At 50.1% G+C, this 106,887-nt stretch overlaps 2 protein-coding genes and 2 long non-coding RNA genes across 5 annotated transcripts; 2 read left to right on the forward strand and 2 right to left on the reverse strand.

Moving 5' to 3' along the window:
- Positions 1-2,518: 2,518 nt before the first annotated feature.
- Positions 2,519-4,837, reverse strand: LOC137450725 (uncharacterized). Its single transcript, XR_010989623.1, has 2 exons — positions 4,561-4,837; positions 2,519-2,834 (listed from the first exon to the last, which is right to left on the reverse strand). It is a non-coding gene; the product is annotated as an uncharacterized lncRNA (long non-coding RNA).
- A 4,104-nt stretch (positions 4,838-8,941) lies between these two features.
- On the forward strand, positions 8,942-18,067 carry LOC137450726 (adrenodoxin-like). The gene is made up of 4 exons (XM_068157583.1): positions 8,942-9,198; positions 15,443-15,567; positions 15,995-16,124; positions 16,366-18,067. The coding sequence occupies exons 1-4, from the start codon at positions 9,020-9,022 to the stop codon at positions 16,484-16,486; spliced, it is 555 nt and encodes a 184-aa protein (XP_068013684.1). The 5' UTR covers positions 8,942-9,019; the 3' UTR covers positions 16,487-18,067.
- A 3,738-nt stretch (positions 18,068-21,805) lies between these two features.
- Positions 21,806-23,922, forward strand: LOC137450728 (uncharacterized). 2 transcript variants are annotated; one of them, XR_010989624.1, is made up of 2 exons: positions 21,806-21,879; positions 22,888-23,922. It is a non-coding gene; the product is annotated as an uncharacterized lncRNA (long non-coding RNA). The 2 variants fall into 2 exon arrangements; XR_010989625.1 differs by lacking the exon at positions 21,806-21,879 and adding an exon at positions 22,186-22,576.
- LOC137450727 (rho GTPase-activating protein 20-like) lies at positions 23,219-59,463 on the reverse strand. Its single transcript, XM_068157584.1, has 15 exons — positions 59,300-59,463; positions 45,135-45,217; positions 40,756-40,926; positions 40,038-40,187; positions 37,777-37,818; positions 35,958-36,042; positions 34,720-34,797; positions 33,926-33,992; positions 32,786-32,974; positions 32,176-32,351; positions 31,423-31,584; positions 29,758-29,867; positions 28,364-28,553; positions 27,601-27,718; positions 23,219-27,029 (listed from the first exon to the last, which is right to left on the reverse strand). Exons 2-15 carry the CDS (start codon positions 45,212-45,214, stop codon positions 25,291-25,293), a joined length of 3,357 nt encoding a protein of 1,118 aa, XP_068013685.1. The 5' UTR covers positions 45,215-45,217; positions 59,300-59,463; the 3' UTR covers positions 23,219-25,290.
- Between the last annotated feature and the right edge of the window lie 47,424 nt (positions 59,464-106,887).

The raw sequence follows: 106,887 nt of genomic DNA on the forward strand, positions 1-106,887 counted from the left end.
GGAAGCTGGAGCTTAGAAAGAAAGGTTGGAGGTGGAATATGGACTTTCTATCCAACAGACCAAAGCTTTTGTCCTTCAAACATAAGCAGACCAAGCAGATTCTGTGGTGTTCCTGCTGGTGTTTCCTTGTGTTGTTTAATGATGGAACTTTGAATCTCTTAATCATGAGGAGGCCTTTGGAATATTTCCACTGACGTGGTGTGGTTTGGAGCTTTGACTTCCCTGCTTTCCAGAAGCTTTGTCTCTGGTAAATGGCTATTTTTTCCACTGTCATGTGTCTGACTTGAATGTAACCAGTGAGGCAGAGGTAGCTGAAAAACACACTGCCTGCCTTTTGGGGCTTGCCAGTGGAAACCTGAAGGGGTAGGTAGGGATGTAAAAGACTACAAATTCCTGTAGCCATGTGTTCCCTTGCTGGACCAGTACACTTCTAGTCATGTGAATAGGATTTCAGGGTTTTCCCCTAGAGGCCTTTTTAGCACATAGTCATTGGTGCCTTACAACTTTGTATTGATCTACTGTAGCTCAGATGTCTTTAGTTCAAACAAGATGAAATCATAACAAAAAGTCAGCAGCAGCTGGGGACCAGAAACTACTCTTGGGTCTGGGTCATGCACAAGACTGCATCTGTCTTCCTGGCTTCAAGCAGCATTTGAGGGGAGAGGATCCTGAGAGGCTTGTCCAATTGCTGCTTTAATCCTCACTAGTGTTCTGCCAGATCCCTGGCTCTTGTGTTTCCCCCTTCCCCAGAAGGATGCTTTGCCCCTTTTGTAGCTTTGAGAACAGAAGGCTCTGTCTCTAAGAAGTGATTGTGAGGCTGGTCCCAAGAGCCATTTGTACCAGTTGTTGTAATTCCCATCACCTCCTGACCTCCAAGCTAGCCATGCTGTAGCTGCCCAGACTCTTCCCTGCAATTTCTGGGGAGGAAACAGCCATGCATGCTCAGGGTTGAATTGGATTTTTGCCTTGATCCTTCATAGAAGGAAATGTTAACCTTTAGCAAAGGCCTCTTAAAAATGGATTCCGCCTCCAGTGGAGTCCTCCTTTGTTTTTCCCTCCAGCAAGTCATCAGGCTAGCCTGTGATTTATTTCCCTGTCTTGGCATGATCCTAAATCTCGTGGCTTTCTCTGTTTTGTGGATTCCCCCTTTGAGTATTGCTGCTGGTGGTGATAGGAGGAGAACATCTGAATGCTAGAGCAGTTTCAGCTGCTGGTTCTGAGGGGGAGGGGTAAAGGGGGGGACTGTGCCAAAAAAACACCCCAAGTGTTCCTGATAGTGTTAACAAACTGCAGTATTTCCCCAAGAATTCCTTGGGCTGCTGGAAGCAATCTCACCAGTGCTGTATTATTTTTGGGAAGCAATACAAGGCTGTGTGGAGATCCACGCACATGCCAACCAACCAACCTCTGTTAGGTGCATAGCTTAGCATGTTGTTCCTAAACAGCCAGGCAAGTCATGTGGGGAACCCCCTTCCCTCCCCTGGACACAACATGCTCTGGAGGGGAAGGAGATGGTAAGCTCTTGGTTGGGCAAGCCCACATGCTTTGCAAAGTCACAGGTGAAGGGTTGCAGTTCAATTTGTCAGATCTCTCTGTGTGTCTCTCTCTACCGAAGGGTTATTGGCGCTGGCTCTTCCCAGGCCTTCTCACTGGGGGGGCCAGACAACCTTTACACTTCTGGTTTGGTGCTTTAAAGCTGCTTCTGGGCACTGCTGCACTGTCCACAGCAACCCTTGGCGTGTTTGGACGGTGGGAGGTGAAGGGTGGGGAGGGGGGGAGGAAGGCCTTGATTTGTATTCCAACCATTTCCTGACGGCTGGTGCCTGGAACCACGTGTTCCACCAACAAACCTTTCCTGCTTTGATGGGTCCCAACACTGCTGAGCTCGTGTGTCCTGAGGCTGGCATCGCTTCTCTTCCTGGGGGGGTCTCTCTTCCAACCCTTCTCATTCCCAGAGGCTCCCAGGAGGAGAGGAATAGAGCGGGCCTGCGCCAGCGAGCCCACCCGAACTCTTCGTAGTTGTTTCAGCCCTGTCTTCTCCTTTGTGGTTTGTTTTTTAACCAGTATTATATTCCAGTGGTATCTAATGATATTTGTTTTGGGTTTGTTTTGGGGGTTTTTTTGATTTCAATACTTCTAGCTATGCACAATTAGGAAATATTAGTCCTGGGGGGGGGGGAGGAGGAGGGGGGGGCAAGAGGCTGTTGTTTGTGGCCCTCCTTCCCCTTGGAAATGTATACTGTATTGTAAAGAAATGATATTTTGCAAGAAAACTAATGTCAGAAGCTTTCAGTATTATGGTGAGATGTGTAGACACTGTTGTTTTTTATGTCTTAGGATACAGTGAATTGTTCTTCTTCCTCTCCATCTTCCAGTTCAGTTGGATAACTACTCCTCTTGGGGGAGGGTGGGTGGGGGGAGGGAAATATTTTGCCTGGCTTGGGGGTTTGGTGGTGTTTTTTTTTCCCCCCCTCCTTGTTTCATTTTTCTGTTTGTTTCTGTAAATTATGTTGAGATGTTTTGGTTTTGTTTTGGTTTTTTTCCTTTTACCCCTTTGGACCAGGCTTCTTCCTCCTGGATGATAATAAAACACCAGTTTCCCTTAAGGTTGTGGAGTAATTCGTGGGTCCATGTGCTTATCTGCAGAGAGAACCTCGACATTAAAGGCATATTTGTTTTGGTTTGGTTTGTTTCCTGTTTGGAGGAGTTGTTAAAATCCATACCTTTTCCTTCCTAAAGTGCCAATAAAGTTCAGAGAAATTCAGCAGATGGAGTCTGGCTGGTCTGTCTTGCTTTGAGTCTAGTGCTGTCCCTCCAAGGTCTGCCATGTGGTTCTGGTTAGATAGAATAGAATTAACCAGGTTGGAAAGGACCTTCAAGATCATCAAGTCCAACCTATCACCCAGCACCATCTAATCAACTAAACCATGGCACCAAGCACCCCATCTGAGCTCTTCCTAAACACCTCCAGGGATGGTGACTCCACCACCTCCCTGGGCAGCACATTCCAATGGCCAATCTTTCTGCAAGGAACCTCTTCCTAACATCCATCCTAAACCTCCCCTGGTGCAGCTTGAGACTGTGTCCTCTTGTTCTGGTGCTGGTTGCCTGGGAGAAGAGACCAGCCCCCTCCTGGCTACAACCTCCCTTCAGGTAGTTGTAGAGAGCAAGAAGGTCTCCCCTGAGCCTCCTCTCCAGGCTAAGCAACCCCAGCTCCTTCAGCCTCTCCTCACAGGGCTGTGCTCCAGACCCCTCCCCAGCTTTGTTGGCCTTCTCTGGACACCTTCCAGCAAGTCAACATCTTTCCTAACCTGAGGGGCCCAGAACTGGACACAGGACTCAAGGTGTGACCTAACCAGCTTGGGTTCTGGAGAGGTCAACCCCGTAGCACCCTGACAAATAAGATCTTGCTCACATCCTGAAGGCACCTGCTTGAGTGATGTCCCTTTCTCTCTGGAGTCCTCCAATCTGTCTGACTGGAGCCAGTGGTGGAATTCACAGTTCTTTGTGGAGACACTGAGTATAAATTCAATGGTGTTTAACTTGCCAATGGAGGAGGAGCAGCTGTTCTTGCAACTTGCCACCAGTGAGAGCCTACTGTGCCATGCCCAGGCCCAAGGGCATCAATAGCCAGGTTAGTGTACAGCAATACTGCTGCTTGCTGCACTCACCCTCTACCAGGGATTTCAGCCCACTTTGTTCTGTGGCTGTCTCTACCTGTGCCTCCTGAGGTCTCAGGACTGGGTCCAGTGAAAGAAGAGCATGACTGCTGTCACCTTTCTGCTAATGACCTCTGTGCCTCTGGGGTTGTGAAGAAAGCCTTTGCAGAACCTCTGTCACGGGACTTGAACCTTCCAGCTTCTGTTGAGGATAACAGCTGCTCAGAGCAAGTGCAAATACCATTGCTACAGCTTTTTGATGAGCAGAGCTAGTTGGAAAATTACTAGCACCCATGATTTTGCATCAGCTCTTAAAGAAATACAAGCCAGGGCTGATCTTCAATCATCAGGATGCCTAAAGGGTCAGGGGAATGTGAAATATACTGCTCTGGAGCTGGGAGGTTAGGGTGAAGGCTGTCCATACCCCACATGCAGCAGTACTGCCCTCCCATCCATCTCTGAGGCATCCTTGAGTGACTGAAGAAGCATCTGCAAGTGAAGGCCTTGGCTGGGGCATTGTAACATCATAGTGGCCTTCACCCAGCCAGGCAGCAGCTGCATTGCCAGAGGTGGCTGCTGTCAAGAAGTCTTGAAGACAAGGGCCAGGGGTGGTTTCTGACTTGTGTGTGATTTCTGTCCCTTCCCTCTGCTGCTCTGGTGGCTGCTCTGCTGCAGGATGGGCTGCCTCTCCTGATTCCTCCTGCTCCTCTGCAGAGGAAGCTCTTCCTCCCTTATCAAACACACCCAGCCTTGACTGAAACAGCAGTGGAGTTACTCTCACAGCCCTGAAACTGCAGCACCCCTACAACTCTATTAATATGTATATTAACCACAGGATCACACAATGATCTTCATCTGCTTTCAGAAAGGCTGCAGGCTGATGCAGGAATTTTTAACCTACCATTTAGAGTCTCTTAGAAGCCACAGAGTTTATGGAAGAGTTCTTCTGGACAGAGCAGTTTGCACAGTGTCTTCTGCTGAGAGGAACCAGGATGAGTCTGCCTTGTGCTGACCGTGCCTGTGTGGTTGCTGAACCAGCCTGCAGAAGCACTGAAGCTCTAATGGTGGTCAGAGAAGCTGGTCTGGTGTCTCAGCAGTCTGAGAGTGCTTCTGGCTGTGGAGAGCTGCAAAAGTGTTGTGCAACTTCTTGCTGGATCGTTGCAGTGCTGATTTCAATCCCTTTTTGTGCTGAAATGGGGGCTGAGGTGGAGTCAATGGCACCTCATAGCTCTCTTGGACATGTACATGAGACTGTCCTTTGTGTGGTGCAGAAGAGACAGCTGGGCAGCCTATTTCAGGCTAGAAAACACTTCCTTCCCAGCTAGCACCTCATTAGCCATGTGGGCAGAGCCACTGCCCTGCCAGCAGAGTGTGACCCGCTGGCAGGCAGGCTTGTGGGCAGAGGAGATGCCCATGTGCACACTGGTGGAAACTTGGCCACGTTTCTATGGGCCAGAGCTAAAAGTTCCCTTCAGATGTCTCTGTCCTGCCTGTAAACTGTGTGCTGATCTCCAAGGCAAGGTTTGGAGGGTTTGTTTTCACAGCAAGGATAATTTTCCTTAGTTGCATTGAGGTTTGGTTGGGTTTTTTTTCCCTCATTGCTTGCTGTGTTGATTTTTTTTAATGGGAGTGGTGGCTGTTTGCAGAGTGTTCTATTTTTGTGTCCTGGGCTAAATGAACAGGGTTTCACTCTGGAAGGGCTGCATTTACATCTAGATTTGCTGCTAGATGGAGCTGGGGAGAGAAAATGAGATCTTACTTCTCCCTTTCCCTCCCTCTTTTAAAGACCTTAAGCCAGGTTTATCCATGCTCAGCGTCGGGCATGAATCTCTTGCACCCCAGCAGAGCTGCCCCTGCTTTCACCAAGAGCACAGGTGTGTCCCCTTCACTGCTCAGGACTGAGCATGATCCTCTCAGACCTGACCTCTCTCTCTGTTGGCTTCTTTCCCACTGGGTGGCATTGACCTGATTGATGCTTGCTGTGCTCAGAGTTCCTGGCAAGGAGAGAGGCCAGTGCCAGGCAAACACACACGTGTCCTTGCTGGGAAAACTGCTGCACATATATCTAGTGCAGCTCTCAATTCAAGGTTTGCTGGAGAGATAAGGTGCCTTGTGGTTTGTTTGGATGTGCTGTGGCCCCTCTCCTTGCATCTCTCATGGCAAGCCCTGCTTTCCTTCTACAGAGAGGGACAGAACCAGGCTGCTTTCTGCATCTCTATAGTGTCTGAAAAGCCAAGGCAGGACTGGGCAGAGCTTCTCAGCTGCAGAGCCTGCACAGAGCAATTTTACACTTGTGAGTGAGCTCCAGCCCAAGAATTTGGATTTGAAGGCTGCAGTATTCAGGCCAGCTTGAAAGAGAGAGCAAACCACCTGGAAAAGCTGATCTGAGAAGGAAGGACCAAGGAGCAGGGATGCTGGCCAGAGCTGCATTCAGCTGAAACAGTTTACCCCGCTGCCAGCTCTGGCACAAGCAGGGGAGTGGAGAGAAGCCTTTGAAGGATATTCCACAAACTGTTTGAAATTAAGTTTTCTGTTAACTGAGGTTGAGAGGTAGAACTGGAGAAGTCCCAGTGACCCCAGGCATGGCTGGGCAGCTTGATATGCACCCTTGCCTACTACATGGCAAACCTGCTTCAGCATCATACCCCTGCTCTGCTGCTCCCAGGGGTGTGCCGTGGGTGCCTCAGCAGATTGGCTCTCACAGACTTTGGGCTCGAGGGTAGCACTTGCTTTGTGTGAAAATCTTTCTGATACTCAGTGCTCTGTCCCCCCCCAGCCCTGATAGCTCAGAGCTGCTGGCCTGAACACAACCTGAGGGCAGTAAAAATAATGCATTTGTGGGATAACCCTGCTCTGGCAGGGGGGGCCTGGGCTAGAAGATCTTTCGAGGTCCCTTCCAGCCCCTGAAATTCTGTGATGAGCAGGGGCTGGCCTGAGAGTGCTGCAGGGCTGTGATTGCTGATCACATTCTGAGCTGAGAAGTGTCACCCCCCCACCCCCTTCAGCAAAAGGAGGCTTGGGTCAGTGATGCCCTGCAAAGAAACCTCCCAAGTTATCTCAGCTCACATTCCTCTGCAGCAGAGTGCTGCACATTCCATCTGCAAGCTGTGCCGTGGGAGTAGGAATGCCCAGCTGCACTTGGCAGGCAGGGGTGAGGTGGAATGAAACATTCCTCTGTGCTGCCCTACCAGGTGTAGAGTGAACAGAGGGGGGGAGACAGGTGACTTCAGAAACTGGCTTTCCTCCTAGGACAAGAAGTGGTTGGTTGGTTTGTTTCTCTCTCCACTTGGAGCTGTCTCCATGGTGTGTTTGAATGTTTGCACCCTTGCCTTAAAAACTAAAACCCATTGGACTGAAAATGAAGATTGCCCAACTCCTGATGGACAATAGCTGCACTGCTCCATGTCTTAGAATAGAATAGAACAGAATTAACCAGGTTGGAAAAGACCTTTGAGATCATCAAGCCCAACCTATCACCCAACACCATCTAATCCACTAAACCAGGACAAGTGCCCCATCCAACCTCTTCCTAAACACCTCCAGTGATGGTGATAGTGTGGCCAGCAGGGAGGTCATTCTGCCCCTGTGCTCAGTACTGGTTAGGCCACACCTGAAGTACTGTGTCCAGTTCTCAATTTAAGAAGGATACTGAGTTGCTGGAATGTGTCCAGAGAAGGGCAACAAAGCTGGGGAGGGGTTTGGAGCACAGCCCTGTGAGGAGAGGCTGAGGGAGCTGGGGTTGCTTAGCCTGGAGAAACACCATCTAATCAACTAAACCATGGCACCAAGCACCCCATCCAGTCTCCTTCAGGGATGGTGACTCCACCACCTCCCTGGGCAGCACATTCCAATGGCCAATCTCTCTTTCTGTGGAGAACTTCTTCCTAACATCCATCCTAAACCTCCCCTGGTGCAGCTTGAGACTGTGTCCTCTTGTTCTGGTGCTGGCCACCCAGGAGAAGAGACCAACCCCCACCTGGCTACAGCCTACCTTCGGGTAGTCTTCAATGCTTTGCTCAGAAAGCTCAAATATCCCCTTCCAACCTGAGAACTTTGGGTGGAAAAGTTTCATTTTGGGGGGAAAAGCCAAGACACTTCAGTTGTCTTCAACGAATCACACTGTAGGAAGGGAACAATATCCAGCCAGCTCTCATTCTTGTCCTGTAGTTTCCCTCTAGGGAGTCTAGTTCCACTATGTTAATAATATGTTACTGCCTTAAAAGACTTGGCTACAGCAAACATCTCTCATGGTGAGCTGTTCACAGAATCATAGAATCAGTCAGGGTTGGAAGGGACCACAAGGATCAGCCAGTTCCAACCCCCCTGCCATGGGCAGGGACACCCCACACTACATCAGCCTGGCCAGAGCCTCATCCAGCCTGGTCTTAAACATCTCCAGGGACAGGGCCTCAACCACCTCCCTGGACAACCCATTCCAGGGCTTCACCACTCTCATGGTGAAGAACTTCTTCCTCCCAACTGGTGTTAGGGGGAGGATTCAAGCTCCCTAGGTGAGAGCTGCTCTCAAACTCCACAAAAGCCAGGAACTGAACCTGTCTCTGCTGTTGCAGGGGCAGATGGGTTTACCCTGGAGAGGTGGACAGACTAAACTGGAGACTGTTTCTGGGAATATATTAAAGAGTTTCCTTCTGCAGAAGTCTCACTGGCAAGGAGCATCAGTTAGTGAGGAAAGGAAGCTGTCTGTGCCCTTATATCAGCAAGTGAGCAAAGTGTGGCTGCTTCTCACCACCCTCCTGCAAAGTAAGGGGATGTTCAGATCTTAGAGATGGGAGCCTGCAGTGTGAATGTTCAGACCTTGGGAGGCTGCAGTACTGAGGCAGGCAGAGATGTGTCTGAGGGATGTCTATACCGAGCAGAATCTGTAAGCCTTACTCTCACCCCTCTGCTGCCAGAATTGATATGCCCCTCTCTTCCTGAGCTGCAGCTGCCAGTGCTCCTGGCAGCCTGCTCTCAGTCTCTTCTATGACTGGACATTGCAGTGAAGGCTGCTCCTGAAACTGGATTGAGGTCTGGTTCCTAAAAGGGAAGCCTGTCAGGAAAGCAAGGCAAGAGTTGCTTGGGCACTGGTATGTGGAGAGGATGCTCACGTTGCCACGCTTCACCCAATTCCCATGCCCTGATGGGCTGGACTCCAGCAAGATTCAAGCACAGTCCCTCTGACCATCCTTTCCTCCTCCTCCTACTCTCTCCTCCCTCCCTCCACCCCCAGGGAGGCTGTCCTAGGGCTTTTTTCTTTCTTTCTCTTTCTCCCCCCTCCTCAGCTGTGCTTGGAGCTCTTAATCTAGCTGGTCTTGCAACAAACAGCAGCCCAGGAGAGACAGAGCAGGCTCTGAAGTATCATGATAGCTCAAGGCATCTCGAGGTTCATGAGACCCTTGCTGGGTGGGCTGACTGCCAGCAAAATTCGTTTGATTGCTCTCTGTGGGGTGGCTGAGCAGCGTCACACAGCAGCTACACACAGGTCAGAAAGAGGCTTTAGCTCCACACTCAAGCTCCAGGATGCCCCTGGAGAATCAGGGTGAGTAAAATGTTGAGCTTTGCTTGCTGCATCTGGAAGGGCCTGTCCAGGATGGACATGCACCCACCTCTGCCTTACTCCACAGAAGGGAGAAGAGAGAGTGCAAGACGTGCCCTGTGGGAGGTGCTGGGTGAGGAAGTGGGGGCTAAGCAGACGCTGATGGGAGGAAGGTGGTGCTAAGAGCCAGTCTGTGAGAGGTGCTGCTCCCTGCTTCTGGAGCTGTGGAGGCCAAAGCTAAAGGCTTGGATCCAGAGCACAAAGATCCAATGGCTTGGATCCAAGAAGCCACTGACCACTGGAGCCCAGCCTTGGAGGAATGGGGATGGTGGCCAAGGGATGTCAGCCAGCTGAGCCATGAGCCTGCTGTATTCCTGCTGTGGGGAAGTTGGGATGGCCACTGGGTTGCTCTGGGAATTGCAGATTCTCTTGGGATTCTAGTCCCTGCTGCTGTAAAGGCAGAGTTAGGAGCTGATGATGTCTGCAGCTCCAGGGAGCAAAATGTTCTCTTTAGGCTTACAGGTAGCCACACTGCAAGCTCCTGCACCTTGCTGGTGTGCTTCTCCTGACAGGAAGGTGATGGATCTGGCTCCAGTGCTCAGCTGCCCAGAGGGTGGCTGTAGGTGGAGGGGCTCTACGAGCCCACAGCACACATCCTGCCAGGCTCCTGAGGCCACTGACTTGTCCAGGGCTTTGCTGAGACTGCTTGCTCAGGACAGGATGTCAGTTTGTCATGGTGATGGAGCCTGTGAGCTGTGGAAATTGGTGAGAAGCTTGTGTTTAGAAATGCTTCTAAATCCCTTCAGCCCCTGCCAGTGTGGAGGACTCCCAGCTGGCCATCTCAAAGGGCCAACTTTGGTGCATTTAGGGGTCTGGTTGACAGAGTCCCTTGAGAGGCAGTCCTGAAGGGTAAAGGAGCTCAGAAATCCTGGTGGGTGCTCTTCAGGAAGGAAGTCTTAACAGCATAGGAGGAGACTGTCCCTGTGTGCTGGAAGGACAGGGCTGAGGAGAGGCTGCCTGGCCCAGCGCTCATCTCCAATTCTGCACTGGGAACTCCCTGCCTCCCTTCCCTCTGCAGCCTCCCTTCCCTCTCTTTGTTCCTTAGGGATAATTTTGAAGGAGATTGCATTTTTTTTCTCAGCAAAAGAAGGAGAATTTGTAGATCTCCTAGACCAGTCTGACCTGGGTCAGACTGTAATCTGTTAGACATTGATACTGTGATACAAAGACCCCACCAGCATCCTGGAAAATAGAACCAACTGTGTTGCTATCTGACCTCAGAGAAAAGCCCTAACTGATAGCCCTGTTTAATGGGATTTATCAGACCTCTTATCAGTGGGGGGGGGGGGGGGTTTCCTTCTGATTGGTTTGTTGCCTGTGAAGTTATCTCTGGCAGTACTTGTAGGCATCTTGCTGTTTGGTATGGCCTTGGAAAGTTTCCTTTAGGGCTAAAACACTGGCACAGAGGTGGGGAACATTCCTGAGACCCCTTTCAATAGTTTCCTGTGTCACCAGCTTTAAAACAATGATTTGTTGCTTTCTTTTCAAAAGGGAGTGATCAGGTGGCACGTCTTGAACTTTCAGTGCCGAGTTTGTCACATCCCAGTAAGACCCTTCCAGAGCTCTGACCATTTGGCCCAGCCTAAATGAAGCACAAGTTAGTCTCATGGGTTTCAGGTTGGGTTTATAATCCTGCTTCAAAACTATTTCCTTAGCAAAATGAGAAAGGAATTTCCACACACCCCCCAGCTCCAAAAGCATCAGCAAACAAACTCAAACCAAAGCAGCAAATAAAAGCTGGGTCTCTTTAGCTTGGAGCAGAGGAGCCTGAGGGGTGACCTCGTTCATGTTTGTTAAGATGTGAAGGGCAGTGTCAGGAGGATGGAGCCAGGCTCTGCTCAGGGATGTGCAATGACAGGACAGGGGGCAGCTGGTGCAAGCTGGAGCAGAGGAGGTTCCATGTGAATATAAGGAAAAACTTTTCCCCTGTGAGGGTGACAGAGCCCTGGAGCAGGCTGCCCAGGGAGGCTGTGGAGTCTCCTTCTCTGAAGACATTCAAAACCCACCTGGATGTGTTCCTGTGTGACCTGCTCTGGGTGATCTTCTCCTGTGCCCGGGAGGAACTGCAGGAAACAAATCCCTCCAGCACTTGTGGGAGCTTGGTGGGGGACAGATGTCAGCTGAAGCTGCAGGTACCTCAAAGACAACATGTTTTCTGACAACAGATGTGTGCAGCTTTGGGGGTTGCTGGATCAGGCACACTCTGCTTGTTGGCAGCAGGCTTGCATTATCCTGTTGATGGAACTCTTTGTGTTGCAGCATTATGTGAAGTGTTATGACTTCATTTCTCCTGGATAACAAATTATTTCACCTACAACTGTAAAACCTGCCTATTTGCCATGAAAATGGGACAAATGGGTCTAATCCACAGAATCACAGAATCAATAAGGTTGGAAAAGACCTCAAAGATCATCAAGTCCAACCTGTCACCCAACACCTCATGACTACTAAACCATGGCACCAAGTGCCACGTCCAATCCTCTCCTGAACACCTCCAGGGATGTTGACTCCACCACCTCCCTGGGCAGCACATTCCAATGGCTAACAACTCTCTCTGTGAGGAACTTTCTCCCCACCTCCAGCCTAAACTTCCCCTGGCACAGCTTGAGACTGTGTCCTCTTGTTCTGGTTGCCTGGGAGAAGAGACCAACCCCCACCTGGCTACAACCTCCCTTCTGGTAGTTGTAGAGAGCAATGAGGTCACCCCTGAGCCTCCTCTTCTCCAGGCTAAGCAACCCCAGCTCCCTCAGCCTCTCCTCACAGGGCTGTGCTCCAAAACCCTCCCCAGCCTCGTTGCCCTTCTCTGGACACGTTCAAGAGTCTCGATGTCCTTCTTTAATTGAGGAGCCCAGAACTGGACACAGGACTCAAGGTGTGGCCTAACCAATGTGGAGTGCAGGGGCAGAATGACTTCCCTGCTCCTGCTGGCCACACTATTCCTGATCCAGGCCAGGATGCCATTGGGTTTCTTGGCCACCTGGGCACACTGCTGGCTCATGTTCAGCTGCTGTCAATCAGTACCCCCAAGTCCCTTTCTGCCTGGCTGCTCTCCAGCCACTCTGACCCCAGTTTGTGGCACTGCATGGGGTTGTTGTGGCCAAAGTGCAGCACCCAGCACCTGGACTTGTTGAATGCCCTCAGAATATAGAGAGGATTGCTCTGCATTGGTCTCTTTTGACATCTGAGAACATGTTTATATCTCTTAGTTGCAGAGAGAGGTGTCTGTGGGTATCTCTGTGGAGGACACTGAAATGTCTTAAAGATGTTCTTTGGCTGCTTGCTTTGGGGAATAGGGTGCTCCTGCTTGACTGTACATGGCTGCAATGTGATCTGCACAGGGGAGACTCTTCCCTCTGTGGTGCAGTCTCAGTGCTAACCTCATAGCTGCTTTCACAGCCAGGGGATCCTGTCCTAGGGCTGGCCCAGGCATTGTCTTCTGCTGAAGCTTTCTGCAAAACAGGAAGCAATCTCCTCAGATGCAGGTACAGCAGCCCCTGTGCTCTGCTCCTGCTCTCTAAATCCAGACAGCTGGAAACTTTAAAAGAGCAGACAAACCAAAAAATACTCCTTCATCTCTTCTCTTCACATCCAAGTTGGGATGGAATATGAGGACTAGCTTTCCCAAGAGATCATTCTTTGGAATTTTCTGCACCTGAAGCCATACCAATGAAGTCCATGTGACAGCACTGCAAGAAGCAGCATCCTCAGTCCCTCTGAGAGGTACTGTGCTGATCTGTCACCTGGTAAATGGGGTTAGGTCTGGGTGGTGATTGTGACTTGCATGAAGCACAATGAATAATCATGATCTCAGAACACAGGATACAGAATTAACCAGGTTGGAAAAGACCTTTGAGATCATCCAGTCCAACCTATCACCCAGCACCATCTAATCAACTAAACCATGGCACCAAGTGCCTCATCCAGTCTCCTTTTAAGCACTTCCAGTGATGGTGACTCCACCACCTCCCTGGGCAGCACATTCCAATGGTCAATTACTCTTTCTGGGAAGAATTCCTTCCTAACATCCAGCCCAAACATCCCCTGGTGCAGCTTGAGACTGTGTCCTCTTGTTCTGGTGCTGGCTGCCTGGGAGAAGAGACCAACCCCCACCTGGCTACAACCTCCCTTCAGGTAGTTGTAGAGAGCAAGAAGGTCTCCCCTGACCTGCAAAGCTGAAAGAGGAGAACTCTTCTTCCCCTTTCCTCATCACATTTGTACAGGCATTCCTTCCTGTCTCCTATTCAGCTGAACACATCCCCTGTACTCCACCTTTGCCTTTTGCTGGGTTAAGAAATAGCAAAGGAAATTGTTTAAACTTGATCCTTGTATATTTCTGTGCTCAACATTAAAAGGAAAGTGCAGCAGAGATCTCCAGGTGCTTCATTTTCATCTGCCACAGAGCAGAGGGGGATGAACAGACACTGGAAATCATTTCAGCTGCTGGTGTTGCCATCCCAAGGACAATTCCCATTTAACCAATTTCTCCTCCCAGTCTCTGACTTTCCAAGAGGATGCCTGGCACAGAGTGAGACCAGGTTGGTCAGGCAGGACCTGCCCTTCCTAAATCCATACTGGCTAGGCCTGATCCCTTGGCCATCCTGTAAGTGCTGTGTGATTGCACTCAGGATGACCTGTTCCATAGGTAGGCACTAGGGAGCTTCCTCAGCTGGTAGGTTTGCTCTAACATGTGACTGGGGCTGTGAGAGTCTGTGTTCAGCACAAAGACAGTAAATACAGTGTGAGAAACCAGGAACTAACATTAGAAATGCTCAGAGCTCTGAGCCATACTTGCTGCTTGTTTTGCTGGCCACAGAGCCTCAGAGAAGTATTACTGAGGTCTGTAACAAACAGCACTTTTACTGGAAGAAGCTGGATGCTGCTTCACTCAGTCTTGTGCAAGTGGGAAAAATCCAGGGGATTGTGAGCCTGGCCAGTTCTCACTGAAAGATTCCTTCTGTCTTCAAGGCTGTGGCTCATTCTTTCTGTGCCAGGAATGACAGCAGCAAGGCCACGAGGCAGCACTCACAACGCCAGGGCTCGGGAGCTTCAGAGCTGTGGGAGAAAGGGGTGGATCTTTCCAGAGTTCTGGAAAAGGGGGTGTGTGTGTGTTGTTGGCCTGGCAGAAAAGAGGGTGAACCCACCTTCTGGCACTGAAGAATGCCCTGGACTTTGAGATGATGAGCACTTGGGCTGTGCCACATAGAGAGGCACTGGGGAAAATATCCGCTGCCACTGGGGTGCTGTCCTGTTGCAGCACACGAGGTGGGGCCTTTGGGTTACAGGCACCTCCTCTTTCTAAGGGACCATTTGGGTATGTACACTAAGAAACGACAGTGTTTACTCATGTGCTTCTCCTGACAAGATAATACATGGTCTCAGAGTATGCTCTCTTGGTGAGAAGTCCCTGACATGGCTGTTCGAGGTGACTGCCTTCACCACACTGGCAGGGAGAGCCTGCTCTGGAGGATAGGAAGAGGATGCTCTTTCTCTCGTCTTTTTAGGTGGGGTTTCCACAAATCAACACCAAGAGATGCTGCTGGCCTCGTTCTTAACTCTCTACCAGATTCAATTTCACAGGCTGTCAAAATAATGGTCAGTTTCCCCTAAGCAAAGAGCACAGCAGCTCAGAGGAGGTACTGTGCATGCTTGCTCTCTGTGCTGAGCATGTCTCATCACAAGGCTCCTTCAGGGAAGGCGTGGGAACTTCATGAAAGACCAAGCAGCAGAAACAGAACAATCCTCAAGTAATCCTCTTGGGATGGGCAAACAAAATGTGAATGACAGCAGCCCTTATTGCACAACCAGCATCTGATCCTGAGCCCTTCTCTTCTTATTGCATCACCCGGGATTAACATCCCAGGCCCACAAACACTTTGTCTACAAGCTCCCCTCCACCAAGAGCCAGCCCAGGAAGAGGCAGCAGGTGCAGAGCACCTGCACTTGCTCTTGTGCAGCTGAACTTCCATTCTGAGGGCTGTTTGGTGTTGTGGGAAATAGGTTGAGTCAATTTGTCCACCATTGAGAGCGGATGATCTGAATCTTTTCTGACATGCGTGGTGCAATCCTTCTAGAAAGTGTTTGTATGCACATTTCCCTCCAAGTGTCTCTAGTGCTCAGCCAAAAGACCTCAGCTGTGGGTGTGCAGGGAAGGGGCCTCTGATGTTTGCAAACTTGTCTTGTCTTACAGCTGTGCAGAGCAGGTGACAGTGCACTTCGTGAATCGGGATGGAGAGCGGCTTACAGCCACAGCCAAGGAAGGGGAGAGCCTGCTGGAAGTGGTAGTCAACCAAAACTTGGCCATTGATGGATTTGGTAGGTGTTGCACCAGGAGATGTGCTCCTAGGATTTGAGTCTGTGCTGTGACCAGTGGGTGCCTGGGAACAGCGCAGCTTACAGGTGCCGCTGTGTTCTGGTGACACCACAACACATCTCTTCCTCAAGGGCTGCCTGCTGGGCTGGCTTACCGCAGAGAGGTGGCAGTGTGACTTCCTCGCTGTCACTGCCGGGATCCCAGCAGCCCCTGTCGATGTGTTTGGCTGGTTATAGCTGACAGACAGATTTGAAGACAGTCTGTGATCCTCTCAGAGAAGGGGCAGGCTGAAGTCTGCACCCATCTACTGCGTGTGCTGGCATCTCTCTGGTCGTGCTCCAGACCTGTTAAAGGACCTTTGCTCACACCATTCCTGAGGATGACCTCTCTCACCCCCTTGTTTTTTCTGTTCCCCCATTTCTCAACCAGGTGCATGTGAAGGGACGCTGGCCTGCTCCACCTGTCACCTCATCTTTGAGAAGGACGCCTTCCAAAAGCTGGGTGCTATCTCAGATGAGGAGCTGGACATGCTGGACTTGGCATACGGACTCACTGAGACGTAAGCCTGTCGATTGCAGCAGATTCTCAGGCCTCTGAGGCAGATTCTCAACACCTGCCCCCTGTTCTAAAGGGGAAAGGACTTCCCCTGTCCCTTTAGTGCTACTTCCTCTTGGGGCACAGGAGACCTTCAGCGAGTACTGTAGTGATAACCCATCCTGGACCAAACATCCCAATGTAGGTGTGGATTTTCTTCCTTTACTGTGGGAACTGTAGAGCCTCACTTTGTATTTTCTTCTCAGATCCCGGCTTGGCTGCCAGGTGTGTGTCAAGAAGTGGATGGATGGCCTGACAGTGCGGGTCCCCATGGATGTGTCGGACATCAGGAGCGAGCTGGAGGTTGGAAAGCAAAGCAAGCAGTAGCTGGAAACGACTCCTGCACAACTCTCATCCTCATTTTAGGGGTGGCAGAGTACTTTTGGTTAACAATACTGCTTTTTGGGGCTGGCTTGTGCCTGATTCAGTGTAAGTGCCTGCTGAGCCAATCTCTTATTTAAACGAAGCTTCATTCTAGGGTCTTTGGTACCTGACTTAAGTGCTTAAGTGCTTAAGTGCTCTGCTGGACTAAAGAGAGTGGCTGGCTTTACCTTTCCCTGGGTGGCTGACAGCAAACATCTGTGCTGTGTGACTCACCCTCTCCTTTGAAATGTAAGGAATTCTGCTTATCCTAAGTAACTGCTGGGAATTTTTGCAAGGCTTGGCTCTCTGCACTGCAGAGCAGATTTTTCCCAGTTTGGGGAGCTTAAGGAAGAGATTGCTGTTCCAAATAGAATAAAAACCTTTATTTAGAATAAACCAAATCAGGTTGGAAGAGACCTTCAAGATCATCGTGTCCAACCCATCAACCAATCCAACCCACCCAAACAGCTAACCCATGGTACCAAGCACCCCATCAAGTCTCCTCCTGAACACCTTCAATGACGGCGACTCCACCACCTCCCTGGGCAGCCCATTCCAATGGGCAATCACTCTCTCTGTATAGAACTTCTTCCTAACATCCAGCCTAGACCTCTCCTGGTGCAGCCTGAGACTGTGTCCTCTTGTTCTGGTACTGGGTGCCTGGGAGAAGAGACCAACCTCTGCCTGTCTACAACCTCCCTTCAGGTGGTTGTAGAGAGCAATAAGGTCACCCCTGAGTCTCCTCTTCTCTAGGCTGAGCAACCCCAGCTCCCTCAGCCTCTCCTCACAGGGCTGTGTTCCAAGCCCCTCACCAACTTTGTTGCCCTTCTCTGGACTCGTTCCAGCAAGTCAACCTCCTTCCTAAACTGAGGGGCCCAGAACTGGACACAGTACTCAAGGTGTGGCCTAACCAGTGCAGTGTACAGGGGCAGAATGACCTCCCTGCTCCTGCTGGCCACACTGTTCTTGATGCAGGCCAGGATGCCACTGGCCCTTTTGGCTGCCTGGGCACACTGCAGGCTCATGTTCAGCCTGCCATCGACCAGCATGCCGAGTGGCTTGGTGATACAGGCTGAGCTCGGTTAGGGAGAGCACGCTGACAGCTGCTGGAATGCTGACATTTCCTGAAGGAGGGACCCACAGCCTGTGAATCTCAGGTGTCACTGAGTTGTTTCGTGCCATGATCTGATACATTCTCCAGATACTGAATTTTCCAGCTGCTGTGCTACCACATAGGTCAAATAAAATTCTAATGATCAGGATTTCAGACCCATGAGATGCACTTCTCTGGTAACATGAGGCTGGTTGGAATCCAGTGAGCCTGATGGAAATGTAGGTGTAATATCCTGTTGCCCCAGTTTACTTGACTGGATTTTTCCTTTCTGTTTGAGTGGATATGTCAAGCCTGCCATATAAATGTCATGGAGAACCCATGACCTATAACTCAGTTTTCCAAACAGAATTCCAGACAAACCCCTCTCCTATGGATTTATTACAACCCAGACTATGTTTAACAACTGATTAAAACCATACATGTTTAAAACAGTCATGGAAGGAGGTGCTCTATCTCAGAGGAGACATAGCCCCAAAGGGACTGAAGCCCATGGATGATCCATGCCAGGGCATGGATCTGTGGAAGACTGCAGCCCACAGGTGACCCAGGGCAGGGACTCCTTGAGCAGAACAACACTTGAGCAGAAGTAGAAATTTAAACCAGGACCATTAGAACTGAATTAGCAAGAAGCCAGGACTGGCAGAAAGTTTTAGGCATATAACCCTGACCTCTTCCCTCACTGAAAGGACTGGTGAAGTCAAGGGATGTTGAGACAATGAACTGGGTTGAAGAAGAGTTGAGTCTGACTGGAGATGAGCTTGCAGAAGGGTAGGGAACAGTGTGTCCCTGTTTCATTGTTTGTCATCTTCCCCTTCACACCTGAATCAATAATTAAAACTTTATGGTAAGTGGCAATAAGTTAAACTCCTCAACTTTCAGAGTTTGACTTCATCCTGTGGTAACAGTACCTGATTAGATGGGTGAAAACCAAGTATTTTAGATGGAGAGACCATGTCCTGTGTTAGACCAGATCTGTGTCTGGGGACAGGAGAGAAGGGTACCGAGCTTCAGATGCAGGAGTCCTTCTTATTGACATAAGGGCTGGGAATGCCAAGTTTAAGCACCCTGGTGCAAAGTTACTGGAGAGGATATTCTAAAGACCTAGACCTGTGCAGGTGCCTGAAATGGTTTTGGCTGGGACCACCTCTGCCCGGGGTTAGCATTCCCGCATCACCCGCGGGGTCTGGCCTGCGTTGTCCAGCAAAAGGGGAACGCAGCCTCCCTGCTGACACATCTACAGCCGAGCCATCAAACCGCAGCAGCGGGCAGGGCTTGCCGGCCGGGAGCCGCGCGGGACTGGGAGCCGCGCGGGGCCGGGAGCCGCGCGGGGCCGGGAGCCGCGCGGGGCCGGGAGCCGCCGGTGCCGGGAGCCGCGCGGGGCCGGGAGCCGCGCGGGGCCGGGAGCCGCGCGGGGCCGGGAGCCGCCGGTGCCGCTGGCAGCCGAGGGCCGGTGGCCGCCGAGAGCGGCGCCGCGCGGGGGAGCTCGCGGTGCAGCAGCCGCTCCCCGCACGGAGCCGCAGCAGGGGAGGAGGCGGCGGCGGCGGCGGCTTCGCTGTGTCCCATCCCTCCGCCCTCCTCTCCTAAGCTCTGGATGGCCATCAGCTCTATCTCGGACGGTGCAGAGCTGCGGCCATGGCCGGTGGTCTCACGGCCGCCTTCCAGACCTCGGTGATGCGGGCACAGCCCTGCCCTCTCTGGATGCGCCGCTGCCCCTCTGGGCTTACAGGCGACACTCCGTAAATTCCCACCGTAGGCTTTGGCTCCCTCTCTGGTCCTCCATCCAAATAAAGTGCACGTTTTTAGCGATAGAAACTGACAGAAGCTCTCTGCTGGGTTGTAGTGTGGGCCAGAAGCATTTGCTGTGGGAGGTGAATGCAGCAGGTGGGTTTTTGCAGGGTCCCAGCTCTGTTTTGGGACCATGGGTGTGGGGGTGCCCTGGGGCTTCAGAGCCTCTGGACTGGCATTTCATGTAAACCAGGCCAAGCCAAACCCTCTGCAGGGTAGCCCTTTGCTTATTGCAGCTCAGAAAACTCCAGGCTGTGCCTGGTTTTGAGTCTTCCCACTACTGGTGCTGCCACTGTGCCTTCACAAAGCAGAGATGATCCAGTCAGTCCATCACTCTCCTCAGCCCCCTCCTGTTCGGGAGCTTGGAACTGGACCACAGCTTGCTGGTGATTCCAGTTCTCTAGACAGATGCTGGTGGGATGGCAAGTGAGGGAGCAGCTGCTGGATTGAAAAGGCTGAGTGTCATGTTCCTCTTCAGAGTGTGGGTGACTTCTGGAGACAAAGCTATTTTTGTTTGGTTGCTTTGATATGCAGGTAACTAAAATAGCCTGCACTGCTCTTTGGCAAGGCTGGCTGTCCCTCACAGGTGCCCTGGAAGAGCAGAGGGGATTCTGCACAGAGCAGCTATCTGCAAAGGATGGGGGAGACTGTGTCTTCAGAGATTGGCTTTCCTGACACTGTTGGGATGTCAGAAATGGGACTGAAATGGTTGAAATAAGTGATAGCTGCTCCAGGCAGTTCCATCACAGTTTCTGTCAGCTGCAGGATAAGGGAACAAATCATACATGCCAAGCAGAAATGAGAGGAGGCTAAACTGTGTGAGTCATTGTCTCCTCAAGGCATATGAGCTGGACTTGCCTGACCTTGATCTATACTGGGAACTGGTCCTGAAGGCTCCTTGCTTCCTGGATGGCAACCACAGGACACATCCTCCCGAGTGCCTGCGTCCAGTGGGACATGGAGTAGAGCTTTCAGTATGTGTCAGGCCAGCTTGGACTACATGGCCCCTTTTGATCTGACAAAAAGACACAGACATAAGCAGGACCTATTTGTGTGTGAGGAGTGTGCACTAGGGGAAAACAGAGCCTTTCTGGGGCAGAAAGCCAGCCATCTCTGTATTTGGTATTTCTCACCAGCAAGCTGGGTGCTGTGGAACATTTTCAAGGCTGCTTGGTGACTTCCCCATACATCTGCACCCCAGGGAAGGGCACATCCCAGTTGTGAGGTTTGAAAGAGCAATTTTGGTAGCAGCTGGATACAATATGTGACCAGGGGGATGGTGTCAAGTGGCACCAATCACTTTCTCAGCAGGTGTCAATCAATAGGTGTCAGGAGCAATGACTGTGAGGATGGAGCACTCTCTCTTGAGGAAAAGGGCTCTTATTTGAAGGTCTTCTAATTGTCTTCCTTGGAGTTCCCAGGAGTGCTGGTTTAGAGACTCCACCCCACGACAAAAGAGGAATGAAAGACCTATTGACAAGGAAGACAAACTTAAAGCAGTTGCACCTTCCTCTTTTTTGTTGCAGGAAGTCAAAGAGCATTCCTCTCCATCCTCATCTTGCTGTCGAGCAGCTTTCCCCTCTGTGACACCCACAGCACACCCTCAAGTGGCTGTCTGTGTGTGGGGTGAATCACAGCCCCAGGTGACATGGTGACCTACTGCTGGGTGTCTCCTGCCAGGGTGCCCTTATGAGAATTAAGTCAGAATTAGTGTCTTTGGTGATTTATACTTGTGGGCTTGAGTTTCCCAAGACCAAAAGCAGTAGTTTGGAATTATTGTTCAGCAGAAGCCAGGATCTTTTTGTCATTGTGGAACAGTTCCATGGGGAACACGTCCAAGATTTGGGGGGGGTGTAGAAGTGGAGTGTTACATTAAGTGCCTTAATGAGTGGTTTGGATTGGAAGAGACCTTTAAAGATCATCTAGTCCAACCCCCCCTGCAGTGAGCAGGAACATAGAATCATAGAATCAATAAGGTTGGAAAAGACCTCAAAGATCATCAAGTCCAACCTGTCACCTAACACCTCAGGACCGACATCTTCAACTACATCAGCTTGCTCGCCTTAGCAGAAGGTGTGTGGCTTTGTTTGTTTATTGAACTTAGTATTGGCCTATCAGAACCTTGTTTGAGTTTGTCAGTAGATTATCTGATATCCAAGAGGAGTGGAACATCCTGAAACTAGCCATATTAAGCATCTAGCTATCACTCAAAGTCAATAATTTGTATTTGAATATTGTTTTAATATCCATTCTGTCTCAAGAACACTGATTTCACAACCTGCCCCTTTTCCACCCCACCCACCTCATTCCACAGCACCTGGGCTCTATTGGAGTCTCCTCCCACCCCAGGTGTGGCCACTTTGTGCTCCCCACCCACTCCCCTCTTTAATCCCTGCCAGGAAAGGCAGAAGCCCCAAGCTGAGCCCTTCTGGGCTGGAGGATCCTCCTCTGATCTCAGGTGAGTGCCCCTGGTGCACACTGGGTGATGGTGGTGGTGACAACAAAGGCCGGGGGGCCTGGTGGCCCCCCGGCTAGCTAGGGAAACTACTCCAATATTGTTGACTCCTCCAATATCATCCACGGGTGGTGGCTGGGGCTCCTTATTGAGGCTGAGCTCCTCTGTGTGGTATCTTGGCTGGTTGAGGGTCTTGCCCCTGGCTCTAGGATGGTGGTGGTGGAGCAGGAGCTGTTTAAGCAGGGTAGAGGATGGTGTAGAGAGAGCAGGAGCTGCTTTGGGAAGATGAAAGGGCAGTGGAGGGGCAGGGGGGGTTAAACTAGATGACCTTCAGAGGCCACTTCCAAGCAAAAGTTAGTCTTTGTCTGAAGTGTAGGTAGTGGAAACACTGAAGGAAATTCATAACTCAAAGACAAGTTGTACCAAGTTGTTCCTCAATTACCTTTGGAGGGTGCTGGCTAGTGGCACAGCTGGCAGGTTTCCAGGTCTGCTACACCTGGGGAATCTGTGACTAATTTGCTACCTGGATTTTGATGGTCTGGAGGAAAGTGGAACAGATTGGTCAACTCAGTGGATGTAGGACTGGGTGCCAGAATGTGGGGAGCATCTCCGTCTCTGGCAGCCTGCTGGAACTGCATTACTGCCTGGGCTCGCAGGGAAAGGAGCGCTGCACATTTCCACTCAGGCCTGGAGGCAGCAGGTAAGGGAAGACTCTGTGCCCTTGTAGAGGCTAGGTCTTGCATAGCAGCCTGCCTCTGCTGTGCAGCCCCATGCTCCCAAAGGGACAAGGGATTTGTGCTAGCTTTTCTGATAGCGGGGGGAGGGGGGGGGGGGGGGGGGTTGATCTTGTTTTAAATGAAGAAAAATTATTAAGAGAGAGCTGGGTGAGAGCAACTATGAGAGCAATGCTCCCATATTAGGCAGCCTGAGAGAAGAGGCAAATGTGTGCTTTGCCCTGCCCCTCCCAGTGTTTCTATAAACTAATCTCTAACTTGCTCCTCTGTCTCTTAGGTGACATGGTCCCACTCTGCGTTTGCTCCAGCTCCTCTTTGGTTGAACTGAGGCTGGCCCAGCCCCTGAGCCAGTCTGCCATCCATCAGCATGTTTAGAATACAGAATCACCTCACTTCCAAGCACAGAGGGATTTCTCTTGTCACATTTAGCGCTGAGAAGACAGAAGGAAGGGTAATGCTTGAGCTGACTTGCTGGAAGAGGGCAGCGTGGTCAGCCTCACAGGTCCAGGGTGGGAAGCATCTGTCTCCCAGCATGGTTTGGTGTTTTCCAAACACCAGGGGAGAGAGAAGAGCGAGCAAGGGAACAAAAGGTGATCACCACACCACAGTGACAAACAAGCTTTGTGTGCCTTTTATTGAAATAGTTACAACTGTAGCTCTGGGGGGGAAAAAAAGACTGTGAATGCCTCGTCAGTGTTCATGTGAGGGAAATGAGGGGGGCAGGGGGGGCTGTGCTATGATTATATACATCTTTTTTCATACAAGGGCCACCAAAGTCATCTGGGACAGAGTGTGCCACATCTAAAAGTTAAAGACCCTGCATATAAACAGATCAAGCTCTATACACCTTGGAAAGTGGGCTCTGGCCTTTGCCCCCAACCTCTCTCCTGCCCTGATAGTCAGTGGTGTGAATTTGGAGAGCTGGGTCAGCCTCCTGGCACTGACTTTCACAGGCATCTGACAGGTCAGTGGAGACACCTGCTAGGTCACTGTACAAAGGTGGCTTCCCTCTCTGTGCAAGGACTGAACCATGGCAGGTGTCAAGTACCTCCAGGTATGGCTACCTGCAGCTTCCAGGGGGGCTTGTACTCCCCAAGGACTACTTTCCATCAGTGGGGTTTGTGTCTTCTCTTGTCCTTCACCCATTCACTGTTGACTGAGCAAAGGGAGTGTCTCCCTCAGAGAAACCACCTTAGAAAACTCTCATGTAACTTTCAAATGAAACATTCTGAACCTGATAACCTTTGAGACTTTCCCCATTGTTTTCTTAATGCCTCTCAACTACGTGTGATGCTCTCAGACTCTTAAAGAGCTCAGCTGGCAGCATCACAACCCTCTGAGCAAGTCCCATTACGGCTATGGGGCTTCAAAGCACTAGTTTAGATGGAGTCACAGGGATGTTCCAAGAGGCCACTGGCTGCATTTTTTGAGTGGTGCAATACCAGTAGCCTGCTTAGAACATCCCTGCTTGGCAGTTCTCCACACTTAACTCTGCTGGAGCACACTGAGTGATGAACTTTGAGTGGGAACTCAGTGCTTCTCTGAGACAGCATCAGTGCTGTTGAAGCCTGGACAATCTTAGCTTAGGACTGTCTTGACAACTTTCTGGCCAGATGGGGCTTTGCTTCTGCATCCACTCAACAACATTCTTGACAACTTCCACAACTCCTTGACCTCATGCTAAAGCCAAATCCTGCTTAAGTTGCTCTTAGCATGACTAGGAGCTTGATTAGTTGCTCCACTCACACTGCCTCTGGAAAAAGGCCTTCTGAAATGTCAGCAACACTTGCAGATACACAACCTCACCATCATCTACAGATGTGCCATGTTGCCTTTTGCTGGAACTGAAAGAACCAGCTACCCCCAGAGGACACCAAAAGAGGACAAATGTTTGTAGCCCTGCCAAAGTGACAGTGCTGAAGTCCTTTACAGCAACTGTGGCTCTGTCAAATGCTAGCTTTGGAGATAAGAATCAATGCACAATTAATGTGGGGAGGTGGGGGGGAGGGGATTGGGAAGGAAGCAGTCTTGGGGTTAAAATGTTAAATATGCTTTGGGCACCATTTGGTGTTCCTGGAACCCAGCCTCAAACAGTAATGAGTGCAGTAATGAGCTAGACCACGGGGGGATAAAAGGTGAGCAGAGAGAAGCAGCAGTGATTTCTGGGATGGAGGTGCAGAGTCTTCCTTTGGATGGATGAAGGCTGGTGATGAACAGGGCACAGTGGAGGATTTTGTGCAAGCATAAAGGTTTGTGACTAATCCTGATGGAGCAGTGGCTGTCCCAGAGTTCTCTGTTCATCCACACACAGCAGCAGCTGACTGGAGGAAACGAAGCAGGATTTCTCCTTTCCTGCTTTAAAAAGCAATGGAATCAGACCCTGTACAGCTTGGCTAATCCATGGACAGGGAGAGCCTGGTGGCATTCAGCCCACTAGAAACCAGTAAAGGTCTTCCATAGAAAAAGGGTATTAAAAACAACAACACCAACAACAAACAACCCAACAAAGAAAAACCTCAACAAGAACAACCCCCAGCTGAAAACGAATGTTACACCTCAACATTACATACACACTAGTGTCACTTGACACTGATTGATTGCCCCATGCAGCCTGCTGGATTCTTCACACCTCAGTCATATCTTACAGCAACCATACTCAGTTCTTCCACGTCCACCCCCGCTAGACAAACGTCTCTTCCGCAAACGCCACTGTCTCGCGCTCCTCTGTGGCCACCTCTGCCAGCGGCTGGCTCCTGTGCCACTCCACCCTGCTCCGAAGGAGTTCGTTCTCCACTGCTTCTGCCTCAGCTGTGGGACAGGTCTTGGTTTCCTCCTGCTTGAAATACTCCCTGACAGTGTTTCGAATGGAGGTGGGGAGGATGATGCGGATGGTGTGGCTGAATGTGTTGAAGCCCTTGCTGGGGGCTGGCGCCTGCGCCGTTTCTGCTGGCTTGCTCTCCAGCTCTTCGGGGGTGGGGGCACTCTGGGGGCTCTCTTTGTGCTCTGCCTGCGGGGAGGGGAGTGTTGGTCTGTGGTGGCAGCGCCTGGAGATGGACTGCATGACGAGGGGGGTATTCTGCCCGTAGAAAACCGTCTGGGGGATGTGGACTCTCACAGTCTGCAAGCTCTTGGAAAGGCTTTGCTCACTGCTGCTGCTGGGCAAGTCACTGCTGCTGGTGTTTACCATGGATCTTTCCTCTTCTTCTTCTACTGGAGACCCCCAAGTGCTTTCCTTGTCTGGGGCCACATAAAAAGTTATCTTGGTGCGCTTCAGGCTTTCCTGGTTTGGAAGGCAGGCATCAGCACACTTGATTTCTATGCTCTTCACTGCTTTTTCCCTCTGCTGCTGGTGGCTGATCTGTGGGGGCTTCTCGCTGGCTAGGGTGGCAGCTGGAAGCTCAGGGGTTTGTTCAAATTCTTTGGTATGATCCTGGCTCTTGAGCCCCAGGCTGGGGGTCCCCACAGCACTCAGCTCTCTCTCTTCTTCCCAGTCAATGTCAGTTTCTGGATTTCCCACAGCAGCTCTGCTGACAGATGGAGAACTTCTTCTTTCTCCAAGGCAATGACTGCTCTCTGCAGCCTTGGGTTCATACTCATGGAAACTGTCCAGCTCACACGGATGTAAAGACACAGGGGATGTGAAAGACTTGTGCCACTCTTTTGGGGACCTCTTGGCAATCCTGGGGGACACGGCATGAAGCCTGGCAGATGTGCCAAACATGAACGGCAGGGATGAGACATCTGTTGGGCTAATGGCTGATGACTCTGAGCAGTAGGAGAAAGCACTGTCTAAGGAGCTGAGCGAGGAGGCAGACGGGGAGGTGGTAGTGGAGGACAGGCTAGAGAAGCTGGACCTGTTGGACAGGCTGGATTTCTGAGGGCTGAGTTTCATCACCCGAGAGTCGGTCTGAGGCGACTGCCACAAATTCTGCCTGGCCTTATTGACCCCAGGGCTTAGGCCTTCGTCGATCAGCTTCTGGCTCTCCACCTGCAGCTGCTTGAGCCTGTGGATGTAGTCCGTATGGCTGTGCATGATGGTGGCGTCGCAGCTGGACTGGCGAGCCACCGGCTCGTGGCTCTGAGTGGGGAGCTGGGAGCTGAGGCAGACGCTGGGCTCCGAGGAGCAGCGGTCCCTGGCCGGGCTGAGCGAGCGGATGGAGCCCATGGAGCAGAAGGAGGCCTCCTCCTCCAGCAGGTCGTAGCTGTCCGCGCTGGCGTTCTTCCGGGCTTTGCTCTGGTAGCAGGCTGTGATCTCGCTGAACAAGTCCCAGTCTTCCTGATCCTCGTCAAGTAACAAACTGCTGGATGGTTCAAAGAGGGCATCTGTATCAGGTACCAGGTGGTGCTTTGGTGCTTCTGGGTCACAAGCAGAAAATTCCAGCTCGTCAGAGGAATCATCATGCTGAGCCAAGCCTATGCCTGGGGCAGAGAACACAAATTAGTTTGTTGCCTGTCTTCTAACCCTGTATGTTACCTTACACCCAAGGCAGGGAAACATTATCAAGTCCATGTAAAAGTAAAGGTGATCCATTGTTTTCACAGGGAGCACAGCAGGACTGGGAACAGCATTAAAAAATCCTGGCTCTGTGACCTGAGCTTCCGCCACTGGCCTGCACTCACAGGACAGCTAACAGAGACAACTCCCTCTCTTTCCATTCAACCACTTGGCTTAGCTTGACAGCACTAAGCTGGAAGAAAAGATGCTGAGACATGGCATTGCTAAACCCACACGAAATTTTTGTGATGGCTGGACTAGGTTGAGCAGCAGCCACGGGGAAAGACAGCTGTCCTTGGTGACACATTTGGAGTGATGCACCTCAGCCCTCAATTCCTGCCTATGCCTGACAGGCAAAGGGAAAACCAAAGCCAACTGGTTTTCAGTGCTTTTCCTTGGAAGGGATGTGAAGGGAAAGCAAACTCTTTTGCAGGAGGAGTTTACCTCTCCAAAGATTTTTAAACCTTTCTGGAAGGTACTGTATCACAAACTTACCCAGAGAGTCCTCCGAGTTCTTTGCTTTCTTTTTGTCTGGCCTTTGAAACAAGGAAGCAATGTCACCTCCAAAAATCTCTCCTGAGTTTTCAATCAGGAACTGCACTAGCAAGGCCACCTGGCAGAGACATGAATTTACAGTCAGTTTCATGACCAAAGAGCCACCCATACAAAGCAAGTCAAATCAGTCCCACACTGCTCCTTTTCCCTGTGATGAAGATGCCTTTTCCTACAGAACCTTTTGCTCAAGAAGCTGTTAAGCACATGGCAAGCTGTAAAGATGTGGCAATGTGTCTGGCTGAACTACACCTGGGGTGAGAACATGAGCCCCATGAACTGGTACAGTGAGCTGGGTACAGCATGGTCTCCAACTTTCCTTACTGTTGATAAGCTACAAGCAAGCATTTCCCCCCCTCTCTGATGCCCTGGTGTGCTCACTGCTTACTTTGTGTCTGGCAGATGGCTTTAGACCCAGCTCAAGTGGCAGTGTCTAACTGCAGCTGCTCCATCTTTCTTGTGCTTGCTTTACCATGTAGGAAGTTCATCTGGTAAAGCAACCACAGCTTCTTTTTCCACCCTGGATAAACTGAGTGGCTAAATTCCTCTACCAGCATGAGCACAGCAGCACAGGGGAAAGGACAAAGCCTGCAAGCCACTCAGCGCTGTCATTGATCCTGTGCCTGCCTTTAGCCTACAAATATGGTATCCATAAAAAGCAGTAAAGGGGGAAGACAAGGATGAGGCCAAACCCATGAAAGATTACCTTCTTTGTAGACCTGCTCTCTTCTTCAGGACCAGTGGGACTTGGTAGCCACAGCATGTTGGGTGCTATGCAAAGAGCCAGGTTAAAGGCATTCATCTGATTCACACCAGAATTCTGCTCAATGTGATGGAGGACTCCAAAGAGGTGTCTCAGTAAGATGAGGTTGGCCTCTGGAAGCTGGTTGACTAGACTGTTCAGGGAACAGGGACAAAGGAAAAGAGTGCTGTTTACATCTGCTCTTCAGGTAGCAGAAGCTTTTGCCCCCTTCTAATGACATCTTTTGGGGTCAGAATCATAGACCATGCCCAGAAAGACTGTTAAAAGGAAAGTGTTCTGACACTGGCAATCAGGGACAGCTCTACTGTGGCCTGAAACATCACCAGGAGACTCAGAATCATAGAATGGTTTGGGTTGGAAGGGACCTCCAGAGCTCATCTAGTCCATACCCTTTGCAGTCAGCAGGTTGCTCAGAGCCTTGTAAAGCCTGACCTCAAATAGCTCCAGGAATGGGCCCTCTATTACATCCCTGGGCAACCTCTTCCAGTGTTCCACCACTCTCCTGGTGCAGAACTTGTTTCTAACATCCAATCTAAATCTCCCCTTCTTTAATTTCAAACCATTGCCCCATGTTCTATCACTGCAGGCCTTTGGAAATAGTCCCTTCTTGTAGAATAGAATAGAATTAACCAGGTTGGAAGAGACCTTTGAGATCATTGAGTCCAACCTATCACCCAACACCATCTAATCAACTAAACCATGGCACCAAGCACCCCAGCCAGGCTCTTCCTAAACACCTCCAGTGATGGTGACTCCACCACCTCCCTGGGCAGCCCAGTCCAAGAGGTACTGAGGTGGGAGGAGCAGACTGGTGAAGTGGGTGTCTCTTCCACTTTTACATTTAGTCTACTTTTGTAAATGCAAAAGAGCATGGAATAGATAAAATAGAATGGAATTAACCAGGTTGGAAAGGACCTTTGAGATCATCCAGTCAAACCTCTCACCTAACACCATCTAATCAACTGAACCATGGTGCCAATCACCTCCTCCAGTCTCTTCCTAAACACCTCCAGGGATGGGGACTCCACCACCTCCCTGGGCAGCACATTCCAATGGCCAATCATAGTATCATCAATCACCCTTTCTGTGAAAAGCTTCTTCCTAACATCCAGCCTAGTCCCCTTCAGGTACTGGCAGGCTGCTCTTAGGTCTTCCCAGAGCCTTCTCTTCTCCAGGCTGAACACCCTCAGCTCCCTCAGCCTGCCCTCATCGCAGAGCTGTTCCAACCCCCTGATCATTTTGGTGGCCTGCTGCCTCAGGTCCAAGAAGGCCAAGCTTAGGGCTGTGTTCTCCCTTTTCTCCCACCACAAGAAGCTTTTACAAAGGCTTTCACAAACCTCTTGATCACTTCAATCTTATGCGCCCGGTTTTCCGTGTCCACAGCTTCCATCCACAGTCCGTGCATGTCTGAGGATAGAACACTGTCAGGTATATTTCGGAGAAAATCCTGAATTAAATATATATATGCAGAGCAGTCTGGTCAGTGTTGAGTTGCTTGGTTGCACACAGTCATTGGTTATTCACATTAACAACAAGACACGACCCGCAATACATTTCTCCTCCCCTCCCCACTTCCACCAGGCTCTCTCTGCAGAACGGTGTGGCAGAGGGTGAGCAGCCAGCCTCCATCCCTGCCCCTTCTCTGAGCAGGACCCATCTGTACTGTGGCAGGCTAAGGGCTCCTCCCTAAGGCTGTGCTAGTTCTGTTTGAAACATTGAAGGGCAACAAAGCTAGGGAGGGGTTTGGAGCACAAGCCCTATGAAGAGAGGCTGAGGGAGCTGGGGTTGCTTAGCCTGGAGAAGAGGAGGCTCAGGGGAGACCTTCTTGCTGTCTACAATTACCTGAAGGGAGGCTGTAACCAGGTGAAAGATGGTCTCTTCTCCCAGGCAACCAGCACCAGAACAAGAGGACACAGTCTCAAGCTGTGCCAGGGGAGGTTTAGGCTGGATGTTAGGAAGAAGTTCTTCCCAGTAAGAGAAATTGGCCATTGGGATGTGCTGCCCAGGGAGGTGGTGGAGTCACCATCACTGGAGGTGTTTAGGAAGAGATTGGATGGGGTGCTTGGTGCCATGGTTCAGTTGATCAGATGGTGTTGGGTGATAGGTTGGACTTGCTGATTTCAAAGGTCTTTTCCAACCTGGTTAATTCTATTCTGTTCCTCAGCTGTGAGGATTGCTGATTATTTTCTCAGGGGACTATTTAACAACTTCAGTTACATCTTCAGTTGGAAAGTGCCTAAGTATCACCCCCCCCAGTCATCAGCTTTTTGTATTAGGCTAGGGATGGGTTTTGGCATTTCAGATGCCTTAGCTATTCTGACCAGATTTAATTGCCAGTGCAAAAGATAAGCTTTATCTTACTAAAACTGGGTCTTATCACAAGCTTTAGCCCCCACCCACCACAGCCCCTCTGCTTGGATATGGCAGCTGTTTTCCCCTTGTTTGATGGCTGATCAGAGGGTGAAGGCTTAGGGTCCAGATAGTACAGGCCAGCTCCTCTGAGCATGGCCTCTCTATATGGAAGGGGTGCAGATTGTTGCCCTTAAGTCTTCCCATATCTCCCTGCAGCCTCTTCTGTGTGCCCAGAAGAACAAAGAGCATCTTAGCTGCTGCCACCAAAGGGCTTCACGCCCTTGTTAGTGCCGCATCTGAATTGCTGAGTCTGAGCTCAGGTCAGTTATTTGGCACTGTCTAGGTACCACAGTTATCTTGGGGGCAGACAGTCCTGTGTCACCTGCTGGAGGCTGTTTTGTACAGGAGGTGCAAAATGAAGCACTGGCCTGAGGGCCGCTGCTTGTACCTGCATGGGAAAGCAATACCACTGGGTCAGGCAGGTAGTTCTGTGCACATAGATGGAGCAAGCCATCAGGTGAGAATGTGCCTTGCTGGAAAATGCTTTCTGTTCCCCTCCCAATCTTCCCTACCCATACAGTCTCATGTTACTTCCTTGAAGCAGGAAGGCATTGTTAGCCCAGGCAGCTGAGTTACTTGGCCAAACATACCGTGATGACAGCTGCAGCCACAAAGACTGATTCTCCATCCACCTGGACATCATCTCCAGAGTTCAGTTTCTCTTTCAGCTCCTTGCAAGTTTTGGCATTGGCAGAACGTCTGAAAATGCCCCTAGTAGAGGGACCTTCGTGGTACAGCAGGAGCAGCATGTCCTGAGAGAAAGCTCAGCTGTATTTAAGAGCCTAACACTTTGCCCTCTTGTTTGTGTGCATCATACCCCACATATTACAACACAGTGAGCAGAAACCCTGGTCAGTACCAGGACAGACATACAGGACAGACATACAGGAGACATATGCTTTAACCAGGGACCAGAGCCTGTTGCAGGCACAGTTCCTGAGGGTACACTTATCCTGTGCTAAGTGTGAGCCCAGTGGAGTCTTATAGTGAATGAGGTCTAGGGTGTGCAGCATGGCTTTGTCTGCTGACATTGCCTCCTGTCAGCCTGCAATGACCTGGTTGGAGACACCCACTGAAACACGCTGGACATCTGTGCCCAAGGTGATATGGCTTACACAGAAGAGGCATGTTCTCACCCTAATTGCTGAGCTAGATCTGAATCACAAGCAAATGGTGGTCTTCCTCATACAATTGTCAGGGTTGGAAGGGACCCCAAGGATCATCTAGTTCCAGCCCCCCTGCCATGGGCAGGGACAACACTCATAAATGCCACAAGTGGCTTTAGGTTCTGGGCTAAACTCATCAAGCTCATGTCAGCATGAACAGTCCAGGCTGCTCCTTACCATGATTGGCTTGGGAAGGATCCCATCAGGACAGACAGAGGACAAAGAAAGGCCAAAGAGCTTCCGTGGGGTGGTTGGTGACTGTGACGGAGGGCTGCCCGTGGGGGTGCTGGTGCTGCGGCGCAGGGCCCAGTCGATCAAGGACTTCTTCCTCTTGGTGTGTTTCTGCAGTGACTCTGGAAGAAAACACAGACCTTCTTTACACACCTCTCTGTGTCCTTCCTACTGGCCAGGGAGCCATCTACAGTGGAGGCAGAGTTCCCAGCAAAGCAAGGACTTTCCACCACCGTGTGTTTGATCACTGTACTCTCGCTGGGGTTGGGCAGATAACACATGGCAGTGAAACCACCCAACCATCAGCAAACTGATGGCTGAACATCAGTTCTTCAGAGAACCTTGCTGTCCATGCAGCATGAGAGTGGCTTTCAGTTGAAAAGGACTGTAAGCTAATTCTGAACCTTTGCATTAACAACCTCAGTCCCTCTGCCACCTCTTCCTCAGGCATGGCAGAGGCTCTGGGACATGTATATGGTGCTAGGAAGAGCTTGGCACTGCCATGGAAAGCAGGAAGGTCTCTGCCTGGTTGTAATACACTCCTGCAGCCCCCTACCTCTCCTCAGTGGCACTGGAGCTTGGAGCCTGGGTTTCAGGACAAACTGGCACTGTTTTTCCTTTGGGAGCTGATCAAGGAAGGAAGCCTCTGTCCCATCAGCCAGCAGGGTGTTATTGTTGGTTCCTTGCTGCTGGTCAGCGGCATCCCGGAGACAGTTCAAGGCGATGCTGAAAGGATGCTCGTGCCCTGTGGAGCAAAGAGATGTGTTAAAGAGCAAGCAAAGCTGCAAAGTGACCCACATCTGCTTGTGACATCAGACTGGTGCTGGAGTGGGGTGGCAATTCAGAGGACAAAGTTGAGGAGCTGTATGTAACAAATGGGGCTTTTAATGTGACATCTTGTGTGGAAAAGAGTTTCCTTACTTGTGAACTGAAACACAGTGTAAACCAAGTAAACATCAAACAAGCAGGATAAACCTGCTAGCTGCCTAACTAGAGGCTTCAAAGCCACCACTGGGTTTAGCTAAAAATTCTATGTCCTTCAGCTGCCAAAGTGCTTTCCTCTGGACCTAGCATGTCCTTGCTGAATGACCACTTAACTGCAGCAACTCATTTCGCTTCTGACAGAGCCTGGAGGTAAAGTGCTCAGGAGATGCTCTGTCTGATGGACATCAGTGGTAGCAGGTAGCAAAAGGTGGGCTGAGGCTGTCCAAAACAACATTCAGAACAAGGGGACACAGTCTCAAGCTGCACCAGGGGAGGTTTAGACTCGAGGTGAGGAGGAAGTTCTTCACCGAGCGAGTAATTCGTCATTGGAACGGGTTGCCCAGGGAGGTGGTTGAGTCATCGACCCTGAAGGCGTTCAAGGGGAGATTGGACGTGGCACTTGGTGCCATGGTCTAGTCATGGGGTCTGTGTTGATAGGTTGGACTCGATGATCCTCGAGGTCCTTTCCAACCTAAGTGATACTGTGATACTGTGATCTGTGAGGCTTGTGAGAGCAGGAGAGGTTGACCAGCTTCCAAGCATGTAACCCTGCAGGCTCACACCAGCAGCCACAGGGATGGAACTGGGTTTTGAGGCATGTCCTGCCCTTGAAGAGTGCAGAGTCTGAGATGTCTCTCTGCCACAGCCTCCAGTGTAATTCATCACTTCTTCCCATGGTGCTAGAACTGAGGGGAAACGGGAGAGCTCTTACCAATGAGAGGGTAGGCAGGGTCATCTTTTCCTGAGATCACCCAGAGGTGGTGTTCAGTTGTCCTGCCCTGGTGGTTGAGTAACAGAGAAGAGAAAAATATCAGGTAAAGGGAGATATGGTGATGGTCTACAAGGCTGCAGTCCATTCAGAAAGCATCAGACAGCAACAAATGGCTGAAAGGTTGAGGAGTCAGACATGCACAGCTCTCTCCAGGACACCTGCATGGCTGGGAGGGACAGCACTTTGGATTAGTCTGTCTGGAGTTGAAAGGGAAAGGTTCAGGAGAAGAAAAGACCGAGAAGCAGCAGGATGTAAACTCCCATGATGGTTTCCCGGCCTGTCTTAGCAATGTTCCACAACCTCCCTTGCTAGTAAACTACTGGAACACAGTCAAAGCTCCCTGCTAACCTCTGCAGTGAGAAAGACTGGACCACTGCAATGGGCAAAGCTCATCAGGTAGCATCAAAGATTTGGTCAGCCTTTCATGGCTATATCAATAATCTCTTGACCAGCTTGGCCCAATTCTAATGCTGGATTGCAAGCACTGAAGTCCTCTGCAATCCAAAGGACTTTATTATACCAGGTTTGAATTTAGTGCAGGCATGTAAATGTCTGTGTTTCTAACACTGGGCACCCACATAAAGGGATTGCTTCAACTTCTGCTCTGGAGAGTACCAAAGCCTTACTGGATGGCTACAGCACATCTAGACTTCTCCACATCCACACTGTGCTGTACACCAGGTGTTTCCAGCATCCTTAGATCTGATCTGGCAGACTATGCAGCTGCCACTTACGGGAAGTCCAAGCTGTTGAAGGGTCTTCTTTATCACACTCTCTGCTGTTTCCACATTGGACACATTGACTGCAGTAGTCTAGAATGGAAAACAGAGAAAATATAGGGAGCTAAGAAGGCAGGGAATTTGGCTGCAGTTTCTTGTAGCTTGGCAATCTGAGGGAAACAATCACTCATCTGGACATTGACTTTACTGAAGGGCCTTGCTTAGAATAGAATAGAATTAACCAGGTTGGAAGAGACCTTTGAGATCATCAAGTCCAACCTCTCACCCAACACCTTCTAATCAACTAAACCATGGCACCAAGCACCCCATCCAGCCTCTTCCTAAACACCTCCAGTGATGGTGACTCCACCACCTCCCTGGGCAGCACATTCCCATGGCCAATCTCCCTTTCTGGGAAGAACTTCTTCCTAACATCCAGCCTAAACCTCCCCTGGTGCAGCTTGAGACTGTGTCCCCTTGTTCTGGTTGCCTGGGAAAAGAGACCAAGCCCCACCTGGCTACAACCTCCCTGCAGAAGAGCTGTACTAATCTGAGCTGCACTGGAATCACTGCTAAGGTTGGTGGCTATACACTGTGAAAACTGTTCTTTGCTACCTCCTCTGTCCAGAGATTTTACCCAGTAGAAATAATGGAAGCAGGTGGTGTTCAGATGCTGGATTTGATCACATCAGAATCTGCTAGCAGTGTCACTCCAAAGGGTGATGTGGCATAACACTAATGAACCACCAGGGTCTGGAGCCACTCTCTGAGAGAAGAGTGCCCAGGAGGTAAATAAGACTCACTGAGCTTGGCATGAGGTCCAGAAATGTATACTGTTAATATGAAGAGACTGGAAGATGTTCCAGTAAATTAATACAGGAGAACACACCAGTGACTCTTTCATGATCAACAGCCTCAACTTACTGCACTGAAAGCAGGAATGACTGGGCACTCAACCACAAACCATCACCAATTATGAAGTGAAGCAGAAAGAAGAGAGAAAAGAAGCCAGAGCTCAAGAGCAATCTTAAGAATTGACTGCTCAGGATCTGGCTGCCTCCTGATTTCCCAAACCCAAACACCTCTGAGTGAGCTTCTGGTGGGAAGGATGCAGCTGCCCAGACCCACATCCTCTGAAGGCTTTCCATGTGGGACTTGAATTCTTAAACAGGAATAGTAGCAGCATCACAGCCCTGCCTTCCCACCCCTGCCCAGGAGACCTCCATGTAGCATTGGTCTCCAGCTTCACTTACAGATGAACAGTTGTCAGCATCCAGCACAAAGATCTGAAGGGTTAGGCTCTTCAGGAATTCATTCTGTTTTGCCTCATTGACATGCCTGGAAGACAAAGAAAAGAGAAGGCAATATAATTTCCCAGACAAACTTGGTAAGGACCCTAAGGTTTGGATCCAGGAAGTCCAAAGAGCCTGCTCTTTGGCACAGTAATAAATACAGGTTAATTATGAAGATGACAACAGCATGCAATGCTCTTAGTGTGCTCACATGCTCTCACTGGCTTCTTTATTTTTCTTGAGGGTCCAGACCAGCAAAACCCCATGTGGCAGCACAATGCCTCCCAGCATCCCACCTGGAGGATGGTCTCCAGCTCTGGAGCCCTCAACCTGATAGAGCAGGTCCAGAGGAGTGCCATGGAAAGGATCAGGGGGCTGGAACACCTCTGGACAGGCTGAGGGAACTGGGATTGTTCAGCCTGGAGAAGAGAAGGCTCCAGAGAGACCTAATAGCAGCCTGCCAGTACCTGAAGGGGGCTACAAGAAGGCAGCAGAGGGACTGCCTGCAAAAGCCTGCAGCAGTAGGACAAGGAGCAATGGTTTGAAATGAGAGAAGAGGAGATTTAGATTGGATGTTAGGAACAAGTTCTGCACCATGGAATGAAGCTGGAGGTGGGGAGATTCAGGCTGGAGGTGAGGAGGAGGTTCTTCATCATGAGAGTGGTGAAGCCCTGGAATGGGTTGTCCAGGGAGGTGGTTGAGGCCCCGTCCCTGGAGGTGTTTAAGCCCAGGCTGGATGAGGCTCTGGCCAGGCTGATCTAGTGTGGGGTGTCCCTGCCCATGGCAGGGGGGTTGGAACTAGATGATCCTTGTGGTCCCTTCCAACCCTGACTGATACTATGATACTATGAGGGTGGTGGAACACTGCAACGGGTTGCCCAGGGAGGTAGTTGAGGCCCCATCCCTGGAGATATTAAAGGTCAGGCTTGACAAGGCTCTGAGCAACCTGCTCTAGTGGAGGATGTCCCTGCTCAGTGCAGGGGGGTTGGACTGGATGAGCTTTGGAGGTCCCTTCCAACCCATTCTATGATCCTTGGGATGACTGCTGTTCTCCCTGTACCTATACAAACACTTCTGCCTGGGGGTTAATGGGAACAACATACAGAAATGCAACCTGGGAAAGAAAACAGCTGCAGTCTCCACGTGCCATGAAATGAGAACTTTACACTTGAAACCAAAAACTGTCTGAAGGGTCAGCAATACTTGTGACACCTCCATAGTGATTAGCAGAGTCAGCCTCTGGCTCTAAAGGAGAAAAGGAGCTCCAACCATGTTACCTTCTAGTGGATTTCATCTCTTCTGAACCATTTCAAAAAGGGATTGGATGTGGCACCTGGAGCCATGGTTTAGTAGTCAGGAGGGGAGGTGGTGGAGTCACCATCCCTGGAGGTGTTGGAGTCACCATCCCTGGAGGTGTTCAAGAGGGACTTGGCACTTGGTGCCATGGTTTAGTCATGAGGTCTGTGGTGACAAGTTGGACTTGATGATCTTTGAGGTCTCTTCCAACCTTGGTGATCCTGTGTGCGTGTGTGTTAGGTACTAGGTGCTAGGTTGGACTTGGTGATCTCTGAAGTGTTTCCCAACCTGGCTGACTGTGTGATTAACACCAACCTTGTTGTCACCCAGGGGCCAACACGTTCAGGTTTCAAAGGTGGGTTTTTCACACAGCAGCTAGAGAATGTGCTGAAAATCAGAGGGCCATCTGACACCTAGCATGAGGAATTTCTGTGAGGACTGCAGAGGAACAACCCAGGAGGAGGATGAGAGGAAGCTCACTTACCACAGTAAGGCTGACAGCCATCGCTCCTTCACGTCAGCTGAGCTGCAGATAAAAAGGGAAGCAGATCATCAAACACGTGCTGAGTGGGTAACAGCCTTTGGTAACTCTACCCAGGCTCATTTATATATAGCTGTAAGGCAAAAGTTCCTTCCTGCAAAGCCCTGGAACAAAAGCATAGTCCTTTCCTGCTTCTGGCCTATTTTAACCAGCGACAAAAATAATAGCAACAAAATAATCCCAGCCACAAACTGGACTCACATTTCCTGCCCAGGCTGGAGGGTGTTCAGATAAGGGGCAAATATCTTTCTGTGATGCTTGGAGTTAACTCATCTTCTCAGCCCTTACTATTTTGTGCAGTGACCTTTAATTGCTATTTTCTCTCTCTTATTATTTCCTTCCCAAAGGCTGCTGTTCCTAGAAGCTTCTGCTGCCAGCGTGGGTCACCCAGGTCTCAGTGACGTGAAGGAAATGGAACTGCTGGTGAGTTTGGACCGAGACACAAATGGCAGCTTGCAGGGCCAAGCATGAATCCTAACCAGGAAGGCATCACCTGGGAGAGACCATCCTGACCCTTGGAACTGATGAGGCAGTATGTATGGAACCATGGTATGGCTCTCACTTCTTTTTCCACCAAGGCAGCTGCCCCACAGAAGGAAAAGCATCAGGTCAGATCAGACCTTCCCAGCTGTGCCAGAAGAACCCCTGAGGACAGAGTGACCCTTGAAGACTGCTGACCTCTCTGCATTGCAAAACAGAGTATGAAGCAGAGATGCCTGAGCCAGCAGTGACCTGAGCTCCCTGGGGATGTACAACCTCTAGATTCAATCTGGCCAGGCTAGGCTGAGCTCCAAGTAATAAAAACCTCACCTGATTTTCAAGGAGCTTTGTTAACTCAGGCACAACACTGGGACAAGCCTCTGAGATGGCATTTGGACATGAATGGGCTACTCTCTAGCCTCCATGCATCCCTGCATTTCTATTTTTGGGGTCAGCAAGGTCTAAGCAAACTCAGGACCATGCTGCTTGTGGAGACCCATCTTGAAGAACCTCTCCATTTTTACAGTTCTTTTGCTGTGGGCTTGGGGGCACCCTGGCAGCCAACTGCAGGAGGAAGGTTTGCCCAGGAGCTGCCCATGCCACACTAAGCATGGATAAAGGATGTGTGCTCCTGGCACAAGGCCAGATGCCATTTTTCACTGACTCAACCAACCTGTTACAAAAATCTCTCAAACTAGGGCTGATCTCCTACAGAAATGGCTGCTGGCAGGCACTGAAACAACCTGTTTGCCAGTGATATGATGGCACAAGCTGGTTAGCTATGGCAGATCTGGCTGTGATGTTCCAGGATGCTCTGCAGCAGGGTTAGCCCTTCCTGTAACAAAAATTGCAAGGATTGGTCCTCTGAAAGGCTCTCAGGAACCAACCTGCTGGGCCCCTCAGTTTAGGAAAGATGTTGAGTTGCTGGAAGGTGTCCAGAGAAGGGCAACAAAGCTGGGGAGGGGTCTGGAGCACAGCCCTGTGAGGAGAGGCTGAGGGAGCTGGGGTTGCTTAGCCTGGAGAAGAGGAGGCTCAGGGTGAGACCTTCTTGCTCTCTACAACTCCCTGAAGGGAGGCTGTAGCCAGGAGGGGGTTGGTCTCTTCTCCCAGGCAACCAGCACCAGAACAAGAGGACACAGTCTCAAGCTGTGCCAGGGAAGGTTTAGGCTGGATGTTCGGAAGAAGTTCTTCCCAGCAAGAGAGATTGGCCATTGGGATGTGCTGCCCAGGGAGGTGGTGGAGTCACCACCCCTGGAGGTGTTTAGAAAGAGACTGGATGAGGCACTTGGTGCCATGGTTTAGTTGATTAGATGGTGCTGGGTGAGAGGATGGACTCAATGATCTCAAAGGTCTTTTCCAACCTGGTCTGGTCTGGTCTATTATTCTATTCTATTCTATTCTATTCTATTCTATTCTATTCTATTCTATTCTATTCTATTCTATTCTATTCTATTCTATTCTATTCTATTCTATTCTATTCTGTTCTGTTCTGTTCTGTTCTGTTCTGTTCTGTTCTGTTCTGTTCCGTTCCGTTCCGTTCTGTTCCGTTCCGTTCCGTTCCATTCCATTCCATTCCACACTGCCTAATGTGAGTAGAAATCCTCCTCTCAATGGAGAGAAGAAGAGAGGAGGGCCCTGTAGCCTCAGTCATAGTTCTGCTTGACCTATGAGAGCACTGGGCAGCTGCTAGGCTGCAGAGAGAGGTGTGGGGTCTGATGAGGTACCTGAAGGTAACAACGTAGTTGGTGGTAGGCCAGCCGATAACGAAGGAATTCTCAGGACTCATCTTTTTCTCTGTCACTTCACTGAGACAGGTGCCAGTCCACACTTCACTCAGAGGCACCTGCTTTTTCAGCTTCAGGCTGGAGGAGGACCTGCAATTCAAATGATGGACTTCTTAAGCCAGAGCCCAGCACCTAGAGCTTCGGAGTCTGGCGATGCAGATACAACGGCAGCAGCAAGCAACCCCAACACCAAAATGTCTGGGGGCATGAGGAGGCACTGCAAGAGAGTTTTGCAGTGGATTTTGGGGTTAGATGGCTGCAGTGGGACAGCTGCAGCTTAGAGCAGTGTGATTCAGTAGAGCCACTTGCATGTAGATGGTGATTGTCTATGCTAGCAACTCAAGTCACCCAAGATCTTCACTGAGGTGTGGCAGAAGTAGCCACACCAGGAGTCAGCTGTCTCTCCTTATTGCTTCTTGCCCTCGTGCTGCTGCTTCATAAGGGAAAGGGCAAAATCAATTAGGTAAGCTTTTATTTCAGGGAAATGGAGTGCAACATCAACACCCAGCAGAATTTCTGCTGGTGGAAGGGGGAGGTGCCACATTTTAGACCCACAGTTGTAAAGAAGAGATGATTTGACGCCTGCTGCGCAAACAGCTCGGAGCCTAGCTTCAGCAGCACATAGTGGGGAGAAGGAGAGGGTGTGAACTGCTCTTACTTGGACTTGGCGATGACCAGCACATCACTGAACAAGATCAGATGTCTCTCCTGGGTCTGCAGGCCCACAGTTAGCTGTACTCGCTCGTCCAGGACGAAAGTGGAGCCTGGGCTGCTGAACACCCCGCTAGGCAGCCCATTGTCTGAATGGGAGGAGGGAAGGGTAGATTCCCTGCAGGAGGAAGAAAGATCATAACACTTTGTCAGAAGCTTTTCTCACAAGGGTTCATGATTGGGACACAGGCAACCATTTTGGAGCAGCCTGATAACCCCCTGCTTCTCCCATGAACTGCATTTGCCTGCCTCTGCCCAGTTCATTCTACCAGCCTCAGAGAGATGTAAAACTGCCTAAATGCCCACACCAAAACTGGGGAAGTTAAGCTGCTGAAGAGTGTGAGCTATGACTCAGAAGGAGCATGGAAACCCCGTGGCTGGTGGCACTGCTCAGCCTGGCAGGGACAGGGGCTGCCATTTCTGCACATGTTTTCCACCCTGCCTGTCAGTGCAAGGGCTGCAGCACAGAGGAAATGAACTGCATGTACTCATCCAATTCCAGCCATCAGATTATGGTTTGCCTGGCTGCAGCCCAGCATCTTGTTTCTTCTCAGACTGATAGAGATGCTGACCGTTCCCAAAACTCCCAGGTGGGTTCTGTAGGTTAACTGCAGTCAACAAACCATCTAACCAGATCCTTTCTCTATGCTCTCCCCAGCTGGAGGAGCTCTGACAAGTGCTGATCTCCACACTTACCTCTCAGCACCCTTGCCAGTGCTGCTCCTGGCTCTGCCTGGCCCTGCTGGCAGCGCAATAGGTCCCACAGTCATTTCCTGGGTCTACACTTGCCCTACAGGTGGGATTGTGCTGGATGAAGATGAAGACATTTTTCTTCTTTCTTGCTCAGAGACTGTTCTCATGTACCCAGACTTGACTGAATTGGCTAACCTCTGAGGTGTGGCCTCAGCTTCAGGTAGGTGCACAAATAGGAAGGATGTTGACTTGCTGGAACAAGTCCAGAGACGGGCAATGGAGTTGGTGAGGGGTTTGGAGCACAGCCCTGTGAGGAGAGGCTGAGGGAGCTGGGGTTGCTTAGCCTGGAGAGGAGGAGACTCAGGAGTGACCTTATTGCTCTCTACATCTATCTGAAGGGAGATTGTAGACAGGCAGAGGTTGGTCTCTTCTCCCAGGCAGCCAGCACCAGAACAAGAGGACACAGTCTCAGGCTGCACCAGGGGAGGTTTAGGCTGGATGTTAGGAAGAAGTTCTATACAGAGAGAGTGATTGCCCATTGGAATGGGCTGCCCAGGGAGGTGGTGGAGTCACCATCATTGGAGGGTTCAGGAGGAGACTTGATGGGGTGCTTGGTGCCATGGGTTAGTTGTTTAGGTGGGTTGGATTGGTTGATGGGTTGGACACGATGATCCTGAAGGTCTGGTCTGGTCTATTCTGTTCTGTTCTGTTCTATTCTATTCTATTCTATTCTATTCTATTCTATTCTATTCTATTCTATTCTATTCTATTCTGTTCTGTTCTGTTCTGTTCTGTTCTGTTCTGTTCTGTTCTATGAACCTTGCCTGCAGGCAAGAAGTGTGTGAAAGAGACACTTGACTTCCCTCCACCCCTCAGCAACACCACCCTAGTCTGAGGGCAGTCTCTACACAAGCAAACTGAAAACCATAAGCTCTAAGGGCTGTATTTGTGACATTGCCAGTCTTAACTCCATTCCCACTGACCCCAGAGCTGGGTTCCTTTGATTCCTCAGCAGCGAGACTAAACCAAGCCAGTAGCTGCTTTTCAAAGTCACACCCCCACCACCACCAAGTCCCAGGAATGCCCACACTCCAGCAAGCAGAAACTTCTCTCTTCCCTCCTCACCACTCTGCAGCCACCAACAAAAGAATTCTTGGCTTCTGTTGCCCCTACAAGTGAGAAGCTAAATCACCTTTCAGCTGGACATTAAAAGCTCTCTGAGTGCGTCAGCTGAGCGGTGGGAGCCACGCCATCGCGCGGACCCAGCAGTGGATTTCCTAAAGCTGGAGGAGTTACACAGCTTTGTAAACAAAACAGCAGGGCAGCAAAAAATAACAAAAAAAAAAAAAAAAGGAGAAAAAATAAATCATGATGATAAAAAAAAAAATCTCACCAATGCTCCAGTGGCCTCAGCAGAGAGGGCATCGTACCAGCTCCCTCCAACAGCAATCCGTCATGAGAAACGGTCAGAGCCTCCCTCCCTGCCTCCCAAGGATGTTCTCCAGCCAAATAAAGGCAAGAATTTGTTTCTCTTTGCCTTTCTCTTTTTTTTTTTTTCTTTTGGGGGGGGGAGTGCAGTTTAGAAGAGGGTGGGAGGAATAACAAAGAAGCCACATAAAACTTGGTCAGAAGACAAGCGAAGGGAAAGCAGTCCTGCCCTCCGTATGAAACCAGCCCTACCAGACTGACCCCCCAGGCACTTCTCTCAGGAAAGCAGGAGGTACTCTGCAGCAGTTAGCTGTGGTGTGATGTAAAAGGGGCAGTTCTTTTCAGGAGGGCTGGCTCATGTCAAAATGTCAATCAGTTCAGCTTGATCGTCTCTTTCTTTTTGTTTCCAGAGGTGGGGAGGGGTTGTTGGGAAATGAAACCAAACAAATCTCTCAGGAAATGCTGTTGATGAGATTGCTGTCAGAGCACGGCAGAAAGGAGGGTGATACTCCCTCATCTGTGCCTAGCAGTTACACAGTGCTGCAAGAGGAAGAGAGGATGATGTTGAAGAGGGCTCAGATCCCACTAAAGGACCAAGGAAGTCGGCTCATGGCTTGAGCACTCACTATTTCAGCAGGAGATCGTAGAATCATTATGTTTGGACCTTTAAGATCATCAAGCCCAACTATAACCCAGCTACTATGACCTCTAAACTATGTCCTGAAGCACCACATCCACAGGCTTCTTGAAGACCTCCAGGGATGGCAACTCCACCACTTCCCTGGGCAGCCTGTTCCAATGCCTCAATAAAGAAGCTTTTCCTGATATCCAATCTCAACTTGCCCTGGCACAGCTGAAGCCCATGATGTGTATGTCTGGCATGTTTGTACCTTACTATCTGCTGATACTCCTGGTTCTTCACAGCTGCAGGAGCACTGGATGGCTCTGGTGTCAGAGGCAAGAGGGGGAGCTTTCTACCACCCAGACTGGTAGTAAGGGAAAGCTGCTGTCATCCTACAGGGATGTGACTGTCCCACCAGACATCCTGAGCTGATGCCAGGGCATGGGCAGACTTCCTAGCGCTCCTTCCCTCCATCCTCAGGCACAGCTTCCAGCCCTCTCATGTGCCCAGATGAATCTGCATCTCAGACCTGGCCAAATAACAGCCAGCCCTCCCATCAGTGGTCCAACAGATGGAGCAGAGGCTGAAGAGGCCTCTGGTGGTGAGTCCCCAAAGGGGGGCTGGGCAGGGATGTGCTGAGATGGAACATCAGGGTTGATGCTGCCACATTCCCACTATGTAATGCAGCAAATGCTACACCAGCCCACTTCCTGTGTGTCCCTGTGCCTTCCCAGTGCACCTCATCCCTCCTCCACCTGCACTCTGCCAGGACTTGCAGCCAGTTCTGGCTGCTGCCTGCCCTTCCCTGCCTGCAACAGGGTCCACAGGGAAACCACACAACAGAAACTTACAGACTGTGTCTTGTACCTGATTTTACTTGTCTGCACTGTGTAATATTGTCCAGGTGTATTTAAACTTGGCTATAAGCCCTCAAATATCTCGATGTAATATTATGTGCCTAGAAATAACCAGCTAGCCTTGCATATCTGGTTCACCTCAGCTGCCTGACAGACCCCCACAGAGCTTCTCTCTCTTTCCAACAGAAGAGGGGAAGAAAATATGATGGAGAAAAAAAAAAAGAGGAATTCAGTCAGGTAGATGTCCAGACTCTGCCTGGGAGGCAATTATTTGGCAAGAAAAATGCCATAATGTTAATGTCACCTCATCTTCCTCCTTTCCCTCAGCCTACAAACCTTCAACACCCTTATGTGACTCTGAAAACCAGTTTGATTTCAAGTCTGCACAGGCAGAAAGGTGGGGAAAGAAGGGAATGAGAAAGGTGGGGAAAGAAGGGAATGAGAAAGGTGGGGAAAGAAGGGAATGAGAGAGGTGGGGAAAGAAGGGAATGAGAAAGGTGGGGAAAGAAGGGAATGAGAGAGGTGGGGAAAGAAAGGAACGAGAGAGGTGGGGAAAGGGAATGAGAAAGGTGGGGAAAGAAGGGGATGAGAGAGGTGGGGAAAGAAGGGAATGAGAAAGGTGGGGAAAGAAGGGAATGAGAGAGGTGGGGAAAGAAGGGAATGAGAAAGGTGGGGAAAGGGAATGAGGAAGTTGGGGAAAGGGAATCAGGAAGGTATTTCCTCTACCTGGAATGGTACTTTGACTTGCAGAGAGCTTTTGTAATGGCAGATGGAGTAGATCGTCTTCTTTGGACTATGGGCTTCATCTTCTGCAAGACAGAAAGACACTCCAGTTAGCCTGGCCACCTTGGAAGCAGAGCTGCTCACAGCACTCTACAAGTTCTCTTTTTATCTGGTCCCCACTCAGGGAACACCAGCACCAAGAGCCACGATCTACGCTTTCAGACACCTCCCTCCCCTTCCTTATTGTTAAAACACTTGTCAGCTCTCACATCGCTCTAGGACACTTACAGCTTCCCTCATTTGAAATGCTTCCAGTTTTCACAGCCAAAACTCAGTGCAATGACATGAAATTAAGCAGAGGATAAAACCCCAAAGGCTGGAGGTCAGGAACAGCTTCCTAACACTCGCGCCACAAAAGAGTTTGTTAAGGAACGGTAGAGAAATCCAATTTAATACTGGACGAAGCTATGAGCAGCATTCAATGCTGTAGGGAGCCATGATTTATGAATGGATGAGGTCACTCAGTAGATTTTTCTTTGCCTTCATTCTCCAGGATCACAGATTCAGCAAAGAGCCTGTTAGTAGGCCCCTCTCTGGGTAGCATGAGCTCAAGACCCTCGTCTCGTTTAGTCTTGTTTAGCACAGAAGTGAGGTGACTGGAAGAGGGAGACTTTTGAGTTAGGAATGATAAACATCCAACTCAACATATACACATGATGGTCACAGTTCTCCTTCATTTGTCAAAAGAGTTTTTGTGCCAGAGAAAGAAGAGAGATTTTTCAGCCTGGGTGAGAGATCTTGACATCAGTGGCTCTCCTATGGTAAGCATGGGGGAAAAAATCTGCCCCACAGCTCATTTAGGACTGCAGCTTTTGCCTGGGTTAGAGCTTTAAGTGCTGGGGAGTTTAAAGTATGCTGAGAATTATGGCTCTTTTGACTTCTGAACCTATCAAAACATGGAATCTCCTAAGAATAGAAGAAACAAGGATTGCTGGCTGAGAAAAGGTCCTGTGGAGGAAGCCTGCTGCTTTTGTTAACTGTGTGTTCTCCAGACCCTCTGCTGCATGCAGGAGTATTGCACACGAGCTCATTAGTCCCATCTCTGAGCACACAGCTTTGCCAATGCTCAGTACCTTGTAACCAGGTGGATATGACATGCTTATGATGCTAGAGGAAGGCATTATCTTCATTTCACTGAGGGAAAGGCCAAGAACAAAGCAGTTGTGGTCAATTTGTGTGCATCAGGGCATGGCTGTGTGCCCTTGATTTTTCTGAGCAGGCAGAAAAGTTGGCCAAGAGGGCTGGTCTGAAGCACTGTTCTTCCTCACTCGTTTCTGGGGCTGCAGGGGCTCAGCATGGCTCTAAGTCTGTCTCCAAGGACTTCTGTGAGGAATCCCAGAAACTAAGAACCTTAGTAACCACTTCAAAAGCTGGTGGCTTGTGATTTACCATCCTTCAAGAAAGGGAGTCTGTTGGGAGAGGATGGTGTGGCATCCAGCTACCAGGTAAGGCTCACTTCTCATGGGCCACCTCGTTTAAAACACAGCTTTTGAGTTCTGTGACACAAGACCAGGGAATTCCACAGGCAGGAGCCTTCCACAACACAGGCTCCCAGTGTATTGCCTGGTCAGGCCCAGCAGAGCCCTCCAAAGTACAACCTTGTGCAAAAGAGTGCATGAGATGGAGTAGGACTACTTCATAAATTCCTAATGTATGAACACTGAGTTTTGCAACATCAGTGATGCTCTCTAAGCAGATTCCTTGTGTACGTGCATGTGTGTAGACAGAGACAGATGGACAGCAATTTCCCCCTCCTCCCCTGGTATGACCTTGCCAAGCAAGGCTCTGCCTTCAGCAGTCTCAGAGAGAGAGAGCTAAATAAAAATAACATCAGCTCCAAAATGCTTTATTCCTTACTAAAAGAGAACATCTGGATTTCAGAGGTGCCTTAATAGGATAAAATGTTCCTACAAACCATGGTACAGCACAAAGCATCAGCCACGCAGTGTGTGAGGGCAGGGAGAAGGGATGGGTGCGGTTGCCTGGTGGAAAACCCCAGCCAGCTGTCAGCTAAAAGGTCACTGGATGAATCCAGCAGCAGCAGAGCATCATGTGTGCTAGGGGCACTGTAGTAACATCTTGACTGCTGCTGTAATAAAACCCTGCACATGAGAGTAGCTTCTGTCCTATGGCACATGGTGACCTTACTGTAGCTAAAGACATCACTTTGGCCACCCTTACATTTGTCTCTGTATGGTAAGAAGTAGCAATGGCAGACAGTAGCACAGTACATGAGAGGTTGGAAGGGACCTCCAGAGATCACTGGGTCCAACCCCCCTCCCAAAGCAGGAACACCCAGGGCAGTCCCAGGTGGGTTTCGAATATGTCCAGAGAAAGAGACTCCACAACCTCCCCAGGCAGCCTGTTGCAATGCTCCATCACTCTCACTGTAAAGAAGTCTCTCCTCATGGTGAGGTGAAACCTTCCATGTTCAAGTTCGTACCCACTGTTCCTTGTCTTATTACTGTGCACCACCAAAAGAGAGAGTAGCCCTATCCACTTGACACCCAGCCTCAGACATTGATGAGATCCCCTCTCAGTCTTCTCCTCTCCAGACTAAACAGCCCCAGAGCTCTCAGTCTCTCTTCACAGGGTAGATGCTCAGGTCCCCTAATCATCCTTGTGGCTCCCCATTGGATACTCTCCAGCAGGTCCCTGTCTCTCTGAACTAGGGAGCCCAAAACTGGGAACAGTATTCCAGGTGTGGTCTCACCAGGGCAGAGTAGAGGGGAGAAGAACCTCCCTAGACCTGCTGGCCACACTCTTCTTGATGCACCCCAGGATACATGATGTGTGAGTGTAGTGCAGGAGGACATTTCACTCAGAATAAATCTCAGGGCAAATATCAGGCAGGATTTCTTCTCCTGGCCATGAGGAATGGTGCTAGATTGTATCTTAATGGTGGCAGCAATGCCTTCCAAGAAGCCTTGCCTGCCCACCCACTGCACTTCTCCAGAGGAGTCTGAGGACCTGCACCACTTACAGCTGACACTGGACTGCCCATGAAAGTCTCAGAAAGCCACAACTTCGGGTTTCCAGTGAAATCCTGTGACTAGAGGACACAAAGTATTCCCCATACTATCTCCAAACAAACATCCTTCCATCTCATCACGCAGAAGGACCATCACGAGGCCTGTGTGTCACACAGGAGCTCTCTGGGGCAGCCACAGCCCCCTCACCCTCATGCCTGGAGGGGATACTTGGTGGTCCACAGCCCAGAACCAGTGCTGGCAGCATCCTGCAGCCCTCCCTTCCTCGCAAGGATGAAGGGGAGACTTCACTGTGCTCCTCCATGTCAGAGGTGGGGAGTGCTTTTGCTGGAAGCCAAAGCAGCTTTTGCTGCTCACATTAACCAGGCGCTGGAATCAGAGAGCTGCCAAAGGGACACGGCGTAATCTCTGCGCTGTTTTGATGCCATGGCAACAGATGCTCGTTTACCCAACATACTCTGCAAGTGCTTGGACACTTGCAATACTCTGGGCTGTGTCTGTGCATTACTCATCTCTGAACTGCCAATTTTAGCTGTGTATTTCTTGGCACTGGGAAGGTTGTGAGTCTAATGCCCCTCATTCCAAACCCATGTATGGCCTCCGCTATCAGCTCAGCTGGCCAGCAAGAGTGGGGTTTCTTTTTCCCCTCCCCATTCACCCCTGCACTAGAATGTTATTCTTCAGATAGTTAAGGTGGGGTGAAGCTGAGGAAAAATGACACCTGCCTCGAAGAGGGAAACCCTTCTGTCAACAGCTGGTCAAAGCCTGCAACGTCTGTAACGCTGGCACGCTGCTGTTCTCATCAAAGCATCGGTATGTTGTGGCAGAGCAGGTAGCTGGTCACTGCTATTGATCAGCTGAACCCACTAAAGGCACATTTTTCCACTGGTCTGCTGGACCAGAGCAGAAGTGACTGTACAAACATAGTGCAGGGTTATTTAGCCCACAGGCAACACGAAAAAATACTTAAGAATCCAGTTCAGAGCACAGAAACAACCAATCTCTTGGGCTTGGATCCATCCACACGAAAACAACTGCTGCTGCTCTGCCAGCCAATAATGAGTTTATGTTAGCAGTGGCATTCCTGCACAAGTATCTTAATGAGATAATGTGAGACACTTCTGTGCCGGCTCTGTTGTGTCTCTTGTTTATGTGAGCGCAGGATGCACTTGCAATGTGCCTGTGTCAGGCTGCAGTGGCATCTCCTGGTAGCAAACCCCAGCAGGGAGAGATGAAGGAAAATAAGTAGAAACTGTTCACAGCATCAAGAAAATCAGGCACTAGGTAACATGAAAGCGACTGGGCTGGTCATTTTATACTGATGGGCACTTTTGAATGAGTTCAGGGAAGACTGCACTTGCATGGCTGCTGTCTCCTTCTGCCCTGGCTCCCAGACTTCATCTACCACTTGAGAAACAGTGCAAACTGGAATGTGACCCCATGTCCAGGAGCCCTTTTAGCAGGCATTCCAAAAGCTGCTGTCTTGCTGTTATTTCCCCTTGCTCCCAGATGGGTAAATCCATTGCAAGGGAAAGGACTCAGTGTCACCTTGCTGGGAGGCAGCCTCAGCCCTGCCTACCTGCCTTGCATCTTGCCCTGATCCTGTGCCACTCTCCAGCAACTTGATCTTGGGTGATGTTGGCTTCAAAAACTACACACTCCTTCCTACACATCATGCCACCAGCTTCTTGGAAGCTGACTTGTTTTCTTCTCAGCCTTGTTCCCTGCCCTGCTTGCCACCCAGAATAAGATAACAACCTTTCCATTTCTTCCCCAAGTGTCCCTTAAAAGGTGAGTGTTCAGAATTCTAGGTCCACAACATGAACAGGGGCTGTGACTTGGTTCCTGCACTGGTTTTCCTATCCTTACCCAGTTCCCAGCCAGGGGAAGATGCTATATATTAGCAGAGGTCTGTTGTGGTGATGGTGATCAAGATTAAGCACTGTTAACCAGCTTCCTTGCAGCTCACTGCCAGGTGGCCAGGCCACCATGACCTGACAGGGAGGAGGGAGAAGGCTCCAAAATGGAGCAGACCCTCCAAAAGCCATGCACTGTGTGAACCACTTTCTGAGAAGAACAGCAGCTGGGACCCCCAGCCTAAGATTTCCCCTGCCCCCTACCACCCTGGCCCACCCAGCTCCAAGGTAACCCCAGCAACAGTCCTAGGAGGTGAGGAAGGTTCCAGGACATGCATGGAAGGGAGGGGAGATGGGAGGACACAGAGCTGTCTCAAACCTTGCTGAGTATTGCTAGGATGTAGCAGAGTCCAGCAAAATCAACCAGATCCTCAGCTAGGGTAAATCACCATTGATCCACTATGGTCAGTAGCTTTACACTCATGTAATGCAGGGGAAGAGCCAGGGCAAGGTCACTCAACTCCGAGGGGAAGCCTTATATACAGCTTGTATAGCAACACCATAAATCCAGCTAGGATCAAATATGTATACAGTGAAGTGTTTCAGTGTAAGAGCCTTGTGCCTCTGCTACCAGGGTGGCAGGGATAATTCACCTGATGGAGCACTGCTTTGGAAGGTTTGCTAGGTGACAGAGCTGTTCAAGCCTGACATGTCTTTAGAAGACACCCAGAGATCCTGCTAGGCCTAAACATTTAATCTCAACAAGCTTCCTGGCTAATGCAGCCCTGTTCCAAGCCATCCAGCCTCAGTTTTCCAGGTTCCTTCATGTCAGGTAAGGATGTGTCTGTGCATTTACATAGTAACTCTTCTCACCACTTCACTTAGGCTGAAAATTCAGTGCCCAGAAGAAGGGCAGTTGTTTTGCTAGCAATTTGGGGCGAGTTCTCCCAGCACATGGTACACCAAGTCCTTGCAAATACTAGGGAGAATCCTTAACTCCCCTGCTTTTAACCTTTTGAATTCCTGAAGGTCCATAATTAGCCTAATTAATCAGAGGGGGGAAGCATAACAAAGTGTTGGGTGGCCACAGCCCAGAATTTTATTTAGTGGATGCAAATCCCTTCAGAGAAGACAGGGCAGGGCTTAAGGTGAACTCTGGGCTGAGAAACTCAGGTGTAAATATTTCTCTGAGCCTCTTCACACAGCTTCATCTTCCCCTGTTGCTTCACTAATTGTTTCCCTCTCCCTCACCACTAACACTCCAACCATACTCAAACATTTCTTGAAGCATCCAGAGCCCAGTGGCAGTAAATCAGTTTGCAAGGACACACTTTGAAACATTTCCTTTTCCTTCCAAGAAATGGAGCCCTGCTGCTGGTTTATTTTAAAATGTACCATATGAGGGGGGGTGGGGGGGCTGGGAGAAACAATTCTCAGCTGCCAAAGGCCAAGTGGGTTTTCCACTCAGAGGTGGATGGAGTGGATTAGTCTGATGCACACTAATCTGTTCCATGCCACTCTTTTTCCCTGCTCCCATGGTGCCTGCAGAGCCTTCCTTGAGAGTCTGGGACAACACCGCAGTGGATGGCAATGGGAGAGGATGTCCTGCAAAGCATGGGGGCACTGCTGTCTCATGGAGCACCTGAGGTCTTCCTGACTGAAGCAGGTCTTTCTGAACAGCTGATGTCATGGTCCATGTTCTTAAATGACCCTGAGCTGGACCCCAGATCAGGACACTTGGAATTTGTCAGGGCCTTGGCCACACAGCACTGTCCTCCACTAGGATCATCCATGCCCTGGGATGAGCTCAAGGGTCTGGTCCCAGGATACAACAGGTTAGTCCAGTGATAGAGCACTGCCCAGGGCCTGAAAGCAAAGTGAACCTCTCAGCTGTCATCCAAACAGCAGGACAGGTACCAAAAAAGGGGGGCAAAAGCTTAAAGCAGGGATACAAGGTCACAGCTCCCATCCCAGCTCCCATCCCTCCTTAAACACTTTGGGTGCCCACCTGGAGCTCTGTGCCTCCTCACTACAGCATCCAGTACCAGCCAGAGAGGTGTAAACTGGTGAATACAGGAGTTTCATAAAATCCTGCTGTTTCCAAGCCTCAGCTCACTGATACAGTGTTGGTGGAGAGAATCTGTGGGCAGCATGGGCAGCTGCTGCTTGAAAACATCCATGGGTGGGCTTTTCTCTGCAGGTTCAGCAGGAAGGGAGGTGTCTGTGCATTCTGGGAACAACAATTTACTGCCAGTGAGGACTGACAGACATCACCTTTGGCAGGATCAGGCTCTGAAGATCTAAAGGGTGCACTTGCACAAAGCCTTTTTTTTGGCATCAACAGCACCCTGAAAAACTTGAGAGTAACAGAAATCTGACTCTCTTCTTTGGAACCAGCACAGCTAATTGCTAATTGATGGCAACTGAAGAGATCAATAAATACTGATGCCAATTTAGAAATTGGCCTGGACAGAAGCTAACAGTCTCTAGAGGAAGCATTTTTCCCCTTCTAGAACTAGCTTAGGAGGCCAAAAGCAGTGAGACAAGTAAAGCCTTGTTTTATTTCTTCACCTTTCCTTGGGAGATCTTGATGGTTTGGTCACAATTCTGATGTCCAGAGCTGAACCAGTTTGAGGTATTTGCTGGCAATAAGTTAGACCAAACAGCTGCTGCCCATGGGGGTTTCCCTGCAATGCTCATTCCCATGGTGAAACCACACAGCAACAGATTCCCCCCACATCTTCTGACAGAACTTTATAGTGGGACTTATCCCTCATCCATTTCCTTTAAACCCATGCTGAAAGCTACCTCAGGAACCTGTCATGAGGAATTTTTTGCCTCTGTAGGTCTAAAAACCCACCCCCCCTCTGCACAGCTCTGCACACATTCATGGTCTCCATTAGCACCATGAGGCTCAAACAGTTAGCTGGGGGACCACTGGTAAGGGTCATGTGGGAAATCAGTGGGGCACACTTTTATATAGCCCTTCAAACCACTTCACTCAGGCTGGTAATTGGGGGGGTAGAAGCTTCTGTCGTAAAGTTGGATGTACACACAGCACTGGAAGGGAACTTGCTGCCTTTCACAGTATAAAAATTCATCACTGGGGCCAAAGTAAATGAAGACTCATGCTCTGCCTTTAAAAATGCAAATAAATAGTCCACTGAATCGAGCTTTGGCAAAGCAAAAAGCTTGCAGAGCAGCCAAACCTGAGGAGCAGAAAAATGTAACACATTCCTGCATGTCTTTAGGATACCTCCCCCTCCATTTTTGGTTCAAAACTCCTCCTCCTGCCACATTAAAAATTAAACCCCCATAGACAGCAGGGTCTCCCCAGCCACAGAATTACTTCAGCCTTGCCAAAGCGGGGCCTCTGAGCTTGCCTACGCTGGTCCAGCCCCTGCCAGGGCTTCAGGTCCCCTGAGCAGACAGTGTGTCTCCACTCGAACGCTGCGGTATGAATCCTTACCTATCCTTGGACACACAACCACTGCAAGCTGCCACGTTGCTAGTGCTTCACCAACTTGCCCCTGGCACAGCCTGACCAGACACTCACCACCACTATACCTACCTTGGCTTTCTCTTAAGAGACAAAAGGAGGCTTGTCTCCAAGCCAGCTTCCCCCCAGCCCTAATGCAAACGCCTGCAGGAATTGTGTTCCCCAAGAAAGGTCTCAAATTCCTACCTTACAATGATGTTGTTGCAGGCAAAGGGTCAGCAGGTGACCTCCACCCTCTCTACCAGGTAACTGCCAGCAGCTTTTGGTGCCTGTGAGTTTAAGTACCTACAGCAAGTCTGGTGTTTCTCCGCTATTTACAATGATTAAATGATTTTATTTGCAGCTTGGCCAAGGAGAAGACCTTGAAGAGAGGCAGCTCTGTGCATCTGGATTTCATTAGAGCTGAACATTAATCCCTCTATGCCTTATAAGCATCCTGTTAGCATTATACAGACATGGGGTTGTTAAATGGCACTCTCAGAGCTGGCTGGATGAAAAATGGGTTAATCAACAGCATCTCTGCTAGCACACTCACCATGAAAGGCATTTTCCTCTTTCTGTTGCTTGCTCATCTGCCTGTCAGCATCAGGATGGGCAACACACTTCAGCAACAGTCCCTGCTGAAACCTTCCTCAAAGCTTATGGCAGGTTTCTGCTGAATTGTAGGATTTAATCCCACAGAGTTTTGCAGCTGATGGAATGAAAAATAACTATCCCAGCCTCAAAGGAGGATCCAAGCATCATGAATTTCAGTGGAGCTGCAAGTCTAAAGTTACATGAGCTGGGCAAATAAAAGTTGAGTTGGGCTTAAACAATTGCACTCTTTTTTTTTTTTGGCCAGTTTTTGGAGTTGCAGGAAGACATTAAGGGTTGAACAGGCACAGAGGCCAAGAAAGAGACATCACTGAGCAGCAGGGCAAAGGTCAGGAATGGAAAGGCAGTTGGGAGCAGCACTGTGTAAAAAAGAAGGTGTGAAGGAGGGGCCTGAAAACACAGCCTGAAGAGATGCCAATGGACTGAGAAAGGGCAGGAGAGAAGCTTATCATGGAGGATGAAGAGCTCTGAGATCAGATAACTTGGGTGAACAGAGGGTAGTTTGCCAGGTGAGGCTGATGCAGAAATATGCACATTCCTACAGTGAAAGGCTCTTGAACCAGTGCAAGTCGTGTGGCCTTCAAGAACGTGTCCAAGTGCTTTGATAAGACAAGGGGTGGAAAAAGATAAGCAGTAGAATTAAACTGTTCCACAGGAGCAACTGCAGCAAGCTACTACAGAAACTCATAGGTGAGCCAGGGAAAGACAAGGTTGAGGCAGAACATGTCCTGTTCCACTGAAGTCAATGATAAAGTGCCAGAGACAGGTTGGACTTGATGATCTTTGAGGTCTCTTCCAACCTTAGTGATACTGAATACTGAATACTGAATACTGAGCTCTGCAGAGGCTGGGATTTGTAGGAGTCTGGATGCAGCTCCTCCAATGTATCCCAGACAGAATAATGACTCTTCATATCCCATGCAAGAGCATGGGCTGGGGTCAAGGAGCTGGTTTTGCCCTGTAGAACAGAGGGACAGGAAAGACAGACTGAGACACAGAGGTGGCACCTTCCCCTGGGAGCACTCAGCCTGCACCAGCAGCAGGGACAGCCAGTGGCAGTCAGGCTTTCCAGGGACGTCACTCCCTGTGCCTCTATTTCTGGAGCAGCCTGAAGGGGCAGGCAGTGGAAAATGCCCAGAAATGTTCTATTTAAAGACAGTTATTCTGATTCATGTATTATTCCCCACCTTCATGTCTCCCACTATTTCCCACTTACATTCACCTTCACCTCTCTACAGGTACTAATGTGGAAACTGTAGGTCAAATATAGGACACGTTATGGGGTACAGACAACCCCTACAGCTTCCTAATCTGCCCCTCACCCCTCATTTCCCATTGCTTGGGTTTAACACAGGGGCATGCACACATCTGCATACACACACATGCACAAAGCTCTTTGGCCAATAAATGTCCCAGTATCTGCAGCAGGTAACTCCAAAACCAAACTAAACCAAAGCTTTTAATAGGAATGCTGAGGAAAACAACTAAGTTTTCAATCACAAAAAACATCCTGTTTTGCTGCACTTTCTCTCCCACATGCCACAAGCCAGACTCCACCCTACCTGTTTTCAGAAGGACTAACTACAGGTGCCAGGTTTTGGAACCTTTCATGTCCTTATCTATCCTGCCATTTGCTCTCAGGGGAACAAGAGGAGGGCAGCACAGTGGAGAAGAAACAAGGCAGGGAGTGTGTGTGTGTCTGTGTGTGTCTGTGTGTCTGTTGATTGCCTGTGCCCATGTGCATCCATCCCTGTACCAGCCCTTTAGCCACAGCTCCAAAATCCCCCAGGAGAAAATGTGGAGAAGTGGAAGATGAACAGAAGTGGGGTCTGCTGGCTTTTGCTTGTTTGAAACCACAGGGACTGCCACAGCTTCAACCTCTGCCTGAAATGGAGAAGGTGAAATGGGCATAAAGACTCATATTGCTGAGACTTTCACAGACACATCAAAGAGAATGTCCTGAGGAGAATTGGAGATGCCAGCTCCTCAAGCAGAAGCACACAGAGAGGTGGGGAGCTGGCCAGGCAGATTTCCTGGCTTACCTGAGAAACCAGTCCTGCAGATCAGACATATACCTCACTTCAGTAGCACTTCTAGCTGACCTCTGCATGTCACCTTCCAGAGGACAGGGGCTGTGCCCTGAGCAGAGTTGCCACACAGGTGATGTGCTGCTGGTAGTCTGAGGTGAGGTGGCGCAGGCCAGTGTAGCTGCAACTACACATAGCTGTAAGCAGGACACCGGTGTGCATGGCTCAGTGCTGCTGCAGGCATGTTCAGAGATGCTGATGTTTGGATCTGTTGGGGTGATGCTCACTGTGATGGTGGCACTGGCAAGGGTGGAGAAGTGAATTGATGCCCATAAGGGGCTAGGAAAGGATCCACAAGAAGGATCTCTGCATCAGAGCTGCAAGTCAGCAGCTCTTTCATATTGCAAGCAGGAAAGGATCTGAGATCCCTCATGGCTAGTCATGGAGAATGACCACCCACCACATCTTCAGGCTAATTAGGAGAAACCATATCAAGGGTACATTCCTCAACATTTCCCACACCTATGAAGTAAAACCAGTTTGACTACACAGTTGCTAGAGTCACATCCCCTGGTTAAAGTCTAAGAGAGCTCTAGCTCCTGGAGCTAGCTCCTCTGCAAAGACAAGGTCACACACTTCCCATTTCTGGGGCCAGCCAGGCTGAAGAACAATGAACAAAGGTGAAACACTGAGGAGTTTCTTTCCCTCTTCCAATGCCAAGCTCACCTATAACAGAGCCATATTAAGTGACCTATGTGTGGGCTCAGCCAGAACCTTAAGCACAGCAGCACCTGCAGACAGGAAAAGAGAAAGGAACAGGGCTCAGTGCTGCTGATGGAAAGACCTCCATTGAGCACCACCAAGGAGGCAGAGACTGCTGTTGTCTCCAGGACTACAGATGTCTGTCCAAAACGAGGTTATGCCCCCACTTAAAGTGCAGTGCTGTGTTTGATAGGGATTCCCTGAAGCAGCTGACTCTCAGAAAATGTAAATCTTTCTAAACCAATAAACTTCATTTTTTGTTCTCCTCTGGAAGGGAATCCATGTTACTTTTTAAAACCTCACTAGAGGGCGTTAAATAAAGAGGCTTCCCAAACAAGGGATCTGCATCTTGGTGAAAACTGTTGAGTTGCAAACCTTGGGGAGAAGGTTTAAAGGCTTTGTCCGTATCAGAATGGACTCCTGACCACTCTCTCTCTCTCTGGGTCACAAACTAAACATTTTACTTCTTAGCTGTGCAGCACCCAGCAAATGCAGCAGGATCTTCCCTGCAGTTGGACATGAGTTGTGCCAAGTCTCAGCAAGTCCTTGGGCAGCTGTCCCATGACCAGGAACCATTTATACCTATCCCATCAAGTACCAGTGGCTTAACTAGCTTAAAGTCATGGTGGACAAACTGATGTGAAGGAATCCCTGGGAAGGCTGAGGCGCAGTGCTTGGTGGTGCTCTGTGCATGCCAGGGAACACAATCCACATAGGAGCTCCATTTCTGCAGAAGCAGGTGTCCATGGCTCTACTGCTCTGGCTGTGCAAGTCAGCAACCAGCTGCAATGCCGAGGCAAAGAACACACCCCCCTTTTCCATCTCTGCGGGTAGTGTAGAGCTGGCAGAGCTCAGCAACACTTTGGCTTACACAAAGGCACCAGCAAACAGCTCTGGTTAGGAAAAAGAACATTAAGGAACGCTCTAAATGTGGAAGACGATGCGAAGGCAAAAGGCAAACCAGACACCCCCGTCTTAGGTGGTGCTCACCGGTGAAAACTGCAAGTGCCTTTGGAGAGCTGGCAGCAGAAGCTGCAGCAGAACATCGCTCTGGATCATACGGACCTCTCCAGCTTTGGGCATGCTCCAGCCCCTGGCAAGCATTGGAACTATTGCAACTAGATGCTGATTTTATTTATTTTTTTTTTTTTTAACAGAACTTGCTATTTATTCCAGTGGAAACTCCCTGCAAAGAAAACAGTTCCACTTGGCCGCTGTTTGTTTTGGACGGTTTGTTTGAGAACTTCAGGCTGGCATTTTGAATAATGTTTACAGTCTTCTCTCTTATTTTCCATCATTTTGGGCTAACCCCGTCCTCAGTGATGGTCTATTGTTTGTTCTGTGGCGTTTATGGGATGATCAAGGGCTGCTGCCTTTCGGTACAGACAGAGCATCCCTGCCCCACCAGCACACCCCCGGCTCGGCCGGGACCTATCCATACACTTCACCCGCCCCGGAGGAGACCGCAGCTTCTCACAGAATGGCAGGGCTTGGGAAGGACCCCCGGAGGCCATCTGGTCCAACCCCCCTGCTAAAGCAGGGTCACCCAGATTAGGTTGCACAGGAACGCGTCCAGGCGAGTTTGGAGTATCTCCAGAGAAGGAGATTCCACAAACTCTCTGGGCAGCCTGCTCCAGGGCTCCAGCACCCTCAAAAGTAAAGAAGTTTCTCCGTAAGTTCAAGTGAAACCTCCTGTGTTCGACTTTGTACGCACTGACCCTGTCGCTGGCCATCACTGAGAAGATCCCAGCCCGATTCTCTGGACCTCCACCCTTTATGTATTCTCCTGCGAGTCTGAATCAGGAGGCAGGGGCAGCAGGGTCGCCGTGCCTGTCACCTTGTCCCGATACGGACAGGCTCCCGGAGTAATACCGGGATGTAAAACAGACTCCGACACCGCTCTGGAAAAGCGACTCTGCACACGCCTCGGCAGAGCAGCCCTCGGAACCCGGGAGCTCTGCAGGTCATTCTCCTTCTGACCCTGCCCAAAGCCGACCGGGTCCCAGCTCCGCACACCGTGCAGGCACCGTGCGCCGCCCCTGCCGCCCGTCCGCAGCCGGGCTCAGGAGATCAGACACCCCCATAACCCGCCTCCTCCCGGGCCGGCAGCGCTGCCGAACTCCAGCCCCTGTCCAGCGCCTCCGGAACGGCTCCGCAGCCACCCACACCTCAGCTCCTCCCGCACCTAGGGCTGAGCAGCCCCGGCACGACACGTGTGGCTCTGGGGACGGACACGAGGAGACATCCTCATCCCCGCAATGAAGCCCCCCGGGAGAGCGCCTCCCGAAATGCAGCCATCCCGGGGGAGGCATCAGGGGAGCCCCCGCTCCCCGCAGCTCAGTCCCCAGTGGAAGCACGGTTACGCCACCGCGATACTTGCCTGGCTCGGGGCGCGGCCGCGCTGTCATGCCCGCGGCCGAGGCGCGGCGCGGCCCATGGCTGGTGGCGGCTGCGATGCGCTCGGCCCCAGCACGGCTCGGCTCGGCTCGGCTTGGTCCCGACTCGGTCCCGTCTCGGCTCGGGGCCGCAGCCCGGCCGGGCGGGGTTGGGCGCTGCCAGAGGCACGGCTCCGCCCAGCGCGGGCCCCATCGGCCATTGGCTGAACGTGGGGCCGGGCGGGGCCGGCGCTGGCGCCCCCTGCCGGCACCAGGCAGCTCCGCTCGGTGCCCGGTCGAGGCACAGCGGCGGGTCCAGATTCGGGTTGCACGTCCCGCGTCCCGTCCAGTTCGGCTCGGCCCGGGAAGGCGGGAGCCTCTCTTCTCCCCATCCCGGGGAACGGCCGGATCTGCAGCGGGGCAGCCCTTGGCGGCGGGGCGCACGGGGGGATCCACCCGTGCTGCCTCCCGAGGGAGCGTAGGACGCGAACATAGGGAGTCACCTGCAGCTAGAGCGAGTAACGGCACCGGGTGCCCGTCCTGCGTGGGTTGGAGGCACCTCTCTGAGAGTCCTCGGAGCGTTGTGGGGAGAAAAGGGCAGGCTTGTTCTGGGGGAAATGGCAGTAGCTGCCCGCTGCAAATCAGCGTTTTGAGAGGGGTTTGACCGTGGCTCGTGCCCTGGGTTTCGGGCCAGGTAGAAGTTCTGGTCACCGATTCCATGATTGCTGGTCAGAAATTACTATGGAAGCAATTAAATACCGCTCTGACAAGGTCCATGCTTCTTGATTCCGCCCATGTTGACAAAGCCACGACTGCAGCACGTTTCACGGGATCACGGGTAACCTGCCACGAGGGTCACCCAACTTTCCACTCTTCTGGACCCTGCATGGAAAAGCTGGTACCCATCTGTGCTCCCTGCTATGGGAAGAAAAAGCACGTGCCATGTTCACAAGACTGTGGTAGAGCTGATGGAAAAGGGACTATGAGTAAAAGAAGAAAGGCATTTAGTAAAGCAGAGCCTTGTTTAGGAAGGATTTCCAGATTGGCCTATTGCTCTTTCCTTTCCAATTAGTGTGAGGTAAATATTTATCACCAGTTTTGCAAGATCTTTCAGCTTTTCTTTCTTTTTCTCCACCTCCCCGCCCCCCTCCGTATTCTTCCCCCTTGTATTCCTCTTGTATTAAATATCCGATTCGAACATTTTGTCACTTTTTTTTTACCTTGATGTCTTAATTATTGCTTTTAAGCATAGAAGGCAGCAGGCAGATGACCCTGAAAGGGGAACTCGTGGTGCATCCATACTGCAGGTCCAATTTGTGGGCTTCTGTGTCATCTCCCATAAATGCTACACCCCAGGAGGAGAGCTGCTGCCCCAGTTTGGGAAAGGCTTGCTCACCTTCCTTACTTCATCTGTTTGAGCTCTTCCTTGAGCTTTCTGCTAATAGATTTTGTCATGAAGTTATCTGTTAGTGTTACTGTAATGTCCAGGGCTGGCAGTTTTTGAAAGCACATCCCCCCCAGGCACTCTCATTGGAAGTGAAAAGTAATTGGGCAGCTAAAGCCAGTAGTCACTCTCTCAAGTTCTCAGTCCCAAGATTTTTGAAGCTCCTGTCATGGGAATGTTTTGCCGTCATAAACAGAATGGAGAGGTATGTAAGTGCCCTCAGAGACTAGCCCAAACTCCTTGTGTCCATTACTGGCGCTGCTCAAAGTGGGTTCTGCCTGAGAGGCTGTCTCATGGGCTGAAGTATCTGGGACTGTTTATCACCGAGAAGACAGGAGAAGCAATAGGGGCCAAGTGAATTCCCTCCCTGACCTCTCTCTCTTTTTGAAATCTTTTTGTTGTTGTTGTTGTGTAGGAAGTGTCGTTTAAAAAGTTTTCTCTCTGCACAGCAGGGAGATTTTGTCTCGGTGGGGAAGTCTATTTGTGTTGAGAAAGGAGCCACTTGAGAGGCTGTTCCAAGGTAAACACGTACCAAGGGAGGATACTTTCACGGTTCTGTCACTCTGCGCTGCAAAGCCCTCTCCGCGGATGTGCCGAAAGGACAGCGCTGCATGCGGCGAGTGTAATCCCTGCGCGACATTTCCACCTCTTTCACCTCATGGGTGCAGTCCTGCAAACAAGCACTTAAAGCGTTAAATAAACTGAAGTGTTTGAACCCTCAGAGCACTGCATCCCAGTCACACAGGCTGCGAGGAAAGTCAAGTGATCTTTAAAAGCTGGAAAGAAACACGAGGAATGCTTTATCTGCCGCCTGGTGCAGCGTGCTCTGCTCTTTGTTTTCCCTGCGCATACGAGATTGGAACGGTTGTGATTTTTCTACTAATGGCATCTCCTCCATTGCTAACAACCCTTGCGAATATGTTTTTGAGTGTAAGATACGTCAGAGATACTTTTGGAAAGTGAAATAATACCCTCCCCACCCCCCACCCCCTCCTCTCGTGTACGTTATTTGTCTTTAAAAAGGCATCATAAAGCAGCCAACCTCCCCTTCCCCCCCAACACATTCATGCAGTCCCTCCCCACCAGCTCTCGTTCTCCTGGGAAATACTTCAAAAGGCATTTCCTGAAAGTGAAAAGGTACAAATGGGCCAGGCAAATTTAAGAGTGGAAACAATACTGGTGCTTTTAGTGCTTTTCATTCATATTTTTCCATGTCTGGTGAAGTGGAACCACGATCCCGATATGGCTCTGCTCACAGCCTTGCTGTAGTAACAATACTATGAGCAGAATGTTACCGCCTTTCCCAGAGGAGCTCTCCAGATAAAATCTCTTGAGCTTTTTCCCTTCCAGAGTAGCTCTTTCCTAATGTAGCAAGCAGGAAAATTTTTCCTTTGCAGTTGCAATTTCCTGTGAATTCTGAGTTTAACAACACTCATTATGCTAATTAAAACTGCTTTAGAGCCTCTAAGCTTATAACACCGGCAACTTGGTGGAGTTCAGCTCCATTTATCCCCACTGCATGGGCAGAGGAGGGTTTCAGGCTGCCTGTTTTACAGACCAACAAAATGCATCAATAGCCAAGGCACCATTTCTCCTAACCCTCTGAGCAAACTTAGGCAGAGGATCCACTTCCCTTGCCCTTGCCTCCTCCCCAAGAAGCACCCATGAGCGATCATTTCTGAAGAGCAGTTAATCTTCATGAGAAAGGGCGCAGAAATAGCCGGGTGTTTTCCCAGACTAGCTTGTTTTATGCTATCAGACATGGAGAAAGGAAATAGTTGTATCATGCTAGGGTACAGATGCCGAGGCAATGTCTCCAAGGAGCAGAATTAGTGATATGGAATTCAGGAGGGTCACCTCTGCTTGGTTTTCCGGTGCTTGTGACTTGGCTGCTCCACTCCATCACCTGCCTATCTTTTTGAATCACTCTGTAAGGTTGGTTTTGTTTTTCCCCCTTTTGAAATGTGAATGCACATCAAGCATTTTTTTTAAAGATACAGCTGCTCCAAGCCAGCTAAATTGGCTACAAGCCTGGATGTCATAGGGAGGAATTCAGTCCTGGAAGCCTGACAGCATCAAAGGTCTTTAGGTCCCTGGTGTCTTTCAAAGGGACACTGACATTCGGTGCTCCACTGAAACAGCCTTTTCTAGCAGGGAAGCCCATTTGCAAACAGATCAAAACCGACTTGTTCCAACTATAGCTCTTCGAGTAGGCTTTTAAAGAGTCCTCACAAAAATAATAACCCAGCACTCCTCAAAAAAGAAACCCCCAACAGTTGGGCATTTGTTTGCAAAATGGCTTTCAGGATCAATCCCTTGACAAAGGTTGTTCTAAATTGCTGTGCTTTGGGAAGATGAGGGCTGCACATTATCACACGGGAGGCAGCTCTGAAGGACCCAATTCCGCACCTCTGGCTCCATCTGCGTTAGAAAATAAAGAATCAGCCAAGGGATTTCACTCTACTGCAGTCGTTTCCTTCGCTGGCTATGGATTTGCTTCAAAACGTAGTGCAGCCCTGTGCGGGGCTTGGAGTGCTTGCCTTGGTTGTGGGACAGAGCGAGTCCAGAGAAGAGCAACAAAGTTGGTGAGGAGTTTGGAACACAAGCCCTATGAGGAGAGGCTGAGGGAGCTGGGGTTGCTCAGCCTGGAGAAGAGGAGACTCAGGGGTGACCTTATCACTCTCTACAACTACCTGAAGGGAGGTTGTAGACAGGTGGATGATGGTCTCTTCTCCCAGGCAGCCAGTACCAGAACAAGAGGACACAGTCTCAGGCTGCGCCAGGGGAGGTTTAGGCTGGATGTTAGGAAGAAGTTCTATACAGAAAGAGTGATTGCGCTATGGAATGGGCTGCCTGGGGAGGTGGTGGAGTTGCCGTCATTGAAGGTGTTCAGGAGGAGACTTGATGGGGTACTTGGTGCCATGGGTTAGCTGTTTGGGTGGGTTGGATTGGTTGATGGGTTGGACACGATGATCTTGAAGGTCTCTTCCAACCTGGTTTGGTTTATTCTAATAAAGGTTTATTCTTTGCTCTGCTACTGTCAGACGTCCTTGACCCTGTTGCATTGCAGCAGCAATGAGGTCTCTGCCTGACAGGAGCACCTCAGAGACAGGCCAGTGCTGAGCAGAAGTAAACTTCTCAACGGGTAGGAAAACTTTATTTTAATTTTACTATTATTATTTGTTACTTGAGAGTGCAGAGAAACTACTTGAAAGAGCCTTGCCAACACACAGGATCAACAAATAAGCTCTCTGTGCTTTCCATACTACAGTGCTGCAGAAACCCCACACCACTCGCAGCTCACCAGCTGTGGATGCTGCTACCTACCTCTGTAAGGTGCTGATGGCCAACGGTCCTAATGAATGTTTGCTGAACAAATGTGGGGGGATCAGCTAAGAAACTTTTCCACCTCTAGCACTGCACTGTCAGTGAGCTGAAACCCAGGGAAATTCCTCCTTCCCTTCAAGCATTAAGTCATAGGCTGAGGCAGAGAGCAGGAAATTGGGTTAGTCAGGGCATGGAGCAGATCTGTTCAAACCCCTGCATTCCAGTGCTGTGAATTTGGATGATAACCTTTGATGTGTGAAGGCTAGCCCATCACATCCTCCCTACACAATGTCATTTACGGTTGCCTGGGCTGGAGCTTGCTCTCAAGCCAAAGGTTGAGCTGGCCCCTGCTATAGAAAGAATACATCCTATAGGCATTGTGTGCTCCTCTCCCTGATTTACATCGTGTTTCCTTTAGCAGGACTCACTGGCATCCGGTTTGCCTGGTTGGTTTGTCTGCTGCAGCTTCATTCTGGGCTGAAAATACCATAAGGATGTCTGTACAGTGATTTGGCATGTCTGAGGAGCACGAAGGCTACTGAAAGGATTATGTTTCTAAATGGCAAATACTCATTTTTCTTTCCTTCCTCGGGGCAAAAAGTCGGTTTTATAACAGCCCTTCTTGCTACAGCCCTCTTAACCACCACTTCAGGTATGCATTTCCCATGCAGGTTCCAGTCATTGCCCTTTCATACCCTCAGCCTGATGAGCCTTGCCTCTCATGACTGACTTGCTGCTTTGTCAAAGGCTTTTTGCCCAGGTAGCAGCAGGTTCCTTCACTGCTTGGCTAGCAGTCATTACACTGGGGTGTCACACAGTCTTGCTGCTAGGCCAGGAGAAAAATATCTTTACAACATATGTAATGCTCTCCCACAGGTACCCCACACTTAACCCTTTCCTAATGTGAACACAGACAAGCAATTTAAAGACCTTTTAAAGCCATCTCTAACCTGGAGTTGTGTTCCACACACAGGGCCTTGCCATGCTGTTAATCAAGCCAACAGCACTACAAAATGCCTTGCTTGTGCTATTTGGCCAAGGTGCTGTCACTTTTGGAACCTCATATTTTGCATTTCTATTCTATGATTTCCATGCACACTAGACTAGCCAGTTTCAGGGTGATTAAGCCTTCATTTAGCTGTAAGAGCAGCTGGAAATACCCATGCAAAAAATCCATGACCTGGCAAAAGCAATGGGGTAACTCATCAGTGGCTCCCTGTTCCTCTATCCAATGATAACATTAATCACATGAGGAATGCCAGTGAGATGTGGGCCATGATGGTAAGCAGTGTGATGAATCAGGTTTTGTCTTGCTTCTGTTTCATACTTAGAGCTCTGCAGACTCAGAGAAGAAAGCCACCAGAAAGCTGTCTGGAAACAGCTTGGCACAGAGCAGGTTGGAAAAGGCAGGAGTAGTTACATTGTGAAGGCAGAGCAAAGATGAAAACTCAAGGTTTGGTTCCCAGTTGAAATGAGCATCTCTCCAGCACTCTGTTCTTGCACACTGCTGCTGTGGAGCACAGCTGAAGTACAGGAGTTCCCCAGATGCTGAGAGACCTGTCACTGATTCCTGAATGAAGGTCAGGACTTCTGAGGATTCTGCTCTGTGAAGCTGAGATCTTCCTCAATCAAAATATCCCAGCAGAAAGCCTGAAGCAGCAATGACCTGGCTCATAACATGGAAGAGAGTAAGCTTTGTAAAGTCCAACACAAAACTCTAACAGATGCCCCAGAGCACATGCAGGGAGAATTTTCAAGCACTGGTAATTATTTCACCTCAGGTTCCACCCCTCTCCTGTCTCAGTGTGATGTAACATGCATCACAGCCAGATTTAGGGGCCTTGGCTTGAGTCCTGTTTCCAGACCTGGTGCTGAGCACTGCCTCTCCTCTCCCCTGGCTGGAAGCTTGTTGACAAAAAGTAGAGTGGTGGTATTTTTAAAGAGGGGAAGATTGCACACTGGGGGGTTGGGTTTGTTTCTTTTCACTTTCCTTGAACTTGAAAACATCTACTGGGATTTTGCTCCCAGTTTCAAAACAAAACAACCTCTCTTAAGAGAGACCAAGCATGGGAAATGTGAGGTCAGATACTCAGTGGAAGCATCCTAAGCAAGCTTAGTGTGACAGTGGATGTTGTGCAGCCTTACCTTGGTGGCGGCTGATGTCTGCCCCGGTAGCACAATGAAATATGTGTCACATTAAAAGACAATACTCTGAGTGTTAGAAGGCAAAGGGACCCTTTCCAACACTCCCCGGGTGCCAGAGCTTTTGAATAAAACAGTTTCAGCAGGTGATTAAAGCTTTGTTGCCTTGAAGAGCTTAGAAAGGAGCTGCTGTTGTTGTTAGAGTGTGCTGGTGTGTTCCAGCTACTCAAAGTTGGTTTGTTTCTTTCAAGGGATACCCTCACATACTGTCAATGCCCAAGAGTCTGTGGGGTCTGTGTTGATAGGTTGGACTCGATGATCCTCGAGGTCCTTTCCAACCTAAGTTATACTGTGATACTGTGATACTGTGAAGAGAGGCTGAAGACAGAGGTGTGCACTGCTTGCTCTGGACGTTCAGGGACCTGCTGCACATGTGCTAAAAAGAGTCTCTAAACTGACCACCTTCCTTGACACCTTCCCAGGCTGTTCTCTCCCCATGGTGAGCATGATGCCACTTGTCCCTGGTGAGGGTGGTTAACCTACCTCCAGCCTCCCTGGGTAAGAGCAGCATGCTGCTGCTCACCTCCTCTCACAGCACCTAGTGCTCTTGGAACCTCCAGAAGCCTAAAGCCAGGCTGTCCTGGCTGCTCCAGGCTGCCCACCCAGGGAGGAGAAGCATGGTGGTTCCCACAGGCTTCTGTTCCTACGGTTGCTGCCAAGACCCAAAGTCATTTGCTCTGCCTCAGTGAGCATTGTCTCAGTGAGCATGACCTGCACGCAGAGAGAAGAGTGCCAGCCACAGCGATAGCTGTGGCTTGGTTGTTCTGTGTCCTCCAATCAATGTGGGGCAGGTGGAAGCCTCAAGCCCCACAGGCTGGCTGCAGTGCCCCATGCACCATCCATCCCTGTGCATTTCAGTGACTGTGAAGCCACCTAACATTTTACCCTGTGGTCCAAATGTGCCACAGAGCTGCTCCCTCATCATTCATGGACATTAGAGCTCCTCCCTGTGCCCGCATCAGCCCATGTGAAAGTTTCTTCGTGACTGGCCATTTAAGGGAAAATATGTGCTTTTGAGAGGATGAGCTTTTGCCATGGTAGCACTCTGCCCACACAGACAGGGCTGTTCTTCTTGCCAGCTTCCAGCCTTGGCCCTGCATTTAGCCTTTGGGAAAGGAGAAGCTCTCAATGCATCCTGCGTGCGTTTGGAGAGGAATGTACAGCAGCTCCTGGAAATGATTTACGGCACGTCTTGAGCACTGAGAATGTCAGACAGGCACAGCACGAAGGATTCCCAGGGGGATCAACCTGTGCTCTCCTTGCAGATAGTGCTAGGCACAGTTCTGAGCAACCACCATCAAACAGTCATGCCTGTGAGGAGCAAAATGTCCAGCAACCCCCCTAGAACTTCCATTCTTTTCCTTCCATGCTTTGTCAGCTTCCAGGATCAGATCTTTCTGAGACTCCTGTTACCTTCCTTCCACCTCCTCTCTTTGCTTTTTTTCTCCACACTGCTGCAGTTCCAGTTCCATATTTTGCCACCTATAGAGCAGAACTGCCTCAAAATGATGCTGTGTAAGGGGGGGGGGGTATAGAGAAGGTGGTCAGGCTGTTCTCAGAGATGCAGAGTGGTTGAATGCCAGGCCGCAGCTTCGAGCTGGCCAACATGAAACTGACTAGATATCAAGAACATTTTTCTTGTTGACTATGAGGGCAAAAAGGTTACCCAAAGAGGTTGTGGAGTTTCCATCCTCACAGCTATTTAAAGCTTGACTGAACCTCAGCAACCTGATCTAGCTGCATCTGCTCGGAAGGGCAGACAGTTCTAGGTGACCTCCAGAGGTCCCTAGCAATGTAAATCATAGTATCATAGTATCATAGTATCATTCAGGGTTGGAAGGGACCACAAGGATCATCTAGTTCCAACCCCCCTGCCATGGGCAGGGACACCCCACACTAGATCAGGCTGGCCACAGCCTCATCCAGCCTGGGCTTAAACACCTCCAGGGATGGGGCCCCAACCACCTCCCTGGACAACCCATTCCAGAGTTTCACCAGTCTCATGAAGAACCTCCTCCTCACATCTAGCCTGAATCTCCCCACCTCCAGCTTCATTCCATTCCCCCTAGTCCTATCACTACCTGAGATCTATGGCTCTGAGATGCTATGGCTCTGTGATGCTGTGGTAGCATTTCACACTGAACCTACAGCACCAGCTCCTAGGGTTCACCCAGAGATTTAGCTTCTGTTGAGCACTGCATTTCCTGAGCCTCTTCTGCTGTTTCTCACATTGGTACCAGATGGCAGCTTGGGCTTCTCTTGGGTCATTTGCTCTATTTCAGATTTGCTGAGCTGCAAACACAGAAGTGAGATGGTCAGTACAGAGCTAGATATCTGTGCGCCTCACAACCTGAGGATGCACAAAGCAAACATTTTGGTTCATGTCCATGCTTAGGAATATGTAAATGTGTCCTTGGAAATATGCAAACATAGCTGTCACTAGTGCCTGTGTGTGCCATGCTGTGTGCCTAGCAGGGGCAGCACCAGGAATGGAGTCAGCAGTCTTTACTGCAGCATGAACAGCGAATCCTGAGGCTGGCTGTTGCAGCATTGTTTTGTCAGAGGAGGACTGGGATTTTAATCTCAGATTTGGTTTTACTTCTGCTCAGCCAGAAGAAGTCACCTACAAGTACAGACAGGTAGCTTTCAGCATGTATTTGTTGAGAGGATGAGGGAGCTGGGGTTGCTTAGCCTGAAGAAGAGGAGGCTCAGGGGAGACCTTCTTGATCTCTACAACTACCTGAAGGGAGGTTGTAGCCAGGTGGGGGTTCGTCTCTTCTTCCAGGCAGCCAGCACCAGAACAAGAGGACACAGTCTCAAGCTGTGCCAGGGGAAGTTTAGGCTGGAGGTGAGGAGAAAGATCTTGACAGAGAGAGTTGTTAGCCATTGGAATGTGCTGCCCAGGGAGGTGGTGGAGTCACCGTCACTGGAGGTGTTCAAGAGGGGATTGGATGTGGCACTGGGTGCCATGGTTTTGTAGTCATGAGGTGTTGGGTGACAGGTTGGACTTGATGATCTTTGAGGTCTTTTCCAACCTTATTGATTCTATGATTCTATACTCCCAGTTTTCATATCTCCCTTATTTCAGACTAAAATTGGTTCTGAGTAACCCACCTGAATTTCACTGTGCTCCTCACAATGAATCCACTTCCAGAAAGAAGGAAGGTGTTCCTGGGGGGTCCACTTTTCCAGGCTGACCATGGAGTCTGAGGTCCACAAGCCCTGCTCATCTGGTTCCACCGATCCTCAGATCATAGAATCAAGGATCATCAAGTCCAACCTGTCACCAACACCTCATGACTACTAAACCATGGCACCAAGTGCCACATCCAATCCCCTCTTGAACACCTCCAGGGATGGTGACTCCACCACCTCCCTGGGCAGCACATTCCAATGGCTAACAACTCTCTCTGGGAAGAACTTGCTCCTCACCTCCAGCCTAAACTTTCCCTGGCACAGCTTGAGACTGTGTCCTCTTGTTCTGGTGCTGGTTGCCTGGGAGAAGAGAACAACCCCCTCCTGTCTACAACCACCTGTTGGGTAGTTGTAGAGAGCAAGAAGGTCTCCCCTGAGCCTCCTCTTCTCCAGGCTAAACAGAGTAGTATTCTCTCTGGGATCCATGAACTACCCAGGGGAGAGCTGCACTGCACAACATGGGCTTGTAAGCTGCTGAGCTCACTCATATTTGGGCTGTCTGTTGGGACACCTGAGCTGATTGCAAGGACAGGTGGACTAAGGCTGCAGCCCCCCTGTTTTCTCTGAGGAGCACCTGTGTGCTTGTGGCTGTGTGCATCATGTGTGTTTGGATGGGTGTCTTTACAGATGGGTTTGGCCCACACAAAGCATCTTTGGCAGGAGGCAGTTCTCTGAGTTTGAACCGAGCCAAATGCACCTCTGAGGTCATCACCACCATGAGATCACCACCCAGGCATAATGCTCAGGACCTCTGAAGACTCCTTTTGTGTTTTTATTAAACCAAACCATTTTCCCTCCTATCTGGAGCAGGTCCAGGGCAACTGCAACCCAGCAAGGGAACAAACAGAAACCCTTTGCAAACCCTAGGAGTCAGGCATGGAGCTGGCACTCAGGGGCTGAGACAAAGTGCATGTTGCTGTGGTCTGATTTTTGGGAAGGACTCCAAGCTCATGAAGTCAGTGTAAAATATCAGATTACCATGATCCTCTGGAATTTTGACTGCAGCCTCCTACTATGTCACCCTTTCTATGTTTTTACTCTCTTCAGAATATTGATGAACAGGCTTGACTTTCATCTATTTATTTATTTATTTATTTAAAATTCTCTGGTTTTGGCTTCAAATGAGTTAATTTTATTTAGCAAACTACTTGGTACATGCCAATTCAGGCTCAGGAACCTGGCTTAGAGAGGGGTCCAATCTTAAATGCCAGGTGGTAGCATCCCCCAGAGTGCTGGGATCAGCTGCATCCTGGTCCAAGCCATGAAGAAACTGAATTCAACCAGTTCAAAGCTTTGAACTGCAAAGTGTCAAAGTCATAGGCTGAACATGAGCCAGCAGTGTGCCCAGATAGCCAAGAAGGCCAATGGCATCCTGGCCTGGATCAGGAACAGTGTGGCCAGCAGGAGCAGGGAGGTCATTCTGCCCTGGACTCAGCACTGGTTAGGCCACACCTTGAGTCCTGTGTCCAGTTCTGGGCTCCTCAGTTTAGGAAGGAGGTTGACTTGCTGGAGCGTGTCCAGAGAAGGGCAAGAAAGTTGGTGAGGGGCTTGGAACACAGCCCTGTGAGGAGAGGCTGAGGGAGCTGGGGTTGCTTAGCCTGGAGAAGAGGAGGCTCAGGGGAGACCTTCTTGCTCTCTACAACTACCTGAAGGGAGGTTGTAGTCAGGAGGGGGTTGGTCTCTTCTCCCAGGCAATCAGCACCAGAACAAGAGGACACAGTCTCAAGCTGTGCCAGGGGAGGTTTAGGATGGATGTTAGGAAGAAGTTCTCCATAGAAAGAGAGATTGGCCACTGGAATGTGCTGCCCAGGGAGGTGGTGGAGTCACCATCGCTGGAGGTGCTTAGGAAGAGCCTGGATGAGGCACTTGGTGCCATGGTTTAGTTGATCAGATGGTGTTGGGTGATAGGTTGGACTTGATGATCTCAAAGGTCTTTTCCCACCTGGTTAATTTTGTATTCTGTATTCTGCCTCTTTCTACACTTGGTCAGGACATTTGTTGTAGGCTTACAAACAGCTCTGTGTACTGTAGTACAGCCTGTACAGTATCTACTTTTGGAGCACTTGGGCAGGAAAGAAGATCAGGCTTCTCATGGAGATTAAAAGGTCTGGAATTGTAACACATCATAAAACATGGCCAAAACCTATAAACTGAATATTCTCCCTCCATGGATCTTACTCCTAGGGAAACTTCAATAAGACCCAGATGAAAGAAACCAGTGGGGAGCTGTTTCATGCAGAGACACCTAAGAGGCATCCCACAGAGCTGGTCTTTATTGAGTGGTAAAGGGAATCTAGTCCATTGCTCCTCAGAGACCTCAAATGAATTCTTAGCTGGGCTTTGTAGTAAAACAAAGCATTTACTATGAGCCCAAATATGTTAATTTTATCTTAAGCTTTGGCAAACTTTCAGCCAGCCCTTTCTGGAGTTCTGGAGTTAAGAGGAGGAAGTTCCTACAGGTTTTACAAACACAAGGGTTCAGCAGGGAGATCTTGATGCTGTCTCATTTCAGAAGAGGTTATCATCTACTTCATCCCTTATCTAACACACTAGAGAATGTTGGCAGCTTGTGACTGAGAGAGAAATGAGAATTCTCTTGTCCTGTGGATCCTGGATTGTGTTCAGCCATTTATAACAATGCTTTGCCATCTAAGAGAAGGCCTTGTGCTGGCAAATGGAAACTTTTACTTCCCTCTCTTTAGCAGAAAATGAATCTGCTTCATGCCCTCCAGCCAAACTCATGTTTGTGACCATATACAGCAGCTTCCCCCAAATGAACAAGCAAAGGAATGTCCATGAGCAGGGTGAACTCTGCCTCCCCTTTTCTGTAGCAGGAGATCCTGAGGGACCATCTCTTGTTTTGTGCTTATGTCAAACACAACACCCTGGTGTTAAATGGGTGTTGCAACAATCCCATTAGGAGTAAACTGATAAATAATAAAGGTGAGGACACAACCAGGTGGGACCATCTGACTGCCTAGCAAATAAGGGCACGAAGGACCAAGCCCAGTGGAAGGCAGCTGGGAACATACCTTGACCTTACAATGAACTTGACCTTAACCAGCAAGTGCTTTAGCTCAGTCCATAGCTGTAGCCTAGATGATGCACTACCAGATCTGATGCCTCAGTGACTAGAAAATCATTTTGTGATGGACTAGTGCAAGAAAAGTGCCTTGCCAGAATCTGGTCTTTGTTTCTGGCTCAACTTACTTGATTACCCAAGCAGTAACTGAGAAGACATTCCTTAGCTGCACACTGGGGTGAGGACATCTCATCCCAGTTTGCAACAAATTCAAGGCCTAGAGTAAAAGTGACACAAAACATCAGAATGTGCTGTCTGGCCTTGGAAACCAGGAAACAAAGAGCTTATAAAATATGCAGGGACCTCCATGTGTTCCTGGGACCACATAGCAAGAAGACAGAGAAACTCAAGCATGTACAGAGGGGAATGTCTACCCTCCTCCCTTTGCATGTGCTTCAGTCAGGATGTTTGCACAAGGAGAAAGTCAAGTTGAGCAATAAAACCCATATGTCAGATGCTGAAGGGAAGTCTGGAGTCAAACACACCAGAAGGGAAGATTGAGAGCAGTTTATCCTTGGGATAAGATTGCCCCCTCAAATATGCAGGTCACAACATCCTTTCAGGGGACCAAACTGATGATAGCAGCGAGGTGGCACTTGGTGCTTCGAACTTCTCACCCAAGAACTGCAAAGCACTTTGCAGTAAAACCTAAATATACCTTCATCTGAGATGGGAGAGGGTGTCAAGAGATTGCTTTGCTCATTCTGAGCATGAAAATAAACCCCACAGTTCTGTCACAACACAAATCAGAGAGCTCTGGTCCACCTGCAAATGGTGCTTCAAGTGAGTTTTAGTGGAAGGACACCCAGCCAGGCTCCAAGGACAGTGGGTTTCCATGCAGTCACACACAGAGAGTTCCTGAGACCTTTTGTAGCTGCACTTCTAATCCTGAAGATTATATTAACAATGGGAACAAGAGTCCCCGCTTGAATAAATGTTTCATTGTTGATTCAAAGTGGAACAGCAAAGCCAAGAGGCTCTCCTAGGTAAGGGACGAATCAGTAGCCTCGCAGAAGGCTGGTGAAGACTCAGCTGAATCTCAGGACCAGAAGGGGCTTTAATCTGAAGCTGAAGCTACTCCATGGCCAACCCCAAACCTTCACAAAGATGTGAGTGTGAACAACTGGACAAAAGAAAGCTGCTGTGAGCTCTTGAGGTTTTCCTGCTGTAACTATGTCCGGAAGTGCTGCAGGAGACCCTTTTCCTTACACCTTCTTTGTTCAGGGCTACAGTGATTCACTTATTAAATAATGGAAAGGGAAGAAAATTTGCTGTGGGCCAAGTCTGGCAAGCCATAAGTTGAAATGAGGTCCAGCCCCTGGGAGGTTTTACATCTGAGTACTTCAAAATTTTCATCAAATATTCATCTTAGTTTTGGATGGGCAAATGTTGGCCTCTCATCTGCCTGTGTGGGAAAAGCCTTTGTGAATGGGGTTGCTTTTAACAGCTAACTCAAAAGTAATTAGGTTCCTAATTAACTAAACTTTGAGAATCTGGCAATAGCAGTCCCTGGCAAAGAGGATCAACAGTCCCAACTGGACTACTGAAAACAGAACTGAGGACCCCTCAAAGTTCACGGCCATTCCTCCTGTTCTGCTGCCCTCCCCTCAACCCACCAGCCTCTTTTCATCTTCCCTTGCTGTAGGCAGCTCAGAGAGATGCCACTGTCCCAGAAGTGACCCTGACACCAAGTTTCTCTACTAAAACCATCTCCAGGCAACAATCAGGTTTGCCACATGCCTAGTGTCCTCATCACTCCCAGGCAGGCACAGCTATCAAGGGCTGGGGCTGGTTTCATCCCATCCCTTTTGCAGCTGCTGCAGCTGTCCTCAGGTTCAGGAAGGGCAGTACACAATGAAGGGAAGATGCAGGGAGGGTGTGTGGGGGGAGCATCTTTATCTCACCTGGCAATGAATCCCTCGCCAAATGTATCTGGCTGATGAGAAAAACCATGATGTCTTCAGATTCCACAGCTTCCCTGCTGCATTTCTATAGCAAGCTGGAGTGAGTGACTATGGCCGTGGATGAGGACTTAGCATCTAGGACTGCTGTACACCCAGCCTTGGTGCTGGCCACCAAGGAGGTTTTGCTCCTGTCCTACCCTTAGCTGCATTTCTGTAGTATCTTTAAGCTAGCCTAAGCTGGCTTGGCCATCAGAAGAAGTAGTCCTGACACACTCCCCAGTGGGGGATCTCATCCCAGCACCACCCAGCAAAAAAATCCTATGTGTTTTACCCTGAGATCAGGCCTGGAATTGACTGTGTAAGACACCTGAGAGTGACTTGGTCTTGGTCTTACCATGGGGCTGTGTTTCACTGTGTGTACAGCCCCTAAGTGATGAAGCTTTGATTTCAGTGGATCCCTGGACCCTGTATGGCATCGCTAAACCTTCAATGGTGAGCAGTACCTTGCAAAAGAACTACCCTGACACTAAAGGAAAAGCAAGGACTTCCTGAGTGCTTTGTAACACACTTACTTGGGCTCTCTACAGACCTGGCACTGCAGTGGTGAGGTTTGGGTCCACTGGGGATGAGAAGGAGTAAGGCAAAATGTGGATCCGCTGGGAAAAGGCTGAGGAGCTTTGTCCCGGATTTGTGTTTGGCTGTTCATGGAGTGGACAGTGGTGGAGAGCCAAAAGTGTTCCCAGATGATAACTGCCACAGGAGCTGCTCTTCATGCAGGAGTCCTGAGAGGCAAGAGCTGAGACACTGCTGGAAATCTCTTCTATTCCAGCATGGTGCTGCAGGCTGTACCTTATCATGCTAGAGAAATGCTCTGTGAGTTCAGCTTTGCCTTTTCAAAGCAGGGATGGGTTATATGATCATAGCCTGCTTGTGATCTTTTTTCTCTTTATTTGTTTTGGTCATCTAGTCCCCCTTAATATTTTCTTATCTATTTTTTTGATCAGTTCCTTGTCTTGCACAAGCTGGTGTTAGCTATTTGAATGCCCTGAAGCTGGGCTGCCTGTGACCAGTGTAACATATGCTGATGGTCTCAGATGGTCTCCCTCACCCCTGGTCCTCTCCAGCCCTTTTGCCATCATTTTCAACCTGGAGATCAAGTGCTTCACCATCCATGAAGACACTCCCATGCTGTTCTGTTCCCCTCCATGCTCATGCAGCCTTGCAGACGAGCTGGGTGTCACAGGAAAGTGTGTGCTGGAAAACTCACTCTTGAGGCTGCCCGTGCCAGATTTGTCCTGGCAAGGAGAGGGGCTTTGCAAACCTTTTCACAGCCCTTGAGCAGCTAAGCAGCTATCTCAAGCCTGAGCGTGCCTCTTCCTCTGGGCACACAGGCAGGAAGCAGTAGTCTACAAGTAGGAGCAATTTTGGGCCAAGACTTGGCTCTCCAGCGTGGTCTGTGTGGCTGCTCTCAGCAGGATGACTTCCACTCCAAATGTGTTATTGCAGTGAATAAACGGGAGATGGGTGGGGTTGCAGGGGCTGCATGGACAATAAAAGGAAATGCCTCTGCTCTGCATATGCCCTGGAGAGGGAGGGTGTCTGTGTCGGGCAGGAGGGGATGTGGTGCCAGACAGGGTACGGAGGGGAGGCGTCTGCGTGAAAACCAGAGGAGAAGAAAGTATTTGAGAGGATGGGTGGGTGGTGGTGAGGGAGTGGGAACAGGATGGAAGAGGCTGTGTGTGACTATAAAGTGAGTCTGCTTGGAAAGGACTGGGAGCAGAGGGTGGGTGTGTGTGAGAGAGAGGAGATGTGAGACAGAATGTCTGTGTGTGGCACAGGGACGGACACAGCGCCCGCACCACGATGTCAAACAGCTCACCCCCTCCCAGATGCTCTGACCACCTTCTCCAGTCCCTTGGACTAACTCATTCCTTCGCCCTGCTAACAGTCTGCATCCAGAGTTCTTTTCTGAAGCAGAAAAACTGTGGGAGGGTGCCTGGGGAGGGTGCCAAGGTTCAGCAAGAGCTGTCCATCCCTTCAAACAAATAAACATTGCATCTTTTCAAAGCTCCCTTGTGCGAACGGGGAGACTTCAAAGCTGCTGTAGTGCTGCTGGGTTGAGGACCACTATGGAACAACCTCTCCAGAAATGTTTCTCCTGATCTTTTTCAGTCAATGAACCATCTTCCTACCAAATGTATTCACACCCATTGGTATTACCACAAGGAAAACAAAAGCTTCCTCCTTCACTGAAGTCCTTCACTGAAGTAGCCTTTCCAACCATACTCTTCTGTTAGAATAGAGTAGAATAGAATAGAATAGAATAGAATAGAATAGAATAGAATAGAATAGAATAGAATAGAATAGAATTAACCAGGTTGGAAAAGACCTTTGAGATCATCGAGTCCAACCTATCACCTAACACCATCTAACCAACTAAACCATAGCACCAAGTGCCTCATCCAGTCTCTCCCTAAACACCTCCAGTGATGGTGACTCCACCACCTCCCTGGGCAGCACATTCCAATGGCCAATCTCTCTTTCTGTGAAGAACTTCCTGACACCCAGCCTAAACCTCCCCTGGTACTGTCAACCAGGTCTCTTTCTGCCTGGCTGCTCTCCAGCCACTCTAACCCCAGCCTGTAGCACTGCATGGAGTTGTTGTGGCCCATGTGTAGAACCCAGCACTTAGATGTGTTAAATCTCTTGGCCTCTGCCCATCTGTCCAGCCTGTCAAGGTCACTCTGCAGAGCTCTCCTACCCTGTAACAGATCAACTCCTGCCCCCAGCTTGGTGTCATCTGCAAACTTACTGATGATGGACTCAATCCCCTCATCCAGATCATCAATAAACATATTGAACAGGATGGGGCCCAGCACTGATCCCTAGGGGACACCACTAGTGCCTGGCTGCCAGCTGGCAGTGGCACCATTCACATCACTCTGTGGGCTTAGCCCTTCAGCCAGTTCTTAAACCAGTGCAGAGTGCTGCTGTCCAAGCCACGAGCTGACAGCTTGGCCAGGAGGCACACACGTCCTCAAAGTCACAGAATCACTCAGGTGATTCCTTACTGCAAGGACTCTCCTGCACCTCCTAAAAGCCCTGACCCTTCCTTGCTCAACAGCCAACAATCTCATCCCCTTTTGGATAATTTATGAGTTGGACAATTTCTGTTCTGCACCTGCAGAACAAAACCTGCAGCCCTGGGAACAGCCAGAGAGGCTGTGGGAAGTGCACTGGTGTGACAAGCATGTGGCTTGGTGGCCAAGCTGGGATTTTTCTAGCTCAGATCTGGGCTGCATTTCCTAATCCTCCTGCTCTCAGCAGTCAGCAATTGATTTCCAAGCTTTGTCATTGATTCCAGCTGGAAACCTGCTGGCATGGAGACCCACAAAAAAGTGGTTTTGCAGCTGTCCAGCAGACTCTTCCAGGGGAGAGAGGCAAGCAGTGACAGGGCTAAACCCCATCCTCTGGGTCTCTTAACTCTGTGAATTCAGCTAGCTTCCATTCTAGAGGGTTAATGAGTCAAGAAGGATAAAATGATGTTTTTATAGGCACGTCAAATGGCTGCAGTGTGACAGCATTTTAGTGGCTGACAGCACTGCTGAAGAAAAAAGCCTAAGTGCAGCAAGTCAGAACGAAGTCAGTCATTTGACTGACATTTATGATCACAGAATCACCAAGGTTGGAGCAGACCTCAAGGATCATCAAGTCCAACCTGTCACCACACACTCCATGATTAAAGCCTGGAAACTGAGACACTTGAATGTGTCCAGAGAGGGGCAATGAGGCTGGGGAGGGGTCTGGAGCACAGCCCTGTGAGGGGAGGCTGAGGGAGCTGGGGTTGCTTAGCCTGGAGAAGAGGAGGCTCAGGAGAGACCTTCTTGCTCTCTACAACTCCCTGAAGGGAGGTTGTAGCCAGGTGGGGGTTGGTCTCTTCTCCCAGGCAAGCAGCACCAGAACAAGAGGACACAGTCTCAAGCTGCACCAGGGGAAGTTTAAGCTCAAGGTGAGGAGAAAGTTCTTCACTGAGAGCATCGTTCACCATTGGAATGTGCTGCCCAGGCAGGTGGTGGAGTCACCGTCCCTGGAGGGGGGAACTCTCATTTTCTGTGCTGCTTTGTTGTATATTTCTGTGTATATTGTAAATATTGTAAGCTCTGTGTATTCCCCTGCATATCCTGTATTGCTTTGTAAATACACAGCACCCACTGCTTTGCTAATTCAGCTGTGAGTATTTTTCCCTTTTCAACTTTCTTTCCCTTTACTTTACAGGGGGGAGGGAGGAGGCTTTTTGGCCTTACCCTTCCAACCCTACGACATGTGGAGATGGATGCAGTCAGGAATAACTGCTAAGTAGTACTGCTTGTTGTCAGTTTAGGCACCATCTGTAACCCCTCAGCCCCAAACAGTGCTTTCCCCCAAACATCTGAGAAGAGGCAAGAATTGTGACCCACCCCTCACAGAGCAGGGTGGTCCCAATACTGGGAGGGAGTGGGTGCCAGGAAGCCAGTTGGCACAGTCCCAGGGCAGGGATCCCAACATGCTCTTGGCCGTGGTCCTCAGCACCCGACACTTGCTCAGCCTTGATTCTCAGCACCCCAGCACGTGCTCAGGCATGGTCCTCAGCACCCCAACACACGTGTGTGCATGTGCCTGCTGCCCTACCTTCAGGCAGCTCCCTGCTAGTGACCCTGGTGCCCAGTCCTCCCTGAAAGAGCTTCTTTAACATGCAGGCAGGAGAGCTCAGAGGAGGCGTGGAAGCGAATGCAGTGAAGCCAGGCTTTCAGCTTTCCACCCTTTAAAGGATGAAAACATAAGGGAAGGTGTCAGAAGTCAATTTGCTTTGGCAGAGAGAGGGGGGGAAAAAAAAAACCCCGTGGCCTGGCTAGGAGCCAGCGGGTTTGTGCCGCCCACAGCCAGGATGATGCTGGGGACCAAGGGACAGAAAAACATTTGTGAGGGGTCCCAGTGGCCGGGCCCTGGGTGCCACTGGGGAGGGTTGAAGGTGGTGTTGCCTCGGGGGGCGTGGTGGGAGAAGGATGGACCAGCTCCCAGTGTCACCCGAGGTCCTGGCTTGTGTCCTGCCATCCGGCTGCACCGGGAATTCCTTTCCTCTTGCTTCAGGATGTGTATGGGTGTGAGTCTCTGGGGGTGTGGAATGGGGGGTGGAGGAGAAGAAAAAGACGCCATTCAGCTAAAAAACCTGGCTGGCATTAACCCTTACCTTCCCGACTTTTTCTGCCCAGCTGGACAAAGGAGCTCTCTGAGGGGTGGGTAAAAGAAAATGTGTGGAGAGGAGCACACAGACTTCTTTGGATGGATGTTCCTTGGAAACCTTCAGCCCTGCTTTCTGAGTGTGTGTCCTCCCCTCCTTGTTTTCACTCAGTTTATGAATTTCCTCGTTCTGGACAGTCCTGAAAAAGCCTGAACACCAAACTTGCCATCCTGGGGGAGACAGTCAAGGTTTTCATCTAAACTGGAAGTGAAAGGTGCATCTGTCCGGGCTCCTTAGCAGGCAAAATATGATCACGGTGTTGAAAGTTCAGTCCATGCCAACCCCTCCCCACCCCAAACCTCTAGCAAAAATTCCAGCTCTGCTCACTGACATATCTGTCTTCAGCTGATTTGAGTTTGGTGGGGTGATGGAAACGAGAACAGAAAACAGGAGAGATCCTGTTTTAGAGGAGATGGAAACCCTGCTCTCATCTAAGCAGCTGGAGAAGGCATCTCCGGACCTGCCGTTCTTGTTTTTGGGTCCTACATATGGAAATTGTTACTCTGAGTCGTTACAAATAATTACTTAGCGACACTGGAATTCCTCAGCAGGGTATCACACCCTTGTTAACGCTCCTTGCACCGTGCTGCACCCAGCTGGCTGCGTTAGAGGACGTCGCTGGGGCATGAGCAGTCTCCTGTGGAAGGTTTGTCTGCTGTCTGCCGGCGGTGATTGCAGGTTGAGGAAATGGGCTGTATGCAGGAGAGTTAGTCACGGTGCTTTGAATTGGGTGGAGGAGTTTTGCAAAGCTCTCTGACCCTTGGAAGCATCGCTGGGGACCTGGCTGGCCAAAGTGTGATCAAAGTGTTGCCCTCAACTGGCTCCTGTCCAGGGTGGGGGTGGGGGGTGGGTAGTAAAAACCCCTTGCAGGAAAATGATAGATGTTTAGAAAGAGTCCTGATCTCTATCAAACAAGCTGCTACTTTACCTGTGACCTTACTCTGGAAAAGAGCATGGAAAAGATAGGATAGGATAGGATAGGATAGGATAGGATAGGATAGGATAGGATAGGATAGGATAGGATAGGATAGGATAGGATAGGATAGGATAGGATAGGGTAGGATGGAATAGAATAGAATAGAATAGAATAGAATAGAATAGAATAGAATAGAATAGAATAGAATAGAATAGAATAGAACTAACCAGGTTGGAAAAGACCTTTGAGATCATTGAGTCCAACCTATCACCCAACACCATCTTATCAACTAAACCATGGCACCAAGCACCCCATCCAGTCTCTTCCTAAACACCTCCAGGGATGATGACTCCACCACCTCCCTGGGCAGCACATTCCAATGGCCAATCTCTCTTTCTATGAAGAACTTCTTCCTAACATCCAGCCTAAACTTCCCCTGGTGCAGCTTGAGACTGTGTCCTCTTGTTCTGGTGCTGGTTGCCTGGGAGAAGAGACCAACCCCCACCTGGCTACAACCTCCCTTCAGGGAGTTGTAGAGAGCAATAAGGTCTCCCCCGAGCCTCCTCTTCTCCAGGCTAAGCAACCCCAGCTCCCTCAGCCTCTCCTCACAGGGCTGTGCTCCAAACCCCTCCCCAGCTTTGTTGCCCTTCTCTGGACACCTTCCAGCAACTCAGCATCTTTCCTAAACTGAGGGGCCCAGAACTGGACACATTAATCCCTCCCTCTAACACCACTGTCCTTGCAGGCTTCCAAAGGTGAAGCAGCTTGGAGAGCTCTCTGGGAAACCAGAAATCCCCAGAAGATCCCTACAAAGATGCAGAAATGCCCAGATGCAAAAGATTACCATCAGCTCTTCCTGACAGTGAAGTCCCATTGAACTCCTAGGAAACAAAAGTCTCAAAAAGGGATAGGAGGTTATTCATCTGGAAGGAGTAGTTTTGGCCACCAGACTGTGAGCAGCATCTGTTCTCTCTTCTTTACCCTGCAGGCTTTGTTCCTGGGAAGCACCCAGCGCCAATCTTTCCTATGAAAGCCTCAGTGAGGTTTTCTGAGCTTGGAGCATGATGGGAACAGCTCTGGCAGTGACAGGAAAAGAAGCTGCAGCTCTTCAAAGAGGAGGTGTTTAAAAGACCTTTGGGTGAGTTGCTTATGGACATGGCCCAACAGTTGCATGCAGGGAGATGCTAGGTTATGGCTGGACACAATGATCTTAAGGTCTTTTCCAATCAGGTGATTCTATGATTCTTCTCCAGCTGAAATCAATCATTTTCCAGTATGATTCTATTCACCACAAAACATTGGCTGGATGTTAGGAAGAAGTTCTTCCCAGAAAGAGAGATTGGCCATTGGAATGGGAGGTGGTGGAGTCACCATCCCTGGAGGTGTTTAGGAAGAGACTGGCTGGGGTGCTTGGTGCCATGGTTTAGTTGATTAGATGGTGCTGGGTGATAGGTTGGGCTCAATGATCTCAAAGGTCTCTTCCAACCTGGTTAGTTCTGTCCTGTCCTGTCCTGTCCTGTCCTGTCCTGTCCTATCCTATCCTATCCTATCCTATCCTATCCTATCCTATCCTATCCTATCCTATCCTATCCTATCCTATCCTATCCTATCCTATCCTATCCTATCCTATTCTATTCTATTCTATTCTATTCTATTCTATTCTATTCTATTCTATTCTATTCTATTCTATTCTATTCTATTCTATTCTTAAGCAGAAGAGGATAATAGAACCCCACTAGAACTGAGGGGATGCAATAGCAGCCATGATTTTGGACTGTCTTCCTGATGGAAAGCCTTATGTTACCAATTCAAGGCAGAAGTGGAGCACATGGGTTTCCAGCTTAGGGTTGATTCAGTTTTAATATCTCTGTGAAAAACTCTGTTCCAGAGCCCAGAGTCTGGCCAGATTAGGAGTTGCTACTGCATTTGTAGGAAGTGCAAAGGAGAAAGCATAGATCTTCAGCACCTGAAAGGACACACAAGCCTGGTTCACTCAATGAATACAAACTCAACCTTAATTGTATGAGAACTGTCAAAACGTTTATAAACTTCCAGGGCAGTGACATGAATCCTACTGGAGAAGCCTCAGGTTCTCCTGTACACATAATTAAGAGATGCTAGGCTAAACAAATGAGCAGAGAGGACACAGAAAATGTTCAACAGATCAGATATATATGTCCTTGGCTGCAGCTAGGCTTGGGCTTGTTTATCACTTCTCATACACCTGAGTAGTTGGGTTCAGTGTTGCACTGAGCTGCAGTCCCATCAGTCCTGCTGTATTCCCCTCCCCTCCTGCAAACTGTCCGTGGCAGGGGAATCTGGGAGAGGACAAAGTTTTTTTCTCAGAAGACATAAGAACTGCTTCCCATCAGGCAAATTCATCTCACTTCGCTGTACAGTGCTTTAGCATCTGTCATCAGAGGTGGCGGCAGCAGCAGCAGACCCAAGTGGAAGAGAGTTAACCACTTTCGCTGTTCCCCTTGTGTCTGGTCAGGGAACAAAGGCAGCAGGCTTCTTTAAGTGGTGTTTTTAACCTTAAAATCATTTTCTCAGAAGCAGCATTTTTGCATTCTCTTCACATCCCTGCAAAGAGGAGTTTGATGGTCCACATGAAGCAGCACTTTCTGTTTGCAGATCACAGCGCTCGGCAATGAACAGAGCACATCTCGGCCTGCACTGTGCGAGTGAGGAGCTGGACGAGTGCCCATCCTGAGGAAAAGATGAATGAGTGTCCTGGAGGTCTCACAAAACCTTCCCCTGAAAGGTAAAGATTTCCAAGTGCTCTGCAGTGGAGCCTTTCTCCCCCAGAGCTGTTCTTAACTCATTCCTGCTCTGACTGAAGTCCTGATTGCCCATGCAGCTGTGCCAGGCTAGCTCAGCTGTGTTTAAATGATCTGATGCTACCTCAGTGGTAAGCCCCACCGATGAACATGGTCCTGGTCAACAGTGTTGTCATCTCAAGTCCTGACTCACCTGCTCCCTTCAGCTGTTTCACTACACTGCTGCTCCATTTCTAGCTCCAGACCCAGCTCTTCTGCCAACACACCTTGTTCCAGGGCTACAGTGCTAACTTTTATCCCCTGTGCCAAATTAAAGAGTGGCTAAATGCTGTGAGCAAGCTTTCCACAAACACCAGGATGAGACCTATATTATGCATGGAACTTGAACAAAACAAGTCCTGAAGAGGAGCTTGTGCTCTGGTTGCTAAAGCCTTGGCATCCTTTTTCCGACACTCAAACCCATGCTTGTGGTTGAAGAGAGAACAAACTGAGCTGTCAAAATGATTGACAGCTCAGGGACATACAGAGAATGACAGCCCATGGAAAACTCCCACAACACACTCATTCCATCAAGACAGAGTGCTGATCAATGTGTGCTGTGCCCTGTGCTTGTGAGGCAGTGATCTAACCAGGGAGGAGACAGAAAAGAGAGATTTGCTGACTGGAGATGTGAAGGGAAAAGCTTAGGTGAAGGAATAAAGAAAAAAGGATTGAACTGGGAGGTCACAACATGCACAACCCTGCCCTCTGCCTAGCTCATGCAGCACACCAGGAAGGTTTGAAAGTGTAACCACTCAGGTGGAAAGGCAATCACAGAGTCATAGAATGGTTTGGGTTGGAAGGGACCTCCAAAGGTCATCTAGTCCACCCCACCCTGCAGCCAGCAGGGACATCCCAGGTTGCTCAGAGCCTTGTTGAGTCTGACCCTGAATATCTCCAGGGATGGGGCCTCAACTACCTCCTTGGGCAACCTGTTGCAGTGTTCCACCACCTTCATGCTAGAGGACTTGTTCCTAATGTCCAATCTAAACCTCCTCACATTTCAAAACATTGCCCCTCATCCTATCCCTGCAGGCCTTTGCTCTGCAGCCTTCTTGTAGCCCCCTTCAGGTACTGCAAGGCTGTTATTAGGTCTCCCTGGAGCCTTCTCTTCTCCAGGCTGAACACCCCCAGCTCCCTCAGCCTGTCCTCATGGCAGAGTTGTTCCAGCCCCCTGACCATTTTCATGGCCCTCCTCTGGACCTGCTCCATCAGGTCCATGTCCTTCCTGTGTTGAGGGCTCCAGAGCTGGATGCAGTTCTGCAGGTGAGGTCTCACCAGAGCAAAGTGGCAGAACCACCTCTCCATCTGCTGGCCAGGCTTCTTCTGATGCAGCCTGGGATGCCATTGGCCTGGGCTGCAAGTGCACACTGTCTGCTCATGTCCAGCTGAGACCAGCCCAGGAGGATCTATCAGGGAGCTGAAAGCTGCAAATAAAAGGAGGGGGAAAAAAAAAGAACAGCAGAAAGATTCTCAGGAAAAATTCTTGACACTGAGGTGCGTTAGGCTGTTAATTGTTTCCTGCAAAGAATTGGTGGAAGCTTCACTACCTAGGAAATGTTCAGCTTTTCTGGAGCAAACAATGCAAACTGTCCCAGAGGAACCAGCTCTGTGCTGCCCAAGCAGAATGGCTCAGACCTATCAGCAGGTCTTTCTATATTTAATTTCTGTGATGTGCTCATGGAATGCTGCCCTTGTGCCAAACCACAGGGAAGCCTTTACACATTCCTAATTTAAAGAGTCCTCTCTGCAAAGCCCCAAGCTGTCCACTTCAGATTCCAACAGCACCACAGGGCTTTGCTCTGTGTTGAAACACACTGGCTCCTCAACTATTTTCTGTTCGGCTGCAGCGTTGCTGGAGTGAAAAGTCCTGTGCAGAGGTGCAGTGTGGAGGGAAAATGGGTCTTGGCCTTGTTGGATTGACTTCCACAGGGGCAGATGAAACCTGGTTGAAGGCTGGAAGAAGTAAAATTGATGGTATCTCCTGCACACATGGCAAATGAGTAGCTGAGTTTCCCTTGTGGGTCTGTCTTCTTCATGACTCTGTTACTCATGAAGATGCCAGTGAATAAGCCAGGACCTGAAGATTACAAAGGGCTAAGGCATTCCCAGAAAATCAAAGTCTCTTCATGGGCAATTAACTCATCATTAAAGAGGCTGAAAGATGATTAGAGTGGCCTGACTTTGTCAAACTCCCTGAGCACCTTAAAGTTGATAAGCTGCTTCAGCAATCTGCATATCATCTCAAGAGAAGATGAGTGGAGCTGTGTGGCCATTCCAGACCACTCTAAAGCCTTTTGCACTGTTTCTGTCCTTTTACCTGCTGGGCACATGTGTGTGTGTGTGAGCACAAGCACCCTGAGTGGCTTGAGGCCACTCTTTCTGATACTGAAAGTGACTGTGCACTATACTTGGATTTTCAGCCTTTTGCCTCTGTTGGCGCTTTAATCAGTTTCAGTAGCCTCTAGAATGTGCCTCAGGGACTCATCTAGCCTAGGGTTGGAGGGCCTGAGAGCTGGATTTACAATTAGTTAGGAGTGGAGATTGTGTGAAAGATGCACAGCTAACACCCAAAGTGTTCTGCTCTTTCTCTTGGGAGCTTACATCTCACCATAAAGATATTTTGCTTGCTAGGTTAAAAGCCTAAGGTCCCCTTTGCACCATTTCCATATTCCTCTCAGACTGTAGACTTCCAACCAAAGTATGCAGCTTCTTCCCAGTCTTCACACCTCCAGGGGTGTGCCTGTGCTGTCCCTGTGCTCCTCTGGCTGCTCCTTGCCTGGTGTGCAAGGGCTGCGTGGTGTGTGACCTCCGTGCAGGAGTCAGCCACGCTATTTTATTGCCTGGATTAGGATCTATAAAAAGCCACATTCCTGGAATCAGGAACTTCCCAAGCCCATCCTGTGCCCAGGGCAACACAGATGCCTTGCTGTGAGGAAGCCCCTCCACCCTCCTTTTGTGAGCTCAGTGATGAGAGCCTGAGTCCAAGAGCCCAAAATAGCAGCGGCGTGGACAGTCCTTCAGGAGTGTACACTTGGTTGGAGGTGGGGAGCAGCAGGAGAGGACAGGGGACACAGCCAGGTGCTAGCATCCATCACTGGGTGCAGAAAAGCAGCCAAAGAACTGCCAAGGTGGTTTTGTGAGGCCATCTGTGGCAGTGGTTTCAAAGGACAAAACTTACTGAGCTTTGTGCTCCCTTTTTCTGGGTTAGTTTAAGCCATCAGGGACTCTCTGAAGGGGGCAATAATATGATGAGATTCCTCTGATGGAACTAAGAAAGCAGAATTCCTCCTGAGCTTTACCCAATACTTTACTGACCTCCTGCTCTAACATGTCCCTCCTGAAGATTGCTGATTGGCCTTGACACCAACCAGAAGCTCTGTGCCGGCAGAGGTGTCCCCACTCAATTTGCAGGGCTGGGGCTCAACCTTGCAGGCTTTGGAAGGTGAAATCTCTGTGAACCCTTGGACTGCCTGATGCTCCCTGTTCTGTGAAGCTGGAGTGTGGGATGTTGTGCAACATCTGCCTTTTGCTTTGCATGAAGTCCTCACGGCAGGCAGGCAGGCAGGCTCCCACTCAGACCCAGAGGTGCAGGAGGACTCCTCCAGGCGTAACCGGCCCTACAGGATTTAGTGAGGAATCCAGCTCCCAAGGCTGCTTCAGTGTTCTTATATTTTTGTGTGGGGGTTTTCCTCTCCTGTCTTTGCACTACTGCCACGCACTTCCTAGGCTAGGAGTGAGCAGGAGCAAGAAAGAATTACGATGGAGACGGATGAGCAGAAACATCTGTCAGCCAAATGGGCTCTCCAGGCTGAAGCTCCAGATTGCAGCCCATGAACGGCACTTTCTGTCTCCTGCCAGAGGGTGAGCCTGGATGGGTGCCCAGGAGTCAAACAAGAGCTGAGCAGAGAAAGCATCAGCACAGCCAGTAATACAGGAAAAGGTGGAATTTGTGTGGAATCTTCGCTCTTTCCTGCTGGTTTCCTGCTTGCTCCATGCGAGCCACAGAGACAGCTTTTGTATCGGGAACTGGAGCACAGCAGCTCCCCTGAGCTGAGCAGATGGAGAAAAAGAGCCCTGCAGATAACCCACTGCCACCAGCCTGACTTCAGCCTTCGCTGTGATGGAGGATTCGGCTAACAATGCCTCTGGTTTCCAGGAGTTTGGTCCAAGTTATGGTTCTCTCTCTCCTGGCTTCTCCTTGATGAGAGCCAGGGAGGATGGGCATGCTGGAATTCAGCACACTGATAGGTCACCAGCCCTGCTGATCATAGAATCATAGAATTGTTAGGGATAGAAGGGACCTCAAGGATCATCCACTTCCAACCCCCCTGCCATGGGCAGGGACACCTCACACTACAGCAGGTTGCTCACAGCCACATCCAGCCTGGCTGCAAACACCTCCAGGGATGAGGCTTCCACCACCTCCCTGGGCAGCCTGTGCCAGGCTCTCACCACCCTCATGGGCAACAACTTCTTCCTAACATCCAATCTGAATCTACTCCTAGCTTTGTTCCATTCCCCCCAGTCCTATCACTTCCTGACGCCCTAAGAAGTCCCTCCCCAGCTTTCTTGGAGCCCCCTTCAGATACTGGAAGGCCACAATTAGGTCTCACTAGAGATTCTTCTCCAAATTGAACAACCCCAAACTCTCTCAGCCTGTCCTCACACACATGCACACGAGCAGCTCTGCCTGCATGGGATTCCCCTCTCAGGGCCATAGAGAGGCTGAAGGAGCTGGGATTGTTTAGCCTGGAGAAGAGGAGGCTCAGGGGAGACCTTATTGCTCTCTGCAACTACCTGAAGGGAGGTTGTAGCCAGGTGGGGGTTGGTCTCTTCTCCCAGGCAACCAGCACCAGAACAAGAGGACACAGTCTCAAGCTGTGCCAGGGGAAGTTTAGGATGGAGGTGAGGAGAAAGATCTTGACAGAGAGAGCTGTTAGCCATTGGAATGTGCTGCCCAGGGAGGTGGTGGAGTCACCATCAGTGGAGGTGTTCAAGAGGAGATTAGACGTGGCACTTGGTGCCATGGTTTAGTAGCCATGAGGTGTTGGGTGACAGGTTGGACTTGATGATCCTTGAGGTCTTTTCCAACCTTATTGATTCTATGATTCTCTGAGTTCAGGCAGGGATGTGGTCAACATGCCAGATCTGTGAGCAAGCAGAGGGTTGCTACCTGGAGAGCAGAAGGAGAGTGACAGCATTTGAGCATGACAGGAAGCATCGATGGTGCCATGCTCATGTACTGGGAGTACTAAAGCAAGCAGAATCAGGGCTCAATAGGATGATGAAATAGTTTTGAAGGGCTACCTTGGTTGTTCTTCAACTGCTGAGCAAGATACTTTGCTCCCACTGTTAGTGGGGAGCACAAATACTACAGTAGCAGTATTGGGCTTGGGAAGGAATCATTGCTGATTATTCCTACAATCCAGGGTGGCCCACACTGGTTGGGAAAGTAGTAAAACAAGTATTTCAGGGCTGCTAAGCTAAAAGAAAGAGCACTTAAGAACAAATATTTTTAACACATTCTGAAGGCCATTAGAATCTTGTAAACACTTCATTTTCCTCTCTCAGGCACAGCAGGAATTAGTCATAGTCAATATTTTATTCAATACAGCTCCCCCTCTCCCAGTTTTCTGTTCTCACCAGCACCACCGCCACCAACTTACTTTCTCTGTTTAACTCACTGTTTGAACTTTGCTCATTCCAGTCTGAGAACACATCCCTGTGAGCAGTCACTTCACTGGCAGCTCCCAGAACCTTCCTGGTGAAGACACCTGGCTCCTATGGGCTGAGTCTGGTCCCAGTGAGATGGCCATGGCCAAGGTATTGCCTTTGCTGCTGCCATTCCCTAATTTACTATTTGTTCTCAGCAAGCCTTGACATTAGATCCTGTTTCCTTAGATGCTCCCACCAGTCAGTTCTCCTGGAGACTGTTCACAGAAAGTGAGGGGCAGAAGAAAAGCAAACTCTGGGCAGACAAAAAGCTGTCTGCCCTCCACAGCATCTGTTTCAAGCCTCACATCTGGGGTGGGCAGATTCCTACCAGCAGAAAGTCACTCTGACCCAGCATGAGCTGGTTCCCTGCAGCACGTTCCCGAGCTGCATACCGAGCCCAGACTGATAATGATTTAAGTGGCAGGGCTTCCATCCCCTCACCTTGGGAAATGGTGCCAAGGTTTTACAGATCCTGCTGCTGGGGCGTTTTTCTAACTGGGTTGCAGTCTTAAATGTCCTTTTGCACAGTTTCATGCCCCTGGTTTCAGATACCAGCTAAAATTAAAAAGGACGACGTGAATTGAAGCCAAGGGAAATGCTCTAAGTCATGTTTGCAGAGCACAGGGAGAGAACAGGACAAAATGTCCTTGAAGGGACAAAGAAATTGGTTGTTAATAATACAGCTCATGGTGCAGACACCAAAGAACCTCTGTGAGGTCAGTGTGTGTGAGCCTCACACTGCAGACCTGCAAAGTGAGCACAGGGATTGAGGTAGCTCAAGGTATGAGATTGCAGGGTGGGGGTGGAGCAGTGAGCAGCCCTGAGTCCTGCACCCACACAGTGCTGGGCACCCACACAGGAATCTTCTTGGCCTGCTGGCTTTACTGGAGGCACGTGGCAAGTGGCTAGCTTTTAGTAGTAGGGCTCAAGCTCAAGCACAGTGCATTAATCAGCCTCTAAGTATCTGACAAACCTTGTTTAATTGCCTGAGAGCTCAACAGCAGAGAAGGAACTGTAACGGTCATTCCACTGGAAACGGATTACCCTGGGCAGAGGATCTGAGTCCAGCAACCTCTGACAGTAGCTGTGACCATCCCACAGACATTTGGAAAACAAATGAGAGTTTTAAACTGATTTAATCTTTCCTGATCTTTGCAATCATCAGGTTCAGTTGGCATTCTGTGGACAAAAGCAACACTCCAGGTCAGCAGACTCCAGTGCCCGTCAGGAGGAAGAAGATGGATAAAAGAGGAGAGGTTTGCCCAGGGTGATGAGAGATGACAAAACACTGAGTGCCAGAATTCAGCGAAGATAAATTAAACAAAGCTGGGGTTTCTCAGTCAGTGGAGCAGCAGCAAAGCAAAGTCTAAACATGCTGGGACACTGGACCAGTCCTGAGCCCCAAACCTGGATCACTGCCAGCGGTTTCCCTTTGACAGCTTCAGCTGCCGGAGAGGGAGAGTTGGGCAGCAACTGCAGATGAGGAGATCCAGATACCCTCACAGCAGGTACAGCACAGATGGTTGAAAGCTCCATATCTTTTAGGTAACAGACTGAAGTCCTGGTGGCAGCAACATACATAACAAATGAGGTCACCAGGACTAATATTATTCCAACAAATTCCACAGGAATTGATCACGATTGAGCCATAACGATAGCAGAGTGTTGGTTAGGGAATTATCTCCTGAGCCTCCCATCCCCCTGGCAATGCTAGGCCAGTTTCTTGGCATGGGACATGGACTGACTGTTTGTTTTCAGCAGAGTGCAAGCTTTCATTTCAGAAGAATCATAGAATTGTTAGGGATAGAAGGGCCCTCAAGGATCATCCATTTCCAACCCCCCTGCCATGGGCAGGGACACCTCACACTACAGCAGGTTGGTCACAGCCACATCCAGCCTGGCTGCAAAAACCTCCAGGGATGAGGCTTCCACCACTTCCCTGGGCAACCTGTGCCAGGCTCTCACCCCTCTCATGATGAAGAATTTCTTCCTAACATCCAATCTCAATCTACCCCTTTTCTATTTTTTTTTCCATCCCCCCTAGTCCTATCACTCCCTGACAGCCTAAAAAGTCCCTCCCCAGCTTTCTTGTAGGCTCCTTTCAGACACTGGAAGGTGTGATGGGTTTCCTTTTTACACCCAACTGTAGATTTGCTCGACTGTTTTTTAAAGGCACAGCCTAAACTGTCACAGAAGGCCACAAGAAGGTCTCCTTGGAGCCTTCTCTTCTCCAGACTGAACAGCCCCAACTCCCTCAGTCTGTCCTCATAGGAGAGGAGCTCCAGCCCTCTGATCATCCTTGTGGCCCTTCTCTGGACATGTTCCAGCACCTCCAGATCCTTCCTGCAATAGGGGCTGCAGAACTGGACTCAGTACTCCAGGTGGGGGTCTCACCAGAGCAGAGCAGAAGGGGAGAATCACCTCCCTCGACCTGCTGGCTAAGCTAAGAAGCAGACTCATTTAGTCTGGCTGAGGTTTGTCCTCAGGTAGGTGAAGGGTTTGTAGTGTAAGCCATTCCAAAAGTGCAGTATGATATATTTTTGTAAGATTTTGGGTTGGTTCCCCCACACCCCCCCTGCTCTTTTTTCCTCTTTCCTAGGCAAAATACTGTCAGGACCCTGGGAAAGTTCCCCACACCAGTCTTCTGGCTCTTCTGGCTTTGAGATAAATGTAATCTCTTTAGAAAAACACACACTTACAGAGCTTCCACCAGCCTGGGGTTTGAGGGCAGTGTTCTCCATAAACCACAGAGCCTCACTGCCTTACTAAGTCTCAGGCACAAAGAAATAAGGACCTTGGTGAATGTCCAGCTTCATTTATGCTCTTCAAAGGCAGGAAAAGCAAGTGAAAGGTTTTTATTACTCCTCACACACACACACAGAGAGAGAGAGAGAGAGAGAGAGAGAGAGAGAGAGAGAGAGAGAGAGAGAAGTTTGTGAGGTCTCCTCACACGGTCTGCAGTACTTCATCACTCATGCACTCGCTCCTTTGTGTTAAAGCTACCTTCATAGCAGAACTGATTTTGTGATCCTTTAGGCAAGGATGTCAACATTGCAGTGCTTGAATTGTGGGGTAGTAGCTGCTGCTCACTGAAAAAGAAGAAATAAGAGAGCAGTATAGGAAGGCACAGTGTTTCCTGATGCTCCCTGGGGTGTCCCAGTTGGCAGAGCGATATATAAACCACATACTTCCCAGATCACGTCCCTCCAGCTTCAGTTGATTCCCAGGCTATGTCTGTGCTGTGGAACAAAACAGTGCCAGCTTGAGAGCTTAAGCACTGGACCAGTGATCATCTGTCCTGCCTAATTGTTAGCTGACACCCTGGCACCCTTTTAGCTTTTGCTGGTGGTACTCTCCAAAGCGATGCCTGCACATTGTTTGGACAGTATCATCAATCAGGAACTGCTGCCAAGAGGCAGCATGGGCAAGTGTAGTGTTCCATGTTATGAAAACATTGCTCTGATGGGTTGCAACACAGGGTCTGAGCTCTGTCATCTGCTTTGAACTGAAAAAATAACCAAAAAAACCCCACCCACACATGAAAAAAATAAGGCTTGTGCCTTAGGACCACAAAGCAGAAGGGTTTTCGGGGTTTGTCTTTCAAGTTCTCCCTGCTAGAAGGAGGTTTCACTGCAGGGGTCCCCAGGACCTCTTTTCTAGGCAGAAAATTGTTGGAATAGAAGAACAGCTTGCAGGTAGCAGTGGCAGGCAGGGCTCTGGGCAGCCCAGCCACCCAGCAGCAGCTCCCACTGCTCCTGCTGGGCTCTGGGCAGCCCAGCCACCCAGCAGCAGCTCCCACTGCTCCTGTTGGGCTCTGGGCAGCCCAGCCACCCAGCAACAGCTCCCACAGCTCCTGCTGGGCTCTGGGCAGTCCAGCCACCCAGCAGCAGCTCCCACTGCTCCTGTTGGGCTCTGGGCAGCCCAGCCACCCAGCAGCAGCTCCCACAGCTCCTGTTGGGCTCTGGGCAGCCCAGCCACCCAGCAGCAGCTCCCACAGCTCCTGCTGGGCTCTGGGCAGCCCAGCCACCCAGCAGCAGCTCCCACTGCTCCTGTTGGGCTCTGGGCAGCCCAGCCACCCAGCAGCAGCTCCCACTGCTCCTGCTGGGCTCTGGGCAGCCCAGCCACCCAGCAGCAGCTCCCACAGCTCCTGCTGGGCTCTGGGCAGCCCAGCCACCCAGCAGCAGCTCCCACTGCTCCTGTTGGGCTCTGGGCAGCCCAGCCACCCAGCAGCAGCTCCCACTGCTCCTGCTGGGCTCTGGGCAGCCCAGCCACCCAGCAGCAGCTCCCACAGCTCCTGCTGGGCTCTGGGCAGCCCAGCCACCCAGCAACAGCTCCCACAGCTCCTGCTGGGCTCTGGGCAGTCCAGCCACCCAGCAGCAGCTCCCACTGCTCCTGTTGGGCTCTGGGCAGCCCAGCCACCCAGCAGCAGCTCCCACAGCTCCTGTTGGGCTCTGGGCAGCCCAGCCACCCAGCAGCAGCTCCCACAGCTCCTGCTGGGCTCTGGGCAGCCCAGCCACCCAGCAGCAGCTCCCACTGCTCCTGTTGGGCTCTGGGCAGCCCAGCCACCCAGCAGCAGCTCCCACAGCTCCTGCTGGGCTCTGGGCAGTCCAGCCACCCAGCAGCAGCTCCCACAGCTCCTGCAGCTCTTGGTCTGTCTCCAGCCTCTTGGGCTCCAGAGGATTCCAGCCCCTTTCAGAAGAGAGTGTCTGCCTCAGCCACTGTGTCTCTCTCTCCTGGTTTGTGGAGGGAGAGGGAGAGGGAGAGGGAGAGGAAGAGGGAGAGGGAAAGGGGAAGAGAGTGGGATGGTGGGAAAGGGGGAGAAAGGGAGAGGGGAAGAGGAAGAGAGGGACAGAAGGGGAGAGGAAGAGGGGGAGAGAGAGGGAGAGGGAGAAAGAGAGGGAGAGGGACAGAAGGGGAGAGGAAGAGGGGGAAAGAGAGGGAGAGGGAGAAAGAGAGGGAGAGGGAGAGGGAGAAGAGGAGAGGGGAAGAGAGGGGGATGGGGGAGAGGGGGAGAAAGGGAGAGGGGGAGAGGAAGAGGGGGAGAGAAGGGGAGAGGAAGAGGGGGAGGGAGAGGGAGAGGGAGAAGAGGAGAGGGGGAAAGGGAGAAGGAGAGGGAGAGCTCTGGCAGCACCAGGCAGGCAGAGCATTGAGCACCCCAGGAGAGCTGGCATGGCGCTCTGCCTAGCAGGTGGGCACCAGGAGTGGCAGGTCAGGGGGAGGTACGATGTACCTGGTGGTTTCAGCGTGTGGCCAGCTGAAGAGAAATGCTGAAGCCAGGGTTTTGTCAGAAGCTGAAAGCTTACAGTGAGCTAAAAAAACCCAAGGGGAAGAAAAGCCTCCTTTGGAGATACAGTCACCCTGTGTGTGTGTGTGTGTGTGTCTGTAGGAAGCAAGAAATGGTTTAAAAGAGAAAGAACCCCAAACTCTCAGGTCACATGAAGTAAGGAATGTTTTTTATCTGTCTCATGGGAGCATGATGCAAAAGGCTAAGAACCAATGGCTGAAGGAGGAAAGTATCTGAAATATGCATTTATTTTAATTCTTCACTCTCTTTTTTTTTGTTTGGTCAGTGAAAAATGTTACCCCTGGAAAGGAACTGGAGAAGCTGCTCACTTCATCAAAGAAATGAGCTTTGAGGAGGCTGATGTCCCATGCAGTGTGAATATGTATTTGTATTGGTGAATGGTGCCACATCCAGCTGGCGGCCAGTCAGCAGTGGAGTCCCCCAGGGATCAGTGCTGGGCCCCATCCTCTTTAACATCTTTATTGATGATCTGGATGAGGGCATTGAGTCGATCATCAGTAAATTTGCTGATGACACCAAGCTTGCAGTGTGCCCAGGCGGCCAAGAGGGCCAATGGCATCCTGGCTTGCATCAAGAACAGTGTGGCCAGCAGGAGCAGGGAGGTCATTCTGCCCCTGGACACTGCACTGGTTAGGCCACACCTCGAGTACTGTGTCCAGTTCTGGGCCCCTCAGTTTAGGAAGGAGGTTGACTTGATGGAACAAGTCCAGAGAAGGGCAACAAAGTTAGTGAGGAGCTTGGAACACAAGCCCTGTGAGGAGAGGCTGAGGGAGCTGGGGTTGCTTAGCCTGGAGAAGAGGAGACTCAGGGGTGACCTTATTGCTATCTACAACTACCCGAAGGGAGGTTGTAGACAGGCAGAGGTTGGTCTCTTCTCCCAGGCAGCCAGCACCAGAACAAGAGGACACAGTCTCAGGCTGCACCAGGGGAGGTTCAGGCTGGAGGTTAGGAGGAAGTTTTACACAGAGAGAGTGATTGCCCACTGGAATGGGCTGTCCAGGGAGGTGGTGGAGTCGCCACCCCTGGAGGTGTTCAGGAGGAGACTTGCTAGGGTGCTTGGTGCCATGGGTTAGCTGATTAGGTGGTGTTGGATGATAGGCTGGACACGATGATCTTGAAGGTCTCTTCCAACCTGGTCTATTCTATTCTATTCTATTCTATTCTATTCTATTCTATTCTATTCTATTCTATTCTATTCTATTCTATTCTATTCTATTCCCCTCCAAGAGATCGATTAAAGTGGGGAAAAAATGTGGTCCTGAATGGAGAGGAACATTCAGTCCCTGAGAAAATGGCACTGCAAACCACACTTTCATTGACTAATTGCACCAGTGACAGTGTGGGAGCTGTTCAAAGCTCCCGTCCCTGGGTAGCTGTGAGCAAGGAAGCTTGTGGGAGCTCAGGAATGGGCACCAGAGGCTGACACATAGTGGCCAGGAGCTCCAGGTCTGCTGCAGGAGCAGGGCTCATCATCATGCCTGTGCTGCTGACAGAGCAGGCACTGCCATGTCACCTGTGTTATCCTTTGCTCTCCCCACCCTCGTGGGAACCCTGATCCTTGCTGTGAAGTGCAGACAGCATCACAGTATCACAGCATCACTAAGGTTGGAAGAGACCTCAAAGATCACCGAGTCCAACCTGTCACCACAGACCTCATGACTAGACCATGGCACCAAGTGCCACATCCAATCCCCTCTTGAACACCTCCAGGGATGACTCCACCACCTCCCTGGGCAGCACATTCCAATGATGAATGACTCTCTCCCTGAAGAACTTTCTCCTCACCTTGAGTCTAAACTTCCCCTGGCACAGCTTGAGACTGTGTCCTCTTGTTCTGGTGCTGGTTGCCTGGGAGAAGAGACCAACCCCCACCTGGCTACAGCCTCCTTTCAGTTAGTTGCAGATGGCTCAGTTCAGCTGTCTTTGCAGGGTACTAGCTCCTCTTTTTCCCCCCCCCAGCTACCAATCACTCTCCATAGCCCAGCCAATCTCACCTGCCTGCACTTACAGAGCCAAATGCTGACTCTGCTCTCCCTGGGGCTGGCTTCCCTCCCTTGGGATGTGAGCAGCTCATGGGTCAGCTCAGTTCCTCATCTCTGTCACATCCTCTTGGTCTTGGCTGTGCTACCAGCCCCTTTCCTGAGGGACATTCCAGTGGTGAGTATTCACTTGCACCATGGCTGACACCACATCCCTGTGCCCAGGGCTGGCTGGGTGGCCTTTCACTCACTCCCCCGGCTTTTGTCCTCAAGTTTCCCCTGGCTGAAGGCATTGGTAGCACAAAACTTGTTACAGTGCTCATCCCAGCTGGAGAGACCTGCAGAACTGCAGCCTCTAACTGCCAGATAGCAAGAAAGAATGTTGTGAGGGTCAGGTTGGAGGATGCAAAGCTCTGGCAGTGGGGAAAGATTGGTAGAGCTGATTTCTGTGCCTTGACAGTCAAAGCTGCTCTGCCTCTGTGTGCTGGAACTTTGCTTTGCCACTGCAGAGTGGATTCTGAACCTGTCCTTGTGAAGACTACTTGCAGTCATTTGCTACTGGTCCCATTATCAGTTGAGAAGTTTGAGTGTACACCCATCTTGCTTGGGGTGTAAAACTCATACAGGTACTCCTGCACATGCCTTCCTTTAAGTCAGTGGTGGGGAATAAAGGCCAGCTTTGGATATCACACAAAGTATCATTCTAGAGGAGTTTTGCACGAGCTCCCAAGAAGCAGCCACTCAAATGTGATAAGGGGCAGTGTGGAATCTTTTTAAAGAGGAATCAGGACAGTAGTTATATTATGTGATGTAGACATCTCCAAGGGAGTGGAGGTGGAAGCCTTGACTCTCTCTGTGGCCCATGCAGGAGGGAAGGTTTTTCAAGAGGCCAAATCAGGATAGGCAGCAGCTGCACTGCATCTTCTGGAGGTAAAATAGGATCAGTGTCAGTGACATACCCAGCAAAAGTGCTGGGCTCTTAACTTGAAGAAGGACGAGGCAGGCAGTGGCTGTGGTTTGGAGGTCTACAAGGACCAGGTTCCTGTGATCACTGTGACTAGCAGACCCTTCTTTGCTTTGGTAACCGAATCCTAGCAGAATGCTCTAGCTGACACACTTACAGCCGAGGTCTCAGCTGGTGGGAAGGTGATTCCCAGGGCAAAGATTTCAGACCTGCTGCTCCTACCTCAGCTGCTGTTATCCAGCCAGAGTGCTCAAAGCTGCCTGGGAAAACGTTCCTGATCCAGTGCTCCGTTTTCTGGGCTCAGGGGTGGGCACAGCTCTTAATTCGCATTATTTTTACATGGGTGTTTAAAAATAAAACCCAGAGCCCAAAGTGACAAGTCCTCCCTGTGTTCCTCTGACCATCAGCTCCTTCCCTGGAGAGATGGGAGCCCAGGATTGCGAGGAATGTTCCCATGCAGCTCTCGCAGCACCACCCGTCATGGAAACCGGGGCCCTGCCAGCGATCCGGCCGCGGAGAGCAGCGGGGCAAGCGGGGTCCTTCCGGCGGAGCAGGGAGCGATGACCGGCACTGCCGCCTGGGCTGCGGGCAGGAGCTCTGCCGGGCCTCCAGCCCCGGAGCAGCCGCGCCGCCTGCAGAAGCTCTGCCGGCCCGGGGCAGCCGCACCGGCAGCGGCACCGGTGCCCGCAGAGCGGAGCGGCAGCGACACCCAGCGGCGGCGGGAGGGAGGACGGGTCCGGGGCTGGCGGTGTGATGGGGGCTCGGGGGGGACTGGCGGTGTGACGGGGGGTCGGGAGGGACTGGCGGTGTGACGGGGGGGCTGGCGGGCAAGGCCCCGCTCCGCAGGGCTGGGTAGTACTTGCCCTGGGCCGTCTCGGGGTCTCGGTGCATTGGCGCTCGCCGTGAGCAGGGAACACGCCGTGCCTCGGGTCCCGGTGGGGAGAGGAGCCGAGCCTTCGGGGGAGGGCGGGAGATGGGGGCAGCGTGTCGCAGCGATGCAGGACCGGGCAGTGGCTGCAGCCGCTGGTGACTGTCCCCGGTGTGACCCCATCCTGCAAACGGAGCCGTTTATAGCGGTAACGCTCCGAGCAGACGGAACCCGGTGGGAGGCAGGCGCGGGGGCTGAGCCCCTGGCGGGGATCTGCTCGTTTCAGACTCCGAGCTCTGAAGGAACGTGCAAGCCCGGGACCTCCCCTCCCTTAGCGGCAGGCACCGGACAAGTCTGGCCACCTCTCCATGGCCTCTAGTCTTGACTGACGTGTGCCCTTGTCCTTTCCACCGACCACCTCCAAGAGCTGAACATGGTCTGTTAGGACCTCGTGTCATTTGGACGTGCAGGGAGCAGATCGGCTTGGATGTAGAGAGGGAAGGAGAACAATGCAAACATGATGCTAGAGGAGGTGAGGCTGTAGAGATGAGCACGGAGCAGTGACTTTGGGTGCAAAGCATGTTCCCTGCCACATTTCTCTTCCCTTCCTTGCATCAGTCACTTCAAGGTTGGCTTTGTATCTACTACAAAGTTGTAAATGCTTGGCTAAAGCTTTAGTATAACATATAGAAGCCTACAGAAGACTAAACCTTGATATAGCACAGCAGAATGGCTTTTAAAATGTCCATCTCTGAGCCCTGCTGAGTTCTACACAGTGCTGTATTCTATACAGCACCTCTAGAGCAGCTTTGTCCTTGCCTGACAAGTCCACATGTGAGAAACTAACCCACCAGGATAGAAATAGACCTGTTTAGAAACACCTCTCCTCACAAAATTACTCTGTCTGCCTCAGTTTTAAGGTTCAACTTTCCAGCCTTCGCCAGACGACCCTGAGAGCATCTGTGACCCTCTCCAGAGCTCTGATCTGCTTTGCAGACAACTCCAGATGACCTGCCTGGTTGCCTGCTGGCATTTTAACCTGCTCAGCAGGTAGTCAGTGGTCTGATACAGATACCTTGCTCAAGCAATGTTTCTTGTCTCTCAGTGCCAAGTGTAACTTCACTGTTTGGATAAGGCTGGGGTGGTGCTTAAAATATGCTTTTAATGTGCCTTGTTGGATTTGTGCACTGTTCCATAAGCTGCCTTGAGAGGAGATGGTTTGTTTGTATGTTTGAACCCTTCAGGTTGAGGCTTTTCAAAGCTCACTGGCATTTACATCCTGGGACCATCAGGTTCAATAAAACCTCCTCCTTTTCCTATTCCCCCTCCCCTATGGTTTTGCCTGAAGGAGTCTTTGATTCCTACCTGAGTAAGGGATGTCAAGCAGCTCAGTTGCTGTGGGAAAGGCAGAGACGTCCCCAATTACTACATGTTGGCGTTTCAGCCTGCATCCATGCTCTAGGCAGCATCACTGCTCTAGGCAGCATCACGTGAAGTGTTGCAGTGGGAAGAGGTGTGCTAATGGAATTTCACTGAGGTGGAAATCCCCTGGAATGTCTCCATCACAAGAAGGAAACTGCTGGAAGTAGGTACTGGGTGTGGGAGAGATTGCTTGGAGGGTCCATCTCAGTGCTGCTGGGGTATGGAAGCACATTATTGAGTGAATCATCTCTTAGGAGTTTCAGAAGAAGAGAAGGGACTGTCCAGGTTGTGATCTTCTTTCAAAGTCCAGTTTCCCTCTTGGGAAGGGTGAGAAACACTGCAGGCAGTGAAAGCAATGCTTATGAGAAAAATAGGTGCCCACTTTTGCAGAGCTTGTTGGCAATTGTTCCAATCAATACACATTTGACTGGGCATTTCTTGTCCCAGTGTGAAGGGGTCTGAAGACATAAGTGATCCTGCTATGAGGGGTGGGTTTGGGGAACCACAGCTACAGAGTTGTCCTGTGTCCAAACAGGAGGAGTTTGATGCAATGGCTCAAGGGAGGCCCAGCAGCATAGTGCCTCATGGACTGAGGGGCAGATGTGTGTTGTACAGCAAGCTCCCCTTTTGGTCTGTTACAATGGTTTCTGCAGCTGAGGAGCAGCTCTGGTGCCGGGGAAGCACTTAATTGCCACAGAGGACGATGGCTGATGTAAAGCCAACTGTCACTGTTGAGCAACACAGCAACGCTAGCTGCAAGCTGAAGCCTGGTGGTCACACACTTCCCTATGATGATGACTCTGCAAGCCAAGGCAGCAGTGTTGAAATGCCCTCTGTGTGCTGAAAGTGGGGCGAGCGATAAGCTGCACATCTGCCTCCTCCCGGAAGCCCCAAGCAAAGGGCCCAAGAGCAGCACGATGCTAACATCTCGGTGCTGCTGTGGTGGCTGCCTGTGGGAGAGCAGGACCGATAAACACACCAGTTTGCTGTTCCTATTCCAGATGTTGGTGTACCATTCCTGGTACTGTTGGTCCCCTGTCGTTTCTGCAGTCGTTTCTGAGGCTTAACTGAAGAGAAGGACATCTGCCCAGGGTCAGATGCGGGGGGTCTGGGGGCTCGCCAGCAGCAGATGCCAGGGGAAGAATGGAAGAACAGGGCAACTGGTATCTCCCTAGTGCAGTCCTTGTTTCAGGTTATCTGTGACTTGGGAGCCTTTCAGAACTGGTATCTCTGGTCTTGTGAGACGTGATGTGGTTTTCTTCCTTGTGTTTGCCAGTTGCTTTGGCCAGCAATAGCCCCTTGAGCAATGGAAGGGGAGCAGTTTGGTACTACCACATCAGAAACCCTCCTTGCAAAGCTGTTTTTCCTGATGCATTCCAGTACAGAAGAGAACCTGGGAGAGTTCAGAGACCGGTGGCAGTCTGGGACTCTGCCATAGGCCCTTGTTTGCTGGGGGCATGTAGTAAGCAGAAGAGTTTTGTACCCAGGATGTTCATCTGATAAGATCTCCAGAAACTGACAGCAGAGAAACTTGGCTAATTTGTGGCTTCTGAAAGTAATATGCAGAGAATTGAGCATGTTGAGCAAAAGACAACAATTAGCATCAGAAGCACAGCCTCTCTCTCTCTCTCTGCCTTCATTGTCTGTGAGAAGAATCAGCACAACCCTGCCCTTGACAATTGAAATGCTTGTTACAAATTTTTTGTGTTAAAGGGAATCCATGGCTGTCCTCCTGGTATTCCAGGGCTGGACTCTGTTCTGTGTGCCTGGAATAATTGTACTAACATCAGCAATGAGTGGAATGCAGCTCCTGATTTCTCCAAGAGATGAAGTCTGTCAATCTTTCACACCCAGAGCAAGACTTCACTCTTTGACTGGCCACGTAACAAGGTTAGTGCAAGAGAAAAGAGAGTCCTTGCTGGGGAGCAAGGATGGGAAAGTATGGCTTTGCTTTTTTCAGTGATGTGCTGAGGTGAAGGAGATGGATGGCTGCAAGAAGAGTTTATTTTGAGGCAGAACTTCCAGGCAAGGCTGTGGTTCTTACTCAGCACCTGTGAACAGAGGTCTGGTCTCGGTGGGACAGCGATGGAAGGCTTGGGGAAAACAAAAGGAGATCTGAGTTTCCTTCACTCCTGTGCAATTCAGATGTGCTAATTAAGAGGGAGCAAGAACAAACCCAAGCCACTTTAACCTGCCTGACCTCTGGCTGGTGCTATTTTCCTGCTTCTTTAGAATTACAGCATCCACACTATTATTCACCACCTGCTGTTGTTATTGATGGTGTATGGTGTGCAGGATGTCTTTTGGGTCATTCAATGGCTGTGACAGTTAGTGGGGTTTTCTTATCTGTCACTGTCCATTTGAAAAACAGCCCTGAACCTCCTGGCTTGTGTCTGCCTTTTTCTTTTGCTCTCATTTCCCCTCACCCCTCAACCAGAGGTCTAAAATAAAAGTGGCAAACGCCTAATCAACCACAAACAGAAGCATCCTCTGTTTGCTTGGCCCTGGCCTCTGCCTCTCACCACTGTGTGCCTGCCTGAGAAGGGGGCAGGAAGGGAGGGAGATATCACTTACAGCAAAACTAGAAGGTCCACATGGGGTGTTGATTTGTGTTTTTTTCATTTCTGAATGAGGTCAAAGGTGGAAATGGAAGTGAGGTGTTCACCCAGCTCAGTGCCCAGGTTAGCCTGAGGCAGGGCTCAGGTGACTGCCTTTTGCTGAAGGAACTAGTAAGCAGGTTAGAGATGAAGTCTCCAGCCCATGGGCAGAATGGTGGTGAGGATGCAGTGTCTCTAGCCTAGCTTGCTGGCTGAAGAGTTTTGTCCCCAATGCCCAGCTGAAAGAGTTAAAGGCCATGGTTGTGGAAGTATCCCCCCAGTGGGTTCCTCCATCATGCACAGCTCAGCCTTCAAAGAATAGTTGTCATTTTTTTCCTGCATGATTGCAGGCTTGTTAGTGCCTAGAGCTAAGATGTGGCTTCATCAATCAACTTCTGGAGGGGCAGACCTTTAGCCACACTCACCCCATCTTGCTCCCTGGAGAATCCAGCACTGGAAATGCTTCCAGATGTAAGGCTCAGGACTGCTCCTGTTCACCCATTTCCTCCTCCCCTCACTCTGCTGTGGTCAGTCATGCAAAGGACACAAGTTTTTCTCCTCTGTGCTTTGCCCAAACAGCATCTGTAATGCAGAGAAGTGCCAGAGTCCAGCAACATCTGGACAAATTGCCAAGGGTGGTATTTAGAGCTGACTGCTGAAGGATTTGCTGCTGGCTGCTTTAGAGCCTGGGGTGCTGACGCTGTGCTGCAGGGTAAGTCAGAACTGCTGTTCACAGAACCAGCTCAGGAGAAAGTCTGGTAGCAACTGGCTCTTTGAAATTTACCCTGACAGCCCTCCAAGAGCCAAGGATGGAGGAAAAGAACTTGAAAATTACCTTTAAACCATTCAGCCAGTGCAGGAGCAAATAACATTCTTCACCTGGGAGGAGAACCTGAGGGAGAGTGGTTTGGTATCTTTGAGCCTGATGTATGAATAACTTGTATTTGCATCTCTTCATATGGTGGCTTCCAAACCGATGGCCTCAATTCTGCCTGCTGCTGGAGAGCAGAACTGGGTTGACTGAGCAAACCAAAATGAAAAGGTAGTCACTAATGACTGGAATCAGGCCTGGCTTGATAACACATAGCTTTAATTCCTTCCTCAAGAGGAATGTATGTAGCCTGTGATGATCTTCTTGCAACAAACTGGCCCAAGGAAATACCTTCTGGTATCCTGTGAAGGTTTGCTGACTGATGGACCAAACTCTGCCTTCCCCTGCCCTTGGCTAAGCCAATGTGAATTAACCACTGCAGAGCAGCACCAATGCAGAACAAGCTCCAGTTTGTCTGTGCCCAGTACAAACCTGCTCATCCTTCATGCCTTACCCCATGGCAGGTGAATAGTGCAAGAACTTGAATCTGCAATGTGAGATAACTTGCTGCATGCTAATCAGATGGATTGTCTGACTCATTCTGGCCACTTTTTGTTTTCAGCTTGTTTCCCAAGAAAAAGATATAGTTTGGGGAACAATAAACAGAAACCTCTAAGACAGTATTTGCTGGCAGTCCATAATCCAGCCCCCCCTCCCCCTGCCCCAGCTTCTCTACCTCCTTTCTTCCTCTTCGCAGAGCAAGCCACAGAGCTACGTGCTGCAAACCTCCTGAAAGAGCTAGCTTGATTGGGAAATGCTGGGTACAGCTTTGAGGCTGTTGCACATTGAGGCTGTTGCACAGAGCAGGGTAGTGTGGTGACACTTGCAACTCTGAAACATCCACCTTGGGCATCCACATTGGCCTGCAGGACTGCAGTGATGGAGTGCGGTGCAAGGCAGGGTCCTGGATGGAGGGAGGCTCTGCACCTCCCACTGTCTCAGCTAGTGAGTCTCAGTTTGTGGCAGCATGTTGGCTAGAAGGTCTTCAGCATGTTGGCTAGAAGGTCTTCAGCATGTTGGCTAGAAGGTCTTCAGCATGTTGGCTAGGAGGTCTTCAGTGACTGAGGCTTGTGCAGGCATACATAACCAAGATTTAAGCCAGCTGTTTTGGTGTGTGCCATGGAATGCAGGTGAGGGATTCAATGCAGATGACAGTGGAGAATCTCAGCTTCCAATGGGAGGTTTGCAGACATGGCCATAGGCCTTTCTGTGGAGTGTGCAAGGAGAAGTCTTGCTTCTGTTCACTCTGATTCAGTTTCATCACAGTTTAGTTTTGCTGAAGTTTTGTTTTGTTAGTCAGTTTCTTGCCCTGGACATGTAAAGTCAATAATAACTTTTGCTACCACCCCAGGGGAGCATGAAATATCCAAAGAGCATTTCCCCACATGACTCAGACCCCAGATTTGCTCCCAGGTGTGACCAGATGCCACAAAAATGAGCAGGTCAGAACAGCCAAACTTTTCAAGGGGCTCCTAAACTCCTGAGAGCCGAAGGACCTGATCTGCAGGAGCCTGCAGCTGGGAGGCCAGCTCTCTGTGTCCTTTGCCAGAGGGCTGCTTTTTGCCTACCAGCCAACCTGCAGATTTCTCACCCTCCGTTTGGGCATCCTAGCTGGATGCTCTCCACAGTTCAGTTTTGAATGCTGTGGCCAGAAAAGATGAATCTGACTGAGTGCCACATGTGGCCTCCTGAGTAACAAATGCAGCACATTCACACAGTTAGCTTTTAGAGCAGCATGGGGATGTTGGGATGCTGGCTGTGGAGATGAAGCCAATCTTGCTCTGAGCATTGCAGTGCCTTCAGGGCAATTTCATTTGTGGAGGAACAGATGACAACGCTGCTCTTGTTCTCCTAATGACAGCACATGCAAGGTCTGTACATTTTGCATACATATATGTAGCCCTGAGTTATTTCTTCACCTGAGGGCCTGAATCAATTCTGATCCACACTGCTGTACAGCAGCACTGCTCCCAGGAAAGAGCAGGGAGTCTCATAGGTGTCAACACAAGTGAGCAGGTTCAGAAGTAGGCCACAGTATTTCATCAGTCATGTTGCAAACTTGGTGTAGAAACTACCAGAAAGGAGTAATTAGCTCCAATTTTCTGTTCACATAGCAGAAAATGGAGAGGTGTGTAGTTAACTGCTTCTGTTTGAGGGATGGGATAGGATAGGATAGGATAGGATAGGGTAGGATAGGATAGGATAGGGTAGGATAGGATAGGATAGGATAGGATAGGATAGGGTAGGATAGGATAGGATAGGGTAGGATAGGATAGGGTAGGATAGGATAGGATAGGGTAGGATAGGGTAGACCAGACCAGGTTAGAAGAGACCTTTGAGATCATCCAGTCCAACCTATCACCCAACACCATCTGATCAACTAAACCATGGCACCAAGCACCCCATCCAGGCTCTTCCTAAACACCTCCATGGATAGTGACTCCACCACCTCCCTGGGCAGCACATTCCAATGGCCAATCTCTCCTTCTGTGAAGAACTTCTTCCTAACATCCAGCCTAAACCTCCCCTGGTGCAGCTTGAGACTGTGTCCTCTTGTTCTGGTGCTGATTGCCTGGGAGAGGAGACCAACCCCCACCTGGCTACAACCTCCCTTCAGGTAGCTGTAGAGAGCAAGAAGGTCTCCCCTGAGCCTCCTCTTCTCCAGGCTAAGCAACCCCAGCTCCCTCAGCCTCTCCTCACAGGGCATGTGCTGTTGGGAAGATCTCTGCTAGAGATTGATGTGGAGTGAGGATTGGGGATGTGAATTTAGGTCTGGGCTCTCTGAAACGACAAAGGGAGGTGGTGTTTGCTCTGGGTGTGCTCAGTCACTCATGATTCTTTTCAAATTCAGCACTGAACTGGTGTTCCAACGAGAGTCACCAAACCCACCAAGCATGGAAATAAACCACCAGCCCTTATTTCCTTTCCATAGGCCTTGACCTGGAATTTCACACATTTCAAAGCCTTTTGGGTACCGAGAGGAGAAAGAAAGAGTGGAAAACAAAGCCTGGGGGGGGGGGGGGGGGGGGGGGGGGAAGGATGCACAAACTGCATGAAGAAACTTACTTCTTTTTCCCAATTAAAACTGAAGTAAAACAAAACCAAACCACCCAAACCCTTTCCATTCCTCTTTTATTGTATATTTTAAACACAGGCAGATGAAAGAGGAACTGGACAGTCACTGTATCCCTCATTATCTAACTATCCCTCAGGCACAAGGGTCAGGTTTTGCTTTTAGGAGGGAAGGTTGTCCACGCTCGTGGCTGCATGCAGGCTCAGCAGTGGCTTGTGAGCACTCATGGATTTACCTGGAGGCATAAAGGTTTTCCAGATCAGGGGATTAGACAGAGCTGCAGGAGCATAATAAAACATGTGGCTGCAGCCCGAGCATGCTGATAACCTAACTGAGAGCTGCTGGGTTAATGCAGACTCTGGCAGCCAGCACTGGAGGATCTCTGTGCGGTTTGGCTGCAGAGCCGGACAGCAGTGTGGAGGCTGGGAGGGGAAAACCCAAGAGGCAGAACTGGAAAGGAAGAAGAGCAGCTGAGTACTGAGAGTGAGAAAAGCCATCCTGCAAGAAGGATCCCAAAGTCTCCCTTATGCTGTCATGGCTGGCTGATGGAGAACATGCTTGGGATAATGTAGACCCAGAGTGATGTGTTTTTGATGAGTCCTGCCCTTACAAAATATGCTATACCCCAT

Source organism: Melanerpes formicivorus, unplaced genomic scaffold, assembly GCF_026170545.1.
Source record: "Melanerpes formicivorus ecotype bairdi unplaced genomic scaffold, bMelFor1.0.p_v2 SCAF_37, whole genome shotgun sequence".
NCBI classification, from domain to species: domain Eukaryota; kingdom Metazoa; phylum Chordata; class Aves; order Piciformes; family Picidae; genus Melanerpes; species Melanerpes formicivorus.

Bases quoted from the DNA above. Each gene is read 5' to 3' on its own strand.
- LOC137450726 (XM_068157583.1), top strand. From the start codon at position 9,020: ATGATAGCTCAAGGCATCTCGAGGTTCATGAGACCCTTGCTGGGTGGG. The intron at 9,199-15,442 runs GTGAGTAAAATG...CTTGTCTTACAG, and splicing joins GATGCCCCTGGAGAATCAGG to CTGTGCAGAGCAGGTGACAG. The intron at 16,125-16,365 runs GTAAGCCTGTCG...TTTTCTTCTCAG, and splicing joins GCATACGGACTCACTGAGAC to ATCCCGGCTTGGCTGCCAGG.
- LOC137450727 (XM_068157584.1), bottom strand. From the start codon at position 45,214: ATGAAGCCCATAGTCCAAAGAAGACGATCTACTCCATCTGCCATTACA. The intron at 32,352-32,785 runs GTAGGGGGCTGC...GTTTTCTTCCAG, and splicing joins TCCAGTGCCACTGAGGAGAG to AGTCACTGCAGAAACACACC. The intron at 31,585-32,175 runs GTAAGGAGCAGC...GCTTTCTCTCAG, and splicing joins TCCTTCCCAAGCCAATCATG to GACATGCTGCTCCTGCTGTA.